At 44.1% G+C, this 143,278-nt stretch overlaps 6 protein-coding genes and 1 long non-coding RNA gene across 21 annotated transcripts; 5 read left to right on the top strand and 2 right to left on the bottom strand.

The window, feature by feature from the left end:
• On the top strand, window positions 27,979-35,694 carry LOC8068089. Its single transcript, XM_021466101.1, has 4 exons — window positions 27,979-28,485; window positions 28,553-29,323; window positions 30,236-31,117; window positions 35,557-35,694. The coding sequence occupies exons 1-4, from the start codon at window positions 27,979-27,981 to the stop codon at window positions 35,692-35,694; spliced, it is 2,298 nt and encodes a 765-aa protein (XP_021321776.1).
• Window positions 69,559-71,045, top strand: LOC110437477 (myb-related protein MYBAS2-like). Of its 4 annotated transcripts, none has more exons than XM_021465922.1 (3): window positions 69,559-69,922; window positions 70,047-70,176; window positions 70,267-71,045. In XM_021465922.1, exons 1-3 carry the CDS (start codon window positions 69,793-69,795, stop codon window positions 70,736-70,738), a joined length of 732 nt encoding a protein of 243 aa, XP_021321597.1. In that variant the 5' UTR covers window positions 69,559-69,792; the 3' UTR covers window positions 70,739-71,045. The 4 variants fall into 4 exon arrangements, with proteins under 4 accessions (XP_021321597.1, XP_021321599.1, XP_021321598.1 ...); XM_021465924.1 differs by having other exon boundaries at window positions 69,561-69,855; XM_021465923.1 differs by having other exon boundaries at window positions 69,561-69,913.
• On the bottom strand, window positions 73,818-81,400 carry LOC110429778 (diaminopimelate epimerase, chloroplastic-like). Of its 3 annotated transcripts, none has more exons than XM_021446328.1 (10): window positions 81,020-81,400; window positions 80,744-80,911; window positions 79,847-79,917; window positions 79,396-79,453; window positions 77,535-77,714; window positions 76,858-76,942; window positions 76,694-76,753; window positions 76,345-76,418; window positions 76,117-76,233; window positions 73,818-74,182 (listed from the first exon to the last, which is right to left on the bottom strand). In XM_021446328.1, exons 1-9 carry the CDS (start codon window positions 81,269-81,271, stop codon window positions 76,117-76,119), a joined length of 1,065 nt encoding a protein of 354 aa, XP_021302003.1. In that variant the 5' UTR covers window positions 81,272-81,400; the 3' UTR covers window positions 73,818-74,182. The 3 variants fall into 3 exon arrangements, with proteins under 3 accessions (XP_021302003.1, XP_021302005.1, XP_021302004.1); XM_021446330.1 differs by having other exon boundaries at window positions 76,858-76,933; XM_021446329.1 differs by lacking the exon at window positions 73,818-74,182 and having other exon boundaries at window positions 75,858-76,233.
• On the bottom strand, window positions 90,182-95,556 carry LOC8068862 (diaminopimelate epimerase, chloroplastic). 2 transcript variants are annotated; one of them, XM_021445723.1, is made up of 9 exons: window positions 95,195-95,556; window positions 94,949-95,116; window positions 94,038-94,108; window positions 93,586-93,643; window positions 92,676-92,843; window positions 91,979-92,158; window positions 91,309-91,384; window positions 91,144-91,203; window positions 90,182-90,583 (listed from the first exon to the last, which is right to left on the bottom strand). In XM_021445723.1, the coding sequence occupies exons 1-9, from the start codon at window positions 95,501-95,503 to the stop codon at window positions 90,462-90,464; spliced, it is 1,212 nt and encodes a 403-aa protein (XP_021301398.1). In that variant the 5' UTR covers window positions 95,504-95,556; the 3' UTR covers window positions 90,182-90,461. The 2 variants fall into 2 exon arrangements, with proteins under 2 accessions (XP_021301398.1, XP_021301399.1); XM_021445724.1 differs by lacking the exon at window positions 92,676-92,843.
• On the top strand, window positions 95,812-100,076 carry LOC110437665 (UNC93-like protein 3). 7 transcript variants are annotated; one of them, XM_021466223.1, is made up of 12 exons: window positions 95,875-96,051; window positions 96,152-96,315; window positions 96,819-96,882; window positions 96,973-97,086; window positions 97,247-97,291; window positions 98,085-98,368; window positions 98,462-98,552; window positions 98,875-98,987; window positions 99,067-99,190; window positions 99,317-99,500; window positions 99,576-99,609; window positions 99,687-100,076. In XM_021466223.1, exons 1-10 carry the CDS (start codon window positions 95,875-95,877, stop codon window positions 99,497-99,499), a joined length of 1,359 nt encoding a protein of 452 aa, XP_021321898.1. In that variant the 3' UTR covers window position 99,500; window positions 99,576-99,609; window positions 99,687-100,076. The 7 variants fall into 7 exon arrangements, 5 of the variants coding, with proteins under 5 accessions (XP_021321900.1, XP_021321896.1, XP_021321898.1 ...); XM_021466224.1 differs by having other exon boundaries at window positions 99,681-100,076; XM_021466225.1 differs by having other exon boundaries at window positions 95,812-96,051; window positions 98,085-98,183; window positions 98,232-98,368; window positions 99,317-100,076.
• Window positions 100,939-114,311, top strand: LOC8068861 (UNC93-like protein 3). 2 transcript variants are annotated; one of them, XM_002443336.2, is made up of 10 exons: window positions 100,939-101,353; window positions 101,498-101,661; window positions 111,850-111,913; window positions 111,996-112,109; window positions 112,251-112,295; window positions 112,501-112,736; window positions 112,825-112,915; window positions 113,206-113,318; window positions 113,401-113,524; window positions 113,705-114,311. In XM_002443336.2, the coding sequence occupies exons 1-10, from the start codon at window positions 101,150-101,152 to the stop codon at window positions 113,885-113,887; spliced, it is 1,338 nt and encodes a 445-aa protein (XP_002443381.1). In that variant the 5' UTR covers window positions 100,939-101,149; the 3' UTR covers window positions 113,888-114,311. The 2 variants fall into 2 exon arrangements, with proteins under 2 accessions (XP_002443381.1, XP_021301978.1); XM_021446303.1 differs by lacking the exons at window positions 100,939-101,353; window positions 101,498-101,661 and adding exons at window positions 110,183-110,562; window positions 110,675-110,838.
• On the top strand, window positions 128,875-139,027 carry LOC110437678. 2 transcript variants are annotated; one of them, XR_002455595.1, is made up of 4 exons: window positions 128,875-129,212; window positions 131,338-131,392; window positions 134,060-134,161; window positions 138,877-139,027. It is a non-coding gene; the product is annotated as an uncharacterized LOC110437678 (long non-coding RNA). The 2 variants fall into 2 exon arrangements; XR_002455594.1 differs by lacking the exon at window positions 128,875-129,212 and adding an exon at window positions 129,937-130,009.

Genomic DNA, 143,278 nt, shown 5'->3' with positions numbered 1-143,278 from the left:
ACCCAAATCAGAGCAATAAAAAACGCAAAAAAACATACTAACCACAATCATCAGGGTACGGGCCCAAGTTCATTCTACTCGCCCGACCCCTCAGGGCCTCGGACGCGAGTTCCGACTCGCCCGACCCCTCAGGGCCTCGGACGCGAGTTCCGACTCACCCGACCCCCCAGGGTCTCGGACGCAAGTTCCGACTCACCCGACCCCGTCCAGGCTCGGGCGCCACTCCGCCTGGGCAGCAAGACTTCCACCGCACGGCGCCCGTACCCACGACATGACAGACGCGATGGCTTCCATACCGCGGCAGGGCAAGGCGACAACTATTCCAACCACCCTGGGCACTGCAGCATCACCTTTTTCATTGTGTGCCCTTACCTCTTTCATTGTGGCGTACCGCCTCACAGTGGAAAGGGAATGGGGGGGTTAATCAGCACCACTATTTGACATCTCTTCCCACTATTGACGTGATACGCAGCAGCACCGGCGACCCGACCCCCATGATTCCTACAGGGCTCGGTAAACCTCTACAGGAGCGACCATCCCTCAAGGACAAGACGAACAGGCTTCAACAGGGTCGGGGCTGTAACTCTCCCACTGAGGGAAATCTACCCCTGTAAATCCCAGTCTCCCCTTGAGGCTATAAAAGGGGAGCCAGGGCTCACAAACTAGGAAAAAAAGTTCACACACACACAACACTCTTTCTCAGAGCAGCAACCCGCACTCTGTCCACCACCAAGCCGAGACCTAGGACTTAGCCCTCTCTCACAACCTGCTTGTAGCCCCTACTACAAGCACCTTTGGATGCAAGGTTATACAGAACCTCCGATCGCACTGGACGTAGGGCATTCTTGGCCCGAACCAGTATAAACCCTCTGTGTCTCACTTGCATCACCATCCAAGCTTGGTCAGTCACGCAGACTTATACTTGTTTGTGCCTAGACCACGAGTCTAGACGCCGACAATTTGCTACACGTAATGGCTAATATTTTTGGTTTGAACAAAGAAATAGAAAATATAAATGGGAATCTTATGATGGCAGAGATGAATTTTAGGATACAATAAAGGCAAAGCAAGTAACGGGACATAAGATAGAGTGTGGATCTCAGCTTGTCGACATCTTCGTTAAGCAACACATACATGAGATGAGTAAGAAAGCAACAGAAAGGGGTATCTTCACCCTATAATGTTGAAAGGTCCTTGTTTGGTTTTGGTAATTGAGTGACAACTTAGGTGGACTAATAGTGTTTATGTGAGATACACAGTAGATTAGTCCACAGGTGATGATATGATGAAGGAGCTCATTGCATATGAGACATGACATGGAGTCATGTGACCAAGGTGGAGAAGATCAAGATGAGGCTTGGCTTGATGGACCGGTTGCAAGAGTGAAGAGCAAGTTGGAGGCTTTGAAGCGAGGGACCGCGTGTGACGGTGAAGCTTGAGCAAGACATGGCGTCGATGTACTGAGGCAACGGTGAAGAGCAAGTGAGGTCAAGATCGATGAACCAATACGGTCACGTGATGATATGAAGTGGATCATATCATTTGGTTATTGGTTGATGCATGTGTTGCATCAACATTGGAGGAGTTGGAATGGAAAGCGCAAGACAAAGGTATAACCTAGGGCTTTTCCATTTCATCGGTCATAGGTGTGTAGAGAAGTTTATGACCGGATTTAGGATAGATGGCCGTACTATCAAGAGGGGCAAACTTGTTTGCATATGGGTCATCTAGTGCCACTTGAGCGATCTAACTTTGCATACGTGATAGGATCGAGTGGCGTGGCAAGTTGAGAGGCTAACTCCTTTGGGAAAATGTTTGTAAAAAGCTAACACACTTGCACTTTGGTGGTGGACACTTCTTGGTGTTAGCACTTTTTCAAAGGAGGTGGAGTTCCTAGGGTTGAGAGGGGTGTGGGCTTTTGAGAAAATTAAGTGTATATTTTCTATTGCGCCGGTGGGAAATTTGGAGAAGTTGCGGAAGTGTTTCTCGCTGAGAAACACTCACCGGACGCTGGTGTTGGCAGCACCGGACGCTGGTCCAGAGCGTCCGGTGTGGTGTCTGTGGCTCAGGTGTGTAGAGCGCACTGGACGCTGGCACCGGACGCTGAGCGGTTACTGTTCAAGCGTCTGGTGGTGTGTGACGTCAGCGAGTGCGTGCGAGGAGTTTCTGACCGGTGAGCACCGGACGCTCCTTTGCGGAGCTCTCTACGCACGGGTCCGGTGTGCACTGGATGCGTCCGGTGTGGACTAGTTGAGCGTCCGGTGGTGCTGTGTCAGGCGCGTGCGCAGTAGCCGTTGGCGGCAACGGTCGAGTTCAAACGGCTAGTGACACGTGGCTGACGCCTGAGCACCGGACGCTAGGAGTTTAGCGTCTGGTGGCTCCCTGTGAGCGTCCGGTGCCCTCGTGTTTTGCCCAGTAAAGGGGCAATGGCTAGTTTAGCCCTTGGGGCTATAATTAGAAGTGGTGGGCGGCCTTGGCTGGCGCTGAGCACCCTTGGGACTTAGTGTCCATGCTTGGGAGTGCTAGAAAAGCCTCTAACTCACTTGTACTTGCAAGAGTGCGAATCAATAGCGAGTGAGTGATTCTAGTGCGTTGCATTGAGAGATTGCATCGAGTGGAACTAGGTGTTCGTGTTGCAAGCCGGTGGTGCTTGTTACTCTTGGAGGTTGCCACCTCCTAGACGGCTTGGTGGCTTGTGACTCCGTCGAAGCACGCAAGGAGATTGTGCGGTGCTCCGGAGAAGAGATTGTGAGGGGTACGGTGCTCACCCCGCGGGGATCGCGAAGAGCAACTCTATTGGATCGTGCGTGTCATTGAGCTACCTCACTTGTGGGTAGGTTCTTGCGGTGTCCTAGTGGGGACGAGGTTCGTGTAACACCTTTTAGCCGCCGAACCACCAAGTGTTGGTCGACACAACGGGGACGTAGCTTGGTGGCAACCAAGTGAACCTCGGGAGAAAATCATCGTGTCAACATTGTTCTTCCCGTTGGTTTGCAAGTCCCTAACACAAGCTTGTTCTTACATTCATATACTTGTGCTTGTGTAGTAGCTCTTGTAATTAGTTAGCTTGTGTAGCTTGCTAGTTACCTTCTTGCTTGTGTAGCTAGAAGTAGTTCCCTTGCGTGACTAATTTGGTTTGTGTAAACTTGTTAGTCACATTGCTTAGTTTGTGTAACTAAGTAATTTGCGCTCTCTAATTTGGCATTAGTTGCCTTGTTATTGAGCTTGCTAGTGAGCTTAGGCTTTGTGCACTTTGCCTCACTAGTTTGTGTAGGAGCTCTCCCGGTTTGCAAAGTACTAGTTGGATAGGTTTATGTGACCTTGCTTCTAGAATTGATTAGGTGAGCTCTTGCTAAGGTAGCACCTTGCTTGCTTGTTTAGGATCTTTTCAAGGTGCTAGAGAACTTAGATAGAGAGGTGTAGTATTGGCTAGACCGATAGTTTTAATTCCGCATTTGTTTCGGTTAGCCGGTGCAATAAGTTTTAGAAAAGACTATTCACCCCCCTCTAGTCCGCCATCTCGACCCTACAAATGTACAAATGAGTGGTATGTTCAGGAACATAAAACATGGTTTGCTGCCGAGAAGAAGGTAGAGGAGGAGGGGGCAAGGGAAGCGGAAAACGTGCAAATGCAGGTCATGAAAGGCCTTGTTGCTGGATTGCCTAGGTTTCCTAGTGAGTGCTTCGACTATCTATTTGTTTTGATAGCAAGTTTATTTTTCTATTTGCGTTGCTAACTTATTGTATTTGTCCATGCAGCTAAGGTAGCACATGCAAGGGTGCAAAAAGGAAGGCAAAGGAGCAGAAAAAGAGAGGTGCACGCCCCTGCTATCTCAAATTGTGGAGGCCGATGAGGGTGGCAAGGAGGAGGACTATGCTAGATTGAGGGAGCTCATCGCTTTACTGAAAACAGGCTTTTTAGCACAAGACCAACAAGCGGAGGATACGTACCATCCGACAGTGATGATGGGAACATCAACGCTGGACCAAGGTATCGTGCGGCTGTGATGATGAGAACCCCGTCTAAGCGTCGAAGCTAGTGGTGAATCCAGCTCGAGAAATGACCTAGGGCGGACTTATGCTATAAAATTTTGACAAACCAATGACAATATAAGCCAAAAAATTCCTTAAGTTGCTTTGGCAACATAATAATTTGACCAATATTGAAGTTTTTAGCATATATTTTCCACATCAAAATTAGAGAAGTTTGTTCCTTAAATTAAGAGAAGCCATACATACTAATGCTAATACTAATAGTTCTAAGCTGACTTCACCAAATCATTCGATGATTCATTCTTAATCAAATTTTAAACAATTAACTATGTGAAAAGGGCAAATAAAAATGAAGATACCTGCAGCCCGGCGCAGGTTCTTAGGTTCCGCAAGTTTGTGAATTAGCGAGAGAGACGACAGGAAAGTCAGAAGTCGAGAATAGCGAGAAACGTGAGAAAGGCCGATCGTATTCTTATTGCGCTTTGTAGGCTGTGGTTTTTTATATGGGCTGAACCACATATGATGGTCCAAAACGTCTAAATTGTCTTTAACCTCTGTCATAAACTCTAGAAGCTTTTTCTTCTTTTGCACTAATGTTTAAAATTTCCATGAGATGTCAGATCAGCCCTAAGAGGACCTAGGGCAGCCGCCCTAGCTCGCCCTAGTGGTGGATCCGCCTATGGTCGAAGCCTATCTATGATAAGAGATGACATACCTGGCAGAGCCGATATAGGAGACACATATAGTTAAGGCACATCTCTAATTAGTTATTAGAGACATGCACTAGTGGTCCGTCTCTGTTGTAGTGTCTTCTTCACATGTTTCTAGCATAGCACGAGAGTTCTTTGTTCTCAAGCGTGTGTGGTAGTTGGGGGGGGGGGGGAGTCCACTCATGAGCTGACAACTCATTCCACCAGCCGTTTTCCATGCCTCACATATGAAAGAGCTAATGTGTCGTTTTATTATGATTTTTTATGGAAATCATAGTACACACATGCATGCATGGGCTCTTGCCATCTTTTATTCATTCATTTATTCATCTATCATCATATAATCATCTATCATCATACATTCATCTATAACCGTGTAGTCAGGCAGCTGAATTTGAAACAAGTAGAGAGAATGAATTAAGAAGTAGCCACAGAGTGAGTCCAGCCCGTATTTTGTCGCAGCTACCATTGTGGCAGCAACCAGCGTCCATTGTAGACAAGGGCTTATCAGGGTAGCAAAAGCAGAGGGCAACAGTGATGTCTATGTCCTCACGGGCGGCGAGTACCGCCGGAACTGCAAATTAAAGCTAGGGTGAAAAAAGATGAAGAAAAAAACAGTGATTGATTAATTATGCTTTCCAATGAAAGGTTGAAACCATAATTATCTATCTACAGTATCTATCAGAAGTATTAGTAAAGAAGAGATAAATGAAATGAAAAGAGAGAGAAAATCACACGCGAAAAAAAGAAATATAAATATAAAAAAGAAAGAAAAAAAGATACACATACAAACCTGCGAGTGAACACAGGAAAACAAAAACAAAACAAAACAAAAAAAGACAAAATAAAATAAAATAAAATAAGAGTAGAGTGTACTATCGGTCCTCGAACTTGTTCGGCTGTGTCATTTCGGTCCCTAAACTTGTAAATTAACCGTTCAAGTGCTTAAACCTATTCATTTGTGTGATTCCGGTCCCTAAACTCTCAAATTACTCATTTAGGTCCTCAAACTTATTCGGTTGTATCAGCTATGTCCCTAAACTTGCAAATAACTGATTTAGGTCCTCAAACTTGTTCAGTTGTGTCATCTAGGTTCCTAAATATAAACATAAATTCAATAAATATTTATAGAACTATCCAAAAATTTATAAGGCTCTTGATAACATATATTTTAAATTAGAATAAATAAAATCACCATGTACTTTATTTTTTAACTCTATAGTTCAATAACTAAATAGGCACATGTATTTTTTGGATTTATAAAAATATGTGTGCCTATTTAGTCATTTAACTACAAAGTTAAAAATAGGAAGTACAAGGTGTTTTCTTTTATTCAAATTTAAATTACATGTTATCAGGAGCCTAAAAAATTAGATTTATAATTGTTGGATTGTTCTATAAATATATATTCAATTTATAATTTCATAGTATTTACGATATTTAGGGATTGGGATAACATAGCTGAACAAGTTTGAGGACCTAAACGAGTGATTTACAAGTTTAGGGACCTAGATAGGTATAGCCGAATAAGTTTGAGAACCTATACAAGCAATTTACGAATTTAGAGATCGGGATGATACAGGTGAATAAGTTTGATGACGTAAACAGTCGATTTGCGAGTTTTAGTGATCGGAATGACACAGTCGAACAAGTTTGAAGACCGCTAATGGACTTTACTCGATCAAGATACAAATAGAGTAAAAAAAAAAATAAATAAAAGAAAGATGGGAAAAAGGAAATACAAGAAAGCAACAAAGAAATATTAAGGAAAAAAGTCAATCAAGAAAAGAAAAAGAGAAACGTACCGTTGCCAGACGCGTTTGTACAACTTGGTCCCAGACGCGTGCGGCTTCGCAATTTGTTATTGGGCCGAGGGAAAATGTAAGAGAAACAGCCCAATCGTAAGCAAACTGCACGCTCGTGAGAAGGAGAGGGGTCGGCCCGCTGACTGGTCGGCAGCCAAGATTCCCGTACAACAACACTAGGATCGGATAGGATCAATTAGTTGGGTACACGTCTCTCACAAACAAAAGTAAGTTGTGTAAACAAATTTGAGAACAGTATTTTCAGCTATGATTTATCGGTCAAGCGAACAAACCACATGCGCAAAGAGTGAATTCACGTACGTACCGTGGGCAGTCATGAAAATAAGCAGCAGGGTCATGGCCCAGGTGAAGAGTGCAAGGATCGTGCTCTTGCCGGCCATGTCGATGATGAGCGTGCACTGAGAGCTATCGATATGATTATGATCTGCAGCTGATATATTCACCTCTAGGGTATGCCTTTTTACATACATATATATAGGCATCCAATACCGCGTCATCCATTAAGGTAATATATACATATGCTTGGTAGAACCAATGTGAGGCAGGGCTTGCTTATTGATAGCTCCAATCCAATTCCAGCTAGAGCTTACTTGAAACATGCCCAGAAAGTACCATGCGTGTGCCACAATGCATGGCGAGTTGGCGACAGCTAGCCGTGGTCGATCGCTTCATTGCATTTGTCTTTACCGTCCTAGTCGATCGGAGTCGGACACATCATTCTAGTGGTTGCCAGACACATCATTCTAATCCTAGTGGTTGTCCGACAGATTAGCTTCTTTATTGTGTCCTGGCCGAACACATCATAGGAGATGACGCATATATATATAGAGTTAAGCCATGCATGTGTGTCTAATTAGTTCGTCTGGGACCAATGATGCACTATTGGTTCGTCTATGATGTCGTAGTGTCTTCGGCCCTCAAAAACCAAAAACTTTTCAAGATTCCCCGTCACATCGAATCTTGCGGCACATGCATGAAGCATTAAATATAAATGAAAACAAAAACTAATTATATAGTTTGTCTGTAAATCGTGAGATGAATCTTTTAAGTCTAGTTGCTCTATGATTAGACAATGTTTGTCAAATAAAAACGAAAGTGCTACAGTATCAGAATCCAAAAAAATTTCGGATCTAAATAAGGCCTTCTTCATATGTTTGGAGCATAGCACAAGAGCTTTATGTTCTTTAGTGGGGGGAGTCCACTAGCTGGCAACTCATTCCAGTGTCCCTCTTTCCATGCCTCACAGATGAAAATACTAAGATCTTGTTTGAATGTTATCGGATTCATCTCAATCCACATTTGTTGAAGTGGATTAGGGTGAAATTTAGTTTAAGTTCCCCTCCAACCCACCCAACATATGTGGATTGATGCGAATCTGGCTACATCCAAACAAGGCCTAATACAATGTAAAATCATGGTACTTATCACTTTGTTATGATTTTTACATATGGAAACCGTAGTACACACACATGCATGGGCCGTTGCCGTCTTTTATTCATTCATTCATCAATCATCATGCGTTCGTCCATATCCGTAGTTAGGCTGCTAAAGTTGAAACACGGATATATTGAACGAATTAAGAAGCAGACAGACAGAGTCCGGCCCGTAGGCCCATATATCCGTAGCTAGGATATCAGTTTGCACTTGGTGGTGGTCTAGAGCAGCAATCGTTGTTGCAGCAATTGGAGTCTTTTTCTTTCTCTTTTTTTTTGACAAGAAACAACTATATTATTAGCAGCAACTTGCTGCGAGTATGATTACACCTGTTAAGCCTACGTGATGTAGAGCTTGTTGGACATTACAAGAGGGAATATGATCCTCTGAAGTACATAAGAAATCAATACTACGATTTTAGGGGTCCTGCATATGCCTTGCTTGACCAGCTAAAGAATCAGCTGTATTGTTGAGCTGGCGTTTGATTTTGTAAACCTTGAAGGAACCTGTGGAAGCATAGTTGATGAAGCTTTGTGTGTAGTATTTTATTCTCGGTTGGTGAGGTCTTCCTTGTTAAAGAAGTGAACTAATTGTTCAAAACAAGAAATTGATACCTGTGATGTTAAGTAAGTAACAGATGGCAAAAGCGAGAGCTAAAGCAGCTGCCTCAGCCATAAGGACTGAAGAACAACTAAGAAGTTTAGCTTTAACTTAGATAGCCTGGCTTCTGTATTCTTGGAATCTGAGAAGAAAAACGCCTAAGCCCACAGAGCAAAGGGTGAGATCATTACTGTAAGGATCTATAGAGGTATCCACGTAGCATCTAGGGCCTTTAAGTAAAGCAGGAACATGCACTACCGGATTCGCGTGCTTTGCCGTGTGCCCCAAGCACACGGCAAAGTGCCTTAGGCACACGGCAAAGCTTACGCCGTGAGCTGTACACGGCAAACCGCGCACGGCACAGGGCCGGTCGGCGAACGGCTTCTTTGCCGTGTGCCTTCTGTCGGGCACACGGCAAAACATGACGCCGTGCGCTTGGCATGGCACTCGGCACACAAAAGTGACTTAACGCCGCGGGCTGCGTAACGGCAAGATTTGCCGTGTGCCAGCTCACCGGGCTCACGGCAAAGTAATTATTTTTTAAAAAAAGAAAAACGTCTTTGCCGTGTGCCCCCTCAGCCAACACACGGCAAACCTTTTATTAAAAAAAATCTGAAAATTATTCTTTGTTGTGTGCCCACTCAGTCAGCGCACGGCGAAGTGTATATTAAAAAAAATCAGAAAATAATTTTAAAAAGCGTTTCGGTAGATTTCTTTGCCGTGAGCAACGCACGGCGAATATGGCCTCTTTTGTCATGTGTCCTGGCCACAGCACACGGCAAAGACGCTTCCCAGGTGCCTCTGGTAGGCCTCTTTGCCGTGTGCCCTGCCGCGGACACACGGCAAAGGACCTCTATGTCGTGTGCAGCACACGGCGAATTTGGTCAAATTGTTTTTTTATTTGTTTATTTGCTTCCCCATCAAAAGAAACACACAAATCACATATATATATACCCAGACCATCACAGATCACATTTATATCACAAATAATATTTAGAGCTCACATACGACATATATATCACAAATCCAAACAAATCCATAACAATCCATCCTTTAAATGTCCATAACCATCACAAATCATTCACAAGTCCATCACATCCTTCACAAGTGCATCACATCCATCACAAGTCGATTATCACATCCATCACAAAGTCCATCATCCACCTACCTCGACGGTCCACCTTGTTCCCCTTGTTGCCCAGGAGGTGGATTATTTGACGCCGCCGACTGATTCTGCACAAGATAAATATGTTGCTTGTGTCAGACAAAAGTTAGAAATACACGTGTGATTTGTGACAACGGATATATGAACTTAACAAAAATTATAAATAAAAGCCAAACTCACAGGAGTGCTGAAGGGAGGAGTTTGAGGATGGAACAACATAGTTGGCGGAGGAGGTTGACCAATAGCAGGTGCAAGGTTTTGCAAGTACTCGTACATTGCATTCATCCTGGCTTGCATAGCCTGCGCTTCTTCCTCCCTCCTTATCCTTTCTTCGTCCCTTTGCCTCTCCGATTCTGCCAGCCGCTCCTACACAATTGACGGCAATGTTACAATGTGAAGCAAACGTATGTCGAAATCAATGAACGGCGAATAAAATAGAAATTACCTGGAGGTCCGCCACAATGTTCATCGTAGTGTTTGGCCGTTGGCGTATGGGCGCGCTCGTGCCTGTGCTCCTTGATCGGATCTGGGATAGGCTAGGAACCTCGCCAGAATCCAAGCTGCCGTGGCCAATCATGTACCGGCCACGAACCTTTCCTCCTCCCGCCCTCATGACGACTTCTCCATCAATGTCGTGGGTGGTGGGATCGTACTCTGGCCCATATACCTCCTTTGCCGTCTCTATGTACTGAGTGAGGCGTGCGTGGACGGAGGGGTTGCTGTACGACGAAGCGGGGGCATCTGGGTCATAGCGAGCGGCTGTCGAGTACTTGGTCTGGTGCCCCATAGCATACGCCTGGAAGTTGGTAATTTGCTCACCACCATGTGCATTCGACTGAAAAAGAAATAACACAATGATTATAAGTAATGCCAAATTAAGCATTAGGACAAAAAATGGATTCAACTTACCCATTTAGCTTTCCATGCATCAAGGCCAAGACTGCCTTGATGGTGCGATGGACCTTGCATCATGGCGCGCCGCTCCCTGCCTTGATTGTGCGCCTCCTGCCACTCAGGGTCGAACCACCTGTCCACCATCATCTCCCAGCACTGGATTTTCGTATTGCACCACCACGGAGGAACCTACACGCCATCAAGCATGTGACATATAAGAAGATCATATAAAGGTTACTTAATCTTAAGAAGGAAAATATTATTATTGTTGCGCATTTACCTTCATGTATTCTTCCTTGGTCAGCGACATGGTTCTCGCTTGTTCCTTGGTCACCTTCCGAAAAAGGTAATGGGCGTGGTACGTCATGACGGCCTGGACACGACACTCGTAGTGCATGTCCTTTATGAGCTTTCCGCAGGCGTTGTAAGCCACTTCAGAAGCTTGAGCCTCATATCCAGGCTCGCATCTGTAGAAATCCTGCATAAAGACAGAATAAGCCAAATTATTAATATTTAAAAAATATGCAATGAATGTGATGTATTGAGGAACATAAGCTTATATGAAGACTTACCCATAGCTCCGTGCACACTTGTACCGCCTTGTTATCAAAAACCCTGCCCCTACGATCCAAGACGTCGCAGGCGGCAGTGTAGTGCTCAATTGTGTAGGCTGGCTCATTTTTCCCGGCATGTAGAACAATGCCAGGAAAGTGGCGCCTACACAAAATCCCCAGAATGCCATTGGTCTTGCGACTGTGGAAACCGTCTTGCACAATGGTGAAAGACCTGCACAAGTGATGAAGAGTAATTATTAGTTGACTATAAAAAATGATAAAGTATGAATAACATAAATAATTAATTACCTTTCACCAGTCGGCCGAAGCACCAGAAGCCTATCAGCAGGCATCCCTCGCTGCGGGAGACGCGAGGGACCTCTCAAGTAGACAACCGGGTTACCGGAAGAAGAGGAGCCTCCCCCCGCCGAACCAGAAGCGGTGCCGTCTGCCGCCTCCCCCTCGTCCTCATCATCCTCGCCGTCCTCCTCATCCACCTCCTGCTGCTCCTCCTCCTCCTCCTCCTCCTCCTCCTGCTGCTGCTGCACCTCCTCCTCGTCCTCTTCGTCCTCCTCATCCTCGTCCTGAGGCGGTGGGGACGGTGATGGGGACGGCTCACGACGACATGGTCGTCCTCGTCGTCCTCCGCCGCCTCCTCCTGATCCTCCTGCTTTACCTTTTCCTTTGCCTCCTCCTCCTGATCCTCCTGCTGCACCTTTACCTTTGCCTCCACCCTTCAACAACCTAGCCGTTTGTTGGTACACCGCCTGTAACTTCCTCATACCGCCGCCGCCCACCATCTTTATTCTCGCACCTACAAAATGAGACAAAAAATAGTTAGAAATAGATGAAACATAAATAAGACATAATTATAAAGAAATGCAAAGTAAATAAAACATAATTAGAAGGTAATGTAGCATTACATGTATTAGAAATATTCTTCATGATCCGGATTAGCTGGATCATAAGAGGGGTCATCACTATCATACATCTCGATAAGATGTGCTCCATCCGAAGGAAGAATGTTGGCGTAATTGTCATCGCCTATATGTAATCGCCGAAGTAATTCTATGTCCTTCGCATTTTCAACCTCATCTCCATCGTCGTCTTCAACAACTCTTTCATAATTTATGTCCATTCTGATCGGGTCGGTTAAGTCTATTGTAAAAGACCCTTCTAGCCCCTCTTCTTGAAAGAACTCTCCGGCATATGTGTTTGGGTCAAAGACGTAGTCATCATCATTTGGCATAGGTAGTTTACCATGTGGTGATACCTTGTTCACAACATACCAACCTTTAAGATGCTCTTTGGTTTGGCATGGGTATGGAAGATAATAAACTTGTGTGGCCTGTTGAGCCACGACATAGACATCTTCTCCTGGTAACTCACAATCCTGACGAATTTCAACTAGACCAAGATTCGGTGTCTTTCTCGTTACTGCAGGATCAAACCAATGACATTTGAATATGACAGGATTAAGAGGTTTCCAGCCATCGAATGAGAGTTCGTAGATTTCCTCGACTCGGCCATAATAATCCACCTCATCATCACCGCCAGTGAAAACTCCACTATTTGTGGTTGTTCGATTATGCCGACATTGCTCGTGCATTGTTGTGTGAAATCGATAGCCATTGACATCATAAGCGGAAAATGTCCTGACTCTATATGCAAAACCATCGGCAACCTGTCTCAACTCGGCACTCATGGATTCATCATTTTGGGCCTTTTGTTGGAACCACAAAATAAAATCGGGTGCTCTACTTCCCGCTCCCTTTTTAAGAAGGGACTCAGATTCCTGAGCAGTAGGTTCCCTTGATAGATGCCAGAATTCATGAAGAAATTCCCTGTACCAACGAGGAACAAGGGGTTTTAGGGAAGAATATTGACTACTCGAAAACAAGTTTGTTGAGAATAGTGACTTACCCTATGTATGGCTGCACTTCGGAAAGGTTGGACAATACATAGAACATGATAATGCACCACTCATCATGCCTCAAAGTCTTCTGGGTCCAATCACTTGCACTCCTGAGTTGCCCGCGAAAAAGGCTAAGATTGGATTCATTTTCGCCAACATTATAACACAGTTGACGATTATGTACACTGGGAAGGTTGTCACCATAGTACTTTGTTGTGAAGTTTGACACCTCCTCTAAAATCGATGCCTCTGCGATGGAAGCTTCAATCTTGCATTTATTTCTACATTTCTTTCTAACAACCTTTAGGGTTCTCTCAACAAAATAGCACCAACAAAACTGCACAGGTCCCCCCATTCGTGCCTCATACGGGAGATGCAAAATCAAATGTTGCATCAGATTGAAGAAGCCTGGTGGGAAGACCTTCTCTAGCTTACAGAGCAACAGAGGTGCCATTTTTTCTAGGTCTTTAACCACGGACCGAGATAACTCCTTAGCACAAAGCTGTCGGAAGAAATTACTCAATTCTGCAAGCACTTGCCACACATGATCTGGGACATAGCCTCGTACCATCACTGGAAGAAGCCGTTCAATCCAAATGTGGTAGTCATGACTCTTAAGCCCATTGATTCGCATAGTAGACAAGTTCACTCCCCTTCTCAGATTCGCTGCATACCCATCAGGAAACATTAAGTTTTGGAACCATTCCAGTACTTCTCTCCTTTGAGGCCTAGTCAACATGTAATCAGCCGGAGGTCGTCTCCAAGTCTTGCCTGCTCTAGGAGGCCACATTTCTTGATTTGGTCTGTCGCATATTGCTGCCAAATCGATTCTAGCCTTCACGTTATCTTTTGACTTTTCTTTAATGTCCATGAGTGTTCCCCAGAGTGCCTCAGCGATATTTTTTTCAGTGTGCATTACATCAATGTTATGTGGAAGTAGCAGGTCCTGGTAGTAGGGGAGCCTCTCCAAGCCCGACTTATGTGTCCATGCATGTTCATGACCATATCCCACGAAACCACCACTTTCACTGGCCTCAAGAGCATCTATCTGAGCACGAACCTCAACACCCGTCATCATCTCCGGTGGCGGGTCTGTAACTACCACACCTTTTGTAAAGTTCTTGATGTCTTGTATAAATGGATGCTCAATTGGGAGGAATTGTCGATGTTTGTCAAATGAAGAATATTTGCCTCCCTTCTTCAACCAAATGAACTGAACATTAGTCTTGCATGTTGGACATGGAAACTTCCCATGAACACACCAGCCGCAGAAAATCCCATACGCCAAGAAGTCATGCAGGGAGTAGTGGTACCAAACATGCATCGTGAAGTTGGTTTTTGTAGCTCGGTCAAATGTCAATACCCCTTCATCCCAAGATTTGATCAATTCATCGATCAGAGACGCCATATACACACCCATATTATTCCCCGGATGACCAGGAATTATCAAAGACAAAAAAATGTTCTGCGCTTGAAAGCATACACCAGGGGGAAGATTGAGTGGTATAACAAACACGGGGCAACAAGTGTATGGGGCAGCCATAATTCCATAAGGATTGAACCCATCTGTTGCAAAGGCAACACGTACATTACAAGCCTCTAGAGCTTTCTCATGATGAGTACTATCAAAATGGGTCCATGCTTCACCATCCGAAGGATGTACCATCTTCTTAGGATTGTATCGACGTCCATGTTTGTGCCATGTCATCTGTTTCGCAGACTCCTCGGTCATGTATAGTCGTTGGAGCCTTGGTATGACGGGAAGGTACCGTAGGATTTTCACGGGAATCGAAAGCTGCTCTATACGACCATCCCCATGGTGTTGCTCCACGAATCTAGAGGACCCACACTTTGGACAGTGCGTTGCTTCAGCGTGTTCTTCTCTAAATAAGATGCACCCATGCTCACAAGCATGTATCGGCTCATATGGCATTTTAAGTGCACGAAGCAGTTTCTGCGACTCATACATGTTCTTTGGCTGAATGTGACCTTTCGAAAGTATGCTGCCAAACACTATTAGCATAACATCGAATCCGGCTCTACTCATGTTTAACTGCGACTTCAAGTCGATCAAACGTCCAATGGCATCTAGTTGAGATACATTTGTCTGCTCATGAAGCGGTTTCTGTGCCGCTTCTAACATGTCGTAATATGCCTTTGCAGTAGCCTCTGGCTCCTCATCCTCACTACGTCCTTCAATGAAGTTGCCATCATGAAAGTCATCTATCATGTCTGCTACTCCACCTTCATCTTCAAACTCCGCGACCCGTTGTCTCACGACCTCATCTCTCATACGATCGGGTTCACCATGGAGAGTCCACCGGATGTAGCCTGGCATAAATCCATACTTGCAAAGATGTTTATCCATATCAGTCTTTGTTTGTCGAAGCCCGTTCTCACAGCTGCTGCAGGGACACCAAATTCTGCGAGATCCTTTCGCCGACCGAAATGCGGTTTCCAAAAAAGCATCGGTTTTCTTGATCCATTCATCGGTCGACTCTCCAAAACTTGAACGGCCAGAGTACATCCACTCACGGCCATCCATCTTCTAACATATACACGATTAATATAAGACCACTTACATCTACAAGATAACCCTAAACCCTATCTAATAGGTAAAGATAGGTCCTAATCCCACACGTCGATGTGTAGACAAGGCTAGTTTCCATGCTTTACTTCTATCCGAGATAAAATTTTGGTAGCACCTCCCCGCTGTTCTCCCGATACACGTCCTAGTAAGGAGATTGTGTATCTGGGGAACAACAAGGAGGTGATGCCAAAACTCTGTCTCAGATAAGAGTAAAACATGGAAACTAAACTCGTCTACACATCGACGGGCTGTCCAAAATACGTGGACAATTCGAAATAGATATAGTTATACATATGCAAAGATCTACATATGTATAACCCTATCTATTTCGAACGGGAAACGCCTAACTAGGTTACGTGACCTATGACTAAGAGAAGGTAAAACGGATTATACCTTAGGTGGCGGTGGAGTAAGGATAGCGTGGCAGTGTCGAGTCGGTGCAGCGGCGAGCTGACGCGGTGCAGGGAGATCCACACCGGCAACAAAGACGAGGCAAGCCCTCGAGGGTGCTCCGGCTCGGCTCCCACGGGTTCTACACTGCAAAAAAGGCACAATATTGTCAAATAAAAATTTTGGCAGCACCTCCCCTACACGGTGAGGTATCCAAAACCTGCAAGAAACAACGGCTCGATGGCCGACAACCACATATACATATGCGACAAACATATACATACGCAACGGGGACTGCTGGGAAAACAACTAAGCTAGGATATTACTACCAAAAAGAACCGCGCTGCCTTACCACGAAGATCTCCCGATGCTCGGATCTTCCTCGGCCTCTCAAGGCAGCGAACTGCCGGCGGCGGCTGTGTCCACACCGGGCCGAGTGCGGAGGAGGCGGAGGCGGCGGGTGACGGCGGGGAGGGCGCCGGGGAGGGTGCACGACGGGGAGGGCGCCGGGGCGGCGGGCGACGGCGGGGAGGGCGCACGGCGGGCGGGCGGGCGCGGTGTCCACGGCAGGCAGGGCGCCGAGGCGGCGGGCGTGGGCGGGAGGGCGCACGGCGGCCGGGCACGCCGGGGCGGGCGGGCACGGAGGGAGGGCACGCCGGGGCGGGCGGGCACGGCGGGAGGGCACGGCGGGCGCGGGTGTGGTGTGCGTGTCTGTCTGCGGGCGTGTGCGGGGTGGGTGCCTCCAAAAACGGACTCTTTGCCGTGTGCCCGTGATCTGGCACATGGCAAAGAATTTTTATTTTTTTTAATTACTTTGCCGTGTGCCCGCGATCTGGTACACGGCAAAGATTTTTAAATACACGGCAAACAGCTTTTTTATTTTTTTTTTGACTAGGTTTGTCGTGTGCCTGCCAGGGGCACACGGCAAAGATTTCTTTTTTTTTGTTTCTTTTTCCATTCAGGCCTTGTTTAGTTCACAAAAATTTTCAAGATTCCCTATCACATCGAATCTCTGGTCGCATGCATGAAGTACCAAATATAAACGAAAATAAAAACTAATTACACAGTTTACTTATAATTTGCGAGACGAATCTTTTAAACCTAGTTAGTCTGATTTCTTTTTTTTGGTTTCTTTTTCCATTCAGGCCTTGTTTAGTTCACAAAAATTTTCAAGATTCCCTGTCACATCGAATCTCTGGTCGCATGCATGAAGTACCAAATATAAATGAAAATAAAAACTAATTACACAGTTTACTTGTAATTTGCAAGACGAATCTTCTGAACCTAGTTAGTCTGATTTCTTTTTTTGTTTCTTTTTCCATTCAGGCCTTGTTTACTTCACTGGTAGCCTGCAGAGAAGAGAGGAAGACAAGAAAACATCGTCATTTCATATAGTAGCGCTATTTGAACCTTCATGTAATGTAACTCAAACTTCACTGCTAGCCTGCAGACAAGAGAGAAAGACAAGAAAACATCATCATTTCATATAGTGGAGCTATTTGAACTGTCATTTCTTGTAGCTCAAACTTCACTAGATGCCGACACACAAGAGAGGAAGACAATAAAACATCATCATTTCATGTAGTAGAGCTATGTAAACTGTCATTTCATGTAACTCAAACTTCACTTGTAGCCTGCAGACAAGAGAGGAAGACAAGAAAACATCATCATTTCATATAACTCAAACTTCACTGGTAGCCTGCAGACAAGAGAGGAAGACAAGAAAACATCGTCATTTCATGTAACTCAAACTTCACTTGTAGCCTGCAGACAAGAGAGGAAGACAAGAAGACATCGTCATTTCATGTAACTCAAACTTCACTGGTAGCCTGCAGATAAGAGAGGAAGACAAGAAAACATCGTCATTTCATATAGTAGCGCTATTTGAACCTTCATTTCATGTAACTCAAACTTCACTGCTAGACTGCAGACAAGAGAGGAAGACACGAAAACATCATCATCTCATATAGTAGAGCTATGTAAAACCGTCATTTCATGTAGCTCAAACTTCACTAGATGCCGACACACAAGAGAGGAAGATAAGAAAACATCGTCATTTCATGTAGTAGAGCTATGTAAACCGTCATTTCATGTAACTCAAACTTCACTTGTAGCCTGCAGACAAGAGAGGAAGACAAGAAGCTAGGCAATGACTTGTTTGTGTTGCAAATCTATGTTGATGATATCATCTTTGGATCAACCAATCAAGACTTTTGTGAAGAGTTTGGAAGAATGATGGCAAATGAGTTTGAGATGTCCATGATTGGAGAGCTTAGTTACTTCCTTGGTCTTCAAATCAAGCAAACGAAGGATGCCACTTTCATAAGTCAAGGCAAGTACATCAAGGACATGATCAAGAAGTTTGGGTTACAAGAAGCTAAACCAATGAGCACACCTATGGGCAAAAATGATCAATTAAGTAGTGATGCAAGTGGCAACATGGTAGATCAAAAGCTATATCGGTCTATGATTGGATGTTTGCTCTATGTCACCGCATCAAGGCCGGATGTAATGTTTAGTGTGTGCAAATGTGCAAGATACCAAGCTTCACCTAGAGACAGTCACTTGAAGGTAACCAAAAGGATATTGAGATATCTTAAGGGCACTCATGATGTTGGATTATGGTATCCCAAGAGGTCTAACTTTGAGTTGACTGGATATTCGGACTCCGACTATGGTGGATGCAAGATTGATAGAATGAGCACAAGTGGCACTTGTCAATTGCTAGGAAGGTCTCTAGTTTCGTGGTCATCAAAGAAACAAAATAGTGTTGCACTATCAACCGCCAAGGCCGAATACATTAGTGCCGGTAGTTGTTGTGCACAATTGCTTTGGATGAAAGCTACCTTGAATGACTTTGGAATCAAATTCAAGAATGTGCCTTTGCAATGTGACAATGAGAGTGCAATCAAGATGACACAAAATCCGGTTCAACATTCAAGAACCAAGCACATTGACATAAGGCATCATTTCATAAGAGATCATCAACAAAAGGGTGATATTAGCATTGAAAGCATTGGTACCGAAGACCAACTAGCCGACATCTTCACAAAGCCACTTGATGAGAAGAGATTTTGCAAGTTGAGGAATGAATTGAACATACTTGACTTCTCCAACTTGAGATGAGTGCACCTCCACATTTCTATATGACATGCCTCTCCTCCAACAAAGCAAGGTAAAGTTGGTTGACATAGCATTCATACTTTGCTAAGGACATGATTAGAACATATAGACATGTTTGCATGACAAATAGGCTCATTCATGAAAATCAAAAGATTTTGATGTATGTATGGTACCACTATTGCTTCTATGTTTGATTGATCTAGTGGTAGCATATGACATGTTGGTGAGCTTGTAAGCCTAGTGTTGGATCTAGAATATGAGCTTAAGATGTGTAATTCAACATGGTCAAGATAACCCTTATACTTTATGAGGTGTGAAGAAGCTTGTCCTTGGATCAAACCGAATTACATATTCTAAGCAAGTGATCTAGACTGAACCATAATTTGACCCTCACTTTGATTGACTTAATTCTCACTAAAATTTGAACCTTTGTGGTCATTGATGACAAAGGGGGAGAGAAACAAAGATAAGGTCATAAAGGGGGAGAAAAGTGCTTAAGAAGAAGAGAAAACTTTTTAAAACTTGAGCACACAAATAGGGGGAGCAAGCTCATGAACCATTTGTTGCATTTGAATGTGCACTAACATATTGTGGTGTTGCATTGCAAGTTTAAATTCACCACTCTTGTTTGTTTGATGCTTGCTAGAAATAGAACTTGAATGATGCTTTGAATTCTAGCATAGAGTTTTATTTTCATGTGGTATCTAGACATATAATGTGATCTCATGAGGTATCTTAAGTTTTTGATGTATGTCTAGCTACATTGGTGCTAAGGATGGTATATTGGCAACTCCGATTGGTATCACGCTTCAAAGGTCCATTCTATATACCTTAGCATCTTTTTGGTAGTAATAAATCTCCCAAAATTACAATTCATGCATATGTGCAAACTTGAACCAAACTCATGGAAGCACATATGTAGGGGGAGCTAGTACTACCAAAACCGAAATTGGAATGTTTGTCCAACCTTGTCTCATGATAAAAAGCTTTGGACAAGCAATTCAAGTTCATTATGATTTCTTTTCATATCTTTGTGATGGTTGTCATCAATTACCAAAAAGGGGGAGATTGAAAGCCCAAGTTTGGTTTTGGTAATTAATGACACCAAGGTGCTAATGCCTCGTGTTTAAGTGATTTGAGTTAGGCATAGCAACACATGTGATGAAGGTACATGGTGGCATGGAAAGGTGGCCACATGATCACAAAGGGATGAAGCATGAAGTAAAGATCATGGTGATAGACGAGGAGCAAAGTGATCAAGGCAAAGGTATAAACATAGAGTTTTACTTTTGCCGGTCTAAGATGAGTAGATAAGTGATTGACCGGATTTAGGATAGATAGCCGACTATCAAGAGGGGAAATCACGGCCATCTCTTGAATCAAGTGCTACTAGGTCTACATCTTGAGCATATGCATTAGGATCTAGTAAAGTGCTAACTTAACTCCTTTGGAAAAATGTTTGTGAAAAGCTAACACACATGCACTTTGATGGTGGACACTTGTTGGTGTTAGCACATTTGCAAAGGAGGTGGAGTTCCTAGGGTTGAGAGGGGTGTGGGTTCCTCTCTCCCTCCCACCGAGCTTGCGAGGCGGGATTCGGCGCTTTTGAGAAAATTAAGTGCATATTTTCTATTGCGCCGGTGGGAAGTTTGGAGAAGTCGCGGGAGTGTTTTCTCACTGAGAAACACTCACCGGACGCTGAGTGCGGAGGCACCGGATGCTGGCCTCAGAGTCCAGTGTGCTTGACCCTGCTAGGGTTGAGCACCGGACGTACTCTGAGAGCGTCCGGTGGTTAGCGTCCGGTGTGCGGGCGTTTTGCGATCCTCTCTGCGCATGGGTCCGGTGAGCACCAGACGCTACCGGTGCTTAGCGTCCGGTGACCCTGCAAGTTTGCAACCCTCTCTGCGCATGAATCCGGTGTGCACCGAACGCGTCTGGTGTGGACGTGCAGAGCGTCCGGTGTGTTGCAGGTAGCCGTTAGAAACTGACACGCAAAATCGAGGAAGGACACGTGGCGTACCCCTGAGCACCGGACGCTGGGGGTCGAGCGTCCGGTGATCACTTAGTAGCGTTCGGTGCCCCTGTTTTCAGCCCAGTGAAAACAGCCAGCGGCTAGTTTCTTTGAGGGGCTTATAAATAGTTGTTGGCCGGCTTTGAGAGGTCGACCCTTGCACATTTGATTACTTGAGACATACATTGAGCTAGAGAACACTCTCTCCACTCATCTCCTTGCTTGATTGCTAATCTTTGTGAGATTGAGTGAGATTCAAGTGCATTGCTTTGAGAGTTGCATTTAGTGGCACTTGATTCTTGAGTTTGCTGTGGATTTCTTGTTACTCTTGGGTGTTTTCCGACGCCCTAGATGGCTTGGAGCAGCGGTGGTGTTGAGCTCGTGATTGGAGATTGTTTCGAGCCTCACCAAGTAATTTGTGAGGGGTTCTTGAGCCTTCCTCGCGGGAGATCGCAATTGGCTACTCTAGTGGATTGCTCGTGGCTTGGAGGATTCCCATCTTGTGAGTGGATGTGCGGCACCCGCTGAGGGTTTGGCTTTGTATTGCCAATTAGCTCGTGATCCATCAAGTTGGTGTATCGCCACAACGAGGAGTAGCTTGCCGGGAAGCAAGTGAACCTCGGTAAAAAATCTTGTGTCATCTCTTGCCGAGGTCTCTCTTGTGATTGTGCACGTGATTGATTGAATATATTTCTACTCTACAACGTCGGTATAACAATCACTCCCCTCTCCTTTACCTTTGTGCATACCTTGCTAGTTGTGTAGCTTGTTTAGCTTAGCTATCTTGTTTAGGAGTGTAGCAAGGTTCTAGTTGTGCTTTCTTGTTGTAACTAGTGTTTAGCTTTCTTGCTAGACTTGTGTAGGTGGCTTGCATTGCTTAGTTGTGCTAGTGCTAGAATAGCTTCGCCTTTTGTTTTACTAATTAACTTGTCTAGTTGAAGTTTGTAGAATTTTTAAATAGGCTATTCAACCCCCCCCCCCCTCTAGCCATTTGGACCTTTCAACTTGTAGCCTGCAAACAAGAGAGGAAGACTTCATCACTGCTAAAGGTGCAATTTCAAAAAAGGTAGTAAACAATGGTGAAGGGACATGGCATTGTGACAAATGCAACAAGAGCTTACCATATTGCGAGTTTAGATACTTTGCTGGCGTGCCAGATCCAGGACCACATTAGGTACCTATGCTACTGCATTCCAAGAGGCTGGTGTCGAGATGGTTCGTGAGCCACTAGCATGAATGCACCACCTCGGTCGGTCGCAACTAGCATGAATGCAACCTAGATACATGTTGTTTCAATAGCGAGAGTTGGTGAGCCACTCACAAGCTCACGTCAACACCATAACTCCCTATTCTAACCATCAAAGATTGTTTCTCATCCAAATTATCATCATGAGCGAGCTATAAACAATTTAACTTAAGACTAGAACATAAGATTAGATTAGAATTACAAGTTGAAATAATAATTAAAGTCAAAGGAACACTAATTAACTAATAAATAAGGAAAAAAAATTTATAGTTCGCCGTGAGCTATTTAAAGGGCACACGGCGAAGACCGTCTTTGCCGTGTGAGGTTTGTCGTGTGCTTCCAGTTGGCACACGACAAAGAGTTGACGGCAGCCAACGATGGCCGACGGCGTCAGAATTTTGCCGTGAGCCCCGTGCTGGCACACGGCAAAGAGTGCATTCACCGTGTGTTTTATTTTCGCCGTGTGTTTTTCCTCGGCACACGGCAAATGTATTGACTTCACCGTGTGCTCTTCTGTTTAGCACACGGCGAAGGACGTAAACGCCGAGTGCTAAATGTTTGCCGTGTGCTGGGCTGGGTGGCACATGACAAATCAGCTCTTTGCCGTGTGCTCGACGTATTGCACACGGCAAAGCTACGGGCACACGGCAACCTCCGGTTTTCCGGTAGTGATGTATGGTATAGTTAACCCTTAGAGGCATCTGCTGAGTTGTTAGGGACATACCTGAGCCTCCCAAAAAGGATACTGAGGAAGTGGCATCATCAGTAGTTTGATGAGCAACAGGTTGTTGAGGCTAGGGGGGGGGGGTGAGTGACCTTGTAAGTCTTGCGCTGGTGTTGTGCTCTGTTGTTGTATGTTCCCGTTCCAGAAGTCTTGGCCCTACCGAGCCAAGTTATGGCCAGACATGTGACCTTTCATTGCATGGTGGGGACTTGCCATGGAGTCCATGTCTTCCTGCTAAACCTGTTGTCATTTCTTGCTTTCCAAGGATACGACAAGGTGATTAGAGTTTTGTTAAAGGAGTAACTAGTGGTTGAAGTAGGCAAAATAATTTGGAGGATATTTTGGACTCCATCTTGTTCCTGTGGAAGATGATGGGATTCAATGAGAACCAAAAAGCTCTAGGCAATTGACCGTGGAAGAATAGATGTGCATCATTCTCAATGGCACCACAGACCGAGCAATGTTCATCAATATGGTCACTATACCTTGTTGCTCTTTTACCTGTAGCTAGAGCTCTTCTAATGAGGCGCCAGGTGAAGGTTTCGATGAGTGGGGGAAAGCTCCTTGGTTTTCCAAGCTTTCTACAAAATAAAGTTAGCATGTGTAGTAATACTTCTAGTTCCTTGTTGTGGGAGTTGAATTAACTCTTGTTGACCTAAGTGCCTATTGATACTCTTGGGCCTTGTTTAATTTCGAAAACTTTTTGGATTTCGGAACTGTAGTACTTTCGTTTTTATTTGACAAATATTGTCCAATCATAGAGTAACTAACCTTAAAAGATTCATCTCGTGATATATACGGTACCGCTATATATATATATACATACAGTAGCGCTATTCTACACCCTAGGTGTAGAATATTATTCTACACCACAAGTTAAAACTGAGTAGAAAAAATACTGAGCAGTACTGGAGAGTGTTCAGTATCAACTTGTCCAACATTCAGGACCACAAAAATACTGAACAATACTGAAACATGAATACTGAGCGATACTGAATTTTGCTCAGTATAACATTTTGGTGTAGAATAGTATTCTACACCTAGAGTGTAGAATAGCACTTATATATATATATATATATATATATATATATATATATATATATATTACAATATGGTATTTTGAATATTGTGTATATATGAATCTAATTTCTATGTTATTTTATTGTATGGAATCTGATCTAAAATTAGTAAGCTAATAGAAGAAAATCGATAGAATATTTGACCATATTATAGAAGAATAGGTGATGAAATAAATAACATATGTAGATGACTTTACTTAATAGATTAAAGACTAAAAGTATTGCACATAATAGAGATGATGTGGATTTTTTGTAATTAATAAGGGATGACATGAGAAATGTTTTGGACACCTTACATGAAGAGATAAAATATCCAGTGAGATTTAGTTTTATAAGAGTATATTTAATTATTAATGACATGGATTCTTTGCATGAAAGAATTGCAAGTTAGTGAGATATTTAGTGAGGAATGACGTGGACATCTTACCGAAGAGATACAACATCTAGCGAGGTCTAGTTCCATAAGAGTATATTTAATTGATAATGACATGGATAGCTTGCATGAAAGGATTGTAAGTTAGTGTGATACTTAGTAGAGAATGATATGGACACCTTGCATGAAGAGAGAAAACATCTAGTGTGGTTTAGATTTACAAGAGTACATTTAATTAATAATGATATGGATAGCTTTGCATGAATTGCAAGTTATACTTAGTGAGAAATGATGTCAACAACTTGCATGAAGAAATAAAGCATCTAGTGAGATTTAGTTTTAGATTCTACTTCTCTAGATATTCATTTAATCTATTTGTGTACGTTTCGAAACAAGCCCATTTTATATACTTGTTGATGCCTTATTTTATTGTATCTTTCTAATATCTTTCGACATCTTTTTCTACGTCAATCATTTCTTCTAAATTTTTTATATCAACACATGCTTCCTTTAGTCTTGTCTGTAAAACTTAATGGTCTTATATCTCTATATGTACTAATTGGACTGACTTGTCTCTTCTAGAGAGGCTCTTAGATACTTCCCTTTTCTAAGTTTAAAGAGCTAGTAAATTCAATTATTCCAGATGATGCTAACACAATATCTTTATTACTATGCTTAGCAAATATTATCAAGTTTCTTATATAGGAGATAGATATCCTTTTTTAGTTTAATCACTATTTTGGCTAACTCTTACATGAGCAATTTTATTTTCTTCTAAGGCTTGCGGAGCCAATTCTATTTTGTTATTTGTGATAGAAAAATGTCCCCCAAGATGCTTATATTCCTTCTGCGACCTTTCAAATTTTAATTGTAGATCATCTTGCCTTTTACCTCAAGTTATATAAAATGATGTAATTATTAAAATTTTTTATCAGGTATAACTTGGACGCACATAACCCACGCACTCCACGCTCACACCATATACATATACATACGTACACGTCAACACAGGTAAACAAGAGATTGGAAAACTCTCTAGCTTTCAATGAGCAAGGAACGTCCAGTACTACTGGACACGGACGCATGCATATCCTATTTCTCTATCTCTAATAAGCCTGTAAGGGAATAGTGCATAGCAGCAGCTGGATGGCTCTGGTAAGTGAGCTCCCAGGCGACGACGGGGGCGACCCCGCCGCCCCCGTACCCGCCGCCAGCAACCCCACCCCCCCCCCCCCCCACCTCCCAGCCGGCGCCATCGGTCCCGTCCTGTTGCTCGGACTCCTGTCCCCAGGTCCTCCCATGTGGAGCTCCAGAACAAGCTGCTGGCAGACCTCTACGACACCGTTGTCCCAAACCTTCTCGCTCCTTCGTCCTCTCCGGCGGCGATTTGGGTCTGGGAGCCTCGACCCTTCCTCGGGTCCCTCCTCCTGTGGGCGGCGCTCACCACCGCCTTCTCCCTCCCCTTCTGCATCTCCTGTGCTACTGCCGGGGGTGATGGTGGACGCCGCTGTCCCCTCTGCGCCGTCCTCGGGGGATGAGTTCGAGAGCGCGGACCTCGACTCCTCCAGCGGGGAGTTCAACTGGCAGCAAGGCCGGACCCTCTCCCTCGACGCCTGGGTTTCCCCGGGGCGGGGGGACCTTGCTGAGCGTCTCCTCTTCGCTTACTTAGAACCGCCCGTGCCGGTTGGGGAGGTCTGTGCCTACTTGCGCGCGGCCCTGCGTTCCGTTGAGCCGCTGCTCCTTGTTGATCTCCTTCCCTCCTCTCGTGGTGCTATGCTGCTGCGCTGCGCTGCGCCTCTATCGCTCAACGCGACTCGCTCTTTTTGCATAGTCCAATTACCTTCAATGACTCTGTGCTTATCCTTCAAAAGCCGGAGGACACCTCTAACCGTTTCTTCCGGATCCCAACTTGGCTGGCCTTTGTGTTTGTTATTGACTTCCCTCCGGAGCATTGGTATGCCAACAAGATCAGAGAGTGCTTCTCTGGTTTCGCCGAGGTTGCGGAGATCGATCCGGTTTGCCTCTCCGGAGACAACTTTGGCCCTCTTCGGCTGCTTCTGGAAGTCAATGACCGGCTTGAAATCCCCTCCGAGCTGGGCGTGGGCCGCGCTGGTAGCGTCGTTAAAATTCTTCCAATCCGGGTGTGGTGGCCTCGCCAGTTCCAGCTCGATGCGCAGGGCAACCTGGCCAGCTTCTTTGGTCCGCCCCCTCCGCCGGAGGCGGGGCCGAGCCTCGGCCCCCCAGGGCCTTTCAACCGCGCGCAGCAGACGCGCCCGCAACCGCACCATTTTAATCAAATGTACCCTCCATCCTTGCCGCCTTCGGATTACCTGGGCAGCCCCAACAGCAGCGTCTCCGCGCCTTCTGCTCCGCTGTTCCTGGGTCTCGCGCTCGCCTTCGCTCGTGCTCTCACCTTGCCTTCAGCGCCTTCCTCCTCCCCCAGCTCTGGACGGCCCAGCAGCTCCACTACCTCCTCCGAGTCGCTCAGTGGTGTCTCGGCTAGCTTAACCCTCGCTCCCCCACCCTCCCTTCGCTCCACCCCGAGTCCACAGCCACAGCTAATCACCTATCGCCGCACTCGCCTCCGCAAGCGCCCGCTGCTCGCCGCCGCCGCTGCTGCAGTGCCCGCTGCTGCTGCTGCTGCTGCCGCCACCCTTGCTGCTGCGGCCGCCCCCGTTCCGGCTGCTGCTCCCTCACCTCCTGCCGCTCAAAAGCGTCACAGCTCCAGGCTCGCCGCCAAGGCGCCCGCCACTTTTGTCGACATGACCACTCAAGCTGTGCAGCGCAAGGCGCTGCTCAACTCGCTGTCCGGGTGCTCGGCCAAGCTCAGGAAGCATGTTTCCAAAAGGAACATCCTCACTCGCAACAACCTACCCTTCGAGGTCGGGGAACTCCGCAAGCTGGTGTCTGCGGCCAGGTTCGGTTGCAAGGACGTCGACGTCGTGGACGCGGTGACCACCGGGCAGGAATGATCACTAAGTACCAAGATGTTTTGCACTTGCACCAGGCCGCAGCGACCTCCTCTCCACTTTGTTTCAACTTCTTTTTCTCCCAGGTTGTTCACCGCCTTTTGTTGTTTATTTGGGCACTTGTCGCCCCGTGCTGTTGTAATCTCGAACAATGAATCCCAACAATCACTGTTTTTACATCGTTTCGTGGAACGTACGAGGTCTAGGCGATCCGGACAAGTGTACCATTGTGCGTAATGCGCTCAGAGATGCGAACCCTTCCCTTGTATGCCTTCAAGAAACCAAGCTAGCCTGTATTAACGCTTTCAAGGCTAAATCCATACTCCCCAGTAATTTGTCTTCCTCCTTCGTCTTTGCTCCCGCCGACGGAACGCGGGGTGGCATGCTCATCGCGTGGGATCCGTCGCTTTTCTCCATTCAAAATTCCTTCAATAAACCTTACACTATAACAGCAAAGCTCCGCTCAACTACCTCCAATCTCGACTTCACCATCACGAACGCCTATGGCCCTTCCGACCACACCCTCTCCAACGCTTTTCTGCAGCACCTTCAAGAACTCCCAATGGTTATTCAGGGACCTTGGATCGTTCTAGGAGATTTCAACCTCGTCAGGTGTGCTGCCGACAAGAATAATCGCCAGTTCAACGCCCCCCTTGCCACTGCCTTCAATGATACTATCGACCAGCTGAATCTGTCCGAGGTTGATCTTGGCGATCGCTTGTACACGTGGTCCAACCGCCAAGCCAACCCTATCCTTGCTAAGCTCGACCGCGTTTTCTCCAACAACGAGCTTAATCTTGCCTTCCCCCTTGCCACCCTCTCCTCTCTACCGCGCCCCACCTCCGATCACACGCCCCTGCTATTAACTCTATCCTCCTCCTTACCTAAGGCCGGTTTCTTCCGTTTTGAATGTTTTTGGCTGCAATACCCCTCCTTCCTTCCTTCGGTCTTGCCAGCTTGGGGTCAGGCTCGGCGACGCGGTTGGGCAGCTGGCTGCGTGCATCAAATCGACACGAACGGCGGCCAAGGTTTGGTCTCGGTGTTTCAGGGCACCATCCTACCTAATCAAAAACTTCCAGTTCATTATCCAGCTGTTTGATTTCCTTGAAGAAACAAGATCGCTGTCTAGCGCTGAATTTCAGGTCAGGGATGATGCGCAGGTTACACTGCACAAGGCAATCAAGGCGCAGGCCACTTATTGGAAGCAACGCAGCAAGCACAAAGCTATTCGGGAGGCTGACGCTAACACCGCGTTCCACCATGCACAGGCCACCCAACGACTTCGCAGAAACTGCATCCGGTTGGTACGTGTTGACGGCAGAGATATTGTAAGCCATGAAGGCAAGACTGCGGCCCTCACAGACTTCTTCAAGGGGATCATTGGAAACCCGGGGCTTTCTGTGAACATCGATCTCGACAGCTTGTTTGCGGAACGGCATCAACCGTCTGCTACGTTAATCGGTGTCTTCACTGAGGAGGAAGCCAGACAAGCCTTGTTCTCCATGGACAACAATAGCGCGCCAGGACCAGATGGTTTTGGGCTTGCTTTCTTCAGAGCGACCTGGAACGAGACGAAGGGGAAAATCATGGATTTCTTACATGCTTTCCACCGTGGGGATGCACAACTTGAGAGGATCAACCGATCCCATGTGGTGCTACTGCCGAAGAAGCCGGGGGCTATTGACGTTGATGCATTCAGGCCGATCTGTCCAGGGTTTTCTTTTTCGGTAGGAAAATTTTTTCGGCACCTGCCGATAAATAAGAAATTTCGGACATTTCGGAAATTTCGGATGAAATTTAAATAAATTCAAATTGATTTTTTAAAAAATTTGACATTTTTTTACTAAAAAAGCTTTCTAATATATCACTCATCACAAATTTATATAATATTAACGAAATAACACAATATATTATTGCGGTAGTACAACGGGCTGACGGTGGGCGAGCTGCATATGCTAGTGTCACGGAATATGTGAGTGAGAAAATTAAATATTTTTGAAGAAATTTAGGGCTTTGATAAGACTAGAAGATACGATGGGTCATTTTATTGTTGTTTGGAGTAATTTTGAAGCGAAATATGAATTTAACCGAAAAATTTGACCGATATAAATTTTTTTTCGGACCTCACTGAAAAATGTGAAATTTCGGAAATTTCGGCGAAATTTCGCCGAAAAAGAAAACCCTGGATCTGTCTCCAGAACTGCACCATGAAAATTCTGTCCAAGCTGCTGACGCGAAGGCTGCAAACTGAAATACCGAAGTTGATTGACATCAACAAAACGGGCTTCATCAGAGGAAGGTCCATCTCAGAGACCTTTGTCTATGCATTGGAGCTTATCCAAGTCTGCCATAAAAGGAAAAAGCCTGCCTTGGTCCTCAAGCTTGATTTCGCAAAGGCTTTCGACACTGTCAATTGGTTGGGACTGAGTACTGTTCTGAGGGCTCGCGGTTTTCCTGACCGGTGGATCTCTTGGATGGAACACATCCTAACTTCATCAAAATCGGCAGTCCTGGTAAATGGAAGCACAGGTCCATGGATCAACTGCAGGCGGGGACTTCGCCAAGGAGATCCAATTTCCCCTTATCTTTTCTTATTGGTAGCAGAAACCCTACAACGTTTGATCAGCGATTGTGGACAGATTAGACACCCAATTGAGTCCTCCTTGCCAAGTGCAGTGCTGCAGTACGCGGATGACACTCTAATCATCCTGGAGGGGGATCACAGTGGTGTCGTGGCGCTAAAGAACGTGCTTGATCAGTTTGCAGCCTTCTCTGGACTGCACATCAACTATGCCAAGAGCACAATGGTTCCTATACACATGAATGATCAGGTGATGCTTCAGTGCGTGCAGTCTTTGGGGTGCAAGCAGGAAGGTTTCCCTCAGCGGTACTTGGGACTACCTCTATCAGTCCACAAGTTACCGTTGTCTGCCTACACACCATACATCCAAAAAACAGATCGGTACCTTGCTAGCTGGCAGGCCAGCTTCCTAAACCCGATGGGCAGAGCAGTCATGGTAAACTCGGTCCTTGATTGCCAGCTTGTGTACTTCATGAGTTCCTTGCAGCTGCCACCAGCAATTCTCAAGGAGATGGACAGGAAGCGCCGTGCGTTCCTCTGGTCTGGGGACACCTCGGGCAGAGCATCATCAGCGCAATGCCTGGTGGCGTGGGTAAATGTCTGCATGCCGAAAGATCAGGGAGGCCTTGGGATTAAAGATTTGGGACTGCAAAACATCTGCCTTATGCTGAAGCTACTGCATAAGCTTCACTGCAGCAATGAATCAGCTTGGGCGAACTGGGTCAGGAGGCACGCCTGCATCACAAGCCTCACCGGTGACATCCACGGAGGTCACTGGGATGCACTAAGGGTGCTGCTGCCTCTTTACCAGGCGATCACGTCTGTCCAGCTAGGGGATGGATGCACCTCGTCCTTCTGGAGAGATGTATGGTTTCAGGATGACGCGCTCGCGGATGTTCACCCAGCGCTGTTCAGTCATTGCAGTAACAAGGAAATCACTGTAAAACAAGCTCTTCAACAAGGCCTACAACATTTTTTAGTGCCACGCCTATCTCCGCAAGCTGCGTCCGACCTGCAGCAGTTAGACCGATCTCTGTCCACAATACAACTTTCAACTGAACCAGACAAAAGGGTAACTCTGTTCTCCAAGGAGGGCAATGCTTTGGACACCGGAACCTTATACAGACTGCTGAAAGCCCGTGGGCAGCAACCGGATGACAGAGCGGTTTTCATCTGGCAGAATCATGCACCGTCGCGTGTACAAATGTTTATGTGGTTACTCACTCAAAGGAAGATCCAAAGCCGAACTAATCTGCTCCGAAGGCATGTCCTCCCAGATGCGACTTGTGAGGTCTGCAATGAAGCGGATGAAACACCGGAACACATAATTGGAGGTTGTACCATCGCAAGGCAGTTCTGGGATAAGATAGGTCTTGGCTCCATGAAAACATGGTCGATGGAGGCTATACACAACCTTAGCCCGCCACTTGGGATGCCCAGCCAGGGTTTCTCAGCCTTTTTAGCGCTTGCCTGTTGGCAGCTTTGGAAAACAAGGAATGCAGCGGTCTTCCGAAATGAGTACCTGGGACTCAACCAAGTAATAGCAGCTTGCAAGGCCACGGCAAGACAATGGCGCTGCAGGTTCCCACGACGGAAGAGGGGAATCGTGGATCAGTGGTGCCTTTTCCTGGACTTGGCCATCTAGTACTAAACTTAACCTTGTAAACTACCTCTGCTAAATCACCACCTGGGTGATGCTTTTACTCTTTGTAATGCTCTACTCATTGTAAACTTACCTTGCCCATTTGGGGGCCATATAGAATAAAATTCAGGTGGGGAACGCCTCCCCCCGGTGACCATCAAAAAAAATAGTGCATAGCAGAACCAAGCCGCCACCAGGTCGCCTAGGCGTCGCTACAGAGTTTGCGTCTACGCCATCTTCCTGTGTGCGCTCCGGTCAAAACTCCGACTACTCAGACTAAGCCTCGTTGAGAGAATAGTTCCATCTTCCCGTCCTCACATGACCTGTGCAACGCCACGGACGCATTGAGAGAGAGAGAGAGGACGGGAAGGAGAAACGAATAATAGAGACATAATGTGAGGCTAGAATTTATTTCTAGGCGTGTTTTCCCCCAGCTCTCTCCCCGACCAATGTCATGCGTGGGAGCAGGAGCAGAGAGCTGTGGCTTAGATGAGGTACGAGAGAAAACATGATTTTAGTTATGTTTAGTTCTCATCTAAAATTTTTTCGCTCCATCACATTGAATATTTGGACACATAGATGGAGCATTAAATATAGATTAAAAAATAACTAATTCCAAAGTTTATATTTAGTTGAACACTAATTGCTATAGTTACAAATGTGCTACAGTATCCAAAAACTTTTCTTTTAGTGAACTAAACAAGGCCTATCATCATCGTACATTTATTGTCGAGGCCGAAAATAGGCTGTGATGGGGGTTCTGAGCCGATCATGGTAGATCTGTTGTTGTAGTGTATCGTTTGGGTACTCATTTAAAAGGGTGTTGATCCTAACAACCGACCAGCTCTAATCACTGTGAATTGCAAGAAACTTGTCTCCCAAAAAAACAAATAGAGAAAGTTGATGACAACTATATAGGTCTAGGATACCATCAACCGAGGCTATAGTTGGCCCTTGAAGAGAGGGTGGGTCGCACTATGGCTATCTATGATGATCAGATTGTGTCACTAAAAGGGTTATCTTCGCTCTGTGACATATCAGTGATGAAACCCTATCGTCACAAAAGGTGCATCTCTAAGCACCTTCTATGACAGAACAACAAAAAATGTCATTGATTTAATGACAAGGTCATTTTTTCATAAACATCTACGTCATTTTAGTTCATTGTAGAGAATGTCACAACCATAATCACAAAGTTTCTAGCATGACTAGGTCATGGAACACGATACACGGACTAAGAATGTGGTACGCTTTTTTAGAAAAGAGTTTTCCATCATGGGGATGAGATTGCTCCCACATTCCCTGGAGGATGAATAGGGCACACCATACCACAATCCTGGTGACATTGGTCACAACACATCGAATATGATACTACCATATGGAGAATCACATGACATTGTTGACATGATGGGTGACGTGGCAGATGACATGGTACTGCTAGTAGTAAATACTGCTAAATTTTTGTCTTAATATAAGTATTAGCAGCTCCATGTGATATGAACAAGGACACCACTAAATTTCTAAATAATAAGGTTATGTATTGGTCTTGTAAATATAGTATTATTAGATGTATCAAGCACCACTAATATGATCAAACATATGCATATACATTAAAGTTATGGGCATGTATGCACGGGTTGACTTTGGTTTTTTGGATAAGAGTTAGTGAACATAAAGTGGCAAGGAGTAATATATATAGCAATATTTTATACCATTACAAATTTGCTATCAATTTAGTATAAATTACACTTATAAATATTTGTTGCACATTGCATTGTAACTTGGACTATGTTATACACATCTTGAGCACAATGATGCACTTATTTACTTTTGAGCATGTGACTTGAACCAATTCATCATATTATAATCAAACCTTAATTATCTCAAGTCACTTTCATCAATTGATTCAACAATGATTTAATCCTCCTCAATCTATGGCTTTCCATAGCTCTACCCATGCAAGACTAAATGCAAGCACTCTCCTTTGGCTTAACCATGGCCCACTGGCACCCAAGTCATCTCCTACTACCCTTCATTTTCACTTAGTCCCTTAAGGCCCTTTACCTTTCTATCTTTAACTTTCAAGCCATCTCAAGCATCATAGTGATTTGAACTACAATAAGCATATTTTGGAAACTATTTTATTTGTATTATTGTCTTTTGCTTGAACTAGATTGTTTCCATATTGATTTCCTTCTCAATGATCTTAATCTGGAGATCATTCAAGCATCATCAATGAACCATCATCATGAAAATTAAATTCATCATCTTTGATTTGAACAAGAAAGCTTTATGAGTGAGAATAATCTATATCACTACTACAAAAAGTTTATCACCGCTGTTTCCAAACCCCCCTTCACCCATAGTTTTGGCCCTCATTGGTGAAAGTTGTTGTTGATAGTCATTGTTGATCACCGCCGGTGGTATTCTTCATCATCGTTGGTCTGGTGTACCATCCGACGGTGATGATGTAATCATCAACGCTGCTCTGGCATACCATCCAACATACATGATGTATTCATCAACGCCTAACTGGCATATACCATTCGGTAGTGATGGTAGAAACATCAATGCTAGACAGCGTACCATCCGACAAATGATAATGGGAACATGAACGTTGGACCGACATATCGTGTGGTTGTGATGATGGGAATCCAATCAAAAGAGTCGAAGCCTATAATTATGATCAGAGGTGACCTACCTGGCAGAGCCAATATAGGAGATGCATGTAGTTAAGCCACATCTCTAATTAGTTATTAGAGCATCCCCAACCGTTTTGCATAATTGGTTTGGCAAATGAGGGAGTTTGCTAAGTCTCAAAAAAATATGGCAAAGGTGAAAAGAGGCAATCTCCAATGGTTTGGCATTAATCACTTCGCGCCAATTTCCCAATGCCAAGTGTGAACAGGTTTGGCATATATGCCAATCCTTCCTCTTTTTTGCCAAGTTAACAAAATTGTAAAGTCTAAATGCCAAACCGTTGGATAAGTGTTTTTAAGACTTTTTTGCAAATACATGAATGCAAAGCTTATTTGCAAAACGGTTGGGGATGCTCTTAGGGACATGCACTAGTGTTCCGGCTCTGATGTAGTGTCTTCTTCACATACTTCTAGCATAGCACGGGAGTTCTGCGTTCTCTACTGCTGGGGAGTCCACTCATGAGCTGACAACTCATTCCACGAGTCGCTTTCCACACGCCTCACGTATGGAAGAGCTAATATAGTGTAAAATCAACGCTTTATTATGATTTTTATGGAAACCGTAGTACACACATGCATGTGTTGTTGCCATCTTTTATTCATTCATTTACTCATCAATCATCATACATTCGTCTATATTCGTCGCAGCAACCGTTGTGGTAGCAACTGCCGTCCAATATACACAAAGGTGACGGTGATGTCCACTGCCGAAACTGCAAATTAAAGCCAGCAAAGAAGAAGAAGAAGAAGAAGAAGAAGAAGAAGTATATGGTGCACAGAGTGGATTCGCGTACATACAGTGACGAAGCCAGCAGTGGGGCTAGGGGGGCTCCAGCCCCCCCTACCGCTGCTGGTCCAGTGGAATCCCTAGTATCCTCCTTCTAATTTTAGACACAAATTTATAAGATAGGATGAGCTGAAAATTTTTATTTTTTAATATATTTTGTGAAGTTTATTATTAATGTATATTTACGATGGGTAATAGTAGAGCTAAGTCGATGTAGAACTTTTGCTCAGCCCCTCCTAAATTTTTTTCAGCTTCGTCTCTGCGTACATACCGTCGGCAGCCATGAAAATAAGCAGCAACGCCATGCCCAGATGGAGCGCAAGGATCGTCCTCTTGCAGGCCATGTCGACCGCTCAGATGAAGAGATTGCGCCTCAGCTATTGATATGATTATATGATCTGCGGCTGATATATCCACCTCTAGCGTGTGCCTTTTTACGTTTGCTCTTGGTAGAACCAATGCGAGCCAGAGCTTCTTGAAACATGTCAAAACGTACGTCACCATGCGTGTACCCCAATGCATGGCGAGTTGGCGACAGCCGTGGTCGATCGCTTCATTGCATTGGCTTTACTGTCCTAGCCGGACAAAGCATCTTCTAGCGTGGTTGTCGGGCACATTATTCTAATTCTAGTGGTTAGCTTTTTTCTGTGGTTTTTTTTAGAGGAGATTAGCTTCTTTCTGTTGGGTTTGCTAATCACTATATAGGCCGATCACCAGCCCAGCCACAGCCACCAGATACATCAGATCAGCATGTATTTTGACGTATATCATGCATATATATACTACATAGATTTAGTATTTTCTACTGTCACGATAGCTAGCTAGCCAGATAGCTAGCTCCGCTCATGATTATCTTGGCGTACTCACAGGCGGCGAGTACCACCGGAACTGCAAATAAACTGAAAAAAGAAGACAATAAAATGCAGTTTATCACAAAATAGGCATGTCAATAGAACACAATAAGTCCTATATGGCTTCAGGCAAACACTTTCGCCCCCAGCATCTCGAAGTGCAAGCTCTCGTGCCAGGATAATCTAACCCTCGGAACCATTAGAACTGTACTTATATACTCCACTCAACACATTCATATGATTAGCATAAGTTTGTGCCGTACTATAACACTATTAGAGAACAGACCTTTCGTCGATGTGCTAAATGAGCTTTAGTCCCAGCATTTTTAGCGCCCAGGACAAAAGAGGTCTTAGTCCCTCCCCAACGGTTCCGGTATCAGGCGCTGTCGGAGAAAGATCTAGCTTAAATATCGATAATTCGATATATAAATATTGATTCGAACAAGCTCACTTTATTAACTTTCGTAGATATACTCATAGGTGTTATGTCCTCGTCAAGGGGTTGAGGCACCTCCCACCTCTGATAAGAGAGGGAGACTACGAGCAGGAATAGCTACGCTGAGGAAAGGCGCAAGCACCGTACATAACCCGAGTTCTTATTTGGGACCTTATTTAGCTCCGTCCAGTTGAAATCTATCGAAATTCAACTTTAGATTATACTCAATCCATTCCAAATTGTAAGTCGTTTGACTTTTTTAATTGATCACTCGTCTTATTCAAAGTTTTGTACAAAATATCACTTTTTTTATTGTGTATTGGTTTATTAATAAAAGTTCTTCAAGAATGACTTGAAATTTAACTATATTTGCACAGATTTTTTGAATAAGACGAGTGGTTAAACTTGGGGTAAAAAAAGTTGTAATACCCGATTATAAGGACAAAACCAGATATGCATCATATGCGAGTTTTTAAAAGGCAAATCTCACATATAGCTACAAATAAGGGGTAATATCAAAGGACAATGCGTAAACATATAACGTACTTAGTATAAAAGAGATAACCTTTAGTATCAAACAACGGATAGACAACTCCAACTTCGGGTATTAACTTCACTCTACAAGATCCAACTGACTGGTTGATCACAAGCCTAACACATCTCCTGAATTGTGGGGAAAATAGCAAGAGTGAGTCCATGTCGAACTCCACAAGTATAGCAACTAGATTATATAGCTCCCACAATCTCATGATCAATGTGACATAAATAAAGTAGAGCATTAAATAATAAATAATGGGCATATTTAACACACAAGAATCATCATCGTCGATGCAAGAATCTCCAAGGCCGCTCCTGACCATGAGCTCGGCTAGTATACTAGTTTTTAACCCTCTGCAGAGGTTGCACATCTTTACCCATGAGTCATGATTTACTCTTTCGCCCGAGGTAGCTAATCTCTTAACCCCCTTCCTAGGGAGGTCGACAGGGATCACTATGAAGTCTTTCAAAGGTTCGTCTAACAAGTTAGGGCCGCTTGGTTTCATTAGTCAGTCCGTGTGATTCACCCGCAGAAATCCACGGTCTGCTATTCCCCAATTGCGCCACAACGGGTAACCGCTAACGAGCTAGAAAAGTTACTCATACTTAACTAAAGCCAGAGCCATTATAGCCCTCATGGTTGCACTGTTGTCCCGGTTATCACTTACAGATAAATCATCAAGTGGCTAAAAAGTCATTTTTATCATTTGTTACTTAACATTAATCTAGTCACACGATCATGGACACAGAAATAAAATCCAAATGCTATACTTGCCTTAATCCAAATGCTCTTGTTGATCCCGCTGGTCTTACTAGTTGTACAAGGCTCTGATCTTGATCACTGAAGTACTCTTGTTCACCACGAATTGTTCACCAACTAAACTCGATCATCGATCATCAATACACAAACAAACGGAGACAACATACACGAAGCAAACAAGGCTACAATTAGAACAGTACACCAATCATATAAAAACAGTATGAAAAATTTATAAAAAGATTATACGCATCGCTACGATCACACGAACGTAAAGATCACGAAAATCGGAGTTAAAACGTAGAAGATATGAATTTTCTAAGATTTTATATAGAAAAGTAATTAATTAATTAAAGTCACGAAATTAAAAAGTTTCAAACTGGTGAATTAAGTTTACTAACATGTAGAGCTCATAAAAACGAACCTAACGCAATTTGAATGGAACAAAACGGAGTTTAAGCGAAGAAAATATGACCTAAACAAGCAAGATGGCCTCGAACAGCTTCTCCACTTCCGTCGTTGCCAGGCACAGGGACACGAACCAGCATGGTCTTTCGGGATCATGGAGCATTCCAGATGTTGCAAAATACACGTATCCATCCTTAGTGCCAAAACAGAAAGCTTGTGTTGACAATATGGCGTTTCGAGATGACGTAAAAAAATCTAATTTACTATCTAGGATTCTCAAACTAGGAGCTTCTCTTGCAGTAGTTTTGGTGTGCTTTGCCTAAGGGGTTGGTATATATATATATATATATATATATATATATATATATATATATATATATATATATATATATATATATATATATATATATATAGGGAGAGAAACTCCCTACCTCCACGTCAACTAGCGATATGGTACTAATTGATTTGCAACCTTCATCTTTACTAATAGGCCTAATTAATTATTAAAGCCCATTAGTAAATAAAGATATTGATCATTGATATCATGGGCTTGAGCGTGAGATAAAATGAAAGATTTTATTATTTTCGAAATTAATTAATTTGGCGAATAAAATAATTCTAGAAAAGTCCAGAATTATAATTTAAGCCATGAAAAATACTCCGAAAGCTTCGAAAATTCAGGAAAAATTCTCAGAGATATTATAGAACATGGGGAACCCGAATAAAGCTTTTGGAGCTCATGAGAAGATTGTTTGGAGCATCTAAAAATTAGATCATGCTCACAGAAAAGTGAGAATAGAAGCTGAAATAATTCTCGAAAAATTTGTAGAGAGTGCTTGATGGACGAGGAACTAAAAGAGGTGCTTTGAGTGACAAAGAAAATATTTTAGGAAGGTCCTAATAAAAATTTGAGCTTAGAAACAAGGAATTTGGTTGTAGATAAAAGATAAATACGTGCCGAATAAGGAAGATCGATCTACTAAACGTATTTTAAATATTTTTCTTACTATCAACACATAAAGGAACAACAAGCATCACATCAAAACATATGCACCAGCATGTATGCATAATAATATTGCTAAGCCTTATGATAAATTTTAATTTAATGAAAAATATTATTTTTTACTATATTTTCATGAGCACAAAAATATAAAATTAAATAATTTTATCTATATTTCAAAAGGAGTAAATTTTAGGGTGTTACAAAAGTCAAACGACAATTTGGGATGGAGGCAGTATTTTGCTACGGACATTGCAACGCGGATGAAGAAGATGCAACGTTCAGGAGAAGAAGGTCAACGGGGAACATTAATGCCGCCTTTCCCACTCCGGCCCAGTGTACAGCAGGCTTTCGGCCGACAGGCCGGGCAGTCAACTTCTGGGATGTGGGCCTAGTACATCTCAGCAAACTTAAAACCGCAGGCCCACCCACAGGTCGTTGATCGTTTAAAGCTGATGTCCTTCTGTTACGTTGGTTAACCTGAAATTTTCCAAGGAGTAAAATTCACCGGTGGTCTCATAACTTGCCTCAAGATGTTATCTACGTCCCTAAATTTTCAAAGTAATATCTACAGATCCTTAAACTTAAAGAGGGTGCCACTCACGTCCTTAAATTTTTAAGGTAATCATCGCAGGTCCTTAAACTTGATAAAAGGTGTCATCTAAGTCCCTAAACTTGACCGACAGTGTCCAGAAAAAATATAATTTTAGTTCAGCTCTAACTAGATTATACTCCACACCTAAATAAATAGATTTATAGAGCCATCCTAAGTCAAACTTTTTAAATTTCATTGTCAAAATTTATGACATCAAATTAGTATCATTAGATATGTCATAGAATATATTTTCATAATATGCTTATTTTATACCATAAATAGATAATTTTATTCTTTCTATAAATTTAGTCAAAGTTTATTAAAGGTCCTAGTATGGCTAAAGGGGGTGAATGGTCTATTTAAAATTTCTACAAACTCACTAAAGCAATAGGTTAGTAAATAACAAAGCGAAGTCTTTTGCTCTAGCTCTAATGGGGTGTTTGCAAACCACCTAACCGACAATTCTAGTTGTTACAATCGCTAGGCACACAAGAACTAAGTCTCTACAAGTTACACTAGTGAGCTTAACTACACAAAGCAAGACTACCAACTAAACTAGTTACACTACTTTGCATTAAGTAAATGGAGAAGAAGGAATATTTATACCGCCGTGTAGGAGATGAACTAATCACCAATATATGAACAATTAAGCACCGGGAGAATGACAATCAAACACAAATTGAGACACCGATTTTTCTTCTAAGGTTCACGTGCTTGCCGGCACGCTACGTTCTCGTTGTGTCGACCAACATTTGGGGGTTCGACGGCTAAGAGGTGTAGCACGAACCTCGTCCTCACAAGGACACCGCAAGAACCTACCCACAAGTGAGGTAGCTCAATGACACGCGCAATCCACTAAGGTTGCCTTTGACTCTCCGCTGGGTAGGCACAAAACCCCTCACAATCACTAGGAGATGGCCACGAACAATCACCAACTCGTGCCAATGCTTGTCGGTGTTTTTCCCCCGGGGGGGATCACACCAACGAGTAAATTTGTATGCGTGCTCCCCTTTCCGGATGGTGATGCGAGAAAACACAGAGATTTATCCTGGTTCGGGCAAGAGAAGGCCCTACGTCCAGTGGAGGGGGAGAGTTTGTATTATCTTGCACCTAAGTGCTTGTACAGGGGCGAATACAAGCATGGAATGAAATGTGCCGCTCTACTACGTGTGTGTGTCTCTGTTCTATTCCTGAGTCCCTCCTTTTATAGCTCCAAGGAGAGACACAGGGTACATACATAGATGTTAGAGTAGGGATCGATAGCCGCATGGAGCGCTGACCTACTCGAGGCTTCCGTACGGCGTGGCCTCGAGCCGTCCCATCTTGATAGCTTGGTGATGATCACGCGTGCTCCTGCGTTCTGCCCTGCCAGCCGCCTTGTGCCGGTCCTGAGGTCGCATGCTTGTATGGTATGGTGGCGGACCCGACGGCGTAGCTGTGATGAAGTTAGTCGACGCCCAACTTGTTCCTGGGTAGGGGCCTTGTTTGGTCGAGGGTCGGACGCCGTGTAGTACGCTGGTATCTGGAGCGCTGACCTTGGATATCTCGAGGGGGTCCCGATTAGACGTTCCATCCTTGTTTCTTGCGCCCTGACACGCCCTGGGTCGTTCGGTGGGAAAGCTGCAAAAAGAACGATGGGACAGAAGCTTGCTCCCTATCACGCCTCCCATGACCTGTGTGTTAGGTGGGAAGCGTCAGGTGCATTTAATGCTCCAGCTCGCGTGCGCGCGTCAGGCGGCGGACAGTATCCTCGCGCCCGACTCCTCTTGATTCGCTCGAGCCCGCTTCCGTCATCGACGGCAGTCGTCGCTCGAGTCCTGAACCGATTCGCTCGAGGCTATTTCCGTCTTCGAGGCTGCGACCGTCGATGGCGGCGCATACGTAAGATTGGAGCGTCGAGTTAGGGGTTTCGACCTTCATACTGGCAATCTCATAATGCGTATTGCTGAGGGTACCCCTTACCGATACCCTCGACAGTAGCCCCCGAGCCTCCATTTGAGCGCTAGCGCTCGAATGGAGGTTTTGACTTACGGTCGAATTTTCGTGGGGGCGCGCGAGCGACCCCGCGGGGTAGCCCCCGAGCCCTCGGGGGAGTTTTTGACTCCTTCGAGGGTTATGTTTCTAATTCGCAGAAACGCTTTCGACACCAGTGGTGGAAGGTTCTGGCTGGCTCGTTTTTGCCCGGGGGTTTCGACGTACTCTCGATAGAGCGAGCGTCTTCCATCCCAAATTGAGTTCCTAGTGGGTAGTCCAAGTGAGAACCTGTGCCCCTTTCGAGGGGGTCAGCTGTAGCCCGGAGGCGTCCTCATAAAGCAGGGTCGTCGTGGTCGGGGGATTCTGGTCTCATTCGATAGAGTCCAGCGGCTCGATGCCTCCCTTCGGGGGGATACCTCTCGACTGTCTCGACCCTACCTTGAACATCACCAGCGAGTCCTCGAGGCGGGCCTCGATCTTCGACCGCTCGCTGGGGATCCCTGACTCTAGCGCTCGAGATCGGCTGTCGAACCCTTTCGGCGGGCCAGCCATCGACCTCTCGAGACTTTTGCGGTTACGTCCCTTGGCTTACGAAGGAAGGGAACGGTCGTGGCGGTTCGCATTTCTGCCCGTTGGGCGCGTCTTTTTAGGCGGATGACGTTACGACACCGTATCGGCGAGGAATTCGGAGAGTCCGGCCTGTGAGGAGAGTGAGGGAGAGAACTGTCAGGCGGCGCATTTATGGGGGGAGTTACCTTACTTCTCGGATCTGTCCGTTGGCGGACAGCTGCCTATAAATATGTCGTCTCGTCACCGCCGTTCCTCTCTCTTCCGCCTTCTCGCTCTTGTTCCTTTGCTGCCTTTGCTTTCTCGTCATCTCACGCGCACACGCCCCCTCGAGCCGTAGCGAACCCATCGTCCCGTTAGCCAAGATGCCTGTAAGACTCGTCGCCGCCGATGACTGGCGCCCGTCGTCGATGACGGAGCGCCGGCTGTTAGAGCTTGAGAAGGAGGGACTGCTGCGCCGCCGCACCTCGCTGTCGTCGCCAGAGTGGATCGCGCCGCCAGCGAGCCACAGGGCGCCTCAGCCACCCGAAGGCTACGTGGTGTCGTTCGCCAAGTTCCACCGCCACGGTCTGGGCGCGCCTCCAAGCCGCTTCATGCGGGCCCTCTGCTCCCATTACGGGGTGGAGCTGCAGCACTTCTCCCCGAACGCCATCACCGTGGCGGCGGTCTTCGCCGCCGTGTGTGAGGGCTTCCTAGGGATGATGCCGCACTGGGAGCTGTGGCTCCACCTCTACAGGGGCGAGCTGTTTCACGCCTCCACCGGAACCACGGGCGTGAGGAAACCCGTGCGAGCGGGTTGCCTCAATCTGGTGCAGAAGACGGGGAAGACGGACCGGCCGCGGGAGTACATCCCGGTAGGGTTGTCGACCAACCATGCCGGTTGGGACTCTCAATGGTTCTACCTGCGGAACGACGACAACCTCCTACCTCCCTACTCGGGCCGTCTGATCTTGGAGCGCCCAGCGGACTGGACGTACGGCGTCGTCCAAGCTCATCAGCCTCGGCTCGACCCTCTCCTCGACGCCCTGAAGAAGCTTCGCCAGGAAGGTTTGACCGCCGCCCTCGTCCTCTCGGCGGTCCATCATCGGAGAGTTCTTCCTCTGATGTCACGACCGCTGAGGATGGATGAGATGGGCCCTGGCGTCTCGTCTCGGGACCTCGAGGCATGTCGGATGTCCAGCGAGCCTCCGACGGACGATGAAGTCGCGGCCCGAGTCAGGGCCGCAATCGCCGGTGATTTTAAGCCGGAGCACGTCAACGGCTTCCCCATGCGACCCGACGCGGGCTCGATCGATCTGGTACGCTTTCTTCTTGCGCGCATCCTCGATTCTAGATTTCCCCCCTCCCCTCTCTTTTTTTCTAAGTCTACCTTAGTTTTGGCAGGGTCGGATTGATGTCCGGTCCTCGAGGCCTCCAGTAAAGGAGGACGAGGTCGATCGCGACAAACGACGCCAATCCGCCGAGAAGTCGAAGTCTGCCAAGGACTCCGCGAAAAAGGGGGAGAAGAAGAAGAATCTCGACCGCCAAGCATTGGAGGTGCGTCGAGCCAAATCCAGGCAGAGGGGGGAGCCTGAGGAAGAATCCCCCAACGATGACGATGACGACGACGAGAGTAGCGACGACTCCGAGGGGATGGCGTCGCGTCTCGATCGGCTCCTCGAGGGCCCCCCTCGAGATGACGTCGATGCCCCCCAGACGGAGGTGTCGGAGGAGGGTCCGAGCGGGTCTCGTCGTCCCCGGCCCGACGCTCCTTCCGCGCTCAAGGCGGGCCAGGACGCACCGCGCCCTCCCCTGGCGCCCAGGGAGAGCGGTCCGGCTAGATCCCAGGCGTCGAGGCCGCTGACCCGCGGTCGCGCTGCGGCCTCTGAGAAAGGAGACGCCGGCCGTAGGAGCGCGAGTCCCGGCGCCCGCCAAGCGGGACCCGACGTACCTAGGCCAGTCTCTGCCCTCGAGGGGCCTAGCGCCCCGACGCGGGGTGGCTCGAGGCCCGCTGGTCGGGGTGGCGGAAGGCGAGCCGTTCTGCCCGTGGGGTAAGCCTTTTTGTTGTTGCGGTCTTTGTCCCCTCATTCTCTCACCTTTCCTCACATGCTTACTTTTTCTCAGGCTGAAACGGGCCCTCGAGCAGGCCCAACCATCGATGGCCAAGAGGCTCAGAACGGGTGCCGCCTCCACGGAACAAGGTTCGTAGTTAATTCCTGGGTGTCGCGATATTACTACGTCGGTTATCATGACGTCTGACCCTTACCCTTTGTTTTGCAGGCCCGTCAAGCACCCAACCTTCAGCCGGCGTCGAGGCGGCGTCGCCTCGTCCCGCGCCTACTCCGCCGCCACCAACTCATGATGCGACCCCTCAGACGCGAGTGTCAGAGGGAGCCCCCGAGCCCCCTCGATTGGGGGTCGAGGGGGAACCCATCACCATCAGCGACACGTCTGATGGTAACGAAGCGTCTGGGGGCGTCCGACCCATGGAGGAAGAGGCGTCGACTCCCAACGTCGCAGGACGGACTCCCTGGCCCGCAGGCCTTCGAGCCCTCGAGACGCAAAGGGAGATGGTGGAGGAGGCGCGGGAGCGCGAGGCGGCGCAGCCGTCACTAGAGCAGCAGCAGCAGCAACCCCAGCCGGAGGAGCAACTGCTGCATCAGCAGGACGAGCAGCAGCAGCAGCTGGGGGGCCAAGAGAACGAGCCACTCGAGTCCCCGCCTCGAATTTTGGCCGGATCGGTGCCGCAGGCGTCGCAAGAGCCTGGCGATCAAGAGGGAGATTTGCCGGTGTACGGGCCTCCCACCCCAGCGTGGCTTCTCCCGGGGGCGCCCGCCGCGATCCGGGCAGAGTCGGGTCGAGCGGACGGAGTGGTGGCGCTCGCCTGCATGATGCGCACCCCCACCGACCCCGAGTCCGAGATCAAGAGGACACTCTACGGCATGGACGGGATCGCCCCAGGGTTCCTCCGAGAGCGTCGAGCGTGGGAGGACCGTTTTCCCTCTGAGGAAGACGAGATCGGATCGTCTGGGAGCAAGGACGGTACGTGGAAAACGGTGGATGACGACGGGCGGTTCCCTTGCCTCGCCGACCTGTTCTTGCGCCACGGGGGTTCTCTCGAGACCGTCGAGAACTTTCTCCGCGGCGTCAAGGTGCGGGCCGATCGGGAGATGGAGAACTGGTGTCCCGACCGGATTCGTATCCGAGCTTCCAGCGACCCGTCCGAGCCCAATATCTTCCTCGACGACAAGAAGGAGGTCGAGAAGTGGGAGCACGTCGAGGAGCTCCGCCTTTGGATGAAACATGTGGTGGGGCTCCTATTGGACGTCATCAACAACGGGCTTGGCCCAGCCTATTTTGTAAGCGTTTCTCGAGCTCCAATCTTGGTGGTGCTTTTGGGTTTCTATGTTCTAATCCCCCTGACTTCTGATTCGCAGGATATGAAAGAGACCTCTCGCATCAAATCTAGCTTCATTCACGCCACGAGGGGCGGATGGGAGCAGCTTCCCCTCCTCAAGGATCAACTCCTCGAGTCGCAGGAAAAGCTGCTTAAAGCTTACAAAGATCTTATAGCACTCGAGGAGGAGAAGAAAGTGAGGGAGGCTGCTTTGGCCGACGCCCGAGAGGTCTCGAAGAAGGCGGAGGAGGAGGCGGTGCAGCTACGAGAGCGGACTCTTACAGTCGAGGAGGCCGCGTCCAGAGCCCGGGAGGAGGTCCTGTCCCACAAGAGCGTCATCGTGGATCTGGACAAGGAAAAGGGCCTTCTCCAAACCGACTTGGACTCCCTCCGCGATACCTTCCAGAAGATGAAGGTGGCTTGCGTGGAAAATGAGGTCGCCAGAGGTGCCGCCGAGGACGCGAAGAAGAAAGCCCTCGAAGACCTCGAGATAGAGCGAGCTCGATCCCGCAGTCTCTCCGACGACGTCGAGCGTCTGAAGGGAGAACTACTGGAGAAGAGTGGAGCCGCCGCCCAGGCCGGCAGGGTGATCGAAGATCTCCGCGTCGCCAATACTGAGCTGGCGCGCTCCAACAGAGAGATCGAGCGTGCCAATACTAGATTGGTCGGCGAGAACACGGCTCTAGAGGAGAGCATCAAAGGTATGTTTCCTTTGTCGAATTTCCTTTTCGAGGTGTGTTTGAGTTTTTTCTAAACCTTCTCTGTATTGGCGTTTATAGGGCTCAAGGACGAACTCCTGGCCGCCCAAGCCGAGGCTCGCAACGCCAAGGCTCAACTCGAGGCTGAGGTCGCTTTGAACCGTCGAGTGCGGACGGCGATAAGCGATCTCTCGACCTCTTGGGAGGTCGAGCCTATGGATGAGTCGAGGGAGGACGCTCGAGGCGACGCCCTGATCGACCAGTTGTGCTACATAGGCGCGACGCTGCGAGATCGGGTGCGGGATGCCCTCCACATCGGGGTGAAGCGGGCGATGGCGGTTGTCTGCTCGGGCTTCTCCTACGACATGGAGGTGGTGTCCCATGGCTTCGTCACCGACATCTCCAAGACCGACGCGGAGAACGAGGAGAGGCTCCATGCCTTGATCGACGACGCGGAGGCTCCTGGAGAAAGGTTGGCCAAGCTCTTCGAGCCTGAGGTGCTCCCTCCTGAGGCTAGCTCGGGCGGAGGTGAGGGTGGCGAGGATCGTACCATGGACTGAGGCCTGCGAGCCTGCTCGGGGTGCCTGGGGCCCCTTGTATGAAATTTAGTTAATCCTGTTTCTAAGCGATACAGTATTTTTGTGGTTGTTTAAATGTTTTGTTTGTCTTTCCACCGATGTTCTTTTATTTCTTTTGCGCCTACAGATGTGTTCCTTGTTCGATTTTTCGTAAAAGACAACTTCAATCGCCTCGAGGGTGAGGGAATGAGTAGAGTTTGCATAGCCCGGGGGCGTAGGTGTTCTCAGGCTCGCTATCCTTCGGTCCTCGAGGGGCTCGAGGCGCCTCGACTACTCGATCGTTCGAGGTTTACTAAGTAGGAAAGAGAGAAACTTTTTGGCTTTTTCGACGCTTGGGGAGGGGTCGTCCCTCTGGTAGCCCCCGAGGGGGTGCGGACTATGATGGGTCATGGTCGGCATCCCCTTTTTACGTCGAGACTATAACTCGTAACTATTTTCGGTACAGAAAGAAACTGCTCGAGGGAAAGACTTTATTTATTCATGCGTTCATTTACAAAGTCTTCGTACAAAAAGTAGGATCGTGAGTCTAGGACTTCTAGGGGTAGAATCGACGTAGCTGTTCGATGTTCCATGCGTTGGTGAAGACTGCCCCCTTTTCGTCCGCCAATTTGTACGTTCCCGGCTTAAGGACCTCGGCCACCACATACGGGCCTTCCCAAGGTGGGGTTAGCTTGTGGCGTCCCTGGTTGCTTTGCCGACGTCGTAGGACAAGGTCGCCTATGTTGAGGTCCCTCTTGCGCACGTGCTTGTCGTGGTAGCGTCGGAGTTTCTGCTGATATCTAGCAGAGTTGAGGAGGGCCATGTCTCGAGCCTCCTCGAGTTGGTCGACCGCGTTTTCTTGAGCTTCTTTGTTTGATTGCTCATTGTAAGCCTTGAGTCGAGGTGACCCATACTCGAGGTCTGTGGGGAGGATAGCCTCAGAGCCGTAGACCATGAAGAACGGGGTGTATTTGGTGGCCCTGCTTGGCGTTGTCCTTAGGCTCCATAGGACCGAGGAAAGCTCCTCGACCCATCTCTTGCCGAACTTCTTCAATCGATTGTAGATCCTCGGCTTGAGTCCTTGCAAAATCATGCCGTTGGCACGCTCAACCTGGCCGTTAGTTCGGGGGTGGGCTACTGCGGACCAGTTCACACGGATGTGATGCTGATCGCAGAAATCCAGGAACTTTCTGCCAGTGAACTGGGTGCCGTTGTCGGTGATGATGACATTGGGGATCCCAAACCGATGGATGATGTCGGAGAAGAAAAGGACGGCCTGCTCGGAGCGGATGTTGGTGATGGGCCGAGCCTCGATCCATTTGGAGAACTTGTCGATAGCCACCAGCAAATGGGTATACCCTCCTTTCGCCTTTTGTAAGGGTCCTACTAAATCGAGTCCCCACACCGCAAACGGCCAGGTGATGGGGATCATCTGAAGAGCGTGGGCGGGCAGGTGCGTCTGTTTGGCGTAGAATTGGCATCCATGACACGAGCGTACTAGCTCGATGGCATCCGCCACGGCCGTTGGCCAATAAAAACCTTGCCGAAAAGCGTTTCCTACAAGGGTCCGTGGGGCGGCGTGGTGGCCACAAGCCCCCGAGTGTAGGTCGTCGAGGAGTTTTCGGCCTTCCTCTATGGTGATGCAACGCTGTAAGATCCCCGTCGGGCTCCGTCGATATAGCTCGTTGTCTTCACCGTAGATCACATATGATTTGGCCCGTCGAGCGATACGACGAGCTTCTGTCCTGTCTTCTGGCAACTCACTGCGGATAAGGCAGTCGAGGAACGGTGTGCGCCAATCGAATGGTCGACCCGGTCGTCGTTCTATTTCCATCACCTCTTCCTCCATCAAGAGCGCATCGACAACATTGGTTGGTTGGGCGATGGTGGCGTCGACGCCAGCCCCCGTGCCTAGGTCGACGGATGGCTCGTGTAGATCCTTTGAGAACGCATCAGGCGGCACTGTGCCTCTGGTAGATGCAATCTTGGCGAGTTCATCGGCTGCCTCGTTGTAGCGTCGAGCGACATGGACAAGCTCGAGGCCGTGGAATTTGTCTTCGAGCCGACGCACCTCCTTGCAGTATGCTTCCATTTTTGGGTCATGGCAACTCGAGGCTTTCATTACTTGGTCGATGACGAGTTGGGAGTCGCCTCGGACGTCGAGGCGTCGGACTCCTAACTCGATAGCGATCTTGAGACCGTTGACGAGGGCCTCATACTCTGCGACATTGTTAGATGCGGCGAAGTGAATCCTGATTATGTACCTCATGTGGACGCCCAAGGGTGAGATGAATAATAGGCCGGCCCCTGCCCCAGTTTTCATGAGTGACCCGTCGAAATACATTGTCCACAGCTCCGCCTGGACCTGAGTTGGGGGAAGCTGGGAGTCCGTCCATTCCGCGACGAAGTCTACCAGGGCTTGCGATTTGATGGCCTTTCGAGGCGCGTAAGTGAGAGTCTCGCTCATGAGCTCGACCGACCACTTTGCTATCCTTCCCGTGGCCTCCTTGCTCTGGATTATCTCGCCCAAAGGGAAAGAAGAGACCACCGTGATAGGATGACCAAGGAAGTAATGCTGTAACTTGCGGCGGGCAAGGATTACGGCGTAGATCAGCTTCTGGATTTGGGGGTAACGCGCCTTGGTCTCCGAGAGAACCTCGCTGACGAAATAGACTGGCCTTTGGACCGGCAGCGCGTGACCCTCCTCTTGTCTTTCGACCACCACCGCCGCGCTGACGACCTGGGCCGTCGACGCGACGTAGAGGAGTAGAGGCTCCGCAGGTTGAGGTGGAACCAGGACTGGTGCCGAGGTCAGCGTCTTCTTCAGTTTTTCGAGTGCTTCCTCGGCCTCGGGGGTCCAAGAAAAGCGGTCGACCTTCTTCAGGAGTCGATACAATGGTAATGCCTTTCTCCTAGTCTCGAGATGAAACGGCTTAGAGCCGCCAGGCACCCCGTGACTCTCTGGACACCCTTGATGTCTCGGATTGGCCCCATTTTCGTGATGGCCGAGACTTTCTCGGGGTTGGCCTCGATACCGCGCTGTGAAACAATGTATCCTAAGAGCATGCCTCGAGGCACGCCGAAAACGCACTTCTCGGGATTAAGCTTGATCCGGCTGGTGCGTAAGCAGCTGAAGGCAACCTCGAGGTCCTGGATCAGGTCTCCTCGTTGCTTCGACTTGACGACAATGTCGTCGACGTAGGCCTCGACCGTTGAGCCTATGTGTTTGCCGAAAACGTGGAGCATGCAACGTTGATACGTGGCTCCGGCGTTTCGAAGCCCGAATGGCATGGTCACGTAGCAATACATCCCAAAAGGCGTGATGAAAGAGGTCGCGAGCTGGTCGGACTCCTTCATTTTTATTTGATGGTAACCGGAATAAGCATCAAGGAAAGAAAGGATTTCACATCCCGCGGTAGAATCGACAATCTGATCAATGCGTGGTAATGGAAAAGGAACTTTCGGACATGCTTTATTCAAACTAGTATAATCAACACACATCCTCATTTTTCCATTCTTTTTCTTAACTAATACAGGGTTCGCTAACCAGTCAGGATGATGAACCTCCTTGATGAATCCGGCCGTCAAAAGCTTGTGGACTTCCTCGCCAATGATCTTGCGCTTTTCCTCGTCGAATCGGCGCAACCGCTGCTTCACTGGCTTGGAACCGGCTCGAATCTCCAAGGAGTGCTCGGCGACTTCCCTTGGTATGCCCGGCATATCCGAGGGACTCCATGCAAACATATCAGCATTCGCACGGAGAAAGTCGACGAGCACGGCTTCCTATTTGGGGTCGAGGTCGGTGCCGATCGTCAGCACCTTGCCGTCGGAGTTGTTGGGGTCGAGCGGGATCTTCTTAGTTCCTTCCGCCGCCTCGAAGCTGCCCGCATGACGTTTAGGTTCTGGAGCCTCAGCGGCCATGGCTTCGAGCTTTGCAACGAGCTCGGTGGAGCTCTCGACCGCCTCCCCGTACTCGACGCACTCGACGTCGCACTCGTACGCGTGCTCGAAGGAGGAACTGACGGTGATGACGCCTTTGGGACCAGGCATCTTGAGCTTCAAGTATGTGTAGTTGGGTATAGCCATGAACTTGGCGTAGCCCGGGCGCCCGATGATGGCGTGGTACGTGCCTCGGAACCCGACCACCTCAAAGGTGAGGGTTTCTTTCCTGAAGTTGGCCGCCGTGCCGAAGCAGACCGGTAGGTCGATTCGACCTACTGGCAGTGCCTTTTTCCCTGGTACGACGCCATGGAAACCGCCGGCGCTTGGCTGGAGGCGTCCTCTGTCGATGCCGAGGAGGTCGAGGGTCTCGAGGTAGATGATGTTGAGGCTGCTGCCACCATCCATCAGCACTTTCGAGAGTCGGGTGTTGATGATGATGGGGTCGACGACGAGCGGGTAGACGCCTGGGGCGACCACCTTGTCAGGGTGATCTTCTCGGTCGAAGGTGATGGGAGTGCTTGACCAGCTAAGGTACTGGGGCACCGCCATCCTTGCCGCGAAGACTTCGCGACGCTCCCTCTTGCGCTGCCTCGTGGTCAACTGAGTCGAAGGCCCGCCATAGATCATGTAGCAGTCGTGGACGGCGGGGAAGACGTCGTCATCTTTGTTGTCCTCCTTGCCGCCGGCCTTCTCCTTCTTGGAGTCATCACGCGCATCTTTTTTGAGCCCCTGACCGTCGAAATGCTTTCTCAGCATGCGACAATCCTTGAGTTTGTGGTTAGCGCCCCCCTTATGGTAAGGGCACGGCTCCTCCAACATCTTGTCGAAGATGCCTCCCTCCGGAGGGCCTCGCGGCTTCTTTCGATCCACCGTGGCGACGAGGTCGTCATCCGAATCTCCCTGGTGGAATTGCCGTACTTTCTGCTTCTTTTTATTTTTCTTGAAGCCTCGACTGGAAGTCCTTTCTTCATCGACGGGCTGCTTGCCTTTTCTTCCTTCTGAGCTGAAGAAAGCGCCGACTGCCTCCTCCCCTGCCGCGTAGTTTGCTACTACGTCCATCAGCTCGTCGACGGTCTGAGGTCGATTGCGGCCTAATTCCCGCACCAAGTCCCGACTGGTGGTACCCGAGACAAACGCCAAGATGACGTCGTGGTCGGGAATGTGTGGCAACTCAGTGCGCTGCTTCGAGAAGCGTCGAGCGTACTCCCGAAGAGTCTCTCCTGACTTCTGCTTGCATTTGCTGAGGTCCCACGAGTTCCCTGGCCGTATATAGGTCCCCTTGAAATTACCCTCGAAGACTCTGACCAGGTCGGCCCAGTTGTGAATCTGATTGGCTGGGAGCTCCTCGAGCCATCGACGGGCGGTGTCGGAGAGGAAAAGGGGTAGCTGTCTGATGATGGCTCGATCATCCCCCCGAGCGCCACCTAGCTGACAAGCCAACCTGAAATCGGCCAGCCATAGTTCTGGCTTGGTTTCTCCATTGTACTTCGCGATGCTGGTTGGGGGTCGGAATGGACTAGGCAGGGGCGTGCTGCGAATCGCTCTGCTGAACACCCGCGGGCCTGGTGGCTCGGGGGCCACCCTGTCCTCATCGCTGTCGTACCTCCCACCGCGATGCGCGCTATAACCACGTTCTTCCGCGTCTCCGTGCCGTCGGCGTCTATTTTCTTTGACGTCGTGTCGCGCGTCGTGTCGACGTTGGTTGTCGGCAGGGAGGATGAGAGCGGTCTTTCTGCCTCGAGGGGGAGGTTGTTGCTGGACAGACACCTCCTCTTCGATTAGAGGCTGTTCGTTGCGTTTCTCTGTGGCAGCTCCTCGTCGTCGAGATGCCGAACTTTCGGCTTGTTGAACTGCTGCCACCTGGAGCAACGTCTGAACTTCGTCTCGAATTCGTCGGGCCTGGGAATTCGATGGTTCTGGCATGTTACGCAGCAGCATCGTCGCTGCTACCACATTCTGGCCTGCTCGAGGGAAACGGCCGACAGGTTGCTCCGCCTCCGTGTCACCGACGATCTGTCGATGTACCTCTCGAGCGCGTCTGCGGACACTTCCGCCTGGCGGGTAGGGCAGGTCTTGTTCGAGGATTTGCTCGAGCAGGTCGAGGCGCTCGCGATCTTCGTCGAGCTTCATCTTGAGCTCCCGCAGCTGCGCGAGCTGCGCAGTTCTATCTTCCTGAGGAAGAGGGTCGAACCTTCCGTCGTTCCCAGGCGTCCTGGGGTCTTCTTGCGCCGCGGGGGCTCGTCCACCCGCAACGGCATCCCGTATCTCGTCGGTGGTTTCTGCCACTCCGTCGAGGTGATAGCATTCCCTCGTAGGGTCGTAGCTGTCTGTCTCGGAGTCGGAGTCTGGTTCGGCAGTGTGGGAACGCTCACGTCCTTCCTCCGACCATCGTTGCTCGAGGGAGGTGATCGAGTATCGCCCGGGGCCTAGACGGCGGAGGCCTCGTACTCGGGAAAGGTCCGGCAGTTTGGACGTCGGCCGCTGCTCTTCAGAGCTACGTGGGATGACCATTGGTCTTTCCGCGTGCGTCTGAACATTTGGGCGTATCGTCTTGGCGAGCGACGCCGCGGCGTTGTCCAACCCGAACGGCAGTGTCGCCCTTGGAAAGAACAACCCGTGTGGAAGTAGCCTAGCTGCGGTGGGGGTGGGCGCGCGAGACGCGTCTCCCCCTGTCGTCGCGTGGTGCTGAGTCGTTGCGCTTGTTGCTCGGTCACGCGGTGTCGCTGCCTTGTGGCCCACATCCTGCCTTGCGCGAGTTGCTGGTCGCGCTGAAGCAGAGGGGCCGCGGTGGTTGAGCCCGCGCCTCTTCTTAGGCGGAGAGGCGTGGTGGTGAGGGCGTCTTGAGGTCTTCAACCGTGCTGGCGTAACGCGGACTTCTCCTGGTCCTTTGACTGAGAGCAAGATCATGTCGTAGCCGGAGCCCGTAGACATGAACTCGAGACTCCCAAACCAAATCACCGTGGAGCGCGGAAGCGGCAAGGCAGGAGTAGCCATCCGGAAAGTGGTGGGAAATCGGTAAAAAACACGCAGGGCCCCTACCTGGCGCGCCAACTGTCGGTGTTTTTCCCCCGGGGGGGATCACACCAACGAGTAAATTTGTATGCGTGCTCCCCTTTCCGGATGGTGATGCGAGAAAACACAGAGATTTATCCTGGTTCGAGCAAGAGAAGGCCCTACGTCCAGTGGGGGGGAGAGTTTGTATTATCTTGCACCTAAGTGCTTGTACAGGGGCGAATACAAGCGTGGAATGAAATGTGCCGCTCTACTACGTGTGTGTGTCTCTGTTCTATTCCTGAGTCCCTCCTTTTATAGCTCCAAGGAGAGACACAGGGTACATACATAGATGTTAGAGTAGGGATCGATAGCCGCATGGAGCGCTGACCTACTCGAGGCTTCCGTACGGCGTGGCCTCGAGCCGTCCCATCTTGATAGCTTGGTGATGATCACGCGTGCTCCTGCGTTCTGCCCTGCCAGCCGCCTTGTGCCGGTCCTGAGGTCGCATGCTTGTATGGTATGGTGGCGGACCCGACGGCGTAGCTGTGATGAAGTTAGTCGACGCCCAACTTGTTCCTGGGTAGGGGCCTTGTTTGGTCGAGGGTCGGACGCCGTGTAGTACGCTGGTATCTGGAGCGCTGACCTTGGATATCTCGAGGGGGTCCCGATTAGACGTTCCATCCTTGTTTCTTGCGCCCTGACACGCCCTGGGTCGTTCGGTGGGAAAGCTGCAAAAAGAACGATGGGACAGAAGCTTGCTCCCTATCACGCCTCCCATGACCTGTGTGTTAGGTGGGAAGCGTCAGGTGCATTTAATGCTCCAGCTCGCGTGCGCGCGTCAGGCGGCGGACAGTATCCTCGCGCCCGACTCCTCTTGATTCGCTCGAGCCCGCTTCCGTCATCGACGGCAGTCGTCGCTCGAGTCCTGAACCGATTCGCTCGAGGCTATTTCCGTCTTCGAGGCTGCGACCGTCGATGGCGGCGCATACGTAAGATTGGAGCGTCGAGTTAGGGGTTTCGACCTTCATACTGGCAATCTCATAATGCGTATTGCTGAGGGTACCCCTTACCGATACCCTCGACAATGCTCCTCCACTGCTCCAAGCCGTCTAGGTGGTGGCAACCACCAAGAGTAATAAGAAAACCGCAGCTAAATCAATCTCCAAGTGTCACTAGATGTAATCACTCAAGCAAACGCACTTGAAATCACTCCCAATCTCACAAAGATGGTTAATCTATAAAGAAGATAAGTGGGAGGTGTTTACTTAGGCTCACAAGGATGTCAAGTAGTCAAGAAATAGCAAGAGAGTGAGCCCCAAGCCAAACAACAACTATTTATAAGCCCCTCAAATAAATAGAGCATTGGCTCTTTCATTGGACAGAACACGGGGCCACCGAACATGTAGCATGTGAGCCATCGGACGCTCGAACCCAGCGTTCGATGCTCCAGATGACAGCCATATGTTAGCTTTTTGAAACTCGCGCGTCGATCTCTAACGGTTACTTTCAAACCACCAGACGCGGTCAAGTGGGTACCGGACGCGTCCGGTGCACACCGGACCCGTATGCAGAGAGGGTGTTTTCACACGGAGTCACCGAACACGGACCATCGGATGCTCTCCTACGTCCGACGCTCTTTGTCAGAAACAGTATCTTCTGAACTTGTTGGCGTCATGCTTCATCGGACACACAAACAGTGTCCGGCCTGCGTCCGATGCTCTCTCTACACCTGCACGAGAAGCTGATAGTACACCAGACGCTTGGGCCAGCGTCTGATGCTGCTAATACCTGCGTCCGGTCTCCCGCGACGTCTTCAAACTTTCCACCGGTGCAACAAAAATATACGTTTCATTTTCTCAAAAGCATCAAATCTAACCTAAACCCCTCTCTACCCTTTAAACTCCACCTCCTTCTTAAAGTGTGCCAACATGTACAAGTGTGTTAGCATTTTCACAATCATTTTCTTCGAAGGAGTTAAGTTAGCTCATTAGATTCTAAATGCATGCACAAGAACAATGACACCTAGTGGCACTCGATAACCGCTTAGCCAAAGAATTCCACTCTTTATAGTACGGCTATCTATCCTAAATGCGATCACATCCTCTACGGTGTCTTGATCACCAAAACTAACAATACCTTTGCCTTGATCTCCATAGGGTTTTGTTTTTCTCTTTTTTCTCTTCAAGTTGAGCACTTGATCATCTTGTGGTCATCACCATCATCACCATGATCATCTCATGCTCCATCACTTGACATGTACCAACCTAATTAAGTCTACACACTTAGTATAGAGGTTAGTACTATGATTTCATCAATTATCCAAAATCAAACTAGGGCTTTCGGTTTGACTTGCATGGATTCTAGGAATTGATTTATTTAAGGACGAAGAGAGTAAAAAATCAATATTTATAATATTAAATAGATGTATATAGAAACTTACTCCATTAAAAATCTAATTATACATATTTTGTATTATAATTTTTCTATTTTTATAAAGCTAGTCAAATCTAAAATTATTTAACTTTGTATTGTTCTAGAATTATGTTCCTTTTTCAATAAAGTGAGCTTTTTTCTGTTCTTGTTTCTCAAGCTGATCAACTAACAAGTATATATGTCATCTGCACTGCTGCTCGATTTGATAGTATAACTAAAAACAATAACTTCAAACGAATTTAGAATGAACTGTGTGTCTAACTGTCTATTATCGGCACTGTTCGCTACGTTACTTTTTGAACGGCCAATCTAAGGAAAATTCTTTTATGTACTCCGTCATTTTGTGTTGCAAGGTATTGAGGGTATATATGGTTGGCATGGCCAGGGTTCACAATTTTGATGAAACTTCACTGTTTTTTTTGTGAAATGTTGTCCTTTTTGCTGGTGTTTGGAAAAAAAAATTGTACTGTCCAAAAGCCACTACTACAAAAAATTTGTTGGAGGCGGGCATTGCAACCTTCTCCAATAAAAGGTCACGGTTAATCTATGACCTACGGAGGCGGTTGCTTTGTCCGCCTCCATTAATCAAACTAAATAAATAAAAGAAGTTGAGCCCAACGCCAACCCATATGGGCCTGACGTCGAGCCTAGCCATGTTAGCACTGTCCTGGATCTACCGCCACTACCGCCTAGGACGCACCGCCGCCGTCGATCTGCACTTGGACGCACTACCGGTGTAGCCCTTGTAGCCAGATCTGGTGGAGGCGGTGGAGGATCTGGTGTGACTCCCGCTAGATCCGTCTCCTCGCTGCAGATCTGCTGCCTCCGTCGCCGGTGTGCCCTTCGTAACCAGCGCTCCCTCCACACCAAGGCCTCCGCCTCTAGGGGCCTCTATCGTGCCATCGAGGGGCTCAGGAAGGAGCTGCGCCACCTGCAAGAGGAAGAGGGCGGCCTCGAGAGGGAGGGGTAGGCCACCACCTACCAGATCTTGGAGGGAGGGAGCTGCATCGCCCACAGGAGGAAGAGGGGTGGCCTCAAGAGGGAGAGGGAGGCCACCACTCCTCGTATTTGAAAGGGAGAGCCTCCCTGCGCCGCCGTCAATGGGGAGGAAGGGAGCTGCGTCGCCAGATCCGGGAGGGAAAGGACCCCGCGTTGACATTGATGGGCTTCGAGGAGAGCGAGAGGTCCTCTCGGTTGTGGGGGAGAGAGCTCAAGAGGGAGAGGACAAAGGACAGAGAGAGTGAGGGAGAGGGCGCCGTCGAGCTCGGGTATCGGGAGGGAGAGGGTGCCGGCTGCGGGTGGGAGAATGATGTGAACAGAAGAGAGAAAAATCAAAGTCTGGTTTATATACAAGCCCGATAGGAGAACAAATATGGGCTTTTGTCTGGGCTCTGAACTGGGCTAGCATTTTTAGAGGCGGGTCTTATAGTATGTCCGCCTCTAAAAATAGATTTATGGAGGCGGGCACCTTAAAACAACCACCTCTAGAAATAGGATATTTTTTGAGGTGGTTATTTTAAGGTGTCCGCCTCCATAAATCTATTTTTGGAGGCGTGCATTTCTTGAATGCCTCCGTAAATAAAAATGACCGCCTCCATTAGTCGACCACCTTTTTTCAAGGCGGTTAGATTTTTTGACCGCCTCGGTTAATAAAAGAACACCGCCTTGCAAAATCATTTGTGTAGTAGTTAGTTTTCATCACCAAACTTTATACAAGAGCAACATTAATTGTCATATCATCACCATAGTATCAATAGACAGTATACTTGACTATATGGAGTTGACCAATTATATGCTACATAAGAAATCACATAGTTAATAAATCATTTAAGTCTAAACCCTGTATTCCCAATGCTCACCCGCGAAGCACCATAATATTTTTTGCTGTCCAATTACGTGTTACCATCTGCATTAAATATAACATATATATTATGAAAAAAATACATACATATAGTTTCTCATCTTATTGCACAACATGTCTAAGATACATAGTTGATTAATTTAGGAAAGCTTGGCTACAACAAATACAATCGCAACTAGCACTAAAAAAACCAAAACTAAAATGCACTTAAGTAACATAATTAGTTCGCGTTCGATCCCAACTATAATAGATAGATCATTCGCTTGATCAACATCGTTGAACTCCTTTCGTCGGCTCACTGCCTCACCACCTTCAGCCTCAACCACCTGTGCAAAAGATTTCTTAATGTGTTCAATGTATTCTTCCTTCCAGTACCAACCTGTACATCCGCCGGTACCGTCCCACTAAAATTAAAAGAGAGAATCAAAAGTTTAATTAATATTATTTAAAAAAAATTGCACATATATAAGCAAATGTCTAGAAATAACTCACATTACGATCTGGACACTTGTAGAATATACGACCCTTGTTTACTCCCTCTTTCGACACTTTGTACTCCATCAAAATCTTCTGCCCACACTTGCCACAAGTAATGAGAGGGAGTTCCGGACGGTATCGCTTTTGAACCCGTTGAGAGACCGAAGACCCAGTCACGGTTGCCATCTACTATCCATACTCAATTTTTAAACAATTATAAATTCCACATTTACTAGTAAACATGTATGATACAATGGACATTATATGTAGTAATAAAAATAAATCAAGTGATATTAACAAACCAATTAATTTGAACTATCCTACTTTCTAAGATCATAAAAATATACTATAATTCATTCTTGCAAACTACATTAATACTAGGTCAACCATGAAATACGATATATATATATATATATATATATATGGATACTAATTCATGTGAATGATTCAAAATAACAACGTGGATTTGAGCTAAAAATAATGCGAACATCACAAGCCAAAAACAACATGAAAAGACAAGAAAGACAAAAGTTAGTCACCTCCAAGCACGAAGAGACGATGACAGAGTCGAAGAAGATGAACGATGGGCTTTGGAGATGAAGAACAAATGAAGAACAAGCAAGAAGAAGCTCCAAGAACAACAATGGTGCTCTCGATTTCAAATGGGCAGAGGGGAGGAGGGAGCCGGCCTATAAACCGGAACTTTAGCACCGGTTCAGGGCAAAAACCGGTGCTAAAGGGTTTGCCTCGGACCGTGGCTCTGGCCGGTGCTAAAGGGACCCCTTTAGCACCGGTTTGTAATACGAATCGGTGCTAAAGGGTCTCTGCCCCGACAGCACCTGTCAGTAGCCGTTGGGCAGGACCCTTTAGCACCGGTTCGTGTTACGAACCGGTGTTAAAGGGGTCTTTAACCTCGGGCCGCAAAATGGCCGAGGTTTTTGGCCATTTTGTGCATCGACCAATGCCTCATTCTGTAGTAGTGTCAATTATGCAATGGATATATAGCTGGGCATCTTAAATATAAATTGTTGGTTCGTCCTCAATACTCCTAACATTAACGTCATCCCTTTACTCATTTTGTAAACAACGCCTTCAAACTTTGCCTTCACATCATCCCTAACACATTTTGTTTGTTCCAATTGTTTTTTTTTGTATCATTTGTTGCTATTTTTTATATAATTTGTTGCTATTGTTACCATTGATTTCAAAACCTCTCACGGTCTCACCATTGGCTGGCTATCATAAGCCCATGGTTTTTGCAGGTGTTATATTTGACAAAAAATATTAGATATTAAATTACCAAAACAACAACAATAACAACAAAAATATTAAGAATTGTCCTGAACAGAAACCGACCATATTTTTGGCACGTCTCGGGTCACGGGATCAGAGGCCGCGGGTCCCACATGACGTGGCTGATCAGGGTCAACCGGGCGGAGGGCTTTAAGCCCTTAACTTTAACTAATTAAGAAATTCCATTAATTAATGCTTCTATATCCGGCCCACAAGAGCAGGCTAACGTCCACACGGGCCGACAGGTCAACGGACTGGGCTGTAAATGAGCTAGTCAGCAGGCTTAAAACCACAGGCCCACAACTCGGTGTTCATCGGCTACCACTTTTTTCAAAATTTTGGTTTCTTCCACTTGGATATTAAGCATTTAAGCCTATGTCGGTACTACAGTCTGTCATCATTTTTTTAGGAAAGGAGTCTGTCATCACTTTTTGCTGTCGGTCCCTCAAGGCACATATCGAATATACTCCCTCCATGAATCAATTTTCAGAATTTTCCTAAGTCAAACTTTTAAACTTTGACCAAATTTTTAGAAAAAAATAATAAGATTTACGGTATCAAATTAGTATTATTGAATTTATTATAGAATATATATTTTTATACGATACGTACTTTATGTTATAGATGTTGTCCCTCTTTTATATAAAGTTAGTCAAACTTAAAACTTTTTGACTAGCACGGATTCTAGGAATTGATTCTTTCATGGATGGAGTGAGTAATAACGACGTATTAAAATGCTTTCATTTATAAACAATCGGAACATATATACATCTTATGACATTCATTTTGCTACACATCTAGATATAATAATAATATATCTAGATACATAGTAAAATAAATAAACTAAAAAATTCAAAGAGATTTATAATTTGGAACAAGTGAGTAACTCTCTTATGTAGTTGTATTACACGTACATACTTTCACCACAAAACTCGCCTTGTGTTTGCGTACTAAATAAGCATGTATTCCCTAGCTCTTTTCCAAATTGTAATGCAGTTCTGACTTTTGTAGTTGTATAGATATATAGTTTTTATTATGTATATAGACGTAATATATATTTAACAAGTGTGTATAGTAAAACTTATGCGCTTCAGACAAAAATAGAATAAATTATAATTTAGAATAGAGAATGTATGGGTGCTACCCTTGCAATATTTATCCCAACACGCGGCAACACGCTAGTATACATGCGACGACGTTTACATGCATGTCACCGGCACGTCACGAGCTCAGTATGCATATATAATATGCGTGCGTGTGTTGTTATCAACTTATATCCTGCGTACGTGTGCCGCCGGTGGACAACTCGCTGTCCTTCCATGGCGACCACATGTTCCAGGGCCAACTCGTGGCCACACGCGCGCGCGCTCCGTCCTTGAAATGTATAAACGCACCATGCAATGCAACTATGCATGCAAGAAAAGCTAAAGGAGGGCATTGCGACGTAGTACGGACGCCCACGGAACCCTAGGACCCTACCGTCCATATATATTATTATATCAACATAAAATATGTATTAACAAACCTATTATTAATATAAATAATAAATAGAACCGAAGAAATAAACCGAAAAAAAACTCATTAACATCGGTTGGTAATACCAACTGGTGTTAAAGGGTCCTGCAACGTGGCAGTCCTGACATGACCCTTTAAAACCGGTTGGTATAACCAACCGGTATTAAAGGGGGGCTTTAGCCCCGATTATCTGAATCGGGACTAAAGAGTGGGCTTTTACTTCTGGAAGGGCAGCATCGGCTTGAGAACTGGGGCAACAAGCTCTTCCCAATCGGTGCTAATGCCCGAACGATATATATAACACGGCGGTAACGTCTAACAAATGTAACAGTTTAAAGTGGCCACCATCCAGCTGGTCGATTTATATCGTATGAAATAGTAGTGCGTCTTAGGATGAATGTGTTAAGGATACAGGGCATCTCACCATGTGTAATTAAACGACCACAACTCGGAGCAAACCGCCACCTGACTAGTGTTAAAGTTATTGTTCCAATTTTATCGAACGTCGCCGAAGAGACCAGTTACTACGTATGTAGCTCCAGCCACTTTGAGCGAGTGAGTCATACCAATTTCTTAGCGATAACTGCTCCAATATGCTCTACCTGGACTTAGAAATACTAGTCATGGCAAAGTTTATTTTGCCCTTAAAGGCATGTGCCCTCACTCTCTCATCCATTGGATTCGCTTTGAGAAGTGTGCAAACGCACATCTCAATGCAAAACTGCATTAAGATGTGTGTTTGCACACTTTTCAAAGCGAAAGCGAATCTAATGAGTAAGAGAGTGAAGGCATATGCCCTTAAGGGTAAAAAAACCGCGTATAAATCTGGTTTATAAGATACCTAGGGTGTGTTTGGGACCGTAGTCATGGACCGCACAGTGGTATAGGAGCTGCAAGGGGAGGACCGTGTGGTAGGAAATAAACGTGGGATCTAGTTCATTTTCGTGATTCCTCTATCGTGTGGTGTGTTGAAACAATCATCATCGCGAGCGCGGGACATCTAGCGTAACTATTAGAATCTTTTTGCTACCACCACACAATACGCGATCCAAAACGCGCCTTATAGATGCATTAAGATCATGGTAAAAAAATAGTTCGCTATTTTTTGCCGCTATAGCCTGAAATAGTTTGAAAAAAATTGTGCCGCTATTTACGTTCATGCATAATTTTGCCGCTAAAGTACGCTAATTACGGTTTATAAAACGCTAAACCACTTTGGCCTTAGCTCGCCATTTAAAACATGGATTAACATTCAAAGTTCACAATTTTTATTAACCATAGTTGGACTACTTTTTTTTTACTCACTGTATAGTAGTAGAAAAAAAAAGAGGTTAGTACGGAATCAAGAAGTAGTTTCGTACGTTTTACCATAAATTTATCTATTGTCATTTCTCCTACATTTTGCTAGCTTACATCATCGTTAGAGACGTCTTAAACTAGACCATAGGCCATAGGAGCCACCAAGTGTACTAACCACAGCAGGCCGCATCCACGTGGCATCCACCGGTGGCTGTCTCGTCATCGCCGCCACCCAGCAAATGGAGAATCAAATTAAGACAGGAAATCCAAACTCTGCCCGCACCTTTTTTTTTTGGTTTCACTAGCGATCACTGTCAGCAGCATGCATGTACCCATATTATATATATATATATATCTGGGGATCGGACGGCTGACGACGCCCCACGCATCCCCATCATCTCGCCCATGCGGGAATAATAAGCAGCAGGGGCGCGCAGGTGGCGCGAGAGAGGTATCGTAAAATATACGGAGTAGTAGAAAGGAAAAAACGCACTAGCTAGAAACGGATGGATCGGAGAAGAGCGCAGGCAGGCAGATGGAGGCGTCGCGCTCGCTCGCGCACGTCCGTCGCAGCCACCACCACTACTGGCAAAGTGGCGGCCGGCAACATGCTGGAGCCGCTCGCTTTACCGCGAGAGAGCACTACTATAAACCACCACCGTTACAGAGAGGGTTTTGGAGTGGGACGAGCGAGCACGGAACGACGACGACGACCGACGGACGCCATCTCGATCGCCATGCATGTCCCCATTGCATGCTTCGTCCCATCGATCGATCGACCGGCCGGCGGCGGCGGCGGCGGCGGCGTCCCGGCCGATCCATCCGTCTAATCGATTATATTGACCGATCGTGTATCATATCCTACCGATCGGCATCGTCAGCGTCAGGTGACATCTATCTCGCTCTCTGCTGCTGTGCGAAAATGGCACACCGCTCTCTCAATCAGCTAAATACAAACGAAAATGATATACAGTAGTAGTAACTATACAAAATTTTTTTCCGAATAAAATAAGGCCTATATAATCCAACAATATAAGCTCTCGGTTGTGACACTTCCTTGGCAGCTGGTATCACGCGTATCGATCAGGGGATCAGCCGTCGTCGTGTCCATGTCACGCCGGACCATCGTGCTACCGCTTTTTTTTTACATGGGGAGTGTCTCCATCCAAGCTAACCATACCTTGTTATTACCTTTTTATTTATTTATTTATTTATTTATTTATACGCTTGTTAATTACGACAATGGATCAGTGTTGTCTTAACACATTTTATCGAATCCCACAAGTCGATCGAGGGAATCCAGCTGTAAGCTATACGTACTCCAACATATATGTGAGCGAGAATCCAGCTGCCAAGGAATATTGTCACAACCGAGAGAGATGATGATGGAAACGTACACGTACACAGCTACGTCGACAAGCCCATAGCTAATTAATTAATTAATTAATAAGCAAACAAATATGCATATATGCTCCAGACGTAATTCCTATACATATGTCGTTGCCGTGACTGTGAACATACACAGGTACGTAGCTACTAGCTAGCTAGCTAGCTAAGCTAGTGCGTGCGATACGAGCCCTTGAATTGCAGAAAAGCCACTACTATACGTTAGACTACACAAGGAATAAAATAAAGGTTCGTAGTATAGCTAGTAAAGCAGAATAGTAACAAGTGCAAAGCTTTTTTTAGTGCCATGCATCCGATCGAATTACTTTTTCGAAGAAACATCCATCACGTACGTACTATACGAAGATCTCAATTGCTTTGGTTAGGGTCAACAAAAAAATCTAAACAAAAAAAGGAGACATTTTCGTCAAAAGAAGAACAGGACACGCACGCACGCAGCAAAGTCTCCGATCCATAGTTACATCAAACGAACGACTGGAACGAGAAACATGCATGCATATTATAGGCGTTTGGTGCGACACGTACGACTGTAGCAGATTATTAGAGATTACGCTTATCACTTATCAGGAGGTCTTTTATGCACTGTTCAGCGACTATACGACGAGTGTACATACACACACACATTACTCTGGATGGGGATCATCGACGGGTCATGGATCAGCAAGATCACACACGCAAGCATTATAAAAAAAAAAAAAAAGAAGAAGAAGCGAGTGGCGAGCAAGGTCTGCGATGGAGGGAAAAAGGTCGTCTGCGCGCGGGCGCACTGATGGCCGCACTGACCCTGAAACCCTGTGGCCTCGAGCAGTCGCTCACAGCTCACTACTCAGAGGTCTCTAAGGTCTTGTTTAGTTGGCAAAAACTTTAGTTTTTGGCTACTGTAGTACTTTCGTTTTTATTTGACAAACATTGTCCAATTATGGAGTAACTAGGCTCAAAAGATTCATATCGCAAATTACAGATAAACTGTGCAATTAGTTTTATTTTTATCTATATTTAATGCTCCATGCATGCGACCAAAGATTCGATGTGACGGGAAATCTTGAAATTTTTTGCAAACTAAACAAGGCCTGAGTGCAGGAAAAAAAAAATATCATGGCGAACTAAAGGAAAGCAAGCGATCAGGTAGCAGAGGTGGGGGTGCACAGTCGGTGTCAGATAAAGCGAGCAAGAAGATGAACAGTTGACTAACTCCGTCGCTGTGTGCATGTGTGTGTGTGCGCGCGCGCGCCCAGCCAGGCGCCGGCGATCGATCTCTCCCTTTCTCTGTACAGTGCACATGGGTGGCCACGGCGCGCGGTCACGGCGGCGTACGTGGCGCTCCACACCACTGACGAGGCTCTCGGGTTGGCAGGCGGAGATGCTCACTGTTGCGGCTGCAGTTTGCACGAACGACGAGGCGGCACAGCACGGCATCAAAGGGCCGGGGTTTCAACGGGGCACTCGAGATCGACGAGGGCCGGCCGGCCGGTCTGGACTGGACGGACGGACGGGCAACTCCGGCGCCGCCGCCGCCGTCGTGCCGATGATGATGAGCGAGCCTGCTGCCGGGCTGACCGACCGACCGACCGACCAATCCTGACGGTGGGTGCGGTGCTGCCGCTGCCAATGCGAAGAGAAGAAGCAGGACACGTCCCCGGGGCCTCGGCCCAGTACAGACAGACAAAGCTGCAGCCGGGGCAGGACAGGCCGCCATAGGTGGGAGACCACCGGCGGCCGGCGGGGGCCCCCGGGCGAAGCAAAACAACAAGCACAAACGATGCGAGCGAAATAAAGGGCTTCTTTGTAGTGGGACGGGAGCAGCCGAGCCGAGGCTTCCAAAAGTAAGGCCTTGTTTACTTTAAAAAATTTTGCAAAATAGAAATAGTAACACTTTCGTTTGTATTTGATAAATATTGTCCAATTATGAATTAACTAGTCTCAAAAGATTCGTCTCATCAATTTCGACCAAACTGTGCAATTAGTTTTTATTTTCATCTATATTTAATATTTCATGCATACGTCTAAAGATTAGATGTGACGGGGAATCTGGAAAGTTTTTGTAAAATTTTTGATAACTAAACAAGGCCTAAGGCGCCAAGCCAAGCCGAGAAAAAAGAAAAGTGGTGGTGCGACGAGAGGCCATACCATACCCCATACCCATGCCAGGAGCACCAAAGTGGACTGCACCACAGCACACCACAGCTCCGTGGTGGCCTCCACGTCAGTCAGTGCTCCATCCTCTCGTCTCCTCTTCATCTTCGAATTGAGTTTGAGCTGAGCTGAGCGCGAGCCCTGAGCCTCACACACACACACTGTCACACACGCCAGGAAAATAATCATATCAAGTTGTCCTGTTGGAGGAGGAGAGAAAAAAAAAAGGCTCTTTTCAGAATCAGAACAAGGGAAAATGAAAAACAAACAGGTGCACAGTATAATGGAGAAGTTAGGTCCCAGAGAGCCCGACTGTGCTGGAGATGTGGCTGTTCCAGAAAAGCCCTGTGTGCGCAGCGGACACATGCGTGCAGCCAAAAGCCGTTGGGTCGGGGAGGGGTGAGTGAGTGATGCGGCCAAGACTCGAGCAGTCACCATGCATGGACGACGATGATGATGATGGAAGCAAAAGATGGAACCACCCACTCATCAGTCACCAGTCACTGCTCACTATGAAGCACACAGCTCGAACACAATAACAGGTGATATGTGATCCCAGTGAGGGATTGTCAGCGTATCAAATCAAACAACAACGACTACTACTAGGGCTGCCTGGGCGGGGGAAAAAAGGAGCGGCGTGTCCTACTAACAACACACACACACGACCGCACAATCAAACCCCACAAAGTCGCACAAAACAATCATTCTGAGTGTCAGCAGCAGCGGGGCGTCGTCGTAACACGTACGCGTGCCACTAACACCAAGAGTCAAAACGTACGTTTTCTTAATCGAGAAACCATAATCAAGAGAATGGTTTACCAGTTTGGAGGTAATATAATGGAGGACATCTTCTCTCTTGTGCGTAGCTTGACCAATGGACCTGCTGACACCACCGAACGGACGTCCCAAAAAGACGGTCCATGAAATGTTTCACCTGTACGAGCAGAGCAACAATGATGAGCCCATTGTACAAAACTAAAGGTCAGCTGCTGAGGAGGCCTGGCCTGCAGATTCACAGGAAAAAAAAAAAAAGAGAAAGATTGCTCTCAGTCTCAGGCAGCTGCTGCCTGGCTGGAGCAGCTCTAGAGGGACGGATGAGCTGAGGGTGGTCGCCCCTTTTTCCAAGGACCAGCTTGTGTGTGCTGCTGCTGTGTGTGCATGCAGTAAACTAGTAAGATCTTTTTCCTGTGCCTCTGATAATGGCTGACACAAAAGGGGGCATGGAGTCCTCTGTGCCAATGATAATGGGTGGCAGAAAGGCTAGTGCTTTTCACGTCAGGAATCAGGATAGCAGGAAGAGAAGAGGAGAAAAAAAATTTGTGGAAGAAACCAGATGGTGACTTTCGCCAAGATGCCCCCATTTTTTTCAGTAGTATAATCAGCCTGTTGAACTTCTATGATAAAAGCACTAGCTGTATTAAGAACCAGAAAAGTGAAATTTCATTGTAAAAGTATGATAAAAACCGATCATCATCATGTTCAAACGACACAAGTTTATGGAGTTGTTGCATCCAACACCTATCAGACAATTATTTTGCATTACTGAATTCCAGTGTTCAGCCCAGTGAAGGTAAATATGTTAGGTACACGTGTGCCTTAGTAAACCATTTTTTTTTTTCACATAGGCCTTGTTTAGTTCACCCCAAAAACCAAAATCTTTTCAAGATTTCCTGTCATATCAAATCTTACGCCACATGCATGGAGTATTAAATATAGACAAAAATAAAAACTAATTGCACAGTTTACCTGTAAATTACGAGATGAATCTTTTAAGCCTAGTTACTCCATGATTGGATAATATTTGTCAAATAAAAACGAAAGTGCTACAGTTCCGAACTAAACAAGACCATAGTATGTTTCATGTATAACACGGATCGGAGGAGAAACACAGGGAATTCTGATATATGAGCGAGTATGTTCCAATTGGACAGCAAGAGACCTCGAGATACATGATTGACTGGCAAGTGGCAACTTCATGCTGGCATAAACACAGAGTGAATGTATAGCATCTGAGGCGCTTTATGTATCTATCTGCTTTCATAATAGCTGTACAATGTGTCTGATTGATAAATAGAAATAAGCATAGTGGTTCAACAATCAAAGCACCAAAAAGTTGATAAGCACAGCCACTTTTCTTTTGTGAAGAAGGAAAAAAAATCACATCAAAGCGGAAAGAAAGAAAATAAAAGAAGGAACAAGCATATACCTTCAGAAAGCATCATATTATTGTAACGCTAGTATATCAAAAGTAGAAAATTCTGCCGTATTTGCTTCAACGAGTGATAGAGACTTTAAGAACTACTCAGGCAGACAAGAAAAAATGTCTGTCTGATGAAACCAAAAAAAAGTTTCTACACGGCCAGTGCTCTTTAACTGTATACTGGTCCAGTCCAGTGTTAGTAGTAACTGGATTAACTAGCCAGTAAAAGTATGGAGTTACCAGTACACTATGTACTTCTCCGTCCAAAATATTGTTCATTTTAGCTTTGTCCTAACTCAAACTTCTCTAATTTAACCAAATTTATAGAAAAATGCATCAACATCTACAATATCAAGTTAGTTCATTAAATTCTTCATGAAATATGTTTTGATATGCATTTATTTCAGCTTGTAGATGTTAATACGTTTTTGTAAAAATTTTGTCAAAGTTAGAGAAGTTTAATTCAGGGCAAAACTAAAATGAAGTATAATTAATTATAATCTGGTGAGGCAGTAGCCTTTCAACATGCAGAAAAGCTTCGACAAGAATGACTTTACCATACCAAAGATTTTGAAGAAACTCAAAGCTAAGTTTCAGGTAGATTTATGAATAAGACATGGGAACAAAAATTTCAAAATAAATCAATGGTAAACAAAATTAACTTTTATGATGTAGATGTACTGATGTACTGTAGCTTATTAACAAAAAAGCAAGAATATACCTCTGCAAATTCCAGACGTCAATAAAGCTGATGTCCTAACATGCACACCTATGAATTTTGCAATACAATATGCGCAGCATGAGCCAATTAAAAAGCTACTTTATCAGTTAGAATCTGAGGGCAACCCAAATGGTGGAAATATAGGATCTTTAGGGAGCTCCAAATCACACCCACCACATCACCTGGCCACCAAGACCTCCCCCTCTCTTACCTATAAATGAGAGGCAAAAGCCACCAAACCAGTAGGCAACTAAGACAAAGTGGCGTACTCTTCTCTGTACTAGCTTCTTCTTCTTCCTCTCCTCTTCCATCCAAACAGACTGGATTTCATCAAGATAATCCTGAAACTGGAGCCAACAAGCACACAGAGAAAGAAGAGCAAGAAGACCGGCTCCCAGCCGATACAAGGTAGGAGTGAGCAGCGTTAGGCAGTTTTCATCATATCACAGGGTTGATATGGTGACAGTGAGAGAGGAGACTCGCAAGGGGCCATGGACAGAGCAGGAGGACCTGCAACTGGTATGCACTGTCCGTCTCTTCGGTGAACGTCGTTGGGATTTCATTGCCAAAGTATCAGGTTTGAGGGGTGGGGATCCACAAATTAGGTAGCTAAATTGAAGTCATGGCGCTAAGTCGCAAAAGCAAGTATCAACTTCTCTAACCGACTCTATTCTTGCTTCCCCTCTCCCCTTCTGTATCTTTTCAAGCAGGACTCAACCGAACAGGCAAGAGCTGCCGGCTTCGCTGGGTCAACTACCTTCACCCTGGCCTCAAGCGTGGGCGCATGTCTCCCCATGAAGAGCGCCTCATCCTTGAGCTGCACGCTCGGTGGGGAAACAGGTCTGATCACCAAAAGATATAATCAAAAGAACAAGAGGAGAGTTTTCTCTAATATTTGATTGACATGTTGGATAATTTTCCCCTAAACAGGTGGTCCAGGATAGCGCGCCGCTTGCCAGGGCGCACTGACAATGAGATCAAGAACTACTGGAGGACACACATGAGGAAGAAAGCACAGGAGAGGAAGAGGAACATGTCTCCATCATCGTCCTCATCTTCGCTGACTTACCAGTCAGGCTACCCAGATACTCCATCAACCATTGGAGTTGAGGGACAGGAGCTTCATGGTGGCAGTGGCTGCATCACAAGCATCCTCAAGGGCACCCCTCCGGACATGGATGGCTACCCCATGGACCAGATATGGATGGAAATTGAGGCGCCAGAGGTGCCCTCCGAGGTGGGCTTTGTTGGAGGGAACGAGAATGTGTGCAGCAGCCTTGCCACACCTCTGCCACCACCTACTGTCTGGGAATACTACCCAGAGGCCTGCTGGAAGATTGATGATGAGATCAAGATGGCACCACAGTTCAGTTATAGTGAAGGAGCTGGCCCCTGCTTCTGATGCCATATATTGGATCAGATCACTAAGTTATACACCTACCTAGCAGAAGTGAAGTGCTTTTGTAGAAACAAGCTTTAGCATGGATCTGAATATTTATCTCTGCTTAGAATTGCAGGTCTATGGCTCTATGCATGATTTCTTTAGTATCTATCTAGTGTGCAAGACAAGATCATCTTAATTTGTCCTTGATGCTATGGAATACAAGGGCAAAGGTACTATGTACTGTTTACTCACAGTATAATTAGCTATCCTGTGAGACTTTTCTGTTTGACATGAAGCCAAGAATAAATGTTATATTGGTATAGAATGTCTAACTTGGAATGATTTTTACAGTTTCAGTCCAGAGAAACCATTGTTAAGGTGAACACTAAGCTCACCCAGTTGAAAATATAGTTCACTTTTAACCTGTCCATAAAAACCAGTGAAGGTTGTTTTGTACAAGTGGATAGGCTGGTTGATGGCCTTAAGCAAAAACTACTAACCCAAAAGAAGCCAATTGACATACCAAATGAGTGATCTGATAGAGTTGCCTACCTTTATAAAAGAATGTATTATTCCATTGTACCAACTTGACAACTTGCAAGTCATGGTATTAGGAAAGAGAAGACAGCTCTCAGGAGCCACCAAGTCTCAAGGTGAAAAGGTACCATAGTCTGATAAAAAAAGCTGTTGGTAAAGGACTGGCTCCAACTTTTTTTATCAGCCTAAAACCTAAGTTGAGTTGAGTTTCTGTAAAATCCCAATCATCTATGCTTATAATCATCTTTTCATTTTGTTCCCCCAAATGAATTGATTTCAGAGTACATAGTAACAGAGAAAGTAGAGATTTTCCATTAACAATGGAAGTCAAAATAACCAAAATACAACCTCTAGGAGAGGATTCAAGTAGATGGGAATCATGGTACAATTTGGTCAAAGTAAGTGTCAAATGACTATACAAGCACTACACTTCTAAATACAAGTGCAAGTTATTAAAATATTCTCTCTGGAATCAGGTAAAAACAGTTAGGACTAGTTTGGATTCAACCATTTGGAGTGGATTGAGAGGGAATTGAACAATCCCCATGAGGAATGATTGATCCAAAGGAGCCCTTAATGATTCAACTCAAGCCTTGATTTCGATGAAATCAATGAATAAGCATATATGGTGTATGAAAGCTGGGGAAAATACATTCCTGCATTTCCAAGGTTTTCAATGAAAATGACAAGTAACAGTAGTACAGTGTATTAGTAATAATAATGAGGTAATTAGTGTGTTTGGCACTATAAAAGTATAAATACGTACAAAGCGTCATAGTTTTTGTGTAACCACCAAACCTACAAACTGTCCATCAAAGTGTTGAAGGGTTACTTAGAGAAGTGCACATCAAACCTTACATTCAAAATAGGAGGCACAATTATTTTGATATAGGCACACCAAATCTAGTCCATAAGAAAATTTTGAAACACACCGGAAACAGCAGCGGAAAGGAAAGTCCGCCTGTTTCTTTCGTGGAAAGCACCATGTGAACATTGATCACTGGCTTATATGCCCTTTCATAAAATCATACTATGAAACAATTATCAATTTATCAGGGTCTATAACTTGCATCGAGACGACAAGTTAAGAGAAAAAGGTGAGTGGGCTGCCTTTCTTTCTTTTTTCATGTTACTTTATTAAAAAAGAATTCGCACTAGAATTCAATAAGAAAGCTAGTTTTGCACATTACTAGTTAGCCTCGCAGGTCAAGCACGCAAGGAAAAAGTAATGTTAGTGCAATAAGGGAATTAACTGGTGATGATAAGTGGCATGCATTGGGAATTTTGTAGCCTTTCTTCTACTTTAGTGAAACTGATATGCAACAAATTAACCATACGCCATCTTTTAATTGAATAAATGGCTAGTGCTTAACCACCTGGACCCAACCATACTTTCATAGGGTGCCCCCAGGTGAATAGTGAACAACTGAGGTAACATTGATGGGGATAGGAAAAATCGTGGGTTTTTCCTTTTCCCTTTCTTCTTCACTTTCTATTTCCCCTCCATAACGTGCTTCATCCATAGACTCTAGTAATGTCCATTGAGATGTTACTAGAAAAATCAAGCTCACACTACCAAGATGACGCATCGCTGATGTCAGCGGTGTACAGGAGACAAAGACAAAATGCATGGCACACGTTTATCGCAGATCCACTTATCGAAGGAAAGGTGTTCCCAGCTGCAAGGGGCAGAACAGGTTCCAATTCCTATCCTTGTTTTCAAATAAAAGGTACATGAGATGTGAGAAATATAACCTTTTATTTTGCTCTAGGATAACAACACTATCAAGCTTGTACAGTGTCATCTTTTTCCTTTTTTTTTCTTTGGAAAAAAAAAAGAAATACTTCATCGTTCTTGCAAAATGCTTTTTTGGCATTTTGCATATGGAGTGTACTGTCCACTTGCTCTTAACCACTCAAATTGAATATTACAAAATCAAATTACAGCTCCCAACTCCACGTCAACTAGTTTCTAACATGTACCAAGGATAAAACAGTTATATTCCTCTTAAAATTTGCAAATATCAACTATTAACTCCACTTTTAAATATATAACGTTTAGGACAAGTTAATTAGTTAAAAAAAATGAATTAATTAGTTTGTCCTATAAATGTCGTATATTTAAAAACAGAGGGAGAACAAAGGTATGGAAAAAACAAACAAGATGGTTATGGGTGACCCTGATCACTATCTCATATCAACATGATATTTCATTATTAACTTGCTTGCCAATCAAGGAGTACCAGTAACATGTCAGCAAAAAACTAAATCAGTTTGAAGTCACCCAGCTTCGAATAGGAGGGGGGCTTAGCTCTAGGAGTGAAGGGCAGAGAATCCAAGGTAACTTCAGGAGTCAGGACAAACACAGGAGCTAAAACAGATATATAAAAGCCTTCGAGTTGAAATCTAAGAAGTTTCCTGGAGTTGGTAAGAGCAAAACACAGAGATTACATAAGCACAGCATGTGACACTGTCTTAATTGTTGCCGGTGAAAATTAATAGTGAGCCATAACTAACAACCCATGTTGTCTGTTGTCAAAAGCACTTTAGATGATAGCGATTTTCAGGAAATAGGCAGCATTCATTCCAGCAAATTAGTAAGAACAATCATTCTGCAGTGCATAAATCTATAGAAAACGATACTGAAACTGCATTAGCATTCACTTACAAAGAAAAGAAACAGAAAATGGTGGGAAAGAAATGGTACCAATGTAGTGTTCAAACCTGACAGACTAAAGGAGTACAAAAGGTGAACAACACTAGAATGCTTTAAAAGCAAGCCTCTACTGCTACCCAAATCAAGCAACCATAATTAAGAATATCTGAACAAGTGTACTGGTACCAGAACATTCTGTTTCATGGATATTGTAACCAATCTCACAAGCTCTGAGTGGCAGCCAACCCTTCTACCTTGGTCCCCAGTACCTAATAATGTTTGGTAAGCATATAAGTTAGCAGTAAAATAGTACAGTGTCTCATGTTTAACAAAGGATTGGGTAATTGGTTGAGCAAAATCTTAGTATAGTGCTAAACGTTAAGTCACAAAACATCATTTCATAATCCACATACAATGTAATAACTTGCAGATGACATTACAACTCAGTTGTCCAACTATGAACAACTGCAATACTAAGGTACCCCTTCGATAAGGAACATAACAAAAAAGATTAGTTGATAATAATGCATGAACACATAGAAGTACGAAATCATCATACTAACTTTTTTTCCACACTATTCGCACCAGAATTTCAACACACTTGTATGAAAATCATCATACTAAGTTACCACATCAACTGTGAAGCCTATGTTAAAACTATTATAAACAAGCAAACAGAGAAAACATTCTTCGCAACCGAATACTAGTACTATTTGTTTGCACAATAGACACACATTTATGTGCATTCCATCAATAGCTTCAACTGGTCTTATTGCCTGTAATCTCACATTTGTGGCTTAAATTAATGTCAGCAGAAGCATCTGCCAACATAAAGCTCATCTCCAAAACCCTAATTGTTGATATTTGGAAACATAGGAATGGCTGTAGTTTTAGGGGTTTTCTCCTAATATTGCTGCCATCTTGTGGTATATTATAAAAAACTCGGCCTGCGGATTGTAAGACAGCCCCCGAGCATTGCATTAAGAAGACCTTCTCACGCAGGTCACGAAAACCCCTGAACCCCTGCACCGCCCATACACAGCAGCACCGTAGCCTATGTGAGAATGACCACGACAAGGGACGAGCCAAAGGGCTCCGAAGCATATGGCATAATTGTTTTGCTCACGGTCGCTGGTTGTGGTTAGGGTTTGTTGGTGAATCCTTTTTATAACTTCTTTCCCCTATAGGGGTTGTACGAGTCATCTGGAGTCTGGACTCCTTTCTTCTTTTTAATATAGCAATGTGCTTTTCACGGTGTGTTCAAGAAAAGGAAAAAAATGTCAAGATTTGAGAAGTTTGCTATTAATAATAGCAGTTCTTAAATTCCCAGTTCTACGTTTTTATACTATCGTATCCCATCCCCTACCAAAATGCAATTAGAAGGGAAAACTACAATGTAGATGGAAACAACTACAATTGTGTCCTATGCAATTCCATTGAAGAAGAAACTGCTTTTCATCTCTTTTTCAGATGCCCTTTTACTGTCAGATGCTGGACTTCACTTGGTATATCTTGGGATCACTCCAAGTTCTTCTCTATGATGACAAAGGCACGAACAGACTTTTAACTTCCTTTGTTCATGCAAGTCTTCACTACTGCAGCTTGGCACATTTGGAAGCAAAGAAATGGCTTCATTTTTCAGAACAAATCATGGAGAAAAGCTTTTGTGGATGAAGTTAACCTACAGCTTCACAGGGTCAACCAAACTTTCAAATCTTCAGTTTATTTATGGCTAAGCTTGATTAACTAGCTCTTGTGCTCTTTTTCTCACTCTTGGCTGCCTGTTGCATGCAGTCTATTATACTTTTCATCTATAAAGGTTTTGTCTTCCTTTCTGTAACTCCTTCTATCTTCATTCTTTTTTTAAAAAAAATGAACAGTAGGGGGCTCCTGTATTTCCCCTCAAAAATGCAATTAGAAAAGAGTACAGGTGAGTTTCTTAGATTACTATAAATCGGTATATTGGCAACGCAAACTTCGATACCAGACCAGTACAACTAGATTTCAATACCAACATGTTACCATGCCTTTGTGTCTGCTATTAATATACATACTTCAGCACTAGATCTCAATGTTTCTTCACAGATAGAAGTATATCTGCTTATAATGGCCATGCAGTATTCATCCATATGACCATATCAGTGTCTAATGTGGACTAAAATTGTTGGGATGCAGGTAGGATCTTAGACCTCATAAAACTGACCTAGGGAACAACAGATCCATAAAAGACGGCCTCTGCAGGACCGGTCATGTAAACATGATTGTCATCCTCCCTCCACTCAATTTCCAATGGCCCGCCAGGCAAATCAACTACACATTTCTGTTTCATGATAAAAATATAAAATATTAAAATATAACATAAACTATAAACTATAGTGAATATGAGTGAAATGCCAAAACAGCAACACGCAAAAAGGAAAGAAAGACAAACCCGCTCAGCTCGACCCTCAAGAACAGCTGCAACAACCACTGCACAAGCACCGGTACCACAGGCAAGAGTTGCTCCTACAGTCAATCAAACCATAAACTTCATTTTGCATATCCATTCCAAATGACAAATGCATAAATATAAAAAGAGGCGTCAGTTAAAGCCAAACATATATTATAGCCGCTTGCATTACAGAGCTCAAATTACGATGTGGTACTGATGACATATTGATACCTAGACCAAAAATATGAGTGAAGTTCGAAAATATAGGTGCAGGAGGCAACAAAAGAGAAGACATTCTAACATTCAAGCAATGACATATGCTACAGTTAAAGGAGGTTAAGGTGCTTACCAGCACCACGCTCCCAGACTCGCATTTTGAGGTGTGAGCGAGACAAAACCTGTACGAATTCTGCAAAAAGAAAGTCACTTAATTAAAATACAAACACATGGATGTATCTATAGAAGCAAAAGAAATTTAGAGTTACATTTTTTTTGGCACATATAAAGAATTACCTGTGTTTGTGCGAGCAGGAAACATTTCATGATGCTCAAATTTAGGCCCAATTTCGCTAAGTTTTAAATCGTCAACCTGCAACACCTGCAGGAGTACAGTCAAGACTAGAATCTTTTGGTTACAATATATGGTTACATGGACACCCTTGGTTGATAAAAGTACAATTCATCATGCACATAGTTCAACACTTCAACTAGCATAGAACTCTATTCACTTGTGTCCTAATTAACAACTCACACTTTGCCAACAACAGCATCCAGAACAACAACAGGCAGGGGTTCATGGTTGCTACTTGCTCTGTTATTATCTGAACAAATGGACCTCAACTAATAGATAATAGCAAAACCATACTGATTAATGAAGGATCATTACAAAAACTTTGTTTATCTCCTAAAGTATTGTAATATATAATCCTCCCACACATTTTTCACAAGCAAAAATAACAGGTTGTGGGATCATGAACAAAATGGTTCACAGAGCTCACTGGTTCGAACAATTAGCAAGTTTCAAATCTGAAATTTTGATGTACAAAATGTAACAAAGAATGTTGAACCAACAATTCAAGATTCAATTGTTTCAACAACACTTTATATCCCCATATATGGATCCATAAAATGTGAAGCTTTGAAAAGAAGCAAGTTGATATGAATAGAATATGAATTTGCAAGTTGATTACCTTTAACTCCTTGGCACCAAATGTGACACAGTGAGGGTTGCCCATGCTAACACATGTGGCATGCCATGTTAAGCCCTCAACTGCCAATTCAGCTTGGACAACAGCTTTGTTCTTGGTAGGTAGCAGTTTTGTGGGGATGTCTGGTCCGGAAAGGATGGGCTCACCCATATCAACCTTTACCTGAAAACAAGATATGTGTATAAAATTCTATTAGGTGTTACTTAAGGATTGGAGAGTGTTGGCCGGCTTTGTCACACAGGTGTGTATCACCATACCCTCACTCGCGCACGCATACACACCCAAGTTACGCTGGGCGCTGCTGGGCGGCCGCCTAGTCGCGAGTAGGCGCTGGGCGAAGGCCCTCGCCGCGCCTAGGGGGAGGGGGGTAGTCGCGCGTCTCGGCGCTGGGCGGAGCTAGGTGGCGCGTAGGCGGCGTTAGGCGGCGCCGAATCGGCGCAGAAGCAAGCGAGGCGGCGCGTAGGCGGACACGCGTGGGCCGCGGAAAAATTGGCGGCCGTGGTCGAGGGCGCGGAGCTTTCCCACGTGATGGCGCGCCCAGGCGGCCGCACGGCGCGAATTGGCGCGCGAAATCGCGCGGATAAGGCCGAGGCAGCACCCGCGGCTGCCATTTGCTTCTCTTGTTCCCGCAGGTCGAGCTCCTCCCGCCCGTACGCCCTCCTCCCCGCCGGACGCCTTCCTCCCCGCCGGGCGAGCTCCTCCCCGCCGGCCTGGAAGCTGCTCGTCCCCAAGGTGATACCCCTCCCTCCAGCCCTCCCCTGCTCCTCTCCCCTCCCCCTGCGGCTACTCCCCTCCCCAGCTCCTCTCCCGGTCTCCCCTGCTCCACTCCCCTCCCCCTCCCCAGCTCCTCTCCTGGTCTCCCCTGCTCCACTCCCCTCCCCCTCCCCAGCTCCTCTCCCCTGCTCCACGGTCCTCTCTCCTATTCTGTCCCTTTTGTTCTTTTATGCCTGAGTATGAATGAGTGAATACATGGATTGATGGATGCATGGATGCCTGACTGAATGCTATGCTTGAATGCTATGACTGAATGCTATGCCTGGATGCATGGATGCCTCAATTAGTGAATGTTATGCACTTATGCCTCTCAATAAATAGATATATACATAATATATAGGATATGTACATATATATTGGCTATATTGCCAAAACGCCTAGGAAAACGCCTAGGAACGCCTAGGCGCGATTAATCCCGCCTAGGCGCTAGGCAAGGGGTCTCCGCCTAGATTCCGCCCGGCGCCTAGCGTAACTTTGATACACACTGGAGGTTGAAGAAGAGATCAGAACACACACGCATGGAGGGACCATGTACTCTATATACAGTCTCTACTGGGCCTCAATAATTTATCCAATTCAGCCCCCCTTATTTGTAACATAGTTCTTCAACTATAGTGTACATAATATCATGTTAATAACAAACTGCAGAAGAGTGAAAGACAAAAATCAGTTGCACATGAGGGAACAAACCTTACCAGACAACTAGCAATCAAAGAACAGAACATGTCCTAGAGTCTTTCTTAAACTCACTCAGTCACTCTCAATCCTCATCTAGAGAGCCATTTGAATAAATCGCTCTCTATACCTTTCCACTCTCCAACAGTTTCTGAGACATCAAGAATAGAGGACGGCAATATTTGGAGATCTAATTAAAGAACCTGTTGGAGGGCACTTTTCACCAAAATCTCTATTCCTAACAATACAAAATAATATAAGGAAACTCTTGGAGTTGCTCTTACCTTTGCTCATGACCAAGCAACATAGCTAGCAAGGCATGATTATAGTCTTCTAGAATTAAAGAGGGGCTATCATAATTAGATTTCAAAATTCCTACAAGGAAAACATTTACCTGCCCATCACTTTGTATTTCAGGAATGATCTTTCCAGCACCAGTATGAATAGTGAAGCTGAAATGTTTAAAGAACTAATTTCAGGGTCCATAACAAAAAATGATGCATGCACATATTATCATAGTTCTAGCATTATTGTGTTTCAATAATTAACTATATTAATATTAGACTCAGATTCAACAACAGTTACTTTACTACTCTGCCTAAGTTGTTTAACACAGCTGGTCCCAACTCCCAAGCCTGGGTAAAAGAGAGGTGATGTGGTAGGCTTGGCAAGTCCACGTAAAAATTCAACCGCTCTTATGAAGATGAAAACTAAAAGAAGCCCAAAAAGAAATATTAGACTCCAAATTCCCTCAAAACCATATCAGGCAAAGAATAACATGAGACCTCGAGGCAACTTTTGTGTATTTCATTTAATTGTTTTACAGTGATGCTGCAATGCAATACCTATTTGTCCCCTGCAGATTTTCAATCTCAGCTATAAACCGAGCAAAGCAACGGACTCCATTACCACACATCTGAGAACCAAAAAAGAAAAAATGGATCAGCATTTAGTGTATGAGAACAATTCAGATTAACAAACTGCATTGGTCATTTTTTGATTGTCCATAACCAGGAGATAAAGAAAAGGAAAAAACATAGTGGGACAAATATGTCTACTTTTTCTCTACTTTATAGTTAGCAGTGCCCAAAAAAAAGGAACATATCTATATTGTCCATTTGTTTAGGATTGGAAACATTATGGCACTTGAATTGTTTAACGGCCAGAGCATATCTGATCATATAACAAGCATTTGTTTAGGATTGGAAACATGATGACACTTCAATTGTTTAACAGCCATTCAAGACACAAAAGTTACAGATCAGAATTTAACAAAAACATAGCCCCAGTCCATGTTACCGTATATAGACTGTACATCTAGTATGCCTGTGAAATAGTGAATATAATAAAGATACACCAAGTGACCTAAAATACTCTGATGATGCTTAGATTGGTGATGTCCCAATCTACACTAACCGGTAGCTAGGCAAATTATAAGAGCTCAAGCTAGCACGTTGATTTGAAGGCTGAAGTTTGCATATACCAGAATTTGAAGAACCTCACAACTACACATCTACATCTTTCATCCTTTTGCATTAAAAGCTCACATGATAAAACCTGCACCGACTTGGCAGCAGAGACTGGAAAGTGGTAACCCTCTGCCATCGCAACTATGCTTAGCTTAGCACAATTTGGTGGCAGAGAAGAATGGCTACCAATAAGAATTATGACAACCTCAAATAAACATTTACGACCGTGCTACAGAATTCAGTATTGTGACGAAATGGTGGAGATACACGCACCTCTGGCTCGCTGCCATCAGAGTTGAAGATCCTCATGGTGTAGTCGGCACCATTCACCCCCGGCATGACGAAGATGACGCCGTCAGCGCCAATGCCAAAGTTTCGGTCGCACAGCTTCGCGGCCTCCTCCGGCGTCACCTTCGGCACCGACGAATCCCTGTTGTCCACCTAGGAATCGAAACAGGAGTCAGCAAACAAAAACCGAAGTATCGTCAGTAGCAGAGCACGGTGCGGGGGAATAGCTGAAGAGAGTTGGGAAACGGAAACAGGGCGCACCATGATGAAGTCGTTGCCGAGGCCCTGGTACTTGACGAAGTGGAGAGCGCGCTCGGACTCGCGGCGCTCGAGGAACGAGGCGGCGGCGCCGGACCTGGGGGCGGACACGGCCATCGAGGCGACGGCGCGGCGTGCGGCGGCGGGGACCCCGCGTAGCGGAAGGCGCACGCGGCCGCGGGATGGAGCAGTAGGGTTGGGGATGGCGACGGAGACCGCGGCGAAGGCTGTGGTGGTGGCGGCGGCGGGCGACATGGCCTAGAGCGGGTGCGGGACAACGGGAGCGCCGCGCTTGGGGTTCGATGGAGGGAGGAGGTCCCCGGTCGCGGTCGCTGTCCGGGTAATTTACGCGGAGCCGTTCGGTCAATGGAGATGGGTCCGCGGAGACTATGGCCCGCTGTCATCGACGTTGAGTTTGAAAGAAGCGGGCAGGGTGGGCGCCGCGGATGGAAGGACGACTGATGATGATGCGTGCCGAGTTTTTTTTTTTTTATCGGGTGAGATATATGCAGTCGGAACCCGGAAGCACGATCATGCTATTTTGGTCCGGTCCGGCATGACACGGTCCAATCATCAGTAGGCTCGGACTGCTTCAACTCAGTAGAGTAGACCGTGTCTAGACTGCTACTCACACATATGGGCTGGCACAACATGACTCGATCCACAGAACATGACTCGTCTAGCTGGCCTGCTAAAAACCCTAACTCCCTTTTCCTTCTCCTCCCCCACGTAGCCTCCTCTCCCCTCTAGCACCACGAATACCCCTTCCTTTCCCTCAAGTGTCGGGCAAGGCAAGTGCGAGTGTAGAACTAGGGTGCCTTTTACCTTTTCTCGGTGTCCTTGGCTCCTCGCACAACCTCTCCTCTTCCTCGCAACACCGACGGCCCTTGCCCCTCCCTCTCCTCAAGTGACGCCGTTGTGGAACTAACAATAGGCCGCCACAGGAGTGAACGCCAGCCTCGAGCTCCGCCCCAACATCAGATCTGGTGCAAAGGGCAAGATTGTCGACGGACGATGGCCATTGCCATGTCTGGCTACTCGCGCTTCCTACCTTTTCCCCCTCTCTAGTTGTTCACGGTTCATCCCATTCCCCTCTGTCTGCTCACACTTCCTTGTGGGCTGAAGGATCGAGATGGCGGACTAGAGGGGGATGAATAGTCCTTTCTAAAACTCAAACGTGTCGGCTAATTGAAACAAATGTGGAATTAAAACTATCGGTCTAGCCAAGACTACATCCCTCTATCTAAGTTCTCTAGCACCTTGTAAAAGATCCTAAACAAGAAACAAGGTGCTTTCTTAACAAGAGCTCACCTAACCAATTCTAAAAACAAGGTCACACAAACCTATGCCGCTAGTACTTTGTAAACCGGGAAGCTCCTATACAACTAGTAAGCAAAATCACAAATCTCCTAAGCTCACTAGCAAAGCTCAATAACAAGGCAACCAATGCCAAATTAGAAAGCGCAAATTACTTAGCTACACAAACTAAGCAATGTGACTAACAAGGTTCCACAAACCAAATTAGTCAAGCAAGAGGAACTACTTCTAGCTACGTAAGCAAGAAGATAACTAGCAAGCTACACAAGCTAACTAATTACAAGAGCAACTACACAAGCATAAGTATATGAATGTAAGAACAAACTTGTGTTAGGGACTTGCAAACCAACGGGAAGAACAATGTTGACACGAAGATTTTCTCTCCAGGTTCACTTGGTTGCCGTCAAGCTACGTTCCAGTTGTGTCGACCAACACTTGGTGGTTCGGTGGCTAAGAGGTGTTACACGAACCTCGTCCTCACTAGGACACCGCAAGAACATACCCACAAGTGAGGTAGCTCAATGACACGCACAATCCAATAGAGTTGCTCTTCGCGATCCCCGCAGGGTGAGCACTGTACCCCCCACAATATCTTCTACGGAGCACCGCATAATCTCCTTGCGTGCTTCGACGGAGTCACAAGCCACCAAGCTGTCTAAGAGGTGGCAACCTCTAAGAGTAACAAGCATCGCCGGCTTGCAACACGAACACCTAGTGCCACTCGATGCAATCTCTCAATGCAACGCACAAGAATCGCTCACTCACGCAATCGGATGATCACTATGAAGCATATGTGAGTTAGATGCTTCACTAGCATTCCCCAAACATAGACACTAAGTCCCAAGGGTGTTCAGCATCAGCCAAAGTCGGCCACCACTGCTATTTATAGCCCCAAGGACTGAAATAGTTGTTGCCTCTTCACTGGGCAAAACACATGGGCACCGGATGCGCTGCCGAGAGCCACCAGACGTTCAAACCCAGCGTCCAGTGCTCAGACGACAGCCACGTGTCACTAGCCGTTTGAACTCGACCGTTGCCACCAACGGCTAACACGCGCTCACACCTAAAGCAGTAGCACCGGATGCTCTGCTGATCCACACCGGACGCATCCGGTGCACACCGGACCTGTACGCAGAGAGGGTGTTTTTCACGTAGGGTCACCGGACGCAACCACCGGACGCTCTCATGGGCGTCTGTAAGGTCCAAATGGCTAGAGGGGGGGGTGAATAGCCTATTTAAAAATTCTACAAACTTCAACTAGACAAGTTGATTAGTAAAACAAAAGGCGAAGCTATTCTAGCACTAGCACAACTAAGCTATGCAAGCCACCTACACAAGTCTAGCAAGAAAGCTAAACACTAGTTACAACAAGAAAGCACAACTAGAAGCTTGCTACACTCCTAAACAAGAAAGCTAAGCTAAACAAGCTACACAACTAGCAAGGTATATACAAAGGTAAAGGAGAGGGGAGTGATTGTTATACCGACGTTGTAGAGTAGAAATATATCCAATCAATCACTCACAATCACAAGAGAATCCTCGGTAAGAGATGACACAAGATTTTTTACCGAGGTTCACTTGCTTCCCGGCAAGCTACTCCTCGTTGTGGCGATACACCCACTTGATGGATCACGAGCTAATTGGCAATCCAAAGCCAAACCCTCAGCGGGTGCCGCACATCCACTCACAAGATGCGGATCCTCCAAGCCACGAGCAATCCACTAGAGTAGCCAATTGCGATCTCCCGCGGGGAAGGCTTAAGAACCCCTCACAAATCACTTGGTGAGGCTCGAAACAATCTCCAATCACGAGCTCAACACCACCGCTGCTCCAAGCCGTCTAGGGCATCGGGAAACACCCAAGAGTAACAAGAAATCCGCAGCAAACTCAAGAATCAAGTGCCACTAAATGCAACTCTCAAAGCAATGCACTTGAATCTCACTCAATCTCACTAGGATGAGCAATCAAGCAAGGAGATGAGTGGAGGGAGTGTTCTCTAGCTCAATGTATGCCTCAAGTATTCAAATGTGCAAGAGAGAACCCCCCAAAGCTGGCCACCAACTATTTATAAGCCCCTCAAAGAAACTAGCCGTTGGCCACTTTCACTGGGCTGAAAACGGGGGCACCGGACGCTACTAAGTGAGCACCGGACGCTCGACTCCCTGCGTCCGGTGCACTGGAGTTGGCCACGTGTCGAACTTGAATCTCGCGCGTCAGTTTCTAACGGCTACCTGCAACACACCGGACGCTCTGCAAGTCCACACCGGACGGTCCGGTGCTCACCGGACTCGTGCGCAGAGAGGGTGTCAAACTCGCGACCTCACCGGACGCTGGGCACCGGACGGTCCGGTGCTCACCGGACTCGTGCGCAGAGAGGGTTGCAAAAACCCCTCACACCGGACGCTCTCAGAGTGTGTCCGGTGCTCAACCCTAGCAGGGTCAAGCACACCGGACGCTGAGGCCAGCGTCCGGTGCCTCTGCACTCAGCGTCCGGTGAGTGTTTCTCACTGAGAAAACACTCCCGCAACTTCTCCAAATTTCCCGCCGGCGCAATAGAAAATATGCACTTAATTTTCTCAAAAGCGCCGAATCCCGCCTCGCAAGCTCGGTGGGAGGGAGAGAGGAACCCACACCCCTCTCAACCCTAGGAACTCCACCTCCTTTGTAAATGTGCTAACACCAGCAAGTGTCTACCACCAAAGTGCATGTGTGTTAGCTTTTCACAAACATTTTCCCAAAGGAGTTAAGTTAGCACTTTACTAGATCCTAATGCATATGCTCAAGATGTAGACCTAGTAGCACTTGATTCGAGAGATGACCGTGATTTCCCCTCTTGATAGTCAGCTATCTATCCTAAACCCGGTCAATCACTTCTCTACTCATCTTAGACCGACAAAAGTAAAACCCTATGTTTATACCTTTGCCTTGATAACTTTGCTCCTCGTCTATCATCATGATCTCCGCATCATGCTTCATTTCTTTGTAATCATATGGCCACCTTTCCATGCCACCATGCACCTTTATCACATGTGTTGCTATGCCTAACTTAAATCACTTAAACACAAGGCATTAGCAACTTGGTGTCATTAATTACCAAAACCAAACTTGGGCTTTCAGCGTCCGATGCTCTCTGTCAGAAAACACTCGCTAACTTACTGCTAATGTCAGGCACCACCGGACGCGCGAATAGTGTCTGGCCCGCGTCCAGTGCGTACGTCCGAAACGCACTGCTCACTTGCGCCAGAAACTGAAAATACACCGGACGCGCAGGCTCATTGTCCGATGCCTCCGAGGCTAGCACCCGGTGAGTGTTTTTCCTGTGAAAACACTCTCGCGACTTCTCTAAACTTCTTATTGGTGCAATAGAAAATATGCATTTTATTTTCTCAAAAGCACCGAATCCCGCCGAGCTTGAGGAACCCAAACCTATAGATGGCCATCGTGCCGGGCCGGGCCGGCCCGGCCCGGGCACGGGCCGTAGCGTGCCGTGCCGACTTGGCCCGCGTGCCTGCCGTGCCGTGCCTCAGCGGCCCGCGTGCCTGGCCTTCGGCCCAAGCCCGGGCCCACGGGCTGACTTCGTGCCGTGCCGGCCCGCATAGCCCGACGGGCCGGGCCGGCCCACAGCCCGATTTTGTAAAGAAAATCAAAATAATCACACAATGACAATGATCACTTCACCAGCATAATGCCACAATCAATTTTTTATAACTATCAACTTCTCAGATTCACAATCTCAGTCTTAGATCATAGAAATGACATCAAATGACATGTAACGTAAAAATGAGTTGTTTGCGCAATGCCTGCGGAGGTGGCACTGGGTCGTTGCCAGACCAACCCCTAAAATTCGGGCCGAGCCGGGCCAGCCCGTGGGCTCAGAGGTCGGCCCAGGCACGGCCTGCACCACCGGGCCGGGCCGTGCTCGGACCGGGCCAAAATACCGTGCCGTGGGCCGGGCCGTCGTGCCTCGGGCTGCATGGCCATGTATACCCAAACCCCTCTCTACCCTTCAAACTCCACCTCCTTCCAAAAGTGTGCCAACACCACCATGTGTGTATCAACATGTGCAAGTGTGTTAGTATTTTCACAAATTTTTTCTTCGAAGGAGTTAGCCTCTCAACTTGCCGCGCCACTCGATCATAACACGTATGCAAAGTTAAATCGCTCAAGTGGCACTAGATGACCGATATGCAAACAAGTTTGCTCCTCTTTGATAGTACGGCCATCTATCCTAAATTTGGCCATAAACTTCTCTACACACCTATGACCGATGAAATAGAAATACTCTAGGTTATACCTTTGCCTTGCGCATTCTATTCCATCTTCTCTGATGTTGATGCAACACATGCACCAACCAATCACCAAATGATATGATCCACTTTATATCATCATGTAACCGTGTTGGTTCATCGATCTTGACCTCACTTGCTCTTCACTGTTGTCTTGGTCCATCGGTACCAAGTCTTGCTCAAGCTTCACCTTCACACGCGGTCCCTCGCTTCAAAGACTTCAACTTGCCCTTCACTCTTGCAACCGGTCCATCAAGCCAAGCCTCATCTTAATCTTCTCCACCTTGGTCGTATGACTCCATGTCATGTCTCATATGCAATGAGCTCCTCCATCATCATACAATCACATGTGGACTAATCTCCTATGTATCTCACATAAACACTATTAATCCACCTAAATTGTCACCCAATTACTAAAACAAACAAGGACCTTTTATGGACCTCGAGCCGACTCGACATACTAGATTGTCCATGTTGTGCCTCAACCATAGGTTAGCGCATGGTGCCCGACTCAACATGGCCCGACCCCCATCAGGTCGTGCCGTCGGGTCGGACCCTTGGACATCTATAGGGTGAGGGTTTGATTAGCCAGCGCCTGACCGTTTAAATCTTTCAATTTCCACCACACTTATGTTGCAGCCTAATAGGACATCGTCTCCTCTGGAATCTGTATCGTCCACCAAATAATATTTATGCATGCAAGGTTTACATACTGCGTGTCCCGCTATAGAACAGAATTGCAAGTACCGGTGTTGCACACATAGGTGTCAAAAGAACAACCCATAACGGTGATATGCGCAACATTTGGTCACCTTGGTACCAAATAACAAGATATGCTTGGTTTCGTACACAGGTTGGACCATCCAGAGACCACAACCAAACGTCAAGGTAAGACCATTCGCATCTACAAACCTCATTAAACACTACTCCATCGGTACTGAAATAGAGTGCGTTTTGGCATTTAAGAGGTGTTCCTAAATATAGTGTATTCGGAGATCAAGAAGAAAAATATTTATTTAAATAAAAATACGAGAGATAAAAGTAATTAAGTGTTTACCATATTTTTTTTAAAGAAACTTAGATTACACCCTTTATTTATGCGGAGTAAGATTAGATTTAATTAAATTGAGAAGTTAAGTGAGGGATAAATGTGTCTATTGCGCTCTCTCTTATTTTGTGTTAAAATAGCCGCAATACATGTATTCCAGACCGAAGGGAGTATATCACAACTGTTTCTGACAATTTTGATTCCAACACCGGTAGGAAGATCTGATCTTGCTACTGCGCACCGGATAAGGCCTTGTTTACTTTCCAAAAATTTTCAAGATTCCCCGTCATATCGAATCTTGTGGCACATGCATAGAATATTAAATGTAGACGAAAACAAATACCAATTAAACAGTTTATCTGTAATTCGCGAGATGAATCTTTTGAGTCTAGTTAGTTCATAATTGGACAATATTTGTCACAAACAAACGAAACTGTTACAGTAGCCAAAACCAAAATTTTTCCTCAACTGAACAAGACCCAAGTTTGCAAGCAATACTACGCACGTAATGGCGCTGGGTCCTGACACCACACAGGTATAGACAATATTTTTTAAAAATTACTCCCTCTATCCCAAATTGTAAGTCATTCCAAGAATCTTAAAGAGTCAAATCATTTTTATATTTGACCAAAATTATAGAGAAAAATACTAAGAATTGTAACGTAAAGTGAGTATACTATGAAAATATAATTAAGGCCTTGTTTAGTTCCGAAAAGTGAAAAGATTTTGGTACTGTAGCACTTTCGTTTGTTTGTGACAAATATTATCTAATCATGGACTAACTAGGATCAAAAGATTCGTCTCGTGATTTACAGCTAAACTGTGTAATTAGTTTTTGTTTTTATCTATATTTAATATTTCATGCATATGCCACAAGATTCGATGTGACGGAAAATCTTGAAAACTTTTTGGTTTTCAGGGTGAACTAAACAAGGCCTAAGAAAGAATTTAATAATACTTAGTTGGTATCATAATAATAATTATTTTTATCATATAAATTCGGTCAAACTTAGAAAAATTTGACTCTCCAAAATTCTTGAAATGACTTACAATTTGGGATGGAAGGAGTACTACATAGTACAATGCAAACACTTAGGCCTTATTTGGATGTTGTCGTATTCACTTTAATCCATGTGTGTTAGTGTGGATTGGGGTGGAATTTAGTTCAAGTTCTACTCCAATCCACCTCAACACATGTGGATTGATGTGAATACGACTACATCCAAACAAGGCCTTATAGTTCACGCACACTCATTCCTATGAACACATGTACGCAAATTCTGTTTGTTTATCTGAAAAGTCATAGCTAAAAGTACTGTTCGCTGATTTATGATGAGGGAAAAACACTACTGGCTGGCAAAAAAAGTACGGTTTATAAGACAAGCAAACGGAGCCATGCCTTCAAAATTCCAAAAGTTACAAGATTCATCATCGCATCGAATCTTGTGACACATGGAACACTAAATATAGATAAAAAACTAATTACACAATTTACCTGCAATTTATGAGACAATTTTTTGAGCTCATTAGACCATAGTTAGACAATTGTCAAATACAAACGAAAGTGCTACAGTGTCTAAATTTAAAAAAAAAGATCTAAATAGACCCTGAAGGACTGTCAACAAATCATAAGATTCATGAAGTCACCACCGACATCTTACTGGTAGCTCGGAGACATCGCCTACCACTAAAAACATAACACCGTTAAATTTTAAAAATAAATTTAGAAAAATATGAGCACCTACGCACTAACACAGTTCAATAGCTTGTCTTTCCACAGGTCAAATACCCAGCTAACTTAAAAACAGATTACGTAGCTGGAGATTCCGACAGCTCAGGTACAAACATCACTTCTGATTTAGTACATATGTTTAAACTACGTATATATATAGCCTTTTCGTTGGGAGCTTTTCTAAATTTCACTTTCTAATCATTATTTAGAGAGCTATTTACATAAAAATTACTTTTTATATCTTTTCATTCTCCAACGGTTATTCATATCATACGCACTTTAGAGATCTATTTTTGTCTTCTATATTTACCTAACGAAAAATCCAAATAGAAGATAGCTATATTTGAATGATCATTTAGATAAGCTTGTTGGAAAATAATTTTTCACTAAAATCTCTATTCCTAGCATTTAAAAAGAATATGAAGAGTCTCTTAGAGATGCTCTAAGCCATAACAGAAAGTACTATTTGCTGATTTTTTATAAGAGAAAAACATTGTTGATCAATGACTGACCTCAACTTTTAAGCTAAAGCGAATAGCTAACATTTTTCCACTAAATAAACACCATCAGACTGGGAACCATCTGCACCGTGAGGTAACAAAACAATGACGAACATATGCCAAAAACATCTTGTGTACTAATCACGTAGACCTTAAATGGTTTACTTTATCAGCGGCGTCTCGTTCGTTTGAACTTATTAGTCGAATCTGTCAGCCATTCAACATTGTCTTTTTCTCACAATAAATCGTCTTTTACCACCGGCCATGAAAAACAACGACCAGTACGGAGTCCAAGACGACCGCTTTATTATTTCTATATCATATAACAACATCAACAGATATGTAGTGTATGCTCCTGTAAATATACATCAGTCATCGCATCTGCACTATGTAAATTACCACCCCATCGGCACTGTGTAAATGACCATCCCCTACTGTAGGGCACCGTATACACTATCAATGGCGTTGCCATGTGCCTGCACATCTGCACTTCTTAGCTATGCAGACAACCGTGTGTATGATATGTGCATCATACATGAAGCAGATTCATTAACAACTTAATTTACAGATCAAAAAAGAAAAAGAAAGAAAGCATTGCCTTCTTTCTTCCACTAGCCTTCTTCTTGAGCCCAGACATCACCCTACAGGCCAAGGTCACCATAATGACCACAGCTGCAATAATCACTGCACAAGCACCAGCACCACAGTCAAGAGTTGCTCGTACAGTCAAACCATACAGTTCAGGTGTTGTTTAGTTCCAAGATTTTTTTGGGAAATGGACACTGTAGTACTTTCGTTTGTATGTAACAAATATTGTCCAATTATAGACTAACTAGGCTCAAAAGATTCGTCTCGCAAATTACAGGCAAACTGTGTAATTAGTTTTTGTTTTCGTCTATATTTAATGCTCCATGCATGTGTCCAAAGATTCGATGTGATAGGGAATCTTGAAAATTTTGGGTTTTGGATAGAAACTAAACAAGGCCTCATTTTGCATATCCACTCCAAATGACAAATGCATAAATATAAAAAGAGGTGTCACTTAAAGTCAAACATATATTATAGCTGTTTGCATTATGGAGTTACAATACAGTGCGTTACTGATGACATATTGGTAACTAGACCAAAAATATAAGTAAAATTAGAAAATATAGATGCAGAAGGCAACAAAAGAGAAGGCATTCTAACATTCAAGCAATGACATATGCTACAGTTAAAGGAGGTTAAGGTAAGATTAATCATACCGGCACCATGCCCACAGACTCTCATGTTGAGGTGTGAGCAAGACGAATCCTGTACGGACTCTGCAAAAAGAAAGTCACTTAAAATAAAATACAAATACAAGGATGTATCTATAGAAGCAAAAGAAATTAAGAGTTGCCTTTTTTGACAAGGAAATTAAGAGTTACCTGTGTTCGTGCGAGCAGGAAACATTTCATGACGCTCAAATTTAGGCCCAATTTTGCTAAATTTTAAATCGTCAACCTGCAACACCCGCAGGAGTACAGTCAATACTACAATCTACGGTTGCAATATATAGTTACGTGGACACCCTTGGTTATACTGATAAAAGTACAATTCATCATGCACATACTTCAACTAGCATAGAACTATATTCACTTGTGTCCTAATTAACAACTGACGCTTTGCCAACAACAGCGTCCACAACAACAGGCAGGGCTTCATGGTTCCTACTTGCTCTGTTATTATCTGAACAAATGGATCTCAACAAATAGAAAATAGCAAAACCATACTGATTACTGAAGCAACTTTACAAAAACTCTGTATATCTCCTAAAGTACTGCAATATAATCCTGCCATGCATTTTTCACAAGAAAAAACAACAGGTTGTGGTGATCATGAACAAAATGGACCACAGAGGTCACTTGTTTGAACAACTGGCAAGTTTCAAATCCAAAATTTTGATGTACAAAATGTAACAAAGAATGTTGAACCAACAACTCAATATTCAATTGTTTCAACTAAGACTTTATATCCCCATAGATGGATCCATAAAATGTGAAGCTTTGAAAAGAAGCAAGTTGATATGAATAGAATATGAATTTGCAAGCTGATTACCTTTAACTCCTTGGCACCAAATGTGACACAGTGAGGGTTGCCCATGCTAACACATGTGACATGCCATGTTAAGCCCTCAACTGCCAATTCGGCTTGGACAGCAGCTTTGTTTTTGGTAGCTAGCAGTTTTGTGGGGATGCCTGGTCCAGAAAGGATGGGCTCGCCCATATCAACCTTTACCTGAAAACAAGATATGTGTATAAAATTCTATATGAGGTATAACTTAAAGATTGGAGAGTGTTGTCTGGCTTTGTCACACAGGTGTGTATCACCACATCCCTTAGTCGCACACGCACACGCACTGGAGGTTGAAGAAGGGGCTCACACGCACACACAAATGAACCTCAACAAGTAGACAATAGCAAAACCATACTGATTACTGAAGCAACTTTACAAAAACTGTGTATATCTCCTAAAGTACTGCAATATAATCCTGCCATGCATTTTTCACAAGCAAAAAAACAGGTTGTGGTCATCATGAACAAAATGGATCACAGAAGTCACTGGTTTGAACAATTAGCAAGTTTCAAACCCGAAATTTTGATGTACAAAATGTAACAAAGAATGTCGAACCAACAACTCAAGATTCAATTGTTTCAACTAAGACTTTATATCCCCATAGATGGATCCATAAAATGTGATGCTATGAAAAGAAGCAAGTTGACATGAACAGAATACGTATTTGCAAGCTGACTACCTTCACCTCCTTTGCACCAAATGTGACACCCATGCTAACACATGTGACATGCCATGGTAAGCCCTCAACTACCAATTTGGCTTGGACAACAGCTTTGTTCTTGGTAGCTAGCAGTTTTGTGGGGATGTCTGGTCCAGAAGGGATGTGCTCGTCCATATCAACCTTTACCTGAAAACAAGATGTGTATAAAATTCTATATGTGGTATAACTGAAAGATTGTAGAGTGTTGGCAGGCTTTGTCACACATGTGTGTATCATCAACACATCCCTCAGTCGCACACGCACACACACTGGAGGTTTTAGAAGAGGCACACACGCACACGCACGTTGGAGGGGCTCAGTACTATTATGCAACTCAGTCCCCCTTATTTGTAACATAGTTCTTCAGCTATAGTGGTACATAATATCACGTGGTACACAATATTACATTGATAACAAACTGCAGAAGAGTGCAAGACAAAAATCAGTTGCACACACGGGGAACAAACGTTACCAGACAACTAGCAATCAAAGAAAAGGCATTAGAGCATCTCCAAGAGTCTTTCTTAAACTCACTCTCTAAATCTGGAGAACCATTTGAATAAAAATCGCTCTCTATACCTTTCCATTCTCCAACAGTTTCTGCATATCTTGTGTGCACTCTAGAGAGCTCTCCATTTTTGGCTAGCGAGGAATCAGGAAGAGAGGATGGCGGTATTTGGAGATCTAATTAAAGAAGCGGTTGGAGGACATTTTTTCACCAAAATCTCTATTCCTAACAACAAGAAAGAATATAAAGAAACTCTTGGAGTTGCTCTTACAGTTGCTCATGACCAAGCAACATAGCTAGCAAGGCATGATTATAGTCTTCTAGAATTAAAGAGGGACAATCATAATTAGATTCCAAAATGCCTACAAGTAAAACATTTACCTGCCCATCACTTTGCATTTCAGGAATGATCTTTCCAGCACCAGTATGAATAGTGAAGCTGAAATGTTCAAAGAACTAATTTCAGGGTCCATAACAAAGAATGATGCATCCACATATCATAGTTCTAGCATTATTGTGTCTCAATAATTAACTGTATTAATATTAGACTCAGATTCAACAGCAATTACTACTCTGCCTAAGTTGTTCAACATAGCTGGTCCCAACTCCCATACTCCCAAGCCTGGGTAAAGGAGAAGCGATGTGATAGGCTTGGCAAGCCCACGTAAAAGCTCAACCACTCTTATGAAGATGAAAACGGAAAGAAGCCCAAAAAGAATTATTAGACTCAGATTCCCCTCAAAACCATATCAGGCGAAGAATAACATGAGATCTCGAGTGTAATTTCTGTATATTTCATTTAATTGTTTTACAGAGATGCTGCAATGCATTACCTATTTGTCCCCTGCAGATTTTCAATCTCGGCTATAAACCGAGCAAAGCAACGGACTCCATTACCACACATCTGAAAACCAAAAAAGAAATAATGGATCAGCATTTAGTGTATGAGAACAATTCAGATTGACAAACTGTATTGAACATTTTCTGATTGTCCATAACCTGGAGATAAAGAAAAGGAAAATGGGGCATTTATATCTACTTTTTCTTAACTCTACTTGATAGTTAGCAGTGCCCAAAAAAAAGGAACATATCTATATGGTTCATTTGTTTAGGATTTGAAACATGACGACACTTCTATTGTTTAACAACCAGAACATATCTGATAATATAATAAGCATTTGTTTAGGATTGTAAACATGATGACACTTCAATTGTTTAACAGCCAGAACATATCTGATCATATAATAAGCACTTCAATTGTTCAACAGCCATTCAAGACACAATACAGATCAGAATTTAATAAAACATAGCCCCAGTCCATGTTAGAGAGTGAGACATGTATGATATACAGACTGTACATCCGTTATGCCTGTGAAATAGTGAATATAATAAAGATACACCAAGTGACCTAAAATACTCTGATGATGCTTAGATTGGTAGATTTCCCAATCTACACTACTGGTAGCTAGGCAAATTATAAGAGCTCAAGCTAGCAAGTTGATTTGAAGGCTGAAGTTTGCATATACCAGAATTTGAAGAACCTCACAACTACACATCTACACTTTTCCTCCTTTTGCATTAAAAGCTCACATGAAAAAACCCTGCACTGACTTGGCAGCAGAGACTTGAAAGTGGTAACCATCTGCCATCGCAACTATGCTTAGCTTAGCACAATTTGGTGGCGGAGAAGAAAATATCACGAGTTACAAGAGCATCAGTTAAAACATTTACGACCGTCACGCACCTCCGGCTCGCTGCCGTCAGAGTTGAAGATCTTTATGTTGTAATCCGCACCATTGACCCCCGGCATGACGAAGATGACGCCGTCGGCGCCAATGCCGAAGTTTCGGTCGCACAGCTTCACGGCCTCCTCCGGCGTCACCTTGGGCACCCACGAGTCCCTGTTGTCCACCTACGAATCGAAACAGGAATCAGCAAACAAAACCGAAGCATCGTCAACAGCAGAGCAAACAAAACCGAAGAATCGCACCAAGATGAAGTCGTTGCCGAGGCCCTGGTACTTGACGAAGTGGAGAGCGCGCTCGGACTCACGGCGCTCGACAAACGAGGCGGCGGCGGCGGCGCCGGACCTGGGGGCGGACACCTGGTAGTGGAGAGCGCGCTCGGACTCGCGGCGCTCGAGGAACGAGGTGGCGATGCCGGACCTGGGGGCGGACACGGCCATCGAGGCGACGACGCGGCGTGGGGCAGCGGGGACCCCGCGTAGCGGAATGCTCACGCGGCCGCGGGGGGTGGCGACGGAGGCCGCGGAGAAGGCTGTGGCGGCGGCGGGTGACATGGTTGCTACTCGCTAGTCGCTACAGGCTAGGGGACTGACTTGGGGAGGGAGGTGGTCCCTGTCGTGGTCGCTGCCCGGGTGATTTATGCCCGAGCCGTTCGGTCAACGGATGGGTCCGCGGAGAGTGTGGCCCACTGTCATACAAAGGAGCCATGAAGCAGGTGCTTTCCACCTGCCGTACGATTTACACGCGTCACGAGATTAGGGAGGGTCTGCACGGCCGGAGCCGGACACTGCAGTCAGACCGCACCACCATTTTTCTCACTCATCGTGGGCCCACGTGCAGTGGCCTGCGCGGCGTGGGAAAAAAAAAATGAAAATCGGCGAGGTCCACAGACCCAGAGCCAGGGGGCAGAGTAGCTGCGGCAGCTATGGATGGCCACCGCGACGAGGAGGTCGCCGCCTCGCCGCTCCTCGCGGCGCCCACGCAGGTGGCGGGCGGAAGGCGACGGAGCCACGCCGCCGACGTGCACACCCTCTCCGCGGCCTTCCTCTTCGTCTTCTCGGCCTACAGCGCCGCCCAGAACCTCGAGAGCACAGTCAACACGGTACACAGTCTACACACCCTCTGACCCTCTGCTCTGCTTTCCCTTCTCTCTTCTGTCCCCCCCTCTTCCTCTTCATCTCATCAGTTTTCTCGTCGTGCAGGAGGGCGACCTGGGCACGGTCTCGCTGGGGATCCTCTACACCTCCTTCACGGTCTTCTCCGTGGTCGCGTCGCCGGTGGTGACGCGGCTGGGACCCAAGCGCGCGCTCGTCGTCGGCACCAGCGGCTACGTGCTCTTCATCCTCGCCAACCTCGCCCCGACATGGTGCGTCCATCTTGGGTTGGATGCCTGGAGCTTGTTCGGTAACGTTTCCTAGCTTGGGAAGTTCAGGAATGAATGTTGATTCAGCATCTATCTGACCACTGCTCATGTTCAGTTCAGTAGAGGATGCACAATTCAGATCAGTAAAGTGATTGGGACATAGAAGTGTTAGATTCCCACCACTCTGCATGCTATGCAGCCCCCCTCTGGCCAATAACAAAATTGGGTCAGGAAGCAGGTTCTTCTAACAAAAATGTGTTCCGATTCAGTATGTATTGCAGTTTGTGACTCACAGGCTGTGAGAATTGTTCAGTTGATATGCTACTGAACAATCTGCCAGGCATTTCCATTTTCTTTGATACATGCAGCTTATATACCAGGGTAGGTTTTGTCTCTAGGATGTATGCTTCCTTACCTAGTGGGTGTTTCAGTCGTTCGAAATAATTAAAAGCTTCCTTATCTAGTGGGTGTTTCATGTAACATTGTCTTCAATACAATTTTGTCAGGTACACAATGGTGGCTGCTTCATTGTACCTTGGTTTTTGTGCATCCATCGTTTGGGTTGGGCAGGTAACTGTTCTATTTTCCCATGAACTATGTTTAGCTTCCATAGTTCCATGTGAGTCCATCGGTCTTATATACCTATGTTTCACACTGCAGGGTACATATCTAACATCGGCTGCCCTTAGTCATGCAAGAGATAATAATTTACCAGAGGGACTGACTTTGGGGAAATTTACTGGAGAGTTTTGGGGACTTTTTGCTAGCACGCAGGTACAGTTCTAAGAGGTTTTCTTAGTTGAAAAGTGAAAACACACCAGGAGAGATTCAAGTATTTGTTCTTCACAACATAACTACAGCACATTTTTCTTTCTGTACTCATGTCTTATACAGTACAACAGTTTTTTTATTGTACTGCATTTCAATTATGTAGGTGCTTGGAAATTTGCTATCGCTTGCTCTACTGAGAAACGGAAAGGTTAGTCTCTATTAGACAATTCTAAAGTGCCAATTGCTTTTCGTTTGTAATGGAAAGACTCTGGGGAAGTGACAATTTCTTTACACTCAGTATCATGTTTCTAATAAGGTTGAGATTCATGAGTATTATGGACTTTTGGTCCAGCATTCATAAGGTTGTGGCAGTCCTGAAAATGAGTCGATTTAACATTTTACATCTAACTTTCGCAGTATTTAACTACTCTAGGTTGTCCTGATGTTAGCGATAACCAGAACCCCCTACAGATTTTAAAGGCTACTTAATAAATACTCCCTCTGTTACAAAATACTTATCCTGCAGACATGTACCAAAATGGCATAGATTTAAGTAATATATAACGAATTTGACCTTGCTTATTCTTAATAGATGGGCATCCTGTTCCATCTAATTAGGGAAAACATGATCATATTCGTGAACTTCTCCTCTGCGTATACTCAAGTAGTCAAGTGTGTGTGCGGGTGGGGTGGGGGGGGTGTTATTTATAAGGGTTCTCACACTCTTTCCTCTTCTTTAATATAACATTACGCAGCTCTCCTGCGTGTTTGAGAAAAAACATATACCACATGAAATTGATATTTCTTCCTTAACACCTTGACAAATATTGTGAAACAAAGGGATTGCTAGTCATGCAAATGGATCAGTGCTTACTGTTGTTTTTTCCTCTGAATTTTCTTTATTAACTTCTAGTTTGCACTTCGGCTGCTTTGTGTGATATACATTTACATTTAAATTGTCATCTTTTTCCTTATCCTTTGATTCTCTCATATGATTTCAGGATGGGGGAAGTGTCCTGGGGAAAAATATGTTATTTGTTGTATTTCTTGGCTGCATGATTGTGGGCATTGTATTAATGTGTTTTCTCTCCAAAAGAGAGGAGAAAGGAAATATTGATCCTGTCCTGTGTTTTCTCTCCAAAAGAGAGGAGAAAGGAAATATTGATCCTGTCCACTCTTCGTTTGGGGTGATGTTGAAGTATATTGTTGCCCCTCTCATGGACCAAAGGATTCTTCTTATTATCCCTCTTATAGTATATATAGGTCTGCAACATGCGTTTGTCTGGTAAGTAACCAATTTTGTTATCAACATAGGTTGTTGCTCTCCTTCTTACTATATATGTTATTCTTTAAAGAAAAATCGTGGGTTCTTCTGAAGGGCTGTATTCACAAAGAATATTGTAAAACCTGTCCTTGGCATATCTGGAGTTGGTGGAGCTATGGCAATCTATGGTGCTGCGGATGCAATCGTAAGTGAAATAACAACGCCCTGATTACTGAATTAGTTATCTTATCCTCCCATCCGCCAAAATGTTAAGAAATATTGTAAATTCCTCATACCATTTCTTGATGTACTCTATATTTCTGTTTTCATTTGCCAAGACTCCTGATGTGGCTATTATAGCCAGGAATTATTGAAGACTTGAAGTGTACTAGTGACTAGTCACACTAGTGAATGCTAGATATATCTTATTCTTCAGTTATTTAAAACCTAAAACCCCACATTCTAAATCAATAAAAAGTCCCTCTGCATGTTTTTAACTGACCATTGGAACATGACTGACATTTCAGTGTGCATTGGTTACTGGATGTTTGACCTCTGGACTTTATTCCGCTACATTCATAGTGTCGATTGGAACTGTTGTCCAGGGTGTAGTCCTATTCTGGTTGCTTCTTTTTTATAGGTTTGATTTCTTTAAAATGTTATGGTGCAGCTGTGCTTCTCACTGCTATTTTAGTGCACTCATCGTTGTCATGCTGCAGCCCAACTGTTGGAGTGCTTGGCACAGCAGCTCCGCTACTCATAGGTGCCTTATGGGGTGTTGGTGATGGGATGTTGAATACAGTATTAAACACAGTTCTCGGATTGCTGTTTGAAGATGCCAAGGTAATTGATATCATGATCTCATTTTCTGTCTGAAGATTTTCTCTCTCTCAACATCTGGAACTGATTTGTAATTTCATTAACGGTGTCTTCAACAAATACTTAAGTTTCGCGATGTGGCAAACGCAGGAGGCTGCCTTTGCACAGTGCAAGGTCTGGGAATGCGCTGCTGTTGCCATTATCTTCTTCTTGAGCCCAAACATCACGCTACAAGCCATGCTCATCATAATGACGACAGCCCTCTTCATCTCATGTGGCGCATTCCTGTTCCTCACAATTGTCATCGATAAGCCATCGACCGTCAGATCCTGAGGCAGGTGTCCATCCTTGCATCTTCGTCAGTTCTATCAGCAGCTTGGAGTGCCTCATACTGTGTCTGTGTTCACAGCTGACATGAGAGGAAAATGTCCCTCCCGCCAAATGTGAGTTGTGACATCGTATTTCATCGCCTTGTTATATCGAACTAACCATTGCTGAACAACTGATGTAAAAGTTGCAGTGCTCAACTGAAGTTGTAGTGGTGAAAAGACAGGGAAGATGAAAATCGGCTTGATATTGGGTTGATAAGATGTGGTGCTTTGAGTTGGGAAATCTTGAATATGTTGTACGGAGTATTAGACAAATACATGGACTTTCTTACACTACAGAAGTGTATATCTATTTTTTACAGGAAAAGTGTAAACACTACTGCCCTGGTTGTCAGGATAGCAAGCTGTGGTTCTATGATCACTAGCAACTCAGCATTCGTGAATGTTTTCTTTCAACGTTTTTTAAACTTGGCCGGTGTTGTCATACTATTAATTTGTAGTTCTACTAGGCCCTCAAACTCACTTTGATTCATGGAGTCCCAGAACCGTCTAATGAGTGCTGACGGTGACCTTTTTTTTTTTTTTTTGACTTGGCGTTCATGTCCCCTTCCTTTTCACCATTCATATCGTGGTTGCTTTGTTTGGCCACATGTGGCAGACAGTGGAAAATGAAAATAACTGTAATGTTACCCGGAACCTGTCATTCACTTATTCCCTATAATGGCGTCTTTCTCATTTTTCTCTCGCAATTAAAAGTTTGGTCTAAATTAAATCCGGAACAATTTTTAGGACCATCTTTGCACTTTACTCTGTCTTTCTTTTTTCCAAAAAAGAATGCCATGAACATGTGACTCAGAAACATGAGTGAAAATGAGGATAATAGGAATTGCAATTTCCCTCACGCCTCAAACGCATAGGTGCTGTAGGAGTAGCGGCAAAAACTCACGTTACTGCTCAGGCGGCAAAAGCTCACATTACTGCTCAGGCGGCAATGTGACGAGAGTCAAAATTTAAATTTAAGATCTGTTTGGTATAACTCACAGTAGCTTCATGAGCTGTTTTTTTGTCAAACACCTATTTCTAAAATAACTTTATGGGTGAAACTATTTTTTTTCTCCTCTCATAAAGATATGAGTTGAGATGAAGCTGAAAAAAGTAGTTCTCTCCCTCATTTCTCTCTCTCATCTATGCACGAAGTAGTTGGTGAAGCTATTTTACTAAACACTTTGTCCAAAACTGCTCAGCTTCATCTAAAAAGTTGTTCATAAAGCTATTTTCTTTACTAGTGAAGTTGAGCTGTACCGAGCATAATTTGCAGACGGAATAAAATTTTCTATGTCTTGTCATCGATTTACACTATGTATGGATTTTTTTTTTGACAAACACTATGTATGGATTTGCTATCGTCTCATAAGCGGCCGTGACTTGTATAGTTTTTTTTTTTAATCGCGGCCGGCATCCTCCCGTCGTCATCGTCGTCCTCCTCCCGTTCCCCCAAATCACAAGCACGCCCGAAGAACACCAGCAGAACAATCACTTGTGCTAGGCGACAGACGGCAAACCGCAGAGCGCAGAGAGCACGCCACCTGCCCACGCCACGCCACCCACCACCTCCTCGCCCCCCCAATTTCGCCTGCTCGTCCCCAACGTCTCCATGGCGGGCGCGGACGCCGAGCTCGCGGCGGCCACCGGCGACGTCGAGGAGGCCGCGCCCCTGGTCCCCGGCCCCGGCGCCCGCCGCGCGCCCGCCCCGCCGACGACGGGGGCGGTCCGCGACGTGCGCCTGCTGAGCTCCGCCTTCCTCTTCGTGTTCCTCGCCTACCACGCCGCGCAGAACCTCCAGAGCACCGTCAACACGGTACGCGCACCCACCCCAACCAGCCGCTTCTGCCCGCCGGCCGGCCGGCAAGCGCCGCTGGCGCTGCTCCGCCAGAGACGCGTGCCTCTCACCCTCACCCTCACCCGTGGCTGGCTTTGGCGGCCGTGCTTGTCTGTCGCGCAGGACGAGAACCTGGGCGACATCTCGCTGGGCGTGCTCTACACGTCGTTCACGGCCTTCTCGGCGGTGGGCTCCGCGGTGGTGCGGTGGATGGGGTCCAAGCGCGCGCTCGCGGTCGGCACCTCCGGCTACCTCCTCTTCATCGCCGCCAACCTCGTTCCCTCCTGGTAAGCACGCTCGCACGCGCCTCCGGCCTCCTCTCCCCCACCTTCCTCTCTCTGTGTCCTCTGGCTGCCGGCTGCGGCAGCAGCAGCGCCGCTGATCGGGGAGTTCCGTATTACCATAGCCAGGGGCGGATCATAGCATCTGAATTCTGTCATTCGTCTAGTGCTTGTAGCAGTGTAGCTTCATCGGCGAGAATTGGCGAGTCTAATCGAGTGGCGTGCTAGAAGAAAAACAGAGGAAAGACGCAAGTGGTAGGTGCAAAATATTTAGCTATATGCCCTCTGGTAGGGGAATGCCAGTGCTAATTTTAACGGATCTTGGATGGATTTCTTTCCGGAAACATCAAGGAAGTGTATATACTATTTTAAGATGAAAACAACGCACATCTGATGATGATAGTTGCACTTCTTGAGACCGAGAGGGAAAAAAAATGTACTGCCATGATTATTTCAGAGGTGTGGTGGTACCGAGCATAAATAATGGCATCCGTAACTGTAAATTTCTCTTAAAACCGTGTTGGACTGACGAGGCCGTTAAGTACTTTGAGGGAGAGGTTTACGTGATACCCGTCAAGTTTGTATTTGACCAACCTGTGTTGATGTGAGATCATTGTGTGCGGGGTGGGGGTGGGTGGGGGGATATATGATTCACTCAGTGTTTCTTCGAGCCTATATGAGTCGTTTAAATTTTGGAAATTTGGTGTTTCTACCTCTATTTAAGACTGCAACGGTGATTTTGCCTAAACTTTTTGAGCTTTCTGATTTTATCCTTTTGATTTTAGAACGAAGCGTCCACTTAGGTCATCGTCAATGGAAACACATTTATATTTTAGGAATAGTTTTATACTTCACGAAATTGTCTCTACTCTTATGAAACTTTTATCATCTCTCTTTATTAATACAGTATGTATATTTATATTCGTAAAACTCTGTGACACCATTAAATCTGAGTGGATTAAATGACCAAAACAAAAAGAAACAAAAGATACTACTTTGCTTGGCAGCGCAGCTACTTGCTGACGTTAGATCTGCACTTCCTGCGGGTTGACGGTGGTCGGAGTCTCGGAGAGTGACCCAGTGAGCGAGCTGCGGACGACTGAAGAGTTTATTTCCCTAACTATATGAACTTATCAGCATGGCTTATTAGTTATTGTATGGTGTTTTTCTCTCATATAACAAATCAGACACAAGTAGAAATAATGAACCCAAGAAATAATACCATTACTTTATTGTTATTGATAAACATCATCAACATGCATCATTTATACTCCATCCATCTAGAAAAGAATATACTCAAAGATGTGCTTTCACTTTGATGACAAGATTCTCATCACGTACTTACTTACATAGCTCAATCAATCTGCTAGAAAGCTCTACTCAGAATGAATTTATGGGGTATTAGCCACAGCAAGTAGAAAATAAGTTTCTTTGGAAAGCAAGAACGAAGTAGGCGAGGAAAGGCATACATAGGTCAGAAAAGTAGGAAAAAGTCTACTTTACGTCCCTCAACTTTCATGAAAGTCTGATTCTCATCCCTGAACTCTAAAACCGGACAAAATACATCCCTCAACTTTTAAACCGTGCACGTTACATCCTTGACCTGGTTTTGAAAGCGGTTTTACCTTTTTCTTTTTATTTATTTTGGCTGATTTTTTTTGAAAAATCACAGTAAATCACATAAAAATCATAAAATAGAAAACTCAATTTTGTTGGACTTTAGATCAGTAGATCTACACATTGAATATATAATATAGTATGTTGTAGTACAAATTTTTTTGATGCATCTTTAGATCTATGTTTTTCTGTAATTAATTAGACTAATTATAGCTACATTTTCTATGGTCTAATTGTGATGAAATTTATATGGTTAGCTAATTATTCTATGTTTGAGTTATAGTAAAAATTTTATACTCATTGAATCATGTATTACTTAGTTATAGATTTATTTAGGTTTATGCCTGTTAAATTATAATAAATCTATAACTAAGTTATACATGATCTAATGAGTATGAATTTTTTTCCATAGTTTAAACATATAATAATTAGTCTAACATAAAAAATTCACCACAATTGGACCATACAAACTATAGCTATGAATTATTCTATTTAATTATAGAAAAAACAGTTCTAAAGCTACAATAAAAATTTTGTACTAAAACATACTATATTATATGTTCACTATGTAGATCTACTTATCTGGAGTCCAACAAAATCAGATTTACTATTTTATGAATTTTATGTGATTTACTATAATTTTACAAATATTCAGCCAAAATAAATAAAAATGAAAAAGACAAAACTGCCTTCAAAACCGCTCATAACCATGTCAGGGACGTAATATGCATGGTTTCAAAAATTGAGGGATGTATTTTACCCGGTTTTGAAGTTCAAGGATGAAAAACAGACTTTTGCGAAAGTTGAGGGACCTAAAGTGAACTTCTTCCCAGAAAAGTATGCATGGTCGTCACGGGTAAGGATTCTCATTCCAGCATTCTTGGGTCTAGTTTGGACTTGGGCTTAGATGTAGTGGGTTCTTGGGCCACAGCTTTACCTATCAAAATCTTCGAAGGAGCATTAGTCTTTGACACATCAATCAACCCGTATTCTTGTTTTTTGAGGAATGAAAATATATTAAAATTTATGATACAAAATAAATATTGTTAGATTAATTATTAAATATATTTTAGTAGTAAAACTGATCTGGAGATATAAATGTGAATATTATTTACTCAAAACTTAACTAAACTTGAACTACTTTAATGGGTATAGATACCATAGTTATGTTCTTTTGTAGATGGAGGTAGTAGATGTATGTCCTTAGGTTGAGACCATGAGACCCATTGCTTATAACAGGTAAAAAGTAATATATTGTAACAACAACCATCATTCCTTATGCAGGTGAGAGGCATTGGTTTCAACGGTAATTTATAAGCTTTGTTTGGTTGAGTAAAATCTTCGAGGGGTTCCTATCGTTTGGTTGACAGGGGTCAAATCTCCTAGGGATCTTATCTAGGGAGGGATTGAGTGGATCCTTGACATGTCACTCACTCTCTTATGGGTGATCTCTTGAACCAAACACACCCTTGCGTCTTTGCCCCCGAGGTTTGTTCCATGCTATTGGACACATGGTTTCATTCCCTAAATTGACCAGGCTATAAACACGGTCGAACTGAACCGAACACCCATTTTTCTAGCAAATCGGGATTCTCTCTCAAGCCGAGGTGGTTCGCAGGGATTGGCCTACAATCTTGACCAATGGCCGGCCCAACCAAATGAAGTGATAGTTGGCTCAACAGTTTTCCACCACTTTTTATATCTGATACACACATGTAAAATTGGTTATTCACTCTCTCGTCAACCATCTCAAAACAACTAAACCCCTAGTGTCCTAATGTCTCTATCTACCACAAATGCACACAAGCCACCTCTGCCCCTAGTGACCTCTATGGCTCTATCCATGTTGGATTCTTCCTTGTTATAGCGATCTCTAGTTCCACACAAAGGAGTCCATGAGCGTGGGCACCTCCTCTTCTTTCCTTTCCTCAAGGATGGTTTTGGCATCACCAAATGCTCCTCCCTGGGTGTGGCATGTATTTTGATATCGGCACCTCTAGATGCCCAAGCACGTGTCCTCCCCCTCATTTCCAAGTTAAGCTTTCCCTTATGTAACCCTAGAATGCATGGGTGAATTTGTCAATTCTCAAACCCTGAATGCATTGATGGATTTGGTCTTGATAAATAGATACATGGATGTAATCACTTTGACTTGGTATTGCTAAATAAATTTGTAAGATGAGTTGATGGATTGGGGATTAGACACATACTTGGATGGATTAGGGCTTCAATGAATTGGATGGCTTAATGCTTGTATGGGTTGTTTGTTAGGTTTTGGTTTCAATAAATAAATGTATGGATGACTCAGATGGGTTTGATGCATTATAAGGCTTAGATACATGCTTGGATGGATTATAATAACGTGGCATTGTATTTGGGGTGCCATATTCATTATCACTTTCCTCATGTACTATACTTCTTAGGTAAACTTAGGTCTGTCAATCACTAAATCGCTCATCTAGATAGCAATATCATTGCTACTTTGCCATGTCATATGAAAGACCGTGAAAAGTTCGAGTTAATGTCTCATGGACATTTGGGACCTAATACATAACTCGAACAAGCCTAGTTGTTGTTTGAATCTAGTTATGGGCATAATCTTATGTGGCGTTTGGTTCAGATGACAAGATAATTCAGTTTCATTTTCAATGGTGTTTGGTTAAGGAGCGGCTAGATGGAATCATCCATAGGAAATATTTCCCTAAGATCTAGGACATCCTCGTCCCTCATGAATTAGTGGACCAACTCCTCTAAGCAGTGTAAACTTATGCAGTATCGTCTTATTGTTTGGTTCAGGTCGTATTTGATGAAATTATATTTGGTTATATATATTTTGCGCATGTATAGTTACTTTTTTATGTATCATGTTTCTAGTTAAGATATGGAAGTTATTTCGCTGAATTGGTTTATGTTGATGATGATGCTGAAATATTGTGAATGCTATTCCTTCGCTGTGCTGCAGAACTGGGTATAGTTTTTCTTTTTCTTTTTTTTTTTCGTGCAACGGCTTCCGGAAAACTCTATTATTTATTTAAGACGATCAAATTTGGTGCATCAGGTAACACATCGGATCTGTTTTAAGGATCCAAAATTTTCAAGATTCTTTGTCATATTGAATCATTAAACGCATGTATAAAACATTAAATATAGACGGAAATAAAAACTAATTGCACAGATTATCTGTAATTTGCAAGATGAATATTTTGAACCTAATTGGTTCATAATTAGACAATAATTTCAAATACAAGTGCTACAGTAGTCAAAGTCAAAAATATTTGGGAACTAAATAATGCCAAATTGTGAGTGCTCTTGACGTGTCCGAAGCGGTCGGAGATCGGAGTAGAGTAGGTATCGCGTCAGCATTTTGGGTGCTTGCGTGATTCGATATAAGAGACGTGCCACCTGACAAATGGCGCTATCAGTGTGACTGTCTGAGTACGATATTATCCAGATTCCAGAATGGCATAGTAGTTTGGTTCTAAATTTTTTTTTTGCAAAATATGAATAGTAGTATTTTCGTTTTTATTTGATAAATATTGTTTAATTATGGACTAACTAGGCTCAAAAGATTTGTTTCGTAAATTATAGATAAACTGTATAATCAGTTATTTCTTTTATCTATATTTAGTACTCCATGCATATGCCGCAAGATGAAGAATATGAAAAATTTTACAAAATATTTTGAGAACTAAACACGCCTTAAGTGCATGGATGTGATTTATGAGTCCAACGGTGGCCAGAGCAGAAAAGGCCGACGACTGTCAACGTCGCATTGGCAGAGGCTCCAAACGTCGCATTGGCAGAGGCTCCGAGAGAATGCCAACAGGGTGCAGACCAGAGCATCTTCAAGAGATTAGGTAAAATTATATTCTAAGAGATTAGGTAAAATTATATTCTAAACTATCAGATCTAGCCATTGTGTAAAATAAAAAACTCACTTAAAGCATAAAGTTTCACAACAGCCTTTGTATAAGATAGCTAGTGAGGACGACATGTCTATCACTACTACAGAAAAACTTTTGCGCAGCGTTTGCTAATGGGTCGCGAAGGCGGGCAGGTTTTTTAACCGCTTCAGTTAATGCCTAGATTAACGGAGACAGTTATTTTTTATTAATCGAGGCGATTAAAAATAACCGTCTCTTAAAATCTATTAACCAAGGCAGGTCTTATAAAGACGCCCGCCTCCAAAAAATACCCCCATTTTCGGAGGCGGGCCTCTTATAAAGCCCGTTTCGATTAATATGACCGAGCCCACTTCGAAGCCCACTCAGCCCGATAAGAAATCAGGCTATATAAAAAGAAACCCTAAGTTCTTCAGCCTTCTCCTAGCCCAACGCCTCCTCCCTTCTCCTAGCCCGGCGCCTCCTCCCTTCTCCCTCCTAGTCTCCAAGACCCTCCATCTCACCCGCACTGCACCTCCATCTCTCTCATGCGGCGGCGCACCCCTCTTCCTCATGTGGTGGCGCACGGCCGCGCAGCCGCCAGTTGGATCCGGTGGCGGAGGAGCCGGATCCAGCAGCGAGGCGCAAGGACGAGCCGGATCTGACTATGGCGGCGCTCAGGGAGGCCTCCCCCGACAACGCGTGGGCTTGGTCCCTTCCTCCTCCAGTGCGACTGCGGATCTGGCCAAGGTGCTCCCTCTCCCTCGTATTGACGGTGCAACGACCTCGGGGAGGAGCAGTAGTCCCGGTGAGGAGGTGCTCAAATCCGGAGCGCTTCTCGACAGTGGATGGGCTTGCCAGGCTTATCCACAGTTTTTTATTTTTTTATTTGATTTACCGAGGCGGGCAGCAAACCGCCTCGAAAAAAGTCATATTAACTGTGACCTTTGATCCAAGGCGGTTGCAAAAACCACCTCCGTAAACCCTTTACGCCCGTCTCGGTTAAAAATATTTGTAGTAGTGTATATGACAAGCGAAAGTTTAGGAATAACAAACTTGCTATTTTAGCAAACCAGATAGCACACCTGTTGAACTTTATTTTTTGCTTTAAAAATGTAAAAATAGCCTATATAACATGGATAACATATCTGTTGGAGTTACTCTTACATAGGGCTGCAAGTCTGCAGAGTTTGCAAGAAACCCTCTACTATCGTCGGTTTGCAAGAAATATTGCAAAACTACTGTCTTAGCCTATGAAAAACCAAGACAAGCCAAGCATCTTACATCAGCCTTAATATTCGGGTTTTTTTTTTTTGCAAATAGCAAAACTCGATGCAACAATTAGGGCTCAAGATAAGAAAATCTCAACCCCAAAACTTTTTATTGGGGAGCTATGATTATTTGAGGGTTTTAAGGCCCCATTTGGTTTAGCATGTTAAAGTTTACCGCTCATCACATCGAATATTTGACACATGTATGAAGTATTAAATATAGACTATTTATGAAACTAAAAACACGGCTGAAGAGTAATTTGAGAGACGAATCTTTTAAGCCTAATTAGTCCATAATTAGATACTAATTATCAAATAAAACAAAACTGCTACAGTATTTGTTAAACTTTAACACCGCAACCAAACACCCCCTAAAATATCTCATCTCCAACCGAATGAAAAACCTCCAATATCTCATCTGACATTTGAGCAGCATTTGCCATCCAATAAACTATCTTTTATTTTCCTCTCCATCCAGTTATTTCTCTCCTCTGAGTGTCACCGCTCTTCCACCACCACTCAGTATTTTTTACGAGACCCATAAGGTCCTGTTTAGTTTACTTTAAAAACCAAAAACATTTCAAGATTTCTCGTCACATCAAATTTTGCGGCATATGAATGGAGCATTAAATATAGATGAAAATAAAAACTAATAACATAGTTTTCTTGTAAATCGCAAGATGAATCTTTTAAGTCTAGTTACTCCATGATTAGACAATATTTGTCAAATAAAAATAAAAGTGCTACAGTATCAAAATTCAAAAATCTTTTGGATCTAAACAAGGCCTAAGGCGATGGGATTGTGAAGGGTTGCTGGAGCTCCCCTCCCCTCCTCTTCTAAAAAAAAATACAGTTTTTTCCCTGTTGGGTTATATATTTTTTTGGGTGTGGGAACTGGAGGATCGGTGGAGATGCTCTTTTAAACCCATTAAGTCCATAGTGGTATGGGGCATCTGGAGAGAGAGAGAGGGGGGGGGGGGGGCGCTACAGAGGTTGGTGACACATTTGCAATAAATTATTTTGAAGAGACTCAAAATACAAAAAGTACATGTAGCATTGTGGGGTATTTGGTTCATAGCCAAAATTTGCCACTTTTATAGTTTAGACTAGTCATAAATTCTTAGACTGTCCCAATTTGCCACACTTAGCCCACATTTGTAGGGCTTAAGTGTGACGAACAAACATTTAGTAAAGGATGTCACATAAGTGTGGCGATACATGGTCATCGTACAAACACACCTTTAGGCCTTGTTTGGATGTAGTCGGATTTGCATCAATCCACATGTGTTGGGGTGGGTTGGAGTGGAAATTAAACTAAATTCCACCTTAATCCACTCCAATACATGTGGATTGAGGTGAATCCGACAACATCCAAACAAGGCCTTAGTGATATATGATTTCAAAACTGAATTACTGCGTGCAAGCGCGGAGAGCACCATCTCTCTCTCTCTCTCTCTCAAAAAAGAGACTCAAACTGAATTTTGTTTTTTTTTCCACATTAAAAATTGAGTTCACAAGAAGCCATAAATAACCTTTTCTTTCGGCAACGATTTCAGATCTTGGTTGCCGTCTAATGATCCAAAAATACCTGTTGTTTAGCTTGGATAATGATGCGAGGATACTATCCACTTGGAATGTTTTGGGAGACCCACGAGGCCACGTGCGCCGTCCTCTGAATAATCCATTCGCAAACGGCAAGAAACATACAAGAACACACGGACAAAAAGCGCAGGAAATCATCAGCAAGCGGCCGCTACGGACAACCCAGCGAGCCACTGCCCTGTGGGACCCTTCGACACGCCCGGCCGCCTGCCTCGTCTCGTCTCCTCCGCTCCCGCGCCGGCCACCGGACCGGACCTCCTCCTCCTCCTCCTCGAGTCCCCCGACTATAAGAGCTTCTAGAAGCTTCTCCCCTCACTTCACTCCGCGCTCTCGACTCTCCCGCGCCAGACGTCCCTTCGCTGGCCGCAGCCATGGACGCCCACCGGGAAGACGAGGAGGCCGCCTCACCGCTCATAGCCGCGCCGGCGGGCGGCGGTCGGAGCCACGCCGCCGACGCGCACGTGCTCTCGGCAGCCTTCCTCTTCGTCTTCTCCGCCTACAGCGCCGCCCAGAACCTCCAGAGCTCCGTCAACACCGTACGCGCCGGTTCTCCCTCTCTCGTTCCGCACTCGCGGATTCTTCGATCCCTCCTGTTCCTGTGTTGCTCGTTCTCATCAGTGATCCACGCGGTGGCTCGTGGTGGTGCAGGAGGGCGACCTGGGCACCGTCTCGATGGGGATTCTGTACACCTCCTTCACGCTCTTTTCCGTGGTCGCGTCGCCCGTGGTCACCCGTATAGGCCCCAAGCGCGCGCTCATCGTCGGCACCAGCGGATACGTGCTCTTCATCCTCGCCAACCTCGTCCCGACATGGTGCGTGCGTCTTGGGTCGCGATCCTATCTGGCAGACATGGATCCTGTGCAGCCTGTGCTAGTGTTTGGGCCTTGGGGACGTGTATTGGTTTGGAACTGGACGCGTGGTACCTGTTCGATAAAAAGGCCCTTGATAAAATGCAGGCAGCGTGGTTTGGGTTAGAAACGAGTGTCGATGCTACGGAGTACTTGGTAAACTCCTGTCTGAATTCTGATCGTGTGATGTAGTCGGTCTTGGCCTCTTTGGTAGCATTTGTGTTACTTTCAGTTCTGACATTGCCCCTCGGCCTCGGGTGATTGGGACATCAGTTTACATTGCCTGTCCACGGTCACCTAACAACATCTCCGCCTTCTTGTTCAACATCTAGATCTCCATGGGCCTTTGGCTGGTGTGCTCCCGGCTATGATCTCACTTTGTCTGATTTGAAAGATGGTTTGCTTATGCTGTGGTGGCCTATTGGATTGGACTTGGATGCATGGTAGAAACCTCTCTGATCAAATTACATGTTAGGTGATGATGTTCGTTTGTGTTGAGTGATGAGTGTTGATTTCTACTTGATCAACTCTTGTTTGGTAGTGTGCTATAGTTTGTATTTGATGGAGGATGCACAAATTTCAGTCCATTGATTGGTCTAGTCCATGTCAATGGGACATAAGGTAGTATATGTGTTACGTTTTTATGCAGCCTTTCTCCTGTCCATAATTGACTTAGAAGATACTCAGGTCCCTGGGTTCCTAAGAAAGTGTATTTGAATTTAGTGTTCACGATATCTTTTGGGCCTCTCCCTAGTGGGGAATCTCTCCTGGTAACATATCAGACAAGCTACCAGGGAAATGCTTTTCCTGTTTCTTTGATATGCATAAGTTGTTTGGATATGGATAGCCTTTGATCCTAGCTGATGTGCTTCCTAATCTAGTGGGTGTTTCAGTTGTATGAAATGCAACAGAAAGTTACATTACATTCAATATGATGCCTTTCATGTGATGTTAACTTAGATGACAAATTTTCAGGTACACAATGGTGCCAGCTTCACTCTATCTTGGTTTTACTGCATCAATCATTTGGGTTGGGCAGGTACTGCTGTTGCCTAGATTTTCTGTGAAATGTTGTATTCCCTGTTTCTTTCCATCTCAGGCACCTATACATTGCACTGCAGGGTACATACCTTACATCAGCTGCGCTCAGTCATGCAAGAGAAAATAATTTCCCAGAGGGTCCAACTTTAGGGAGCTTCAATGGGGAGTTTTGGGGAATGTTTGCTAGCACACAGGTAGAATTGTCCAAGAGCTCACATGCTCGGAGATATTCTAGTATTTATTCTTCATCCCTAAACTGAACTGTCTCTTTCTCTCTGGATGTCTCCTGTACAGTACAATAGTTTCTAACTTAGACTTACATGTGAATGATGTAGGTGATTGGAAATTTGATCTCGCTTGCTCTGCTGAGAAATGGAAAGGTTAGCATCACATTGTAATATTTTAAACTGAAGATTCTTTTTTACATTTGGCATTATGTTCTTGATAATTACAATTAGTAGCTATATGCCTATAGCTAAATTAAGGTTCATGACTTACCCTATAGTAGCATGATCTTCACTTGATATTTGTTATTACTTTTGATATGCCATCTTATTTGATCCTCTGTTTCCTATATCGCTTCAGGATGGTGGAAGTGTCACAGGGAAAAATCTTCTGTTTGCTGTGTTTCTTGGTTGTATGATTGTGGGCATTGTATTAATGTGTTTACTTTCGAAAAGAGATGAGAAAAGAGATAATACCCCAACACATTCCTCATTTGGAGTTATGTTAAAGTACATCATTGCACCACTTAAGGACCAAAGAATGCTTCTTACCATTCCTCTTATAGCATATTCAGGTTTACAACAGGCATTTGTTTGGTAAGTAGTCTATGTCAATTTCAACATCCATGCTTGTTCACTTCTTAGTAAGCATATTTCTAAGACGGTTCCGTGGATTTTTCTGAAGGGCTGTATTCACAAAGAGTATTGTAACACCTGTTCTTGGCATCAGCGGCGTCGGTGGAGCCATGGCAATTTATGGTGCAGCTGATGTAGTTGTAAGTAAAATGAAAATGAGCTACTTGTTGAATGACTAACCATCTTTTACGTAGACAGCGTTTAACAGATACATTTGGCCTACCATTTTCAATCTACATTCTTTACACATTTTGCCCTGTTGCTTCCATTGCTTTAGGCAATAACCTCTGAAGTGCACTAGTCACACTAGCAACCAATGCATATCTTGTTTTCCAGTTATCTGCAATGTAGAACCATACCATTCCAAGCTACTGAAAGAATTACTGTACTACATGTTTACCTGATTCTTGGAACATGGCTGTCATTGCAGTGTTCATTGGTTGCTGGACGATTGACCTCCGGACTTCGCTCAGCAGCATTTATAGTGTCGGTTGGAGCTATTCTTCAGGCCATAGTCCTATTCTGGTTGCTTCTATTTTACAGGTTTGATTTCTGTAAAAGCCATTCTGCAAATGTGCCTTTAACTGCTGCTGTGATTGTTTACTCACCTTTATCTTGCCCACAGTCCAATGGATGGACTGCTTGGCGCAGCGATCCCACTATTCATAGGTGCCTTGTGGGGTGTGGGTGATGGTGTCTTGAATACACAGTTAAGTGCATTACTAGGGCTGCTGTTCGAAGATGTCAAGGTAATCTTATTTTAGTGTTTTTTGTTTGGTGTTTCATGTACACATTTGGGCTTTCATCTCATCTGCTGGCATATGAGTTCAGTCTTTTGATATTTCAAGGGTATTATAGATTTTTTTTGTTTGCTGCCGTAGCTACTTGTGCTCAACAAATACTCGAATTTGACACCATGGCCAATGCAGGAGGCTGCCTTTGCACAGCTGAAGGTGTGGCAGTCAGGCGCCATCGCAGTCATCTTTTTCCTGAGCCCAAGCATCACGCTGGAAGCCATGCTTATCCTGATGGCCGCGTCCCTCGTCATCTCCTTTGGCTCATTCCTGCTCCTTACTCTTGTCGTTGAGAAATCATCACCCGTCATCGCCTGAAGTGAAACCATTTCCTGATGTCCAGGCCGTCGCCAGTGTGACTTTGTCAGTATTACCAGTGGTCTGAGCAGCGCTGTTGTTGTATGATTGTTTCCACTATTCATCAGAAATGCAGCATCCATCGAGTACGCCATTGGTTTCCACTATACATGCACCATATTAATGCCATTGGTTTCAGGCAGCCATTGAGCCTGTCAGTACTGGTCCGAAGCTGTTGCAGTCCGTGAAATGGGGAAAGAAACCGTCGATTTGGGCAGCTTCGTGCTTGTCAGTACTGGTCCTTTCTCCTTTTGCATGTCTGCAGCAATGTTGCTGTAAAAAAAAAAGATGGTGTAAGAAATGTTCTTTCATTTGGACCACAGGATTCGTTGTAAACATCACATTTCACATCCAGTGAGAGTTAATGGTCTTCTGTTGTTTTCTACTGGATATTGACCATGAAGTTCTCATTTTCATGTTTCAAAAGAACTCGATTATTTTCTCATGTTTCAAAAGAACTCGATGTAGAAGATCAGAGGCAGCAGTGGCCTCACTCACACGTAGTGATCATGTCGCAATTGTAGCAAACGCCCTGTCGCTGGACGAGTTCGGCCGGCGAGGGGACCGTGTTTTGGCACACGATGATCTGCCAAGTGCCAACTGATGTAACAAACCTCGTTGCTGTCGATCTGCGGTCAGCCTGAGTTAATGGATGTGATTCCATCTCATCAATCAAAGTATATACTACTCCCTTTGTTCAAAAAAAAAGTGACATTTTTTATTTTAATTCATCTTATTCAAAAATTTCTATAAACTATAAAATAAATAAACAATTATTAAAGTGTACTTAATGATAAAATAAGTCATAATAAACAAAGATGATATTTAAATAAAAAATTCGAATAAGACATATGGTCAAATAAGATGTCTCAAAAGTAAAAAATTTCATTTTTTTAGGATGGAGGGAGTATATAGATACACATTGTTCACTGAAGCATGTGATACTAGTAGTTGACCACAAACGTTTTTTTTTGATAAAGCTTCTTTCATTCCTTACATGTTTTTTTATATAAAAAAGCTGTAATGAAGCAAACATGGTTTGACATGTATTGCGTGAATTTTTGTCCAAGTTTATGTTGGCATTAAGTCATTATCTATCATATTTATATAAAAAATTAATTGCATAATTTGTCTATAATTTACGAGATGAATCTTTTAAGTCTAATTAGTCTATGATTGGATAATGATTGTCAAATACAAAAGAAAGTGCTACAGTAGCCAAATCCAAATTTTTTCACCAACTAAAGGCTTTTACGTGTATGCCATTATAAAAGTTGGTAATTACCTAAAAGCCTTTTAAAAAAGTTGAGTTCTCACAGGTGTCACTACTCAGAACTCTTTTGCCCTCTATACCATTTCCGTCAGATTCGTCTCTGACGGTATTAAACTGCACGTATAAAAAGTCGAAAATATCGTCATGTCTGAATATGCAATTAATTTTTTTGAGCATCTTAACGATCTCAAATAAAGAACTCAAAACTATAGATCTCACTAAGATCTAGAATATTTATATAAAAAATATTTTTAATTGATTCCGTATAAAAAATATGATTTTTTCTAAGACATATTTATCATATCAAATCATATTTTTTGTACATAATTAACGAAGACAATTTTTATGCAAAAAATATACTCCCTCCATCCCAATTTATAAGTCATTCAAAAATCTTGAAAAGTCAAAGCATCTCAAGTTTGACCGATATTATAAAAAAATAGAAAGATTTATGACAAAAAATAGATGTTAATATGAAAATATAACTAATAAAGAATCTAATGATCTATATTTAGTATCATAAATGTTGTTATGTTATCATATAAATTTGATCAAACTTGAGATGCTTTGACTCTTCAAGATTTTTGGAATGACTTACAGTTTGGAATGGAGGGAGTAGATATCGTCGAAATCTACAACTTTCTAGTTCTGAGTTTTTCATTTAAGGTCATTAAGATGCTAAAAAAATATTAATTACATATTCAAAACTAAGGGTATTTTTGACTTTTCGCCATGCAGTTTGATAAAACTAACGTGAAGGACAAAAAATTTAGAGTAGTCTCCCCGTCGTTGGCGGTGAGCATCTCGCACATCCCCTGTTCCTCTGATCTCTGCCGTGCTAAATCTGTTTTCTGTTGTTCTGTTCGCCTTGGGTTTTTTATTTGGATTTGTAGAGGAAGTAGGAGCTGCTACTCCTAATGAGGGTCACACATCAGCATCCCTATATTCTTCTTGTGCTGGCTCATGCCCGTTCAGGTCGGTAGACTCCACTCCAGTTTCGATTCAACATTGTTGCAATTAGAGATTTTGTTTACAGATTTCGAACATTGGTTTGGCCCTAATGGAGGTTGCTCCTCGTCCTCTATTGCTCTTCAGTAACCTACAGGCTTAAGTTTTAATAATTTGGCTTCTTTTCTCTGTGGTGTTAAAATGATGAAATCAATGTCAGGGCTTGTGTATTTGCATGGATTACTTGGAGAAGAATATTGACTGGCTTGAATAAATACTTAAGCCTCTTATCGAAGGCGAGTAATGAATACATCTCTGCATATCTTCAGTGACAATATCTGTAACAGTGTCATATCCCAAGAGGGCATCATCTGATGGAACTAGAATTAGAGTTAGAACTTTATTTCGAACTGTAGAACTGAGTTCCTAAACGGAGGTACACTAATTTTCTTCGACTCCAAAATGGAGCTTCCATTCCACTCATACTAGTGTCATCAATGTTTAAATGACAGGATGTGTTTTGTCAGATTTTAGTTGTTTGATCTGAAGCTCGTTTTTTCAGGAACTGTCGTCTTCCTCGCCGGATCCGTCATCTTCCTCCCCCAATCCGTCGTCTTCCTCGCCGGATCCGTCATCTTCCTCCCCCAATCCGTCGTCTTCCTCGCCGGATCTGACTCCGAGGTGGACAGAGAAGGATCTTTCGTCAACAATAGGTCCGTTCCCATCCACCCCCCTTGCTAGCTACGGTTTAGGGTTTAGGGTTTCTTGATGCCAAGGGCTTCACAACTGCTTTCGTCCTGAGCTACGGTTTCTTGATGCTTTTCTGTTGTGGTACTGCCGCTGCAAATGTTTGCTGGGTCCGCATGTTCTTCACTAGTCCAGTGCAGCGCAGTTCGTTACCCCTGACTACAGTGACGGAGCCAGAAAAAAATTATAGCTGGGCGAGTTCTAACATGAAGATGAACGAAAAAGCTTATGACACAAATCACACAGTATTCATCAACTACGATTGTAAAAAATATAGAAAAAACTAAAATCACAAAAGTTATTGTGAAAAAGACGGACGAACAATATAAGATGTTGCCTCAAATTTGCAAAATAAATTAAATAACTGGCAAAGCTGCTACCCCTGCCAAGTTCCGCTTCTCCTCCCTCCATCGTTCCTAGCGATGGCAGTGGGCGGACGAGCAGTGTGCCGCGCTGGCGCCTAGCAGCGGCCGGCGAGGGTGGCGGCGAGCGCGTGGCTGGTTCCTTGCAGCGGGCGGCGGAGTGAGCCACGGGCGGTGCCTGGCAATGGTGGCAGCATTTGCGTTAATACAGAATTGGTGGTTCGGGAAGCTAAGCATAAGAGCCAGACCGTGTTGCTGGATTGGAGATTTAGGGAGCCAAATTGGACCCTTGTTGGGCCCTTGGGCTAATCTTAACAAAAAAAAAGGCTTAGTTCCCACTACCTAGTAGAACTCGGCATCGTCTTCTTCGATACTCAGGCCTTGTTTAGGTGCCGGAATGAAAAAATTTCGGCTACTGTAGCATTTTCGTTTGTTTGTGGCAAATATTATTTAATTATAGACTAACTAGGTTCAAAAGATTCATCTTGTGATTTACAGGTAAACTGTGTAATTAGTTTTTGTTTTTAACTATATTTAATACTTCATGCATATACCGTAAGATTAAATGTGACGGAGAATCTTGAAAAGTTTTTGGTTTTTTGGTGAACTAAACAAGGCCTCAGTGCTTGCGGCTCGCTCTCGCTCGGCGCCAGTGGTCTTCTTGCGGCGGAGCGGCCTCTCCTCGGTAGCCCGATAGCCGAAGCTAAGGAAGAAGAGGGGGTTCGGGGGTCTTGGATTGGTAGCTGGGGCGGCCGCCCCACCCCGCCGCTAGGGTGGTTCCGTCATTGCCTGACTATCATCTGATTCATCGGGGTACTGTTGAATTTACAATCTGGCTTTAGATTAGCCTACGACTAGGTTCAGTTCGCCACAATAGAGGCCAATGAGTTTCATTCAGTTATATTCTTGTTTCTATGAAGGTTTTCCCGCTTCTCTATACTGTAAAAACTATAAACTTTGTATACTGTTGATGATCTTTAGTTCAGTGAAAGGGTGGTATTGTTTTGTGCTAGTAGTTAGTTACAAGTTGGAAACCTCTTATTCTGCCATCCATGTCAAATCAGTAAAACTGTCACAACATGTTATGCCAGTACGCCCAAGGTGGAACCAAATAAGAGCTATTCCATTGTGCAGGTGGAACCAAATCGTTTCATTAGGAGGTCGTACGTCCAAGGTGCCAATTGTATACAGTACTAGTGAAAATATTACTGCATTATACTCCATGTTAATGACTTGTAGAAATAAGGAACAGATTTGCATGCATGTCTAGATTATATACTCCATGTCAATGACTTGTATAAATAGCCAAACTGCATTGTATCAGTGCAACAGCATTTTCAGCAACCAAGGAGTGATTCATATGGAAAGGTTCATCTAAAAAACAAAAGGTTCATCTAAAAAGTGCATTATATCTAAACTACTATAATAAGTATAATGATATTCTGAAAACCATATACGATTATAATTAATGATGTTTTTCGAACGAACTTATATACACGATCAGAATGAACGACCTCCATATAAATTTGCATATACAAATTTAAAAGGTGTTATGATGACATCAAAGCTAAATAACAAAACTGTAGTATATGTGATGGTTGTGCTATTACCATGCCTTTCAATATATGTTCACCTAGGTGTTTAGCAGCTCCCCACATTATTTGCTCATCTGATTTTGGGATCCACCACTAAGTCAGAACTATTTCTACAAACAAAAAAAAGGATATGCTATTGCATTGGGCCTTCCAACACTAGATTTTTTTGGTACAAAATAATTACTAGAGATCTCTGGAACTCATGCTGTGAATGCGGTTTTTACCTGCGGGGAGGAGCTGTCGCCGGCGGGCAGGAGCTGTCGCCGGCGTCGCCGGCGGGCAGGAGCTGTCGCCGGCGTCGCCGGCGGGGAGGAGGCGTCGCCGGCGGGAAAGAGGCGTCGCCGGTGGGGACAGAGAGGAGCTCGGCCGGATGCAGAGATTGGGGAGGAGTGCGCTGGCGGGGGCGGAGAGGAGAGCGGCCGGCGGCGGTCTTCTTCCCAGCGCAGCGCAGAGGAGAGCGCGCAGCGCGAGAGCGGCGCGCGTGCGGACCAGATAGGACGAACGGGCGGCGGCGCGTGGTCAACGTGAAATCAATTTAATGCTCAAAAAAAAACATGAAATCAATTTATCCTATTCAAATAGACAAACAGATCTATGCTATTCAAAAACAAAAGCGTAGCTCAGTGGTTGTTTTTGAACTTGGGACTTGAGAGGTCTGCGGTTCAAGTCCTCCAACCAGCTGTCTTTTTTGCTCTGCTAAAAAAAAAGGCCACCTGGGCAACTAAAAAAAATCTTTATTTTTTTCCTTTCGCCAGCTTTATTTTTTCCTCTGCTAAAAAAAGCCCACCTCCGCAACTAAAAACACACTTTATTTTTTCTCTGCTCCAAAAAAAAAGTCCACCTCCGCAACTAAAAACTCAGCGCCTAAATGCCATGTTTGGATGATTCATCAGTGACGAAATGAAGTATCCGTCATAGATCTACCACTTAATTGCCAAAATATGTCAAAATAATCCATGACGCTGAGATCGTCATAGATAAATCACCTAATGAATGAAGAACATAATTCTATGATGACTCCTTATTCCGTCATAAAAATCTGTCATGTAAAGCACCATTTCTTGTAGTGTCATTTGTTTCCTTTGAAATTTAGGCTCTCATTTCCCTATAACTTGTATGGTTCGATAACTTGTAGATGAGCTCTTCTGATGACTCTTCATCTAGCGACAATTCAGCTCAGGTTGACGAGTTGAAGGATTTGGTTTCCGCAGCTGCACTTGTAACAAAATTGAAGTACTTGATACAAGTGCCCTGGTAATTCCTTATTGCCCCATACCAAAGCTTACTGGCAAGCAATGGGTGCAACAGATTCTGCATAACCCATCTGCTTGCAATGACAACCTTCACCTTTGTCGGTGCCGGCAAGGCGGGGGCGTGCCATGACATGGCGGTGCTATAGGATTGTCAGGGACATCCACGGTTCCCACATCCACCACCAGGTTCGTGCTGACTTGCCATGACAAGCTGCTTGTGTGTACCAAGTTTGTTTTTTTTCTGAAAAGCATGTGTTTACCAAGTTGGCTGTACATTGTGCTTAGTAATTTTTTTGTGGCTTCTATTGATATAGGTAGATATTACCTGGGAGATGCGGGATACAGGATACCTGGTGCCATTCGGTGGCGAAAGGTACCATAAGGATCACTTCAAGGGAGTATGTTTGGCCAGGTTAGGACGTGAAGAGAAATTTTAACTACATTCATGCCCACCTTCGCAATATTGTAGTAGTAGAACATAGATTTGGACGTTGAAAGAAAGGTTTGGTGTGCAGCAAGGGCTGAGCGGGCCGCGGCAAAGGTCTCGGCTGCAGCGGCGGCGCACGACGAAGCGCAATATGCAAGTCAACGAACAGATTATAAAGCTTTCTTCTCTATCTCTAGAGGATGCATGTCCAGGCCCACGGAAAAACGGTGATGGAAAAGAGACGACCATGTTCGCGGAAGAAGGGACCATTGAACTTGCACAGTTTATTATCAGTCATTATATAGTGTTGCTTTTCAACATAAGCATAAGCTAAATTTCAGCGTTCTATCTTGTTATTTTCATTATTCATACAATGCATCGACTCTTCTCTCTCCTTCATGATTAAATTAATTCATACATCAGTACTCCCTCGCTAAAAAAGTTTAACTGAGATATATACTGATCAAATACTAGTTTAAGTTTGATCAAATTTTTAGTGAACAGTGTTAATATTTATATTTCCAACTAGTTTTCACATAAAGATAAATTTTATAATTAATTTAAAAATACTTATTTTGTATTAAATATTGATATTTTTATAAATTAATTAAACTCTAAACCGTTTGACTCTTCAAAGAAAATGAGAATTGCATTTAAAAAAAACAGAACTAGTACAAATGATGTTTTGGTTTACTTTGGTCACTGCCTCGTAGGAGAAGTGAAGATGGCCTTAGGGCATGGAATCCGAGATGATGTATCAGGAAGGAGAAGCAATAAAGACGAATTAATCTTGAATAGGTGACTACTCCCCTCGTCTAAATATATACATGCCAGGCTATCTCCCGCGCCAAAACCGACTTTACCTGGCTATCAGTTCATAACATGCTATGCATACAAAGCCCTGTAATAGGTGACTACTCCCTCGGTATAAATATATACAAGAATATATTAATATTTAAAGTATATAATTATATGAACCATTGAATCTTTTTTATAATAAAATTATTTGAATGTACAAATCTAGCTAGTATTTTTTTTAAAAATCTAGTCAAACTTAAGAAAGTTTGATCAACATGAATAATACTGTAGTGACGCTTGTCTTTGCTCTTGCGCACATAATTTTATGATAACTTCTGTTGCAACCAAAAACAACCCTGTGTTACATTTGGGGCTCCTCTAAATTCACCTCTAATTAAGAAAGCTCACCGTCATTTGATGGGCTCTAGCTGGGTGGCCCCAATTTTCAAATGGATCTGGCAATCCTCTTGTGAGCCGAAACATAAGGTTTTTTTTGGCTACTCTTCCAGGACAGGCTTAGCACTCGTAATATTCTAAAAAGAAGACATATGCACCTCCTATAGCTGTGTTCTTTGTTCTCTGGATTCTGAAGAAACAGTTAGCCATCTGTTCCTGGAATGTGATCCGGCAAAAGCCTGTTGGAGTCTAATTGGTTTAACAATCATTAGTGAACCCGACCCATTCAGACGTTTTCAGAAGAAACGGTTAGCCATCTGTTCCTGGAATGTGATCTGGCAAAAGCCTGTTGGAGTCTAATTGGTTTAACAATCATTAGTGAACCCGACCCATTCAGACGTTTTCAGAGCCTCAAGTTGCAGCTTAGAGTCAAATTCTACATGGAAGTTATCATTATTATGTGTTGGAGTATCTGGACTGTGAGAAATGATGTCATCTTCAGAGGAATTGAAGCCTCCAGTCTTCGGGGATTAGAGATCTTCAAGCATACCTTTAGACGCCTTCTATGGAGAGCCAAGAAAAATTACTTCCCTGAAATTGAATTATGGCTAGAGCAAGTTGTGTAATTTCATTCATTTTCTTTGTCTCCTTTAGGTTTCTTGAAGATGTTTCTTTTCACCCTGCTCCCCTACCTTTCTTTTGTAATCTATTTGTAATCTTTTCTCTTAAATAAAATTCCAGTAGAGGCCTTGCTCCTCTCCTGTTCCCTCAAAAAAAAAAAAACCCCTGCGTGTACAGGAACAGAGAGAGCAGGTCTCCAAAATCAAAGCCATCTTCTTTGTTCATCCGATCGGTTGTCCTGGGAGAGTAGGCCTTCAAAACCAAAGCCATCTTCTATGTTTATATGCTTGGGTGAAGGCCACCAATCAGATTTTTGCAGAGCTTGATTTGGTGACTTCTTCCTGCTAGTTCCCGATGACTCCATTGGTGGTGATCGGCACTGCTATCATCAGCAAAAGTGGTCGACTAGCCGAAATGGCTCTGGTGCTGCTTGGTATGCTAGTGGAGCGACCTGCCTTCTATTTTCTATGTATGAATCCATGATTAGTCTCATGCATGGTTGTTAACTTGCTTACGATTAGATCACACATGCACCTTTCTGATGTCTCAAACATGTTGTTAATCTTTTTCTAGATTAAATTAGTGTTGAATGTCGCCTAATCTAACAATCCACCAAGAACCTGATACAGTAGCTGGCTTTGTGAACATGCTGAAACCAAACGTTTTTATGACACAATACAAGAGATGGTGTCACAAGTGTATGCTATGGGCATATATGGCCACCGTGCCTCTACGTCGTGCCGCTGCATGCCACCGTGTCAGCAGTGCCGTGCATGTCTTATCCATGCCATGGGCCAGGCCTTCAGCCTAAGGCACGGCACATGGGCTGGTTTTCCGTGCCGTGCCGCCTGTTGGCCATGGCCAAATTCGCCGTGCCGTGCCGGCCCATAGCCCGTCAGGCGATGAACATATCATTTTCACAAGTGTTTAAAGAACTTCTTTATTTTCACATCATTTTCATTATTTCATACAAGTTCCAGACTTCCAGAATGACCGAACAATAGAAGTGTAGAACATACAACACAGAGACAAGATTTTATGAAAATGATTATCAAAAGGAGCTATTGTGCAATGCCGCCTCATTAAAAACCTTTCTAGGTAAAATTCACCCTTGTGAGAAAGGAAAAGAGTATAACCAGCTCAAAGTTTCACAATCACAAGTCTTAGTTCTATCCTATTACAATAGCCAACATCAGTGGCAAATCAAGTGAGTTCACGACAGGAACCCTCAAATGTTCTTCTATCCTATTACAAAATCCCAATAGTGGCAACAAGAAGCAACAAATATTCATATTTCATGGTGAGTTGGTGACTCAAAGCCTGACAGCCATGACCAAAAGTATAAGTACCTACAAAATGGAACAAGTTTCAGCGATGAAACTTGAAGATGTAAAGATAAACAAGCTAAATGGAACAAGTTTTAGTGATGACTACCTCTCCTTTTCTAGAGGTTCTCTTCTTCTTCTATCTAGCACTAGCAGTACCACCGCTGCTGCTGTGTCGGTGGCGCTTTCGCTGCCTTCGCCTTCATCCAGGAACAAGTTGTATGTTGAATATCTCCTCCAGGTCGATGTCCTTAGGTGCATGCTGTTCATTTCTTGCTGCTTGGTCCCAGTCCTTCATGCAGGTGAGCATCTCCACATGCTTAGGCAACAAGCGCTGCCGCCGGTCTTCGAGTATCCTGGTTGTACAACTGAAAGAAGACTTAGAAGACACAGATACAGGAACAAACATGATATCGCGAGCCATTATCGATAAGATAGGATAGGTTAGCTTGTGTTCATGCCACCACAGTAGTATGTCGTCGTCGTTCTCGATCTCTAGCTCCTCCTCGGGCTTGTCGTGCTCGCCGTCGGCACGGTGGTTGTACACATCCGCAGCCACTGGCATCGTCACCATGGCCGATGGAGGGGAGAGGCCGGATCTGGCCCCTACCTGCAACTCTAGCATTGTCCCTCGATGGTGGACATGGGCGCTTTGGCGGCCTTGCCATGGCACCTCCAGAGGAAGAGGACACAGCGTTAGACATGAAAGACCTGCGAAGAAGATGAAGAACAAGAACAGAAGCAAGAGTCAGAGGAGTGACAGAGTGAGATAGCTCAAGAGTCAAGAGTCTAGATTCTAGGGTTAGGGTTTTGACTCACCTACGCTAGAGCCCAATGCTGGAGAAGAGGCCAGGGAGCCAAGATCCAACAAGAGGATGACACAGACCCTATTAGAACGACAGCAAGCGGCGGCGGAAGGATAGACAATCAGATAGACTCAAATGGTACAATGGTACACCGATGGAGAGAGGGAGGGAAAGGAGCGAGGTTATCGGAGCAGGGCCAGCGAGCTCAAGGCGACCGATAGTGGCGGATCAAGATTGAGATCTAGATGTTGCGTGTGTGAGGCAAGGATGAGGATGCTGGATGTGATGCGACATGGCGGGGTGGGGGAAATGAGGTTAGGGTTAGGGTTGAGAGGGCACACCGGTGGGGCGACGTTATGTATAGAGCGGTCGGGGCTGGCGAGGTGCTTGGGCTGGGCCGAATTAGCCATTAGAGGCATTAGGCTGCTCTTTGTGCCGCATTTTGGCCGTGCCGTGCCTATGCTGTGTCATGGGCCGGGTTGGCGGCCCAGGCACGACACTGGGCCTTAGACCGTGCCGGCATGGGCACGGTGGCCACCCGGCCGTGCCATGTTAGTGCCGGGCCAAAAGGCCATGCCAAAGGCCCGCGGGCCGCATGGCCAGATATAGCTATGGGTTTTGGTGTTTAATGACCAACAACACGTCATGGGGCTACTAGGGATGATGATTGAGGTACTTTGGTGTATGCAAAACTAACGGTAAATGCAAGAGACAATGATTTATATTGGTTCAGGCCTTGCATTGGATTGTTGTATATGGTGTGTGTACAAGGGTATGTCCTTGCCTCTCTTTATATAGTCCAAAGGGTAGGTACACTAATCTAGTCTTAGTCGATTATAATAGAGGAGTTCTAGTTCTATTACAGAGACTAACTTTCTTAGTAATTCTATTAGATCGATCCCTCCTAGCTTGGAGATCACGCCATCTTGTTTCGTATCTTGAAGCAGACCATGAGCGAGCCCAGACCCATGGAAAGGAGTCAGCCCTGTGGGGAATCTTTGGGACCTTGATTCGTTAATGACTGATTACTATGTATTGCTATTTTGTTGCTGAACCTAGATCGGTAGGACCGCATACTCCTAAAAAGGATCATACATTCCATGATGCTGATAGTATGTTCAATGGGGAAATAATTAGCATGCTTCGGACAATATAGTTGATGCATACAGGTGGATGCCTACTGGAAAGAAAATGTGGGATGCAGTTGAGGCCAAATTTAGAGTTTCAGATGATGGCAACGAGTTATATGTCATGGAGCAGTTCCATGACTACAAAATGGTTGATGGCTATTCTGTAGTAGAACAAACTCATGCGATACAAATACTAGCAAAAGAGTTTGAGAATTATTACATTTTATTGCATTATTGCTAAGCTACTATAAACTTCTTTCTTTCCTTCATTTTAGCAAATGACTAAGTTGGCGATGTACTTTATTTAAATTTCATAGAAGAGTTGATACAAGCCTACTACTTCTTTCTTTCCTTTTGTTTTAGCAAGTCAATAAAAATAGGAGGATTTAGATCATTTTCCTTCTGTTAGATTTTTGTAGGTCTTGCTAGAGGAGACTTTTCATGTCACAGTAGAGGAACAAGTTGCCATGTTCATTCATTGTGTTGGGCAACGTTGGTCAAACAGATCAATTGTTTTTTAGTTCATTAGGTCATGTGAAACTGCTAATAGGTATTTCCATCAGTTTGTGGTGTGCTGAGGAACTTGGCTGTGTGCTTAATTTGGTTGTGTTGGTGACTGATGGCTTAGGATGGTCATAGATGGATGTGTGCTCATTTTGGCTGTTGTGGTACTGATCCCAGTCTGGCTAGCTACTGATTTTGTAATTATTATTTTAATCCAAACCTCCTTGGCTTAAACCTCCTATATTGTAATTAATATTGTAATCTAAACCTCCTTGGCTTGTAATATTGTTCAAACATATGTCAGCTGTTACTTTTGTTGTTGTTGAAATATGATTGTTCTGTGACAAATGGGTGGTTAGGACTAATGGCATTGAGGAGTGTTTCACTCATATGTGGCTGCAAACAAAACAGATGCCACAACCTTTTTGCTATGTTTTTGTGACAGTAATCCAAACAACAGCCACAGTTATCTTGCCAAACCTTAGTCACTAGCCAAATAGTCTCTTTTTGCCACAAATTATGGCAAGCCATAGATGTGCCTGGTACTTAAGGTTAGGCATGATAATCTGTGGCTGGCATCCAAACATGCCCTATGTGGCGACAACCTGGTTACTGATGGCGATGAACTGACAACACCTCCCTCAAATGTAGCGAAGGCGGTATCCTACACATCTTGAAGTCACCCTATGCGCTTGAACTCATCCTCAAGATCCAATAATGAGGTGGTCCACACATTGAGTGGGTGAGGGCGGCTAAAGGCTGTGTGGTAGCACTACACATGCAAAGGGTGGCGGATGAGCATTGGGCATGCGAGGTTTAGTTTTCCCATGCGCACTGGCAAGCGCAAAGCCACAGACACCGACGACAAAGAGATGATGTCAGGCGCTAAGTCACTCTGCGCACGAAAAACCGAGAATCAAGAACTGAACCAAAATTACCTGGAACCGAACCAAAAAATTTGATTCCTGTTTGGTTCCTATTTCTTAGGTACCGAAATTACCGAGGTAAATTCGGTTCTGTACCTCGGTCCTCGGTAAACTGAAGTACCGAATGTTTACCGAAACTGAGTACTAAGTATGGTTGTATGGATCTTTTGTGGACAACTATATTATGTATTTGTGGTTATATACTCCTATAGTGTTGTGGATTTTTATAAATATGATTTTAGTACTCTTATTCTATATGAGATCATGTTGAATTTTTGTCAAAATTGCCTATTAAACATGATGTTACATGCTGCTGAAATATGTTCAGTAATTTTGGTAAATACCGAAACTTCTCGGTACCGTGTTTTTCTAGGTTTGAACAGTACCTATTTTATCAGGAAATAAATTTGTATGGGTACCGAAAGTACCGAACCGATCGGTTTGATAATACCAAACTCCCAGTCTGAGCACTAAGGGCCAACGCGAAATGGGCTGTTATGGGGGCCCTTTGCCCAAAAGACATAACATGGGCAATATGACAGTACGACTGACTTAACTATTACTCAGATATACTACTGCAAACGGTAGTCCGCGCCACGCATCTAGGCGAAATGAACACCTGTCTTTTGTTGCATGGTGGAGTTGTTAGTCTCTATGCTCCTCTACCTTCCTCTATCTAACCATGGGTTTGTTTGACCGCACTTATATTTACCACAATTCACGTATGTAATAATAGATTAAAGTAAAAATTAGTTAATTTATTACCCCAATACGTATGACTTGATAGAGAAGAAAAACAAGGCTTCCTGCGATGGCTTTAGGGGTCTATAGCCCTATGCCTCGCAGGCGCAAGCAAGAGCAAGTACAACCTAACACTGTATGAGTACAAGTCACCAGGCAGGCAAGCACCAGCAACATCCAGATGGCGGAGCCACCTATCAAAAGAGAGCCACGACGCGTCGTTCAATGATCGGCAACAACGGCCTGCAATCTTGAAGAAATGTCTTTATTTGCATTCTAGAAATTTTAGTAGATGACAAACAAGAAAGGAAATATTTTCTACCGGTCAATAGTAAAGAAAAAAAATTAACGACAAAAAATAAGGAGCTACTCTTAACAACATCATTTCAATAATCAATAATATAAATAAAGATTTTTCTCCCCACCTTGCACGGCAAATGTTGCCTCTTGTGTGTGTGTGTGTGTAGAGCTAGAAGTACCCTACTCTTGCTGAGAAGGAAAAATGTAGGAGTATAGCCCAATTGCACATGTGCCTTTTAGCGAGTCTCTAGTGCAACCCAAATTCAAGGTCATGTGTCTCCTTATTAGGTTTATTAAAATTCACTCCCTCCTTGCGCCGGAGAATTCAGAGCATTGGTGGGGCACCTCCGCGTGCCAACAAATGTCACTACATATTTTTACAAAAAAACCTTTAACTTTTAGAGAATCAACACGCCGTCCAACACTTCGGTGGTGAGCCCCTATCCCAACCCGAACCCTAGGTCCTAATTCATTCCCCTTTGTCCTTCTTATCGCCGCCCTACACTGCTTCCCTTGTGTGCCTCTTGGCGCTGCCATCGCTCGAGCACTCAATACACATGAGCTTGACATCGTTCGGGGCTAGCGCTAGCCTCCCTCGTCCCTATTGAAGACGACGACCAATATGGAGAGCCCAAATATGGCGGCGCAGGCGTACTACAGCCCCTTTGAGGTGCCATTGGTAACCCTAGGACCATTTCTCTCTCCCTTCTCTCTTACACTTATCTCAGATCCATATCTCACCTTCACTTTTCTCTTTTAGATCCAGTGAGCTTTCAAATAGGTGGAGCTCGTCAGCCTCCACCACATACATACTCATTGGCCATGAGGCTCCCATGACCAGGAGGCTGGGCTCCCCACTTGAGATGTGAGGCTTCATCTTACCTTCATCCAGATCTGGCTACCACCACCTCCTCCCCTTCTTGATCTACCTCCAGATCTGGCTGGCATGTTCCTCTCTCGATTTGGCATGACATAGACAAGTTTTTCTTGCTTGTTCGGAGGTTCATGAGGAGACCACTAGTGAGTCTCTTTTCAGTTGATGGGATCTGCGGTGGTGGTTGCAGGCAAACCCCCTAGTACATCCTTCTCATGATCATTGCAGGCCCTCCGCCCTATCTTGAACTCATCAGCCAGGTATGCGCCACTCATCATGCATGCTATGTATTGCTGGTCCATCCATCGATCTTAAGTTCCATCGAAGTGAGGTCTTTAGTGAATGTTTTCTTATTTTTGGCCATACAAGTAGAATTAAGCATACATTTCTTGCTTAGATCGTACACCTGTCGTTCCTTATTTTTATGTTTAGGTAGTTCTTCAATGTTGTTAGAGGATCATCCTGCCCTGGTCTTGTTTCTGGCTTTTGTCAAGTTTATCCAATAACAAGGCATCAGTGGTCGATCCCAACCCCTTTGCTCCCTGATGATCTTTGGTTCTATCGATTTCAACCCTCAATTGATAAAAGTGATTGCAATACACCATGTTGTATATGGGGTTGTAATCAATAAGTAATAAAAATAGGTTTGCAGCTCTATCAGTGGTATACCCCTTTGTTAGTTATCTTAACCTTGCATTTTTTTACACTTAACCTTGTGTTGATAAGATGCATTTCTCTCTATAAATCATCAAAAGATAACATAGGCCACCTAATTGTTGCATTTTAAGAAATAAGTGGTTTACCTTATATGGAGATGATGACAAGAAGATAAAATATACTGCAAAGATGTTCCAACCAAATACTAATTTGTTGCTTGGATGTTTTAAGAAGCATATATATATTGTAGCGTGCATATTACCTAATACTACATAGTTTATAATTCACACATTATTTTTGGATGTGCAAGTTCAGAAAAGGTTTGGGGTGCTTATTAGGAAAGGAATGGCTGACTGCATCCGCGTCCTTCAAGACCCACATGGCTACATGATTAATGAATGTATGTCAATTTTGACATGTGATAATTAGAATGCAATAACTACTTTTTGGTAATACTTGATTTAATGATAATTAAAAGAAAACTTCTACTAGTTACTAAATAATTAATTTATCACTATATAAATAGTCTTGAAGTTTTTTCTCAAAAAACACAGGAGATCTATGCCTCATTATATTAAGAAGAAAAAGGAGGGTAAAGAACCAAAAACACTTACACCAAAAACGCAACACACAAACACACTCACACAACTATAGCAGTGCAACACACCTTAGAAAAACAAGAGGCCAACAAAACAGCACTATGGACTAACTGCCAGGGATGGGGCAGACAAGAGGGATAATCATCAAGGCCCAGCTGAGTCCACAGCCGACGCTCATCTCCAGCCATGATTAAAGATCTAGCAACACTTGGAGCCGACCCATCGAAAACACAACAATTATGACCATTCCAGAGAATCCATGCCCCAAGAATGATTATGCAAATCCATCTCATTCTTAAGGCCGAGCCAAGGGTTTTTAAGTATGAAATTCGTAGGCCCCCAAGCTCAATTGGTAGACAAACCTTCACCCATGCTACTAGACAATGACCCCCCTGCATTCTTGTGACCACGCCAAAGAAAGGCACGTCATCTCTTGTCAATTGCTTTGATAACCCATGTTGGAAGATCGACCGCCATGACAATGTAGATAAGCATACTAGTAAGCACAAATTGAACCTATACCCTTCTTCCTGCCTTTGTCATCAAGTCCGCCTTCCATCCTAACAATTGATCAGCAATGCGGTTAATAATAGGCTGCACTTGATCCTTAGTTAGCTTTTTTTAAGGAAAGAGGCAAGCCAAGGTATTTGCATGGAAAATCAGAGAGAGCACAAGGTAAACAGTCTTGAAATGAAACTATTTGAGAAAATTGCATCTATAATCATGCTGATGTTGTTCATAAAATTCTTGTTTTACTCTAGTGGCTATTTTTGTGAAGTTTTGATTCCACTAGAAGCATAGACCTCTCTAGATTAGATGGATTATTCTTAAGTTTTTGAAGATAATATTTTAATAGATCAAATGCAGTGGATGCATATGAAAAGCAAATCATGAGTTTTTCCTGCAGGCTACATAACTATCAATTTAGAAGTACTGTTATGCATAATGGATAATAATTTTTATATTTAGTTACTTTTTGTAAAACTGTGTCTAAACTCCTGAATAAATTTGTCAATTGATGAATTATTTGGTTAACATTACTATGCTTTTGTCTCACTCTCCTAGAAGTATCTTTATCTCTCATGTGTTCTGTATATATTGTGTTATTAATGTCCACTTATTTGGACAGGTGCAACTTCTCCTTAAGAAATTTGTGGTGCCATCATGTGGGTCGATTAGGACAGGTGTGTCTCGTTTTGAACATGTCTTCTTTTGCTGCTGTGCACAAGCAAATTGATAGGATTTGTTTTTAAAATCTAATCTCTGATACATACTCTCTCCATTCTAATTATAAGACTTTGGCTTTTCTAGACACATAGCTTTTGTTGTACACTTAGATTAGTAAAAGCAAAGTATTTAGAAAAACTAAAATGTCTTAAAATTTACAATGGAGGGAGTATCCTTTAGGTGCCATGCAAATTAATATATATTAAATCTAGAGTGTGCAATCAGGAAAGGAAAAAAATTATTCATGCATTTTAATGCTGCCATCCATTTTTTGAGCTTCTACTCTATTGATAAAATGTCATATTTTGAGCCTATTGATGCTCATTGTCAATTGTGCATATACATAGGCAAGGTCTGAGCTAGGATTTGGGCATAGAGGGAAGGGGGGGCGCTCAAATCATCAACAATCATGTATGATGAATTGCACACACAACAATAGCATACATAAACAAGAAAATCTTTATGTTACATTACAAAATAAAGCTTAAACTATAAAAAAGAACATTCAATATCTCACAAAAAAGAAACAAAATTAATTTGCGTTAGGTCTACAAATTTCACTCTTTCGATCTAAGTCTTTGGAAAAGAAAGAATCACAGTAATAATAGGAACAAAGGATATAAAGAAGATAACAGGAATACAAAATCCCAAATAGTATAGAAGCCCAATCTAACTCTTAAGCCAAAAAAAGATTCAGTAATAACAGGAACAAAGGTGATAAGGAAGATAACAGGAAGAGTAATCCCAAATAATATAGATGCCATTAAAGACCAATTTGGAGGGATAGCAAACTAGCAAAGCATTAATTACATTTAACTAGGTAATTAGAGTGTGTACTGTGGAGATGAAGAACTAGACACTTGGTAGGCAATAACAAAAAGAATGAAAGAGAGGATAAGAAAATAAAAGAATGATAGTTAATTATGTAAGATGCTATTAGAGATTAATATGAAGAGATGAGAAGAGGTTAAAGCAAAAGTTAAATAGCTGTAACACCCTAGAAGAAAACAATGACAAACACCTTCTGGAGTATTAGCACACTAGGAACATAACATTAGAGAGAATAGAAGCATTACTGATCATATAGATTATACAATAAAAGGAGAGACTTTACTGATAGCAAAAAAAAAACAATTTCAAACATTAACCATAAGTTACATCGCAGAAGGATAGAAGAAAGATCCAACTATGACCATCATAAAAATAACAACACACATGCTTATTGTGGTGTATATCAACAAAGTGTGCACTCGTGTTGCTACTTCCATCCCGCCAAGTATCCTTGAAACAATGTACCTGAGATGGGGGAAACAAGCGTATTAGGTTTAAGGAAAACCTCAATAAGAAAATTTAACAATGCTATTCAACTCAAAGTTTGATTAAGCATTAAATTCAAATAACATGGTAATAAATACATCAGTTGCTTCATAACTATACTTCATAATCCAAATGCAAATGATGCAATGCAAAGCATGACTTCAGTTCTACCCACACATCGCAAGGAGAGGGAGCAAGGGCTGCAACCACATTGCTCATTTCAACGTGCGTTGTTGTACAGATATTTACCACACCCATTTAGCTACAATTTCTTCAAATGCATATCAACGGGGAGAGTGCAAATGCAAATGTTGCAATGTATGCACTTCATGTACTTCATATCCAATAGTATTACAAAAGATATGAAATCATATACTTGAAAGTAAAGAAAACAACTTCAAATTTCATATTGTATGGCTAGTGTGAGATAATAAAAATTTAGTGGTGGCAATTCAAACAACAAAGCCAAAGCATGTGGACCAGAGTGCCATGTTTACTTGCCTTTACCGAAGCTCATGAGTGAGAGCTAAACACAATCCCATGGAGCACCATCTGATCACAAGCAAAACTCAGTACCATCACCATCATACAAACAACACATTGCACAACAGAGCGTCCTAAACCCGCTGTTCAAGCATCTACCGTTTTGCTACTGTTCATGATAGCTGCACTGCCCCTTCTCTTATTTTAACATAAACAGGACAACAATATTATAAAATTCATAACTATAGATATTCTCATCCAAAATATGTGTTAAATAACAATATGGAAAGATTATGAAAAACACTGCAACTTTTGTTTGGATCAAAGGTTCAAATTCTTCCATTACAGTGGCAAAAAACTTACTAGATCTATAACTGTCTTGTCACTGAAAAATAGACTTCTTAAAACGATCATATCTTCCAAACTACATGGGCTCTAAGGATGATCTTGGTGTCAAAATAAAAGGTATTAAAGTCCTCTACAGCTTTGTAGTCTACAGTTAAAAATTTATTAAGGCCATTAAGATTCTTTAAAACAATGAACAGAAACTACACAGTTTGACAGAAATTTAGAACGTGGACAAGAGTAATTTTGAGAATTTCGGGAATTACTTCAACTAAATCTTCTCTAATTAGATGTTTCGATCAATAAAACTTGATCTAAATAAGTGGATTAGGATTTGGCATCTCATCTAGGGCAACCGCACTGAGCACGGTGACCACCCCTGGTGATCTGCTCATTCCTTCCGTTCTCTTCTCCACCTCACAATGATTTACATTGCTATGACTGAATCATCGTGCTGATCTATGTCACATATATGGTAGCCATGATGGACAGCAAGGGAACAAGAAATTTGAGAGGAAAATGGGGAGAGAAGATGATGCCTAACCAAAAACCAAGGTAGAACAGTACTTTGGACGACAGAGGTAAGCACTAAGCCCTCTCTTCTTCTCCCTTTTCCATTTTTTTCATGCATGTAGAGGGTGGCTGCTAGGGCTTCGGAGGGCGGAACTGGTCAGCCTTGATATTAGGTCACGGTGGGGGGAAAGAAAGAAAAAAAAAGAAAAAGCCCACACGCATACCATGACAGCACTCGGACACAAGGATAAGGGGAAAAATGCACGCTGATGGCCCCAAAAGGAGCTGGTCATGGCAATAACAAATTGAATTGGTAATTCTGTACCTGCTTTGCCCTATTTGGCAGGGCTTCTCTAGTGGCTTCAGGTGCTGTTTGAAGTCATTTTCTGCCAAACGGGTAAAATAAAATGGCTCTACCGATGAAGCCCCTAAAAACGTGTTCTCATAGAGTTTTGGGGTGCGAAGGAGCCAAAAATAGTGACTTCTCCCGGCTTCACCTCGGCCTACATGACGCTTTGTGAGAGCATATTTTAAGGAAGAAGCTGTTTTGCCAAACGATTTACCAAAATAGCTCCAGCTCCACCGGAGCTATTCATGGAGCTAAACCCCTAAAAAACAGCTTCACTGGTGAAGTGGAGCCATGCCAAACAGATCCTTTGTCTCCCTCTGAACACTCGATTACTCTCCCTATTTCATTCTTCTCCATCTTCGGCCTCTTCCCCCCTCTTCTTCTCCAACTCCGGCGGGCTTAGAAGGAGCTCAGGGGAAGGCAACCTAGCCAGGCAGTGGAGATGGTAGGAGGACGACGTTAGGGGTTCGGGTGGCGGAAGTGGCAGGCAGGCTAGGTCAGGGTGGCGGCGCCCATGGCCATGGCCATGTCGGGAGGCGAGAGGGGAAGAAAGAGGCCGCCGTGGGCACGGTAGGGTCTCGCTAGTGGCTGTGGAGCTCCGGTAAGAGCCGACCGTGCCACGGCAGGGTGGTGGGCGTTGGGCGGTGGCGGTGCATCGGGAGGAGGAAGAATATGGTGAAGAAAAAAAATCAAGTGTTCGGACACTCAAGCGTGACATAGACAGACTCAATTGAATTGGTCAAATACTGTGCCTGATGGGTACTGTAGCATTCAACCGTTCCTAATTACATCTAGCAATTGATATGACTCTATCATACGATCTAATGTTAGTGCGACTAGATAGCCAAATGAAAAGCATTCGACGAGCTCAGCGCATTGGTGGTCTCTGTTCATCCATCCAAGTAACGGATCCGAAAGTCAAATTTTGGCCTCTCTTTAAAGCCGGTCAACCTTCATCGCTAAACAAAAATAGTCATTCCATCTTAAAACCTCATATTTATACCATTTATTCTCGGGTGTTACAATAACATTATTAACTAGCTAATTGGAACATTGAATAGCAAATTAAGTGGTACATTATGGGGGGTGGAGGGGTATAGGAATGTTGGGGGTTGCCAGGCCCCCTCAGCACCCCTTCCCCGCCACTGTACATAGGTTCCCCTTTGATTCAATAGATAGGAACCTAGGATAGCAATTAAGTCTTAAATAAATTGTGTTAGATCATAAGAAATGAAGTGCTTTTAATAAATAAACCTCTAGTTCAATTCCCATGTCACAAAGTTCTCATAATTTCTGAATTTTCTGAACAAATTTATGAATGGTTGACTGTTTGGTCCATAAGTGTTAATCCACTTAACCAGTTGGACCAAATAAATATATCTCAGATATCTACATAAAATTTCCTACAACTTTTGTTTAGACATCTCCGGCCAGTACTGACTCCAACTAAGTCGAAACTAATCGAAAATGTTTCCACACTGAAAAGCGCTAACCGAACAGGACAGCAAGCATTGTTTTAATCATTGCTCCTAAAACGATTATCTGATTCGAGTGCAACCAGTGTCATTGGAAAGATAAACATGATGGCTATCTCTTTTGTTTCAGCACACTATTGAAATGATGCACCATTTAATCCCAGGAATTCGTCGGATATTCACCTTAATTCATACGTACATTGAAATCCATCTAACTTAATTAATTCCATTCACGAAATTGAGCATAGTAATGATATTACCCTTGCAGATAAGGTCACGAATTTGAGAAGAAATTTTTGGATTTGGCCAATCCCTAGCTATTTCCGATTCTTGTTTTCTGCTCTCTTTTCCTTGCCTTCTCCCTTTTTCCGATTCTTGTTTTCCCCTTCTGGTAATGTGGCTTGATTGCTTCCTGGCAGCAAAACATGGAGCAGCAGCAATATACAGAAATTAAGGGGGTGTTTAGTTCCAAAAAAAATGTAAAATGCCAACTACTTTGGAATGATGGAATGCAAAATGCCAAAATTTTCAGAGTCATGTTTGGTTCCATCCAAAATACATAATTTATTGCCCTCATGAGGGCCTCTAGAGGCTCTTTTGAGTTTTTTTTGCCTCTTGAGACCAAAATCCAAAATGGAGAATAATCACTTTTTTGCCAAAATTTTTGCATGATGTTTAGTTCCATTTTGCAAAATGATGAATCAAAATCCAATTTTTTTTAAAATAGAAGGGGGAACTAAACACCCCCTAAAGAAAGATATTACAGGATCTGTAGCTAGTGAGTAAGGAGGCAGCTAGAGCTAATCTTGCTAACCTGGAGCTCACCTGATTGCACGGAGAAGACTGCGATATATAGCAGCCTGTGGTGCCGCTGCCCCAAGGAATAGGAACAGGATCATGCTAGGCGGCGGCGGTGGCCTACGTGCTAGGCGCTAGGCGGTGGCTCACGGTGAGGAGGAGATTAGAGAGGAACATGAGTTGGCCTTTCTTGCTAAATTGAATATAAAACAAGCTCTAAGACATATCCAACGATCTACATTTAACAGCTCATAAGAAATTCATGTAACATCCAAAGAAACATGTTAGTAGTGATTCGTTTCGACGAGATCTACACAAACATGATGTCCAATCATTCATACGACTTACACAGTTAGAAAAAAAAATCAAAATCCTCCCCTCTTTATGCCACCCGGTCAACATATTAATTTTACGAAACTCAGGGTGTTACATATTTTATGTTGATGGTTAAAATAAGTGATCAAATGTAGAATTGGTGGACCAAATAAACCTAAGTTCAAAGACTTGGTTTCTTATAAATACTAGATTTGTTTGGTAGTTGATGTTTTACTTGAGCCTCATGGGTTGTTTATAGGGGGGGTACATGATTTGGAGGGAAATTAGGAACCTCTCCAAGAGATAAGGAAGGCTAATATTATAGGATTACAATGGGTCCTAAACTAACATCCCCTTGTGGTCATAATAGGAGCATCATATAGATGGTGAGATTGGAGAGAATCTGACGGTTATAAGCTGGCAAGGTGACATCCCCCTTAATCATAAAGTTTGATGTCTATTGTGGTTAGAGTGGAAACTGAAAAGGTTGTTCAAGCAAGATGGTAGCCCTCTTCGAAAGAACTTGACATAGTTTAGCATGAGGTAAGCAAGTAGCAATGTTGTGAAAGCTGTTCATAGGATTGTCATGGTTGATGTGGTTGTTGAGGTTGTCCAACATTAAGTAGTGGCACAAGACCATATGAATGAAGTGACAAGATAGTGACATTTGAGGTCATCTCCTAGAGATCCATGAACTCAAGCCATGACACGTAGGTCAAAAAAAGGATGATGCCGATGTAATGCCAACATGAGAGTTTCAGGTGCATGAAAATGACACGTGGTGGGTGACTCAATCTAATCTTTGAAGAAAAATACAAAAGTGATGCCATCAGTGACGTGAGCCCTAGGTATGGGCAGTGCTAGCCCCATTGAAGACCCTCATGGTGGTCTCCTAGGGACACACTAGACACGGACGATATGTAGACAGTGGGCAGTTGGCGACACGTGTAGAACTAGGGTACGGTGCAATAGGCAATAGGAGAATATGGTTTGTTGCCTTTGTATCAAATATATGGAATTTTGAATCCAAAGTGCATATGCATATAGAAATTTTAAAATTACTATAAAATTTTGAAACACACACACGCACGCACGCTCGCACACACACACGCACACGCACACGCACACACGCACGCGCACATACGCATGCATGCACACACACACACACACATGCATGCGCACACGCGCGCGCGCGCACACACACACACACACACACACACACACACACACACACACACTTTAACTCAACTGTTGTGGTGTGTTTTCGCTTGCTAGAAGTCAATAGTTAGGCAAGGCGAAGATAGGGGAGAAGGAGTGCAACTTGATTTTACCGAAGGGACACGGAATACTTGATGGGCATGTTTGCTAACCGTGCCACCATGGACAACTACTAGAACACCACTGGAAAATACAAAGGTGATTTTCAATTAATTAGATAGATGCTACTTCTGGAGGTGGTGGAACTAGAGTTGGTGGGCAAGAAACCACATGTATTCTACATATGTGCAAGGCCCCAAGGGGATCCAAGACAAACTTAGTGATGCATGGATTCCTCCTTGAGAGAAAATGCAAACACAACAATGCCAGCCATCACTTCAATGTCAACGTACGACGCTTGATCTTCTTGAAGAACATTTCTCATATAGTTATGTATACTTGTGTTGGAAACTACTTCAAATTTTAATTTGTGTTAAGAATCTTTAATGTATGGATTATTTTTGGTTTTATATATGTACATGACACACACAACAATAGGTTGCTCGAGTAGAGGCTAAACATGGCATACAACTTAGACAACAACAGTGGTGCCCTTATCACAAATAGCTTACCCCACTGCAACAAACAGCTTCTATGATGCAGGGTTCAAATTAACATCTCAAGTTGCCATGATATCATGCAAAAAGTAAAATGGGGTCAGATTATGTGCATGAGTTCTGGAGGGTTCTACCAAGATCACCAAAATATGTTTATGAAAATAGGGAGAAGAAGGAAAGAAACTGGTGCTGCGACTAGTAAGTTCTTTCTTGTTTCACTATTATATCATTAATTATTCATAGTGCAATAGCTCCTCTAGAGTTGTTCTAGAGGTTTGTCCAAGAATGCAGTAGTACCATTGGATCACTGAACATATTTAGTTTAATTGTAACAAACTGTAGTCATGGGCTATTAGCTACCTTATGTTATTCAACTATGCTACACTTGTCTGAATTCCAATTAGCATTTGTTTGCTTTGATGTCTTTTGAAGGTATGATCATGGTAATGTCCATGGTGACTTTGATTACATTTTTGGTGACATCCCTCCTATATTCGATAATAACCAGAATAATACAAATCTATCTCTAACCCCTCTTCAAATGCCAAAGTTTTAAGGAAGGATTCCAGTACAATAGTAAAATTAAGTTTCTTGTTGTCCTTTGTCATAATTTCTCCTTTTTGTTCCTAGGTGGAAACATAATGAACTGGATATGAGAGTACTAACTTATTGTTGAATTACTCTATAAAAACTGACTATTTGTGGTATGCCTGAAAAGATTGTGACTGCATACCAATCTATGCTTGGTAAACATTTTGAAGACACAACTTTGAACAAATGTAAGTGTACTTCCCACTCAAAAAATATAAGAGTACTGTTAGTGTTCTAGTGAAGATAAATAAATATATCAATAATGCTTGTACCAAATGTAAGGATTTATCTTGCTCACTAGTTTTTAACATTGCTGATATATTAGTTACTGACAAAGAAAATTTTACATAAATCTTATCTATTTTGATTTTTTCCATGCATGGTGTTTCATAAGGTGATCAACCTGCACCATCACTGATTTCTCATCTTCAAGGATAGGAAACATCCTTGAAGCATGGCAATATATACAACTTGAAAGTGTAGATGTGGTGAGGATATCCCTGATCAATCAATTAAAAGAAGTTTTCATCGAACAGGTCATGAGCTAGCACACTTTTTGTTATCTTCCAAATGTTCCATCTTAGTTACATGTGCCTCACACAATTCAAAATTGTCTTTCTTGTTTTAGTAACAAGTGTCAAAGTCAAAATTGTGATGCTTACATTTGTGTGTAGGGACATCTACTATTACTAAATTTTCCAATCTATGCTTGATTAACATTTTGTTGAAGACACAACTTTGAACGAATGTAATAATATAGAGTAGTTGTGTCATCTAGTGATCCAGACCTATATAACTAGGTGTCAAGTTGGCTTCCTTTAGTTGCTTTACTCAACTTGCCAACTTGGACAACCTTGGTTTTATTTAAACCTTTTGTTCTTTTGCATCCTTCCACATAGTAGATATTATGTTCGTAACAGGTAAGTCTTTTCAATCCTAGTGGCCCATATCATATTGGCTTTGAATGGGTTGGCTTTGCATACGAATATCAATTGATATTCAATTATATGTCAATTGTTTGATATCTATAATTCATGGTTTATACATGCAAATTGATCATACTGTTGTGATCAATGTTTTCTAAAATTGCCATTTATCCATTTTTTATTATTGATTTTTTAATAGTTGGAACATCCATGAGGAAGGATCCTAATTAAGTGCAAGAGATAATACCATGAAGATGGGTATTTTGGTAAAATCTTATATCCTTTCTTAGTTTTTATTACATTTCTTTATGTTATTAATATGTAAATAGATATTAGCTATATACATACAACAAGAAAGCCTTCTGTTATGTTGCCATGATCTATGCAATACAAGCATTGAACTGAAATATCCACAGGGAAACATGGCATAAATAGTTGCTAGACTAATCTATGCATCTAATGAAACTTTATTAACAGATACTGTGCATAGCATAAAGGATTCAAATCAAAATAACAAAACAAGAGAAATATACAAGAAGTAAAGATATATCATCACATGATACAAATGATACATAAGATAACCAATCAAGAATCCTCACTCATAAATCTTCTATTTGTAGTTCTCAATATATCACATGATAGAAATAATACAAAAGCTTGTATTCCATTATTTTATCTTTGTTCTCTCATGGGCCATTCTACCCATAAGTAGATTTTTATCTCTATATATGATCTATGACAACACATGGACATATGCATAAGAAAGGCCTAACATGATTCCAGTGCTTACACCCTCTAGCATAATTTGCCCTTGTGATGAAAGGCAGGTCAAAGGTGGTTTGCTTGGTATGTGCGTGTGTGGGGGGGGGGTATGGACCCCTATATCCTTGCGGCTAGTATTGGGCTGATTCGTGCTGAAAAAGCTGGCCCAATACAAGATGACGTATGGCTTGATTACTCTAACTCGGAGTCCCATGCTAGAAGGGAAAGTAGATTAGAGATTAAGCAAGATCCTCATCGGTTAGAATAGAGATTGATATCTGGCTATCTATGGCAGTTGTAACCGATTAGGATTAGTTTCTAGATTTGTAACCTTGCCCCTAGACTATATAAGGAGGGGCAGGGGTCCCCTAGAGGAGAACTCAACTCAACACATTACATCTCACATCATCTATAATCAGACACAGGACGTAGGTATTATGCCCTCACGGCGACCGAACCTAGATAAAATCTTTATCTTTGTCTTGCGTCACTATCTAGTTTGTAGCTTGTGCACCTGTCTATCGATAATCTACTACCTTGGGCATACCCCTAGATAGACTACCATATTTCGTCGACAGTGTGTGTTCCACATTTTTCCAACTTGCACTCTTAAAAGTTTATTAGGGCCATCTTTTAAGGTGTGTTACATTTGTGTGATGCTTACATTTGTGTGCAGGGACATCTACTATTACTAAATTTTCCAATCTATGCTTGATCAACATTTTGTGAAGACACAACTTTGAACAAACGTAAGAAAATAGAGTAATTGTGTCATTTAGTGATCGAGACCTATCTAACTAGGTGTCAAGTTGGCTTCCTTTGGTTGCTTTACTCAACTTGCCAACTCACAACCTTGGTTTTATTTAATCCTTTTAGTCTTTTGCATCCTTCTACATAGTAGATATTATGTTGATAACATGTAAGTCTTTTGAATCCTGGTGGCTCATATCATATTAGCTTCGAATGGGTTGGCTTTGCATACCAATATCAATTGATATTCGATTATATATTTCAACTATTTGAACTCTATAATTCATGGTTTATATATGCATATTGGTAATATTTTTGTGATAAATGTTTTCCACACACATGCCATTTATCCATTATTTTTTCATTGTTTAATTCTTAATATTTGGAACATCCATGTGGAAGGGTCCTAATTTAATTGCAGGATGATACCATGAAGATGAGTATTGTGGTCAAATTTTATATCCTTTCTTAGTTGTTCTTGCATTTTTTTCTATTATTAATATGTAAATAGATATTAGTTGTAGGTATACAACAAGAAAGCTATTTGTTTCGTTGCCATGATCTATGCAATAGAAGGATGAAATTGAAATATCTGCAAGGAAACATGGCATAAATTGTTGCTAGACTAATCTATGCATCCGTTGAAACTTTGTTAAGAGATAGTGTGCACAACATAAGGGTTTCAAAACAACAAAATAAGATAAATATACAAGAAGAAAGATATATCATCACATGATAGAAATCATACAGAAGACAACCAATCAAGAATCCACACTCATAAATCTTCTATTTGTAATTCTAGATATATCTCATGATATAAATAATACAGAAGCTCGGATTCCATTATTTTATCTTTTTTCTCTCGTGGGCCATTCTACATATAAGTAGATTATTTTCTCTACATATGATCTATGGCAGAACATGGACATATGCATAAGGAAGGCCTAACATGTTTCCAGTGCTTAAACCCTCTAGCACAGTTGTGATGGAAGGCAGGTCAAAGGTAGTTTGCATGGCATGTGTGTGTTCCACATTTTTTTCAAGTTGGCCTCTTAAAAGTTTAGGACCGTTTTTTGAGGTGTGTTGCATTTTTGTGCAGGGACATCTACTATTACTAAATTTTTCAATCTATGCTTGATCAATATTTTGTTGAAGACACAACTTTGAACAAATGTAAGAATATAGAGTAACTGTGTCATCTAGTGATCCAGAACTATCTAACTAGGTGTCAAGTTGGCTTCCTTTGGTTGCTTTATTCAACTTACCAACTCACAACCTTGGTTTTATTTAAACCTTTTAGTCTTTTGCATCCTTCTACGTAGTAGATATTATGTTCATAACATGTAAGTCTTTTGAATCTTGGTGGCTCATATCATATTGGCTTCGAATGGGTTGGCTTTGCATA

The sequence above is a fragment of the Sorghum bicolor genome, chromosome 8 (genome assembly GCF_000003195.3).
Source record: "Sorghum bicolor cultivar BTx623 chromosome 8, Sorghum_bicolor_NCBIv3, whole genome shotgun sequence".
NCBI classification, from domain to species: Eukaryota; Viridiplantae; Streptophyta; class Magnoliopsida; order Poales; family Poaceae; genus Sorghum; species Sorghum bicolor.
Note: the sequence above shows the minus strand (reverse complement) of the source record. Positions and strands in the feature narration are given on the sequence as shown.

What these genes read in the sequence shown, in the direction of transcription:
- LOC8068862 (XM_021445723.1), bottom strand. Translation starts at nt 95,503, where the DNA reads ATGTCACCCGCCGCCGCCACAGCCTTCTCCGCGGCCTCCGTCGCCACC. An exon ending in TCGGCAACGACTTCATCTTG is followed by an intron (nt 95,117 to 95,194) that starts GTGCGATTCTTC and finishes TTCGATTCGTAG; the next exon opens with GTGGACAACAGGGACTCGTG. An exon ending in CTGACGGCAGCGAGCCGGAG is followed by an intron (nt 94,109 to 94,948) that starts GTGCGTGACGGT and finishes TTTGGTTTTCAG; the next exon opens with ATGTGTGGTAATGGAGTCCG.
- LOC110437665 (XM_021466221.1), top strand. Translation starts at nt 95,875, where the DNA reads ATGGATGGCCACCGCGACGAGGAGGTCGCCGCCTCGCCGCTCCTCGCG. An exon ending in GACTTTTTGCTAGCACGCAG is followed by an intron (nt 97,087 to 97,246) that starts GTACAGTTCTAA and finishes TCAATTATGTAG; the next exon opens with GTGCTTGGAAATTTGCTATC. An exon ending in TGCTGTTTGAAGATGCCAAG is followed by an intron (nt 99,191 to 99,316) that starts GTAATTGATATC and finishes TGGCAAACGCAG; the next exon opens with GAGGCTGCCTTTGCACAGTG.
- LOC8068861 (XM_002443336.2), top strand. Translation starts at nt 101,150, where the DNA reads ATGGCGGGCGCGGACGCCGAGCTCGCGGCGGCCACCGGCGACGTCGAG. An exon ending in GCCAACCTCGTTCCCTCCTG is followed by an intron (nt 101,662 to 111,849) that starts GTAAGCACGCTC and finishes ACAAATTTTCAG; the next exon opens with GTACACAATGGTGCCAGCTT. An exon ending in TGCTGTTCGAAGATGTCAAG is followed by an intron (nt 113,525 to 113,704) that starts GTAATCTTATTT and finishes TGGCCAATGCAG; the next exon opens with GAGGCTGCCTTTGCACAGCT.
- LOC8068089 (XM_021466101.1), top strand. Translation starts at nt 27,979, where the DNA reads ATGCTCATCGCGTGGGATCCGTCGCTTTTCTCCATTCAAAATTCCTTC. An exon ending in GTCCAGGGTTTTCTTTTTCG is followed by an intron (nt 29,324 to 30,235) that starts GTAGGAAAATTT and finishes GATTGTGGACAG; the next exon opens with ATTAGACACCCAATTGAGTC. An exon ending in GCAGTAACAAGGAAATCACT is followed by an intron (nt 31,118 to 35,556) that starts GTAAAACAAGCT and finishes AATTTTTTTCAG; the next exon opens with CTTCGTCTCTGCGTACATAC.
- LOC110437477 (XM_021465922.1), top strand. Translation starts at nt 69,793, where the DNA reads ATGGTGACAGTGAGAGAGGAGACTCGCAAGGGGCCATGGACAGAGCAG. An exon ending in CAAAGTATCAGGTTTGAGGG is followed by an intron (nt 69,923 to 70,046) that starts GTGGGGATCCAC and finishes CTTTTCAAGCAG; the next exon opens with GACTCAACCGAACAGGCAAG. An exon ending in CACGCTCGGTGGGGAAACAG is followed by an intron (nt 70,177 to 70,266) that starts GTCTGATCACCA and finishes TCCCCTAAACAG; the next exon opens with GTGGTCCAGGATAGCGCGCC.
- LOC110429778 (XM_021446328.1), bottom strand. Translation starts at nt 81,271, where the DNA reads ATGTCGCCCGCCGCCGCCACCACCACAGCCTTCGCCGCGGTCTCCGTC. An exon ending in TTGGTGCCAAGGAGTTAAAG is followed by an intron (nt 76,943 to 77,534) that starts GTAATCAACTTG and finishes GTACTCCTGCAG; the next exon opens with GTGTTGCAGGTTGACGATTT. An exon ending in TTGAGGGTCGAGCTGAGCGG is followed by an intron (nt 76,234 to 76,344) that starts GTTTGTCTTTCT and finishes ATCATGAAACAG; the next exon opens with AAATGTGTAGTTGATTTGCC.